This window comes from Lagenorhynchus albirostris, chromosome 6 (assembly GCF_949774975.1).
Source record: "Lagenorhynchus albirostris chromosome 6, mLagAlb1.1, whole genome shotgun sequence".
Lineage (NCBI taxonomy): Eukaryota > Metazoa > Chordata > Mammalia > Artiodactyla > Delphinidae > Lagenorhynchus > Lagenorhynchus albirostris.
This window is the reverse complement of record NC_083100.1, coordinates 60,957,873-61,079,768: the sequence shown is the minus strand read 5'-3', so window position 1 is coordinate 61,079,768 and position 121,896 is coordinate 60,957,873. Positions and strand designations below refer to the sequence as shown.

The 121,896-nt window shown below is 39.0% G+C and overlaps 1 protein-coding gene across 1 annotated transcript; it reads right to left on the bottom strand.

The window, feature by feature from the left end:
• Positions 1 to 415: 415 nt before the first annotated feature.
• On the bottom strand, positions 416 to 99,669 carry METTL8 (methyltransferase 8, tRNA N3-cytidine). Its single transcript, XM_060152663.1, has 15 exons — positions 99,600 to 99,669; positions 96,633 to 96,787; positions 78,907 to 78,998; positions 68,440 to 68,810; positions 67,016 to 67,065; positions 61,990 to 62,053; positions 60,651 to 60,790; positions 55,868 to 55,974; positions 55,653 to 55,718; positions 54,747 to 54,910; positions 39,242 to 39,361; positions 38,607 to 38,718; positions 35,231 to 35,330; positions 6,908 to 7,069; positions 416 to 546 (listed from the first exon to the last, which is right to left on the bottom strand). The coding sequence occupies exons 1-12, from the start codon at positions 99,627 to 99,629 to the stop codon at positions 38,635 to 38,637; spliced, it is 1,443 nt and encodes a 480-aa protein (XP_060008646.1). The 5' UTR covers positions 99,630 to 99,669; the 3' UTR covers positions 416 to 546; positions 6,908 to 7,069; positions 35,231 to 35,330; positions 38,607 to 38,634.
• Positions 99,670 to 121,896: the final 22,227 nt, after the last annotated feature.

The following is a 121,896-nucleotide window of genomic DNA, read 5'->3' as shown; positions in this document are numbered from 1 at the left end:
CAAATCAAATCACCTCAGACTGAGGAGGCTCTTCCACGTCAGCATATAAACCAGGTGATACTGTCAGTAAAGGACAAGAGGAATTGCCAGTTGTGTCAATCATACTGTCCAGTATATTTTTATACAGCTTTCGTTTGGCTAAATATAGTTGTAATCCATTTCTGTTGCTAAGCATCATATTTTTATTAGGCGAGGTACTCTATTTGAAAACGCAAACGGAGTCTGAGTCTTGTAGTGAAGAGCCTGGAAAAAAAGGGGCAGACTCTAAATGTCAATGACTTTCGTATGTTTGAGCTTCCAGATGAGTGTGGTACAGTTTCCTAAACCTACCTTACAAATGAGTCCGGGGAGTGACTCATCTTGCAGCCTCCTTGATTTTATTGCCATCTCTGTGTGTCTTATTTCACATATCTTTCCTGTCAGCTATAGAGAGGCTGAGCTACAGCTATGGCTGCTGAGCTGTGTCTCTCCACAGTCATGTGGTTCAGATGACAACAAAACAAATAGCTCACTCAGATGAGCAAGGGCTCTCCAGAGCAGGGTGATCTGTAGGAGAGGGGAAACAAAAATCTATTTAAAATCCTTCCTCGTGAAGAGATGCTGGGAATATATTAGACAGTGCAAGGAGTCTACGGATTGCTAAAAATTGCAGCAGGTGACCCATGGGTTTATGTAGAAAATTCTTCTCTGGCAGTTGAAGAAAAGCAGAGTGGATGTTTGTCTATCTCAGTGGCTTAATAATAAACTTCTCTGAAACAGGCATAGGCGAAATGTATTAGTCCGGGCTCCTAGCTGCAAATCAGACACCAACAGTAGGTCCTTTAAGCACAAAAGGAATGTTTTTGCAGAGCTCAGCAAATTGACCTGCCACCTACTTTTGTATGGCCCGAAAGTCAAGGAAAATTGTTACATTTTAAAATATTGGATAAAATTTTTTTAAAAAGAATGATATTTCCTGACCCATAAAAATTATATGAAATTCAAACTTAAGTATCCATAAATAAAATGTCATTGGAGCCCAGTCACACTCATTTGTTTACATATTGTCTTATAGCTGCTTTCATGCTACAGCGGCAGAATTGAATAGTGACAAAGACTGTGTGACCCACAAAGCCTGAAATATTTACTAATGTCTTAGCTCAGGCTGCCACAATAAAATACCATAGACTGAGTATCTTAAACAACAGAAATTTATTTTCTCACAGTCCTGGAGACTAGAAATCCAAGATCAAGCTGCCAGCATTGGTTGATTTCTGGGGAGAGCTGGCTCTCTCCTTGGGCTGCAGACGGCTGCCTTCCTGCTGTGTCCTCCCATGGAGGAGAGAGAGAGAGAGACAGACAGCAAGCTCTCTGGTGTCTCTTTTTATAGGACACTACACCCATCATAAGGGCCCTATTCTCATGACCTCATCTAAGCCTAATTATTTCCCAAAGCCCTATATTCAAATAGCATCATATCGTGGGTTAGGACTTCAACATATGAATTTTGGGAGGGCACAATTCAATCTGTATAACTAACAATTCCCTTACAGAAAAGGTTTGCTAATCTCTGTACTAAAGGATATTAGGACACACACAGACTCTCCCAAGAGTGCCAGAAAACCATGCTACAAACTGTGTTGGAGGCAACACAGCTGGGAAATTCACAAAACACACTGCAAATTGGTTTAGGGAGACTCTACCACCCCAAGGTGCTGCTAATACTCCCAGCACCAAGCACTGGACAGGACTGCTAGAGGCCTTGGCATTGCTGCCTCTGTAAACTGGGGTGTTGCTCTTTGCACCCTACCAGAATGCATTCAGCCAGTGTCTGCTACTTGCACACAAGCTTTTGATTCAAAGTCTGGTGTGGGTGAAGCTGATTGGTGGATCCCAGATCATATGTCTGTGTTACCTATAGCTGCAAGGGATGCTGAGACAATGAGTTTCTGCAGGGAAGTGGATGGGAAACCCATGATGTGGCAAATTCTCTAAAGGTACTATCTAACAGCAAGTCACAATGTTAAAATGACTTCTTCCTACATTGTTTGTCCTCCACCACTTCCCCTGAGAATTGTTACCTCTGGAATAAACCCCTCTTCTCCATGGGAAATATCCCCATGTGGCATCCCAATATTTGACTTCCTGGATCCAGAGATTGTTTCTAACAAAATTCCCATTTTGGGAAAAAGTGGGGCTCAGTGATGGGGAACCTCTCTGCAATGGCATGATACGCTGTGTCTCTCCCTCCTTCCCTTATTAAATTCTCTGTACCAGAGATGAGTTGCTATCAGTGTTTCCCACTTTGGAATTAGGATCTGCCTCCTCTATCTGGGTCAGAATTTACTTTAATTCTTTCTTATTACAGCAACATGGGAACTCTGGGAGAACTAGAAAGAAAAAACTCAAAGGGTTTCACATTCCCCTTATTCTTTTTAAAATACCATGTGAGGAGAACCTCCACTTTTAGCCAAGATGGGGTAACAGGGACCAGATTTGGCTTCCATTCCAGAACAACCAGATTTTCCCCTTTCCACCAACACCCCCACCCCAAACCTGAAAAAAAAAACAACCCAAAATATATAAAACAATGGTTTTCTAAGCAGTGGACATCAGGCATTGAAAGATACAAGATGAGCCCTATGATTGACCTTGAGAGAGATTCTAGATAATAGTGCAGGGAGGAGGAACCCAGAAGGAGTATGGCAGACTCTCTGAGTTGAGAAGAACAAGCTGAGAGTCCCGGGTGATCAAGAAGGCTGGAGTTCGAGGGAGGAAATTGTTCCACAGAGAGAGAACTTTGGAAATCTGCAGAGATTCCCACTTGAGCATTCAGTAGAGTACACACCAACCCATGTGAACAAGGAAACACCCAGGCTGGAGAAAAAGCAATCTTAGGGCTTGAAAGAACAGTGTTCATTAGTAACACAGGACAAGAAATACTGACTGTTCCCACCAGCTAATCTGATAAACCTCAAAATTCGCAAGGCATTTAGGAAAGTACTAAGTAAGACCTTAGTGGGGAATTGATCTCACCTGACAAATCTCAAAAACAAGATGCAAAATGTTCAATCTGCTTCCAAATAATTTAATTACATCCCAGAACAAAACCCAAGAATGTTTATAAGCAAACAAAAATATCCATCTCCCAACAGAGTAAAATTCACAATATTTGCATACAGCAAAAACTTATCAGGTATGTAAAGAAGCAGGAAATGAGGAGAAAAATTAACCAACTGAAACTGATAGGAAACTGACACAGATACAGGAATTAGTGGCAAGGACATTAAAACAGTTGTTCTTATTGTATTCTAGATATTCAAAAAAATTATCAGAAACAGAGAAAAATCAAATTTCTAAAGATAAAAACTAACATCTGAGATGAAAATTTCACTGATGAAGTCAATGGCAGAAGAAAAGATTAATAAACTTGAATACATAGCAATAGAAATTATCCAAAAATAAAACAGAGAGAAAAAAAGATTTAAAAAAAAGGGAAAGACCATCAGTGAGCTGTAGGACAACTTCAAGCCGCCTAAATTACATGTTAACTGTATATCCAAGCTGGGGTAGGAACAGAAAGACTATTTGAAGAAATGATAGCTGAAAATATTCCAGTTTTGATGAAAACTATAAACTCACAGATCCAAGAAGCTCAATGAATTCCAAGCATAAGAAACATGAAGAAAACTACACTAAAGCACATCAGAACCAAATTGCTCAAAATCAATGATGAAGAGAAATTCTTAAAAGTAGCCACAGAAAAAAGACACATTATGTACAGAAAAAGATAGGAATGACAGAAAATTCTTCATAGGAAACAATGCAAGGATAATACAGCGGAGCAACATCTTTAAATAAATGAAAGAAAACAAAGCATCACCTAGAAATTTATACCCAGCGAAATATCTTTCAAAGAGGTTAGAACAAAGGCTATGTCAGACATACAAAAGCTGAAAGAATTCATAACTAACAGACCTGCACTATAAGAAATGTTAAAGGAAATCTTTCAGGCAGAAGGAAAATAACACCAGATAAAAATGCCTAACACCAGGCATATCTCAGAGATATTGTGGGTCCAGTTCCAGAGCACTGCAATGAAGTGAATATCACAATAAAGTGAATCACACAAATTTTTTGACTTCCCAGTGCATATAAAAGTTATGTTTACACTATAATGTAGTCTATTAAGTGTGTGATAGCATTATGTCTAAAAACAATGTACATGCCTTAATTAATGAATACAACAAAGTCAATAAAGCTAAAAAATAATAACCGTCATCTGAGACTTCAGTGAGTTGTAGTAGTAACATCAAAGATCACTAATCACAGATCACTGTAATAAATATAATAATAAAGAAAAGGTGTGGGGCTCCCCTGGTGGCGCAGTGGTTGAGAGTCCGCCTGCCGATGCAGGAGACATGGGTTCCTGCCCTGGTCCGGGAAGATCCCACATGCCGCGGAGCAGCTGGGCCCGTGAGCCATGGCCGCTGAGCCTGCGGGTCCGGAGCCTGTGCTCCGCAGCGGGAGAGGCCAAAAGAGTGAGAGGCCCGCATACGGCAAAAAAAAAAAAAAAAAAGGAAAGGTGTGAAATACTGTGAGATTTACCAAAATGTGACACAAATACATGAAGTGAGCAAATGTTTTTGGAAAAATAGTGCTGCTAGACTTGCTAGATGCAGGGTAGCCACAAACCTTCAATCTGTAAAAAAACTTGAAATATCTGCAAAGCACAATAAAGTGAAGCACAATAAAGGGTGATATACCTTTATGGACACACACAGAATAGAGAGCAACAAAGATGGTAACTACATAACCAAATACGTTAAATTTATTTTTCTTATAATTTGAATATCTTTTAAAAGACAATTGATGGTTTAAACAAGAATAATAACAATACATTGTGGGGATGATAACATATGCATAAGTAAAACACAGGAAAACAATAGCATAAGTGTTGGGAGGGAGCCATAGAAGTATACCATTATAAAATTCATATAGTATATGTAAAGTGGTATAATATCATGTGAGCATATACTAAATAATGTAATAAATTAAACATATAGTAACAACCTTAAAACAGCCACTAAAATAACAAAATGAAAAGTTATAGCTAATAAATCAACAAAGGAGATAAAATGGAATCATAAAAAATACTCAATCCAAAAGAAGACCAGAAAAGAATTGGATAATCAAGAATATATAAGCTGAGGGACTTCCCTGGTGGCACAGTGGTTAAGAATCCGCCTGCCAATGAAGGGGACATGGGTTCAAGCCCTGGTCCGGGAAGATCCCACATGCCGCGGAGCAACTAAGCCTGTGTGCCACAACTGCTGAGCTTGCGCTCTAGAACCCATGAGCCACAACTACTGAGCCCCCGTGCCACAACTACTGAAGCCCATGCACCTAGAGCCCATGCTCCGCAACGAGAGAAGCACCGCAATGAGAAGCCTGTGCACCACAATGAAGAGTAGCCCCCACTTGCCGCAACTAGAGAAAGTCCATGCGCAGCAACGAAGACCCAATGGAGCCAAAAATAAAAATAATGAATAAATAAATTCATTTAAAAAAATACAACACATCAAAATTTGTACAATGCTGCTAAAGAAGTACTTAGAAGATCATTTATGGCTCTAAATGCCTATATAAAAGAAAAGAAAGGACCCAAATTAATGACTATATTTTCCACCTTAAGAAACTAGGAAAAGAAGAGCAATGAAACTCAAAGTAGGCAGAAAAAAAAAGAAATAAAAATCAGAGCGCAAATCAACGAAATAGAAAACAAAATCAATAGAAGAAATTGATGAGACCAAAAGCTAGTTGATTATCCTTACCTGCAAATGGGATTTGCAAAGCTTATATGTGATAAAGGACTTGCATCCAGAATATATAAAAAAACTCAAAACTCAATAATAAGGAAACAAGCCACACAATTAAAAAAAAATAGGCAAGAGAATTAAACAGACATGGATGGCAAGTACACATATGAAGCATATGAAAAGATGCTCAGCATCACTAGTCATTAGGAAATGCAAATTAAAACTACAATGTAAAAAACAAACAAAAAAAACCCTACAATGTAGTACCACTATATACCTACTGAGGGCTAAAATGAAAATAACTGACCATATCATGTGTTGGCAAGAAGGCAGAGGAATTTGAACCCATATATACTGCTGTGGGAATATAAAATGGCACAACCACTTTTGAAAACAGTTTGTCAGTTTCTTAGAAAGTTAAACATACACCTACCATATGATCCAGACGTTCATTCTTAGGTATTTACCCAAGAGAAAAGAAAGCATACATCTACACAGTCTTGTACTTGAATGTTCATAGCAGCTTCATTTATAATAGCCCCAAATTGGAAACAACCCAGATGGCCATCTATGGGTGAATGGGTAGCAAATACTGGTATATGCACCCAATGGAATACTACCCAGCAATAAAAAGGAATAAACTATTGACACATTCAACAACATGGATGAATCTCCAAATCATTACACTGAGCAAAAGAAGCCAGACAAAAAAGAGTATGTGTTGTATGAGTTTATTAATATAACATTCTAGAAAATTCAAACTTATGTATAGTGACAGAAAACAGGTTAGTAGTTTCCTGGTGGATGAGGAGATGGAGAGGTACAGAGGAAGGGATCATAAAGGGCACAAGGAAACTTTCAGGAGTGATGGATATTTTCACTATCTTGATGGTGGTGATGATTTCATGGGTGGATACATACATCAAAACTTATCAAACTGTACATTTCAACCATATGTTACTTGTTATATGTTATATACCTCAAAAAAAAGTCAGTTATTAAAAAAAGATCAAGATTGGGCATTACGCATACTGTGTTTCTTCAGCCATCGTAATGGTTCAGGCCCAGAAACTGGTGGTTCTTTCGTGGGGTTTGGGGTGTTTTCTTACAGCCAAGTCTTTGCAAGCCATCCAAGGTGATAGGAAGGGGAGGGAGCCACAGTATTGAGCTTCTGTATTTCTTTCTTCAAGGTAGAAATCAAAGGTCTTTGGGGTCTTCCAATCACAATTCTTTTATCTCATTTGAGTCACTGATGGGTAGGTTTCTTTGTTCTATTTTACAGAAACATAAAGAGTGAGCATGATTCCTAAACAAAGTAGGGTATTTGCAGATGTTCTTGTCCTTTGACGCAGATATAAAGCCTATCTTCTGAGGCTGGTGGTCCAGTGGTTAAGACTCTGTGACTCTGTGCTCCCAATGCAGGGGGCCCGGTTTGATCCCTGGTAAGGGAACTAGATCCCGCATGCCGCACCGAAGATCCTGCGTGCTGAAACTAAGACCCGGCTGGCCAAATTAAAAATGAATAAATAAATAAAGCCTATCTTCTGAGAAAGGACAAAGAGATTCATATATGCCTTGCTTAAGAAGAACAGACTAAAGTCGCAGCCTGTTAATTCCATCTGCTTCCCATAGCAAGAAAAATTTTTTACAATGAGGTGTCAGAGGATCTTCAGGCCCCATGGAGGGGATTTTCCTGAGGGGATCCCTTAACAACCTTCCCGGGTATTTAAGACAACATGCTCCATCTCCTAGGGTAGTATGCCTTATCTCTAGTTGTGGAATATAAGGCTTTGTTTTATTAAAAGAATTTGAGGCATGAGGAGGATGGAAAGTATTTGGTTGGTGCGGGTGAAGTCACATGGCTGCATACTTCTCTGGCCTTGATGAAATCATTTAAGTAGGGAAGAAACATCCAAAGTAAAGTACTGTCAGATATATTCCAGAAATTGGTAGCTTTCCCAAGGCATTCAGTGACTGGAGCAGATAACTTGCTGGCAAAAGACAAAGTAAGGACCAAAATAAAAAGCAAACAAACTCAACTTTGAAGTCCATATTTCTCCATTCTTTCTTTTCTGGGTTTGTGGGGATATGTTTGCATAGCAAGAGATGCCCCTTTTCCTCCCTTCCCTAGCAGAACTTCCCAGACCTCAGCTGCCTCCCTGGCTCCAGGGCTTCTATCCCAGCAGGCCAAGAGGCAGGCTGCTCTGCAATGTGATGCATGGGCATCCAAAGGGCTTCCACCCAACAAACTTCCTTTCTTTTACAATGATTCTAGCCATCTTTCCAGTCTTCTTCATACCCGGAGTGTGTGAGGGGAATCCTCACAGGGGAGTTACTCATGTGAAAATGAAAAAAAGGAAACTTCATTCAAATTGGAGTCAGGGGACTTCCCTGGTGGCGCAGTGGTTAAGAATCCGCCTGCCAATGCAGGGCACACGGGTTTGATCCCTGATCCAGGAAGATCCCACATGCTGCAGAGCAACTAAGCCTGTGCACCGCAACTACTGAGCCTGTGCTCTAGAGCCCACAAGCCACAACTACTGAGCTTGCGTGCCACAACTACTGAAGCCCGCACGCCTAGAGCCCGTGTTCCACAAGAGAAGCCACTGCAATGAGAAGCCTGCACACTGCAACGAAGAGTAGACCCCGCTCGCCACAACTAGAGAAAGCCCGCACACAGCAATGCAGACCCAACGCAGCCAAAAATAAATATTTTAAAACCCTCATAATTTATTTAAAAAAAAAATTGGAGTCAGGAAGGCCAGAAGTGGGAGCTCCCACACTCTACAACTCCGTGATATCTGCAGACCCCAAATAGGACTAGACTACCTTGCATCTCCAACAGGAAAAAGGTTACTCCTTTACTACCCCAGCAGGAGGAAGGTTTTTTTCCTTGCCTGGCAACAGCTCAGCCAATGAGAGACCATCATCACAACTCAGCCAATGAAAAGTCACTACACTTTGAACTCCCAGCTTCCTCCAATGGAGTCTTTCTTTATAACAGCCCAACTTCCCCTTTCTCCTATAAAAGAATGTTCCTCTCCGTTGTTTCTCCAGACTTGCCCATAGTTTTTGCTACAGGGTGCTTACCTGAAGTGCAGTTTTCTGCTATTCCTGAATGAACCCATTCTGCTGGTAAAATAACTGGCTATTTTAGTTTTAAGGTCAACACTTGCCTACTCCGGGCAAGTTTCCCTGCCAAGGAATGCGGCTTTGGCCTCAATCAGCTGGATGGGGCCGGCATGTATTTTGCATATCCGGGTTCCCAGGATATGTGTTCCTGCTTCAAGAGAGTGTGAAACTGGGGGTCAGCTGTATGGCTGGGGAGATGTGTGAAAAATAGTGTGGGCATTTCACATAATGCCTGAAAACTACTATGAAACTCTAGGGAGAGCCTCAAAAGTGCATAAAAATAAAAGTTGTCCTCTAGTAATGTAATCTCTCCTCATAAGACCTCAGAGAATATTTTCTAACAAAGGTAAGATCTGAATAAAATGAAAAGCGTTACTTTTATCCCCATTACTTGTTGGACAACGTTAGGCTACTCTATTCTTTAGGGACCCGTCACCAGTCCCAGAAACCTTCTGAGTATAGGAAAATTTTGTGTGGACAGAGAACATTAAGATAAACCATATTGACTAAACTTGAGTGAAACCCAACTCTGTGCTTTGTCCTCCCTCAAAAAGTGCCTAGTGAATTAGTTTGAACAGAAATGAAACCAAAATTTAATTTGAAAAATAAATACATAAACACGAGAAACATTCAACAATAAAAAAGGGGAATACAATGAAAGTAATTCCTCATCTAACCTCTGCCCCTTGTTCTCCTCCAAGGAGCACTGTTAATAATTACTTAATCTATATATGGCATTGACATATATGTATACATTATATATATTCAGACACAGAGAATAGATGGATTGATAAGTAGATAGATATAGATATCTCATGTATTCTTTTTTAGATTGTGAATTTCTCCATATATACAAAAGATTATAATGTATAAGTGAAGGACAAAGATTATGACTAACATGAACACTACTGTATCAGTCATGGTCCTAGAAACAGATGGCAGGCTCAAACTGGGAAACTGAGGAGAGTTGAATAAAATATTTTCAAAGTTGCAGGCAGGTTTACGGGAACAATAAAGATAATGCAGTACTCAATGGTTTATCCAGATTCTGTGGAGTTCTAAAGCATATTCAAATTTTAAAACCTTCTTTAAGAAAAAGAATGCAAAATCATTGATATAAAAGTATGTACAGAAATGAATTTAGAATGAGAAAGAAAACATCAAATCACAAATTGATAAAACTGCAAATACCACAAATATCACAAAATCACAAATATCTCATCATATCACTATTAAATTTATTATATCTCTTTAATACTTTTCCCGACTTTTTTTTGCTATGTGCTCTTTGATCTTCACATGACATTGACATCATCCTCCACAGAAAGAATAGAAAGCTAATTCAGACTTTCCCCTGGCATAGTCTTTTTCTGGGTTCCCTATTCTGTTCTATTGGCCCATGAGTTCCTCCCTACAAAAGAATGAGAATAGTCCAGTGTCACAGTTAGAAAAACAAATGCTAGCACTTGTCCTGCTGAGCGCTGGTCAGAGGTACCATTTTTTTAAGAGTAAAGGTCAGGGCATTTTACAAAGCTAAGGAAACTCTCAGTCCATCTTCCATGCCTAAGAATGGTTTTGTCACTGCCTATGCCAAGCACTTCCATGGTTCCTTATCCCTTCGGGACAAAGTCTCAACTTCCCTGCATGACAAATGAGGCTCTTCATCCTCCTCTTCCTTCTCACCGGCCTGGCCTCATAGTAGCACCTTCCTTCAATTACCTCTACCTGTTCTGTACAGTTTATACTCCAGGAACACTCAGCTACCTACAGTTCCAGAACATCCTGTGCTCAGTCCCATTCCTGAGGCTTTCCACATGATGTTCTCTCTGCTTGGAATACCCTCCGCAGCTTGTGCACCTGGCAAACCCACCCCGTGCCTTCAAGTCACAGATGAAATGCTGGTCCTCCTACAAAGCTTTCTTTCACTCCCTCAGACACACTTCAGGTTTTCTTCTCCTTTGTCACAGTCCCACTGATGCAATGATCTCACACTAATGCAACTGTTTGTAGGCTTATCTCCTCACTAGCCTGTAACTTTCTGGAGATCACAGACTGAAACTTCCCATCCTTGGATCCTAGGCACCCAGCACAGGGCCTGGCACACAGTAGGCACTCAATAAGTGTGTTTTCAATGAACGAGCATTGAGCAGACTTCTATATGCCTAGCACCGTACTAAAATGTTATCTCATTTGTGCTTATAACAACCCTATGAAGAAGTAGTGTCATCCTTATTTTACAGATGAAGAAACTGAAGTTCAGTGCGTTTAGTTTGCACATAGCTCTTTCCACCCAGTTCTGATGCCAAAAATTTATGCTGTTCCTCAAAGCAGGTAAACTGTGCTGCTTCAGTAGCACTTAAGCTAGCTGCATACGGCATGGCTGATCCACCTTTTTCTGAAATAACATACTGTTTTCCCATCTCTCAGAGATCAAAACCCCCATTATGTTTCTGTCCCAACCACTCCCACTGAAATTGCTCTTTTTCAAGGTCACAGGTGATCTCTCTGCTGCTGAATCCAACGACCATTTTTCTCTTATCTTTTTTTGACTCTGGATAGTTTTCTACAAAGTTGATCACTACCGTTGTTCTGGGAATAATTTTCTCTCTCAGCTTTTGTGACAAACCATTCTCAGTTTCTTCATGGCCTCACTGGGCACTCTGTCTCAGTTCCCCTTTCTGGCTCTTCCTCCTCGTTCCTACCTCTAAACACTGGATTTCCTCAGAGTGAGGTCTTGAACTAGCTCCTCTTCTCTACCCAACCTCCTGCCCCAGGTGAGTTCACCTGGTCCCATGAAATTAAATAGGATCCACATGCTGTTCGCCAATGGCATATCTCCAGCTGCTTACGTTGTCTGCTTACGTTCATAAACTCAACTAACTACTTGATATCTCTACTTGATTGTTTCACTGGAATGTCCTCAATTTTCATTGGCATCTCTTAATTTCTCCAGTCTCCCAGTGTTCCAGTTACTATAGCTATGTGACAAACCACTTCAAATCTTTTTTTTAATTGAAGTATAGTTGATTTACAATGTTGTTAGTTTCAGGCGTACAGCAAAGTGATTCAGTTTTATATATATATAAAACTTCCTGTTTGGTAACCATAAGTTTGTTTTCAATGTCTGTGAGTCTATTTCTGTTTTGTAAATAAGTTCATTTGTATATTTTTTTTAAGATTCCACATATAAGTGATATCATATTTGTCTTTGTCTGACTTACTTTACTTAGTATGATAATCTCTAGGTCCATCATGTTGCTGCAAATGGCATTGTTTCATTCTTTTCTATGGCTCACTTCAAATCTTAATAGGTCAGGAATTTGATACATGATAGCTAGCTAGCTAGCTAGATGTATTCATCCAATGGCAGCAAAAGAAGAGATATTTCTTCGTCAGTGCCTCTTTAGTCAGGAAGAAAAAATAATTCCCTTAAGAAGTCCTCCCACATGAGAGCCCAGGTCCAGACTTCTTGAGATTCCAGACATTAGATCCAGGTCCTGGAATGGACCTGGCTTCTTGGATCACGCTCTGTCCCTGAAGTCATGCTTGTCAAATGATCAAAGCAATATATCACCTATATCTCTTATAGGAGGTGACCTCATTAAACTACACTTGTTTCTGGAGCTGAGAGAGGTCTATGTTGGGTTTCCTAGGATCCCCATTTTTATCCAGGCAACCATCTGCAGCTAGGCCTGACCATCCACTTTTAGATCATCTCTGTAAATATTGTACAATTCCGAACATTCAAAGACACAGACACAATGGTTTCCAAACACTCTGGATTTGTTACAACACTACATTTATGCTTTTTAGTCCCCACTCACCTAAGAGCTATAGGCATCTATTTGATTTTCTTGAACTAAAAAGAATTACAATGAAGAGATTTTGAAAGCATTTTTGAAACTTTTGCCAATTTCTTTAAGCTTGGTAAACAGCCTCAGGTGTCAAAAGACCAGCACTCCAAATCACCCATCTAAAGGCCTCTTGACAATGTCATTAGTACTGAAGGTTGGTTTACCATTTCATTTGGCCTTTTCAAGATGTTATTTTTTTCCCTTTTACTCACACTAGAGCTTCAGCCAAGAAAATGTACTCCCAGCTTCCCTTTCAGGAAGATTTTGCTTTTATTGTTTTTACTGCACTTATTTTTCTTTATTTTTTTCTTATGATAACTTGCCATATTCTCTCTATATTTTATTCTTAAGATGATATTTAAGCCCTTGATACCTGCTACCTTTATTGATAACAAAATGGAAGCTTATTTGTCTCTTTCCTTTGAAACTCAGGAAGGATTTGTCAAGTGTGATGTTTTTTAAAAAAAAAAACCAACAAACCAACTGTATTGGTTTGGCAAAGATTCACTGCTGCATTTGTGATGCTTTTCTCCAGTACTTTTCCTGGGACTGACAGTTTTTTGGTCTATTTCACTAGCTGCTGTAATGTGTTCCCTTACACAGTCTCATCCCCAATGGTTTGGTAGCAAGTCTGTGTGATGAAAGAGTCATGGCGAACTGGAAACCAGAGTTAACACGTGGAGCCCTCCACACTCTCCCTCAACCCTGTAGAGGCCACCTCACATCCTTTCCCTGTTGCAAAGACCCAGGTAATTTACTCTAATACCAATTCATCCGTCCACAAGATGAGATTGTAGAGACCTCACTGAGAGACTGTGAAACTTTAGTGAGTACAAATCTGGGATTTTCTCAGCTACCCATTTCCCAGTGGAGAGTTTGCACTGTTTAAAATTTACCTATACTGATATCTAAAGGATAGTTTTCTGGTTAGGAAAAAGAAAGAGTGAATGCTAATGAGCAACATTTTAATTAATTCTCTCAAGCTTTACCCAAACCCCTCGATTATCTTATTGCTAAGGAGGATTCTACAAACTCTTTTCAGATGGAAATCCTTTGGACTGGTGCCTTATAGACCAACCTTGAGAACAATTTAATGTGACTGGTCTTTTATTGTTTTCAGTTCCTTCAAAGAAAAGCAAATATTTACTACATCGGATACTTTGTCTCTAGTCAACTGATGTTTTAAAAAGACAAGGTCTCTTTGAGCACTTTATTTTCTTCTAAGTACTCGGAAAAGTATTCTGTTCTGCAATGCTTTTCATAATGTCCCATCTGTTCTGATTTTTCAGAGGCTTTTTTTTTTTTAATCTCCTCAGAAAATTCAATGAAAAAAAGGTAAAGGCTTTACTGCCAGTAAATTTTTGTTCCTCTTCTTTCTGGGAAAGAGCCAGTTTGAGTTTAAAAATAGACCTGAGAAATGTCTACAGCTTGAGATTCTTTCAACCCACTAATATTTGCTCTAGAATAATAAGGAGATTTGATACATCTGAACTAAAATGATCCCCATATTTGTTACCTTTCCATTTCAGATCAAATGAAACACCAAAGCAGCCTTCTCTCGAAGCAAAATCCATTATGTCAACCACCCCCTCTCTTACTTTTTTATTTTTGCAGTACACGGGCCTCTCACTGTTGTGGCCTCTCCCGTTGCGGCGCACAGGCTCCAGACGCGCAGGCTCAGCAGCCATGTCTCACGGGCCCAGCCGCTCCGCGGCACGCGTTATCTTCCCGGACCGGGGCAAGAACCCGTGTTCCCTGCATCGGCAGGCGGAATCTCAACCACTGCGCCACCAGGGAACCCCTCTTATTTTTAATTTATGCTGAAAAAAGTGAAGTTGGCAGTTTAGGTCATTCTAAGTGTCCCATGTTAAACATTTATCAATTGATGCTATTTATTATTAATTTCCAATAGCAGTTACTGTGGTTCTAACACCAGATTTTTCTCCACTGGGAGAAACATATTGAGGCAATAAAAAAGAATGACTTAATTTTAAAGTTTAAAAAAATGATATTACTGAGGTGTAATTGACATCAATAAAATTCACAAAATTTAAGTGTACAATCAATAAATTCTCTTAAGTGCATATATTTGTTTAACTGCCCTCACGGTTATGGCATAGAAGATTTCCATCAACCCAAAGGGTTACCTCTTGTCTCTTTGTAATTCTTTTCCTATCTTTGGCAACCAGTGATTTGCTTTCAGCGACTCTAGTTTTGACTTTTCTAGAATATTACATAAACGGAATCACACAATGTGTGGTCTTTCATGCCTGCCTTCTTGTGCTTAGCATAATGCTTTTGGGACTCATCCATGTTGTTGTGTTTATCAGTAGTACGTTGCTTTTTATTGCTGAGTAGTATTCCATCATTTAGATACAGCACACATTGTCAACCCATTCACGAGTTGATGAACGTTTGGGTGTTTCCAGTTTTTGATTATGAATAAAGTTGTTAGGAATATTCAAGTACAAGTCTTTGGGTGAAATATGTTTTCATTTCTCTTGGGTGAATATCTAGGAGTGGGATTGCTGGGTCTGATGGTAAGTGTATGTTTAATTTCATAAAGGATGGCGAGTTTTCCAAAGTAGATGTACCATTTTGCATTCCCACCAGCAGTGTACAAACATTGTGGTTGTTCCACATCCATATCAGCACTTGGTATTGTCTGTCGTTTTTATTTTAGCCATTGTAGTGCTGGTGTGGTGGTATTTCATTGTCATTTTAATTTGCATTTCCCTAATGACTAATGGTATTGAACATTTTTTCCTGCACTTATTTACTATACTCTTCTTTGGTGAGATGTCTATTCAAATCTCTTGTCTATTTTTTTTTTTTTTTAAGTGAAGAAGGATGTCAGCTCAGCTTTTTATTTATTTATTTATTTTTGGCTGTGTTGGGTCTTCGTTTCTGTGCGACAGCTTTCTCTAGTTGCGGCAAGTGGGGCCACCCTTCATCACGGTGCGCAGGCCTCTCACTATCGCGGCCTCTCTTGTTGCAGAGCACAGGCTCCAGACGGGCAGGCTCAGTAGTTGTGGCTCATGGGCCTAGTTGCTCCATGGCATGTGGGATCTTCCCAGACCAGGGCTCGAACCCATGTCCCCTGCATTGGCAGGCAGATTCTCAACCACTGCGCCCCCAGGGAAGCCCTCTTGCCTATTTTTAAAAATCAGGTTATAGGCTATAGAAATAGCTCAGTTGGGAGCGCGTTAGACTGAAAAAAGTTAGGTTATCTTCTTATTACTGAGGCTTAAGAGTTCTTTATTCTGAATATAAGCCCTTTATCAGATATATAAAATATTTTCTTTCAAAACAATGACTTAATTTAGCTAAAAATCAGAGGACTTCTGATGAGCTGATAAATCCAGAAGTGTGGTTGCTTGAATTTCTAATGTCAAATTAGAGTTATTGCTATTAATACACTGATGCTGTGATGCAGCCTCAAGGACAATGTCAAAAGACCTCTATAATAAGATGATTTGGATGTTTTGCCCTAGGAGCAGTTCATCTATGCATACAAAATCTATTCTAAAGGAGCTGTGGGTAAATTTCTCATATAAACTGTTTCCGAAGTGAAGTAAATATCCCTCTCCCCCACAATGGGGATGAACTTAAATTATGGCAATTCTAAGGCTTAGAGGAGTAGGGTGTTTTCTAGGAAGAGGAGTAGATAAGGGACATTTAGGTGGGCAAGGTCCTGTGTGTCCTCTACTGGTTTCTGTCTTATTCTCCTTAAAACAAGTTTTTCCTCTCCTTGGTAACTTTTTATCCCGATATAATTTCAAACTTACAAAGAAAAGTTGCAAGAATAACACAAAGAACTCCCATATGCCCTTACCCAAGCTCACCAATTTTTCACTTTGCCCCAACTTAAATAAATTTTACATTTAATTTTTTTGTTTCAGAAAAAACAACTAAGGTCTGGTTCTTTTTGAAGTTTTTATTCCCACTTATCTCCAGCCTAAGTGGCAGAAAAAGTAGCAATCAACGCTCCCATTTTACAGCCTGGAAGACTTGACACACAGAGAATCCTATCGCAGGACTCTGGGGACCCGGTACTGCCTGTAGCCACCATAAAGAAGCCAATCACCATTCAGCTTTACAGTCCATTTCCTTACCTCCTCCTGGTATCCTTGGCTCATATCTAAAGTGCTTGCACCTGACTCTTTGTTTTGACAACTGATATTGCTCTTATTATCCTGATCTTTGATGTGTCCTCTACCTTTGGTTATTCTGGGAAACAAGGTAAGGGATCTGAACTTGGTACTCTGCTTTGCCTCAGTTTTATCAGCAGGCAACTTGACAAGCAGTAGTATTTACAAGTCTGCATAGCTAGTGATACCAGGTATCCCAACACCTACAGTCAGAGAACCAAGACATATTGGTGCTGAAACGACCTTGAGATCATTCAGTACAACTCTTTCATCTTCAGATGAGGACATTGAGGCCCCAAGAGATATAATATTTTGTCCAAGGTCACACAGTGAGTTGGTAGCAAAGGTATGACTAAAATTCTAGTTTCATGCTTTTTTCCTACATTATACTGCTGCCTCAAATTTTATTACTACTAATAATTAATTCTCAGTTGTAAAAGTTCATGTACTTTTCCATGGAGTTAACATATATTTATTGTGCATTTATGAGGCACTATGCACGAGGTGTACAAGAGACTTAATTTCTCCCCCAGAGCTTACTTTTTGGCAGATAAACAGATGATTAAAAAGTAATTATGCATGGTGGATAATAGTATTGTGGTTCCTCAAAAAATTTAACATAGAACCACCAGCAATTCCATTTCTTGGATTGGAAGCAGGAACAGATACTTGTACACTGTATTTGTCAGCTTCGGCTACCATAACAAAATGCCACAGACTGGATGGCTTAAACAGAAATTTTTTTTCTCACAGTTCTAGGGGTCAGAAGTCCAAGATCAAGGCACCATTTGGGTTAGTGAGATCTCTCTTCCTGGCTTGTACATTGATCATCAGGAAGAGTATTCAGAGAGGTATTGTTCTGGTATGGCCAAACCCATAACCATAGTCTAATCATGAAAAAACATCAGATAAAATCTAATAGAGGGGCATCCTACAATATACCCTTCTTGCTATGTCCTCAAATGGACTGTTTTCTGTGTGTGCAGAGAAATCTCTCGTGTCTCTTCCTCTTCTTCTAATGACACCAGTCTTATTGGATTAGGGTCCCACCCTGTGACTTCATTTAATCTTAATTATCTCCCTAAAGGCCCTATCTCCAAATATAGTCACATTGGGGGCTAGGATTTTTTTTTTTTGGCTGCACTGCGCAGCATGCAGGATTGAACCCATGCCCCCTGCAGCGGAAGCACGGGAGTCTTAACCACTGGACTGCCAGGGAAGTCCTGGGGGCTAGGACTTTAACATATGAATTTGAGGGGGACACAATTCAGTCTATAACATACACCGATATTCATAGCTGCATTAGTCACAATAGCCAAAAGATGGAAACAACCTTAATGTCCATCAACAGATGAATGGAAAATCAAAATGTGGTATATACCTACAATGGAATATTAGCCTTAAAAAGAAAGGAAATTGTGAACCATGCTACAACATAATTGAGCTTTGAGGATATTATGCTAAATGAAATGAAATGAGCCAGATACAGAAGGGCAGACTGTATACAATTCCCCTCATTTAAGGTATCTAGAGTAGTCAAATTCATGGAGACAGAAAGTAGAATAGTGGTTTTCAGAGGCTGGGAGGAAGGAGAAACATTATTATTTAATGGGTTAAGGGTTTCAGTTTGAGATGATGAAAAAGTTGTGAAGATAGATGGTGGTGATGGTTGTACAACAATATGAATGTGCTTAATGTCACTGAACTGTACACTTAAAATGATTAAAAGTAAGTTTTATGTTATCTTTATTTTATCACAATAAAACAAAAAAGTAATTTTGGCTTCAGTATGTAGCTATGATACTGAGAAAGTGTTATTACTCCCCCCTGCCCATTTTAAATTGAAAAACAAGACAAAATATGAAGTAATGGTTTTCAAACATTGGAAACACAACACCTAGGACAGTAATTCCTCAGAGAAAAGAAATAAATGAGGTGAGCCTTATGACTGCCCTAGTTTATTGCCTAGAGAGTTCCAGGCTACAGCACAGGGAGGAAAAACCCAATCAGAGCCTAGCAGTCTTCCTGAGTTACGTAGCCAGAGTTGAAAATCTGGAGGATATAAGGTGGAGAGAATTCACAGGGCAGAGTGTCAGAGAGGAGAGAGCTGCACGGAGACAAAGTGAGGGCTCTTTCTGAGTCTTCAGTTTGGAACTAACCAGATATGTGAGTGAGGAACCCATCCAAGTAGAGGAAAAGACCCATTGGAAAGAAGCAGACATACAACCTTCAGACTTTACACAGGGCCAGGAATAATTCATGTTCTCAGCAGCCACAGTGGAAAAATTCTGTGCTACACTGATCATCAGGAAGAGTGCCCATGGGAACTCCCTGGAGGTCCAGTGGTTAAGACTTTGCCTTCCAATGCAGGGGGTGTGGGTTCGATCCCTGGTCAGACAGCTAGGATCCCACGTGTCTCGCAGCCAAAATAAACCAAAACATAAAACAGAAGAAATATTGTAACAAATTTAATAAAGGCTTTAAAACTGGTCCACATCAAAAAAAAAAAAAAATCTAAAGGAAGAGTGCTCAGAAACGTATTGTTTTGGTATGGCCAAACCCATAACCCTTGTCTAATCATGAAAAAATATCAGATAAAATCCAACAGAGTGGCATCCTACAATATACCTAATCAATACTCCTGAAAACTTTCAAGATCATCAAAAATAAGGAAAATCTGAGAGACTGTCAGAGCCAAGAGGAGGGTGACGTCTACTGGATGTGATCCTGAAACAGAAAAATGATACTAGGGAAAAACTAAAGAAATCTGAATAAATGAAAAATTTTAGCTAATAATAACATACCAATATTGGTTCATTAATTGTAATAAATATACCACATTAATGTAAGATGTTTATAGTAGGGGAAACTGGATGTGGGGTAGTGGGTGCGTGGGGTGGGTAATAAGGAAACTCTCTGTACTACCGTATTACTCTTCTACAGCTGCCCTAACAAAATACCACAGGTCTGGTGGCTTAAATCATGGAAATTAATTTTCTCACAGTTCTGGAGGTGAGAAGTCCAAGATCAAGGTGCCTTCAGGGGGGCTGGTTTCTGGTGAGATCTCTCTTCCTGGCTTGTAGACAGCTGCCTTCTCTCTGTGTCCTCACTTAGCCTTTCCTCTGTGCACATGTGTGGAAAGAGATTGATCTCTGGTGTCTCTTGCTCTTCTTATAAGGACACCATGCGGTTGGATTAGAGTCCCACCCATATGACCTCATTTAACCTTAATTACCATCCTAAAGACCCTACCTCCAAATACAGTCACTTAGGGGGTTAGAGCTTCAACATATAAATTTGGGGGGAGGAGGGAGACACAATTCAGCCCACAACAGAGAAGAAAGAGATGGGAGAACCAAAAAAATATTTTTGTAGAAATAATGGCTGAAAAATTTCCAAACTTGATGAAAACTCTAAACCTACACAGGAAGCTCCAAGATGCTCAACAAACCCAAGCACAGGAAACAAGAAGAGAACTACACCAAAACACATCATAATCAAATTGTTCAAAACCAGTGAAAAGAGAAAAATCTTAGAAGCAGTCACACACAAAAAAGATATGTACAGAGTAAACGAAAATAAGAATGACAGTAAACCAGCAAACTCTTGCCAGAAAAAATGCAAGCCAGATGCCGGTGAAGGAACATCTTTAATGTGATGACACAAAAACAAAAAACCCTGTCATCCTAGAATTTTATACCCAGCAAAAGCATCTTTCAAAGTGAAAGGCCAAATAAAGACTTCTTCAGACACAGAAACATTGCAAAGCTTTTCGCCAACAGATCTGCACTACAAGAAATGTTTTAAAAAATCCTTCAGGCACAGGAAAATTATACCAGATGGAAATCTGGATTACACAAAGGAAAGAAGAGCACCAGAAATGGTAACTGAGGGTAGATAAAAGACTTTTTTTCCATTGTTATTTTTAAACATCTCTTTAAAATATAATTGATTGTTGGGACTAAGAGATACAAACTGCTATGCATAAAATAGATAAGCAACAAGGATACATTGTACAGCACAGGGAAATACAGCCATTGTTTTGTAATAACTTTAAATGGAGTATAATCTATAAAAATACTGGATCTTTATGTTCTATACCTGAAACTAATATATATTGTAAATCAACTATACTTCAATAAAATATAATTGATTTTTAAAGTAAAAATAATAATATATTATGGAATTATAGTAATTATAATAAAAGTAAGTTTAGAGCAATGTTATGGGAATAACCTGCAGCTATAAAATAGGGAGAGCTGCAAGAGTTTTAACTAAAACTGCGTAATTCCTCAGAGAGCTTACAAAATAAACCATTTTTGTTTCACTCCTTTAGCATTAGTTTGATCATAAAGCAAGATGATTATGGGACTTCCCTGGTGGTGCAGTGGTTAAGAATCCACCTGCCAATGCAGGGGACATGGGTTCGATCCCTGGTCTGGGAAGATCCCACATGCCACGGAGCAACTAAGCCCTTGCGCCACAACTACTGAGCCTGCGCTCTAGAGCCCATGAGCCACGACTACTGAGCCCACTCACCACAACTACTGAAGCCCGCGTGTCTAGAGCCCGTGCTCCACAACAAGAGAAGCCACCACAACGAGAAGCTCATGCACCACAACAGAGTAGCCCCCACTCGCCGCAACTAGGGAAAACCTGCATGCAGCAATGAAGACCCAATGCAGCCAAATAATAAATAAATGAAAATTAAAAAAAAAAAGATGATTATGTTTCATCCAATCTTCTTACCACCTGTTGTAACCTTAGTATAGTGATACCTAGGTTCACCATTCCTCTGGGAGTAAGACTCCTTTTTTTTTAATAAAGTCTGGCTGGAGGAATAAGGGGCTCAGAGTCCTGTCTTTACTGATTTCAAACATAATCCTTTAAAATAAACTCAGGCTTAGCTTCTGCTACAATTTGATGGGATGCTCCTTTTGGTGAGGTAGAAGTATCTGCTTAAAAGTTAGAGGCAGACATTTGATGAAGGAGATCATACATGGCATAGCTAACTCTGTGCCCTTTCTCAACCACACAGAGGAAAAAAATTGACACAACAGGCTGGGCTAAAGATGGAAAAGAGGATTTGGGTTAGTAAAATGGTCTGGATATTTCCTTATTCTCACATATGCCCTTATTAGAAGCACCATGTTGGGTCACTGTTTTATAGCCTTATGTCATTTGTCATTTTTCCCAAGAATATGGGTCTTGCTTCCCCACGTAGAGAGCAGAATGCTTGATGGTAGGGACCGCACTTTGGCCTCTCTGAAAGTACAGGAACTAGTCCATGGTAGTTGTGGCAAAATTAATAAGGAGGAAAAATGCTTTATATTTATGTAAACACAAGTGAGTTAAAAAGTGATTGTAGGGAAATTTCTGGTGGTCCAGTGGTTAGGACTTGCCGCTTTCACTTCTGGGACCCAGGTTCAATCGATCCCTGGTTGGGGAACTAAGATCCTGCAAGCTGTGAGGCGTGATCAAAAAAAAAAATTGTAGGGATCATGCCTGCAAGTTGGAGAGGGGTTGAGAAGAAGTCAGTTACCGTTTGGTACCTGTTTGGACTTTTTTCAGCTTTGTTCAGGTATAATTGACAAATAAAATGGTAAGATATTTAAAATGTACATTGTGATGATTTGAAATATGTGTGCATTGTGAAAGGACATTGAGTAAAACAGGTAGGTAATAAGATAGTGTATAGTTTGTGGCAAGATAGATATTTATCAAGCTGAGTGGTGTGATCTTACTTCTTTTTTTCTTGTTGGCTCATCTGTATGTTCTACTTTCTTTACAAGGGGCATATTTTTTTTTAAGTAGGAAAAAATTATACAAGTATGTTTTAAATTGAATGAAATTCTGGATTCTCATTAAGAATTTGGACACTCAGGAGACTTTTCAAAATTCTCACTTGTCTTCAGTGGCTCAGAGGTGTTCTTACCTGGGGAGAGGGATGTGGACGCATTTCCTTCAATGGAAGATAAACCGCTCTTCCAACAGCCCAGGCAGGTCTTAAAAGAACAGGGCTCAAGAAACTGACACAGAAGCCTCAGGGATATTGGAAACAACCTAATGGTCCAACATTATGGGATTTAAAAAGTAAATTATGGGACTTCCTTGGTGGCACAGTGGTTAAGAATCCACCTGCCAACGCAGGGGACACGGGTTCGAGCCCTGGTCCAGGAAGATCCCACATGCCGCGGAGCAACTAAGCCTATGCGCCACAACTACTGAGCCTGTGCTCTAGAGCCCACAAGCCACAATTACTGAGCCCGCATGCCACAACTACTGAAGCCCGTGCACCTAGAGCCTGTGCTCTGCAACAAGAGAAGCCACCACAGTGAGAAGCCTGCTCACCGCAACAAAGAGTAGCCCCCGCTCACCACAACTAGAGAAAGCCCGTGTGCAACAACAAAAACCCAATGCAGCCAAAAATAAATAAATAAATAAATAATTTTTTTAAAAATGTAAATTATGGGGCTTCCCTGGTGGCACAGTGGTTAAGAATCCACCTGCCAATGCAGGGGACATGGGTTCGAGCCCTGGTCCAGGAAGATCCCACATGCCACAGAGCAACTAAGCCTGTGCGCCGCAACTACTGAGCCTGCGCTCTAGAGCCCGCGAGCCACAACTACTGAAGCCCGCACACCTAGAGCCCGCGTTCCACAACAAGAGAAGCACCGCAATGAGAAGCCTGTGCAGCGCAACGAAGAGTAGCCCCCACTCACCGCAACTAGAGAAAGCCCGTGTGCAGCAACGAAGATCCAACGCAGCCAAAAGTAAATAAATAAAAATGTAAAAATAAATAAATAAATAAAAGTAAATTATGGTACCTCCTGGTAACTGGAATATTTGCGGCCATTAAAATCTGTGGTTTATAAGAATATTTAATAACACGGGAAAATGCTCAAATTTTAACATTAAGTCTAAAAAGTTACATGCAGTGTTATGCTATTTCAAAAGAGAATTATATGTGTAGTTTAATTTCCAAAAGGAAATAGACCCAAATATTAATAAACATTATCCTTGGGTAATAAAAATATGAATAATTTGGGCTTCCTTACCCCTTTTGCTATTTTCAAAAATTCCTACCATGACTTACTTTTATAATTAGAAGACACACAATATTATTATTACAATTATTTTTAAAGAAGTTGGCTTGTAGAACTGGAGAGTGGTTTGTGGCACTGAAGCAGACAGCCTGGGTTTAAATTCCAGTTCGGCCAGTCCAGCAAGCCACTGTCCCTTTCTGTGTCTTAATTTCCTTATCTTAAAACAGACATAATGATAGCACCTACATAATAGGGTGACTGTAAGATTAAATGAGTTAATTCATGATAAATTACTTAACATAATGCCTGGCAGTAAGCACCCCCCAATTAATCTATTATTACTACTATTATTATTGTAGATTGAAAGATTCCAGCGTCTTACCTATTACAAGTTTAGCTATTTCAAATAAAGGCTATTTTCTGAATATAATCACAGACCTCCAAAACCAAGGGGACTGCATACAATATTTATTGCAAAAAACTGTAATGATTTCCTTGAGGATTGGGTATATTTAGCTGTTGAATTAGGCAATGGAGAGCAAACTAGCTAGAGAGTAGCTGTGGCTGCTTTTCCTCTTTCTCTATGGCTTTAATGCTCCAGGTGGGGTCACTGCGTTATACCTGTTTATTCAAAGAGTAGAAGGATAAAGGAGCTCTCTCCGAATTTTTCTTTGGTGGGCTCTAAATTTAGAGCTGTATCTCCACCTCTCAGAGTTTGGTTCAATCCCATGAACCAAATTTGGGTGAAGAGATTCCCTGCCCAAGATTACCCAGCTAATAAGGGGCAGATGTGGAACTTGAACTCATGTCTATCTGGCTCCACGGGTTAGTGTTTAATTTATATAATACCTTCCAACTGCAAGAAGAAAAGCTTCAAGAAGGCCACTTCATCCAAGACCCAACAGTGGGACATAGAGAGGATCAATTTGTTTCCCACTTCTCATTCCTAAATGTCATCAACATAAAACAAATCAAGATCTAGCATGGCATTCATACAAAGATCAGCTCCTGACTCTAACATAGAGCATAGGGCAGAAGGGACCTTTCTTCATAAAACAGAGAAAGAGCTATAAAAGAGGCCCCATGTGCACCATGAATTGGGCTAGAAATCTGTGTCCCAGTGTCATTATCTCAGGGAAATCAATCTCAGTTGAGGCAACAACTCTAGGTGACTGCTTAGGAAGGGAGGGGCAGCTTGGTGCTCTGAGAGCCTAGAGTTTCCCTGGCTCCTGCAGCACTTACAGTCTGTGCCATCAATCCCTGTCTGTTGTCTGTATCTCTGCCTAACTAGTAGTGATCTCTTTCACATGTCTCGTTCCTGCTTAAAAACTAGAATACCACCACCTCTGTGAAGCCTGCCCCTACTCTCTGGGGGCAGCTAATTATTTCCTCCCTACTGAGCTCATCAGCTCTGGGCCTGTTCCTTCACAGCAGTGCTTCTCCCACTGTGTATTGTTCTCTGTCCTGTCACAACCCCAGTTAACTCTCTGAGGTCAAAGACTACAACTTTTTTTTTTTTTTTTACAACTTTTTTTTTTAAGGTTGATGGGAGAATAAGTTGAGATGATGTAAGTAAAGTGATAGACAGTGCCTGGTACACAATAGGTATTCAGTAAATGTTCTCCCACTTTGTTGGTTCTCTCACTTGTAGACCCAGTACTCAGAGCAATTCCTTCAAGGCCACGGTTACTAAACACATTTTTCTTGAATAAATGAATGAGTAAATTAACAAGTGCATTCCACCTCCTGCCCCCAGGGCAGGCGTCACATCTTATACTGATCTATATCTCCTGGAATATCTTCTTCCTTTTATGTACATCCTCTGAAACATCTGTAACAATAGTGATCACATGACTGGGCACAGTACATGACGGACTTTCTCTTCTTGTAAAGGGTATTATTGATAGATTGAACATTTACCTCTAGGACAGCTACAGGAAATATATTTTCTATCATCTGTTTCATCTTGAGTAAGTGAGATTGCCTGGCGTCTTATTGACAAAGCTTTCAATCTTGCTAGTAAAACTCAATTTAACTCACTTGCCAAGGAGAGGGCTGTTTTCCTTGCTTTCTTTCTAAACAGTTAAGAACAAATATAAACTAAAGAAGGATAAGCCCTCCAAAGTGAGAACCTGATGAAATCCAAGTGTTAACTGTTTTGATCCTAAAATCTCATTTATTTCCATATCCCCATGCCAGCCTGATAGGTACTCAAAAAAGTGTTTCTTTACTAAATAAAATCCCTTTTAAGGAGATAAAGAGAAGGAAAGTGATGAACTCTACAGTGTAATTTTGTGACAGTCTGTGGCTTTAAAGGCAAACAGTACAGAGGAGAGATGAAAAAATAATAATTCACATATCTGGATAGCATTACACAATTGTAAAAGCATTTCCCCCACATGTTGTATAGTATTAGTTACATAGCATTAATTGAACCCTTACTGTATAATAGGTGATTTAAATACATTGTGTCTAATCCTGACAACAAATCTTGAAACGTTATGACAGTGCTCATTTTATAGTTGGAAAAAACAAGCTTAGACAGGCTAGATGATTTGCCCAAGGTCACAGACCAATATTGATTACCTTCCCCACCATTAAAATGTGAGGTTCATGAGGGCAGCATCTCTAGCACCTAGAACAGTACCTGGCATATAGCAGATGCTAAATAAATATTTGCTGAAGAATTAACCTTGTTGGCTGACTCCAAAGCCTTAGCTCTTTCTGTAATGTCACCTGCTACTTTGTCAAATGGTCTTTTGAAGCATCCAGAAGTAGTACCCTCTTTACACCCATGAGAAACTGAGGTTCTAGGAGACGAAGTTAATTTGCCTAGAGCTAACAAGGATAGCTGGGCCAGGACTGGAACTCAAGGTTCCAGACTCCTAGCAGTATTTTTTGTTGGCTAGTCTGCACGGAGGCCACGAGGCAGACACAAGCTATAGCCCACTTTCTTTCTCCGAGAAAATCCACGGAGTCTGGCCTGAAGAGAAACAGTTAACAAAGAGTTCGGACGAGGGAGGGATAAATTAGGAGTATGGGATTAACAGATACACACTAACATATATAAAATAGATAAACAACAAGGATTTACTGTATAGCACAGGGAACTATATTCAAACTATATTCAACAATCTATAATGGAAAAGAATTGGAAAAAATATATAAAACTGAATCACTTTGCTGTACACCTGAAACTAACACAATCTTGTAAAACACTATACTTCAATTAAAAAAAAAAGTTACATCCAAGACTTTCTGCCTAGAAAGCAAAAGGCAACCTGATGCTGGAAGAAAATTATGTCCCCCAATAGATGAGTGGACATTTAGGGTTACCTTCTTATTACACCAGAATTTGATGTTTTGAGATAGGGCTAGTCATGTGGTGATGTCTAACCAGGCAGCAGCAACCTGACAGAAGCTACTTCATCACACAATTGTTTTTTTCTCCTAATCATATTACTTCAAATGGTCATGGGCCTTTAATTTTTCAAGGAAGAGATATGTATTCAATTAAACATCTTAAGGTTATACAGACATCATATATATATACATTTTTTTTGCCAAAGACTTTTTTCTTCTCTTTTTTCATTTTATTTTTAATACCAAAGAAAATGTCTATGTATATCCTACAGTTATTATAAGTTAGTAGCTATGGCAACTCCTATATCGATTTGTTAAGTACCCAACTTAACACAGTGTCCCTATGCTAGGTATAGTGTAAGACAAGTAAGTAAATATATATGTATATAAGTTAAAAGTTTACAATATTCCATACAGCATTAAAGAGGCCATGTAAAAGTAGATAAACTTATACCAAACCCACAGACAATCAAATAAACCTATTATTATCTGATATAATGGACAATGAAATATTTATAGCTATATAGGTCAAGGGACTAGCCCATCTCAACTGCCATTCCTTTTTTACTTTCAGGCTATCCTTCCTCCTTCTTTTTTATTAAAAAACAACAACAAAAAAACTTCCGAGTATTTTCTCTGTTTTTCTGTTCAAAGCATCAAAATCAGTGGAGACAAACCAGAGCCTATCCTGGTTACATCCACCTCAGAAATCCCCAAACCTAAGTATCTGGCAACAGCTTGCAGAAGAGCCATACAAACTACTCCTGGTGGGGAAAGAAGTCATCGACCTACTAGCAGCTCATGTGCTGACAAAGCCCCAACAAAGGAGATTATACGTGGTCATAAGCCACATGGATATGCCTTTTGCAGCTGACACATCAGTCCCTGGATTCTCACACTGTGTCTGCTGTATGCCCTGGCAAAGCTCACTCTGAGGACACCGTGGAGAACTGGAGCCATGTTTTCCTACAGGAAAGGAACAATAGTTCCTTCCCTCATCTCCACATTTAATAACTCCACATTGTACAGTGAAATCCTTGGCAAGGTAAGAAAGAAATCAAGCCTGGAAGCCAGGGACAGCTGCTGTCACTGGAAGGGATTCGTGACTGTCTCTTGCCCTTCTCTCTCCTCCTCAGTGCACTTTTGCTCCCCCTTAGTTTTTCTATTGTATACATCTTTTATTGTTTTCTAAATATAGACTTGCTAAAACCTCAGTGGAAAGATCGTCTATTGAAACCAGAGTGATAGCAAGTAATGTGTCGGCAAATCGCAAAACAAATAGAGGGTACACTCAGCACTTTTGCTTCTGCTGCACAAAAGAACCCAAATAAGGCTCCTGGAAACATGGGTTGAGTAATCAAGTCTTTTTCCTGGATGTACAACCGCACAGCTTTGGGAGATAACGAATTCAGCTCGTGTAACTGTATACTCATCTAGAAGAGCAAAAGGAAGCACAGAAAGCGAGAAAAGGAGAGCTGGCCAAACTTTTAACTGCTTGCCCTCCTTCTGCACCTGCCATGACTCGCAAGCATAATATCATGTCCCCGCTGGCCACCTGTCCTGAATTCTGAGACCCCAAGACACCCAGTGCCCTTGGAATTAAAGAATTACAAATGGAATTTTTGTACCTGCAAATTAAAAAAAAAAAAGATAAGTGAGAGAACTTAGAAAAGATCCTTTGAAATGTTTCTATCACCCTTGTCAGGCTGTTTTCTGCTCCTGGTGAATGCTAACCAGACATATGAGTAAGGGCTCCTGAGGACCATTTGGCTGTTTTACTGAAATTAATTTTGGTTCCTACAGATGAATGATAAAGACATGCATTGGCTGCAGGTGTGCCAAAGCCAGCGTTAGGAGCAAACCCAGCAAATTTTGTGGAGATGGCTAATGACTCCTGCAAAATTAATTTAAATTGAAATAGGATAAGAACATATGGAAAGAATCAATCATTCCCCATTTTGAGCGAATATTATTTTAGTATGCATAGATTTCTGATATAATTTTCTTTCTTTCCCTTAAGGGCTGGGATGTACTCACACACTAAGTCTTCTTGCATAAGAAAAGATTTTCTTTTTTCCCCAGGAAAGAGGAGATATGTGTTTCATAAATCTTTTTCCTTGTCTAATGCCGAAACATACATCTGGGGCTTCACAGATGCTGATAAAAGCCCTTGCAGAAAACACAACTCTGCTCTCGGGGTAATTATGCAATCCTAGTGGCTGGACACTGGCTCTGGCTTCCATTTAGAATAAGATCTGGGCCCACTTATTATGCATGTCCACATTAACTGGACCATTTATAGAATTTAAATGTGAAATGAGGAGAAAGCAGAGAGGCAATGGCAATAGAATGGAAAATATAAAAGAAAAATATTTTTCAAGTGTTTGGAAAGAAATGACTACATTAACAAAAATCCCACAGCCACATGTTCACACGCTTGTACTCCCATTTCATGTGCAAAGCCATCTCCAAAGTTTGGCTCCAGTTTTTCTGGAGGAGAATAAGACAGAAGTAGACACACCCATTTTAAAGGGTGGGTTCCCAGAGCAGGACACCAGTGTAGTCCCTTCTTCTCCATAGACATTCTTCTAATACTATTTATAGTTTATGTACCTAAGTTATTTATACCTTATTCCAGAAAATATTTAAGGTAACGTTATTGATATAAATCCACATCAAACACAAATATTTACCGATATTTATTTAATGATAATTATTCATTCTTTATTCAACAAATACGGATTAAGATTCTGTTCTGCACCAGGTATTGTGTTAGGTACAGGGTAGGGGAGGATACATAGAAGAATGAAGACCAGTTCCTGGCCTTGAGGACCACATAATTCAGGGATGAAACTGCCACATAACCTCCTAAATTTAAATATAGCAAATTCGTTCATGCAAAAATGATCTACTGATTTTTTTCCCCTCTTTTTACTTTGGATTTATTTTCACATGTATTTATTGGACATCTATTATGTGGCAGGCAGTATGCTAGGAATTGGGGATATAAATTTGGATACAAAAATCGAAAGAAGAATTTCAAAACAACATTCCACAATTCTAGGGACAGCAGATGAGAAGTCAGAAGACATCTATTTGTAATATTGTGCCAGTGGAGGTGGAGAAGAGAATTCAGAAAATTAAAAAAAAAAAAATCATTCCTATGTGGCTTTGGAAGAGATCCTAACTTTTGTGGAAAGCAGGGAAATAGGAAGTGGTGACGAACTAATGACTGTCTAATTCAATTTTCCTTAGGCTCATGTTATCACTAATCTCTGTTCCCTGAGCATTCATCAGCTGGGGACAGGGTGGGGATGGGAGGTTGGTGTCAAAGATTAAATCCAGATTCCAGTAGTCGGGTTTCAAACTTTAATTGTACAAAACTCACAAAAGAGATCATCTGGAATTGGGGATGGTAGGGAAAGAAAGGGGACATGAGGTAGCCAGGAAAGGAAGTCCTCAAGAGAAAAGGCAAGCTGGAGGAAAGTAAAATAAAAGACAAAGTCAGATAGTAACAGACCAAAAGAACAGCACTCTTCTACCAGCCTTGCTGACCAAAATCCTGGTGTAAGCACTTAACCAAGTAATCAGTTTATGTGCTCCATCTGCCTAGCTAATCCCTAGGGGGCTGTGACTACGTTCTGGTTATCCGTATCTCTAAACCTCAGCAGGGTGCCTGGCCCAGAGTTGGCCTTCAGTAAGTGCTGGTTAAGTAGGTAAGAAAATGAATCAAGTGAAGGAGAGGACAGAAATAAGTTCAACATGCATACGTATTCTGTGCACAGGAGGCTTTAGCTGCATCCTATAAATTTTGGTAAGTTGTATCTTCATTTTCATCCATCTCAAAGTAGTTTCTGATTCCTTCTTTGACCCACTGATTATGTAGGTGCATACTGTTTAATTTCCACATACGTGTGAGTTTCCCAGATTTTTCCATAGGAAAATGATACTGTAAACTGCCCTAGTCTGGGAGGCCCAAGAAGAACACCATTTAGAGAGGACATGAGTGTACAGATTAGAAAAAGCACGAGATTTCCTGGTAACCTCTGCTCAGGATGAACTTATCGATATAAACCTGCCCTTCAGCTCTCCACCCAGAGAACACAGATGTGTTCAGCAAGTGAATATTCTTCCAAAATATAGATGAAATATATGTCCAATCACACATGATCCCAGACACGGAAAGGCGTGGCACATAGCACAATCAGGATTCCAGGCAGGCCATAGAGCATCATGGTTAGGAGCTTAGGTTCAAATTCCTATTCTGCCATGTTTTTGGCTGTATGATCTTGGGAAAGGTGTTAATTTCTCTAGGTTTCAATTTCCTCCTTTGTAAAATGGGGATAATAATAGTACCTATCCCATAAGGTTATTGTAGTAATAATAATAATCACATAAAACACAGCACCATAGGAAGCTTTCAATAAATGTTAGCAGGTATTACTGTTAGCACTTTGGGGCCTGGAGTCTGAAGCTTTCAATATCAAATATGCTGTTGTATGTGTGCCCCCCTGAATAAAGGAACTGGAGCCATCCTTCCTGAGTTTGAATCCCTGCTCTCCCACATAATAGCTATTTGACCTTTATCAGATTACTTAACCTTTCTGTGCCTCAGTGTCCTCATTTCTAAAAGCGGGGTCAAAAAGACCTGCACAAGGTTATTCTGAGTAGATGAATTAATATAGGCAAAGCTCTTACAGTAGTGCCCTTCCCATGCTAAGTAGCCAGTCCCTGCAATGATGAGACTTAAATTTTTACTAAGGCAACAGACAAAAACCAATAAAGAGACAATTAAAAGTTACAAATTGTGGTAAGTGCTATGAAGGCAGTAAAATAAGGCTGAAATAGAGAATGGGGAGGGACACCTAATTAAGCTATCAAATGGTCAGGGAAGCCCTTCCTGAGGAGTAAACATTTGAGCTGACAGTTAAAGGAGGAAAGGACTGAGGAACATTCTAATCTCAACCTTGCCAAGAACTGAAGGAAAAGCCTCTTAGGCATAGGGAACAGAAGAAGCAAAGGCCAGAAGTGTATTTCAAATTGAATTCCTAACAATATCGGCAATCGTCACATTCCTTAACATATCATGTCTATGTATCTTGTTTATATCAGAAGCATGCTGTAAAATGATGTAACATGATGAGACATGAGGACATGTGCCAAATTCACATGCCTGATCCTTGCTGGGCACTTCCTTGAGCTATGCACGTGTGTTACTTCCTTGAGCTATGCACGTAGATCTGAATTTTTATAAGAGATTAATGCAGACCTAAGCCTTCCTAATTCATGATCATTTAAGACATTCAAATAAAAGTACAGAAGAGGCAGGAGGATTCTTATTTTTAGGCTTGCACAAAAACAAATTCACCTGGAAGCACAAGTTGATGATGACTTGTTTCCAGTGTGGTCACAATTTTGATATGGAACACGTGTGTGTGTGTGTGTGTGTGTGCATGTTGTGTTTTAGCAGAGTCTTTTAAATAGTTAGGAAATATATATATTTAAAACAAAGGAAGAAATGTCTATGGAACCCCTAATTTCACTAAACTCAGTGTCACAGACAGTTTGAAAAATACTGTTGCAAAAATATCCCAGGTGGGAAAAAATTAATTTATCACTGTCCTCCATTCTCTCCCCATTGGCTACTTTTATTTCATTCATTCATTTAACATATTTATTGAGCTCTGTGCTAGTTATTCTTCAACTTCTGCCCCCTCCTGCTCTAATCTATTTATTCTCCACTTTACTCTGCACTGCTTAGGGCCCTGGAGGCACATCAATCAGGGTCCCTTGCCCTTAGACTTTTGGTTCCCTACAGCTGGTGGGAGCAGAGCAGAGATCAAAGGTGAGTTCTCTCCCTGCTTGGTTCCTGGTTCTGGCAGTGACTGGGTCCCTCTGTAACTAGAACTGCTGCTAGGTGATCGTCTACGGCACCTCCAGTGCTCATCAACTCTAGTAACATCATTTCCTCCCCTTCTTTTTTAGACTGTTAACTGCTCCCCTCTGTTGCTAGTGTCTTGGTGCTTCGGCCTCCTTTGTGGATTTCTTTAACCACGCTTCTGTGACTTGTCCCTTCATTAACATCTCTTCAAAATCTAAACTGAGTATATCTTCTTTTTCCTGCTAAGACTCTGACTTGAACAAGCCTCTGCTATGTTCTAGACCAGTCCTGTCCAATTGAAATATAATTTTAAGCTTTTTACTAGTAAAAAGAAACAGATACAATTAATTTTAATAATATATTTTAACTCATATTCAAAACATTATCATTTTAATGTGTAATCAATATAAAAACTTAGGAGATATTTTACATTCTCTTATTCATATGACAAAACCCGATGTGTATTTTGCATGTCTCAATTTGAACTAGCCACATTTCAAATGCTCAATAGCCACATGTGGCTGGTGGCTACCTTACAGGATAGTGCAGTTCTAGATACTGTGTTGGGGCTGGAGATACAGAGAGGAAAGATCTTATCCCTCCCATCATGGAGTGGATGCTCCAGTAAAAAATATGGACAAGCAGACCATTACAAAATAATGTAGTAAATGCATAATCAGTGCTATGCATAAGATGCTATGGAAGCAGAGCTCTCTCTACCTGTGGGGTTTAGGGAGAGAAGATGATAGGGAACACCTGAGTGGGTCCTGAACACTGATTAGGATTCCGCCAAGGAAAGGAGAGTGGAGAGAGCAATGCAAGCGGATAGAGAGTCCTCACCTTTCCATCTGCCCTAGCTACGTCAGGCCTTTTGGACTACATCTGAAATGGACATCCTGACCACTTAGAGTACAGTTGAATCTTCCTAGTTATTCTGGTACAAATTTGGATAGATCTCTGTAGTCTTAGGCTTTGGGATGAAAAGTTTTCAAAGGAAACTCAACTAGGCGATCATGGGGAGGGTGCTGGTGAGATATGTGTGTGAGAATGCCTATAAACAGACACATTGAGAGAACCTGGATCCATTTTCCAAGGTAACAAAAATCTGGCCACTGGTTGGCTTAGTTGGTTCAGGTTCCTGGGCACAGAGCCCAGTTTTATTTTCCTTATCTCATCTGTTGCCCTTGCTATTCTATAAGTGTTGTCACTGGACAGATATTAAAACTCACTGTTCCTATCTTTTGGAGATGCTTCTTTGTTGTTGTTTGTTGTTCATTTATTCTCCTTATATGAGCCTCATTTCTTCAGCGGTTCTGAGGACTTAAGGCTCAACATCAACATCCCCAAAGTCTGTGTCTCATATGAAAACCCTACTGCCTTTAGCCAAATATATCTGTCTTTTCCCATTTCAAATGCAGACTCCCTTTAGGGCAGCTCAAAAAGTTCCTACTTCCTATCTGAGAGGCACTGCTGGTTCTCTGCCCTTTGAAGAGAGGATATAACTTAAGTGACAATAAGGAATGGTCACATCTTTTCTGCCTCAATTCACCTTCGCAGCATACTTCATCAGATGTTTCTGGAAGACTCACCTGACTCTCCTGAATCCCCCAACTTGTTTTCTAGCATAAAAGTACTTCACACAGGGCTTCCCTGGTGGCGCAGTGGTTGAGAATCTGCCTGCTAACGCAGGGGACACGGGTTTGTGCCCTGGTCTGGGAGGATCCCACATGCCGCGGAGCAGCTAGGCCCATGAGCCATGGCCGCTGAGCCTGCGCGTCTGGAGCCTGTGCTCCGCAACAAGAGAGGCCGCGATAGTGAGAGGCCCACGCACAGCGATGACGAGTGGCCCCCGCTTGCCACAACTAGAGAAAGCCCTCGCATAGAAACGAAGGCCCAACACAGCAAAAATAAATAAATTAATTAATAAACTCCTACCCCCAACATCTTCTTTAAAAAAAAAAAAAGTACTTCACACATATAACAATAACAAAATAGAGCTGCTCACCTTTCAAGCCTAGGGCCTTGTGCGAGGTTCCTCTGATCCTGTTTAGGAGGTCATAAAGTACGCTGCAGATCTCTTTGGGTAATTTCACAGTGCTTAATGGCTGGTGAGGATTTTTAAGGATACCCAAACAGTAATGAGAGAGGAAAGGAGGATAACTATTCTTAGATACTAAAAAAGAAGTATGTGCTTAACTCAGACAAACATTCTGGAGCCTTTCTGTATGAGCAGAGCTCTGATTTCCAAGAGGTTGGAGAGCTATGGCTGTTTACATCCTTTGTCTGCAGCCGTCAGATGGTATATACACTGCAGCCTTATTTTCCTTGTCTCCTTCTTAAGTCAACCATAAATCATTTTCGATGCCGAGCTTTCCACAAAAATTCCCTGTGGTTTCTTTCGGTCTCACACTCCAACTATCACGTTGCGATTTCCACTGGCAATAATGTCAGCATCTGTTCTTCATATCAGCACTATTTGCAAATACTTTGAGACCAAGTCCTGATTACTACTCAAAAGTTCAACTTCTGTTTTCTCAGAGCCAAAACACATACTGTATTATCCAGTTTAAATAGTTTCCAATCCTCATCTGGGCAGCGGGCTTTTTCAGTTCCTCCCACTACTCATATTACTATTTTTAAATTTCTCTTTATCCTTTTCTTTCAATTCATTCACTGTATAGACGATTAACTTGGGTCTTGAACATGGCTAACTTTGCTCTTCTGAGCTCCCTATATCCCTTCTGAATTCCCCCCCTAAGGATTTCTTCCATCCATGCTGATGTGGACTCTGAGTTCTCTTACTCCCAAAGGCAATTTATTTATTGATGCCACCTTTTTGTTTTTCCTGAGTGGTCTAAGTCAGATCTCAGTGTGCCAGAAATCAGGCAACGATTGCACACAAAGAGTCAATTACTCTTAAAGAGAAATTTCCATGGCTTACATCTGGCTATCTTTCATCTCTCTGGCTTAAAACCTCCACAGTTTTGTTTATTTGCAATGTGCATGTATTTACATGGTTTGTTTTTGGTTTTGGTTTTATAAGTGAGTGTATGTATGTGGTTTGGTTTTGCTTCTGGTTTTGTTTATTTGTTATTTTTCTAAATGACTTGGTTGAACAGTTCTTCAAGTGAGCTGGACGTGCCATTCTAGGCACTGTCTGCAATAAACATTTTTATGAGCTACCCCTTTTGCATAGACACTGTGTTTCTGGATTTGTGAGAAAGTATGTACTCATATGCTTGTGTGTGTATACACATACACATGCAAAATACAGAAATTAAAACAAGAAATGGGAAGCTACCTTACCAAACCCAGTAGACTGAAGGACTTACAGCTATATTATATAAAAAGGTCTTCTATAAGTTAATCAAAGATAGGTATGCATTTATACAAGAACTAGAAAAAATCATATAAATTATAAAGAAAATCACTAATATATTATTAGGTAACTAATACCAGTGCTACTACTAGCTCTAATTCTAACTTTTTTTTGAAGGCCCTCCATGTACTCTTCTATATGCTTTACATTTAGAAATCCATTTAATCCAACAATAACTCTATAGATAGGCACTATTATTAGTGTGTTTACAAATGAGAAAACAGAGTCACAGAGAGGTTAGGTGACTCATCCACGGTTGCACAGCCAGATAAATGGAAAAAGGGACAATGAGAAAATTCACAGAAGATAAAATGCAATCACAAATGGAAAAATGTTCAAGATTGCCAGTAATCAAAGAAATGTACATTGACAGTAAGTATCCTTTCATACTACACCTTTGATGAGGCTGTGGTTAAACTGTCACTCTCAGATATAGTGAAAACAATGTAAATCATTGTAAGTTTTTAGGAAATCCGTTTGTCAGTACTTATAAACAACTGTAAAGAGACTCTCTTGAACTCAGTAATCACATCCCTAGAATTTATTCTTTGAAAGTTATTCAAAAGAAGACTCATATGAATAAAGTTTGCTGTAGCATTTTTATATTATCAAATATTAAAAGCAATCTAAATTTATAAATACAGAAATACTTAAGTAAGCTATGGTACAACAATGAAATGGAATATTATGTAGCCATTTAAACTATAATTATGAGTGATAATGATAATATAAAAATGTTAGATAATGTTAAGTAAGGTAAGTCAAATATAAAATTTGACCTATTTGTAATTATATAAAATTATGTATACATATGCTCAAGAACCAGAATGGAACATAAAATGAAAACACTTGCAAATGTTAGGATGGCAAAAATTTTTTTTCCTATTTTTAATTGCCTTTATTTCTGTTATTTCCCATATGATGGCAAAACCAGGAGTTGGGACAGAATAGAAGATGCTGTCTTTGCCTTTTGATAATATATAATTTAGCTGAGAATTTATAGAATCATTGACTTTTAGAGCTGAAAGGGACCTTATCGGACTCTTTGTTCAACTCCCTGATTTTACAAATAAATACTCTGAGGCAGAAAAAGATTGACTTGCTCAATTGCTCATATTTAATTAGGAGCTAGAAATTACAAACCCAAAATGACTCACAATCATTTAGGGTACATTTGTTGCAGAGAAATTAAGTTATTAGGACCCTATCTTGAAATATATTATATCCATAAAAATGACTATTTTACTAATTCTACTTTCTTATCTGCATTATCAACTGCCTCCTTTCGCACCTGAAATAAGCTTTATGCCAAAGCAAGAGCTCTAATTCTTGACTGTATGGTACACATCATGCATATTTTTGGCATTTCAAAGAATGTCAAAATATTTATCAAGAAGATGAGTATTTCAATAACAATACGGAAGCTGCTAGTCATTTTCCTCTGATGGTAACAGCAGGAATTCAATTAAGATTTGATAAAACAAATTGAATTTCACTTTAAAGTATTTTAAAAAATGTTTTCTAACACTGACTAAAAATCTATTTATACCTCTTAAAAACTAATTTTTGGGAAAGGGGCTTCCCTGGTGGCACAGTGGTTAAGAATCCACCTGCCAATGCAGGGGACATGGGTTCAAGCCCTGGTCTTGGAAGATCCCACATGCCGCAGAGCAACTAAGCCCACGCGCCCCAAGTACTGAGGCTGCGCTCTAGAGCCCACGAGCCACAACTACTGAGCCCACGTGCCACAACTACTGAAACCCGCGCACCTAGAACCTGTGCTCCACAACGAAGAGAAGCCACCACAATGGGAAACCCGCGCACCGCAACGAAGAGTAGCCCCTGCTCGCCACAACTAGAGAAAGCCCACATGCAGCAATGAACACCCAACGTAGCCAGAAAAAAAAAAAAAAACCCACTAATTTCTGGGATAAAAATGAAGAATATAGGTGAATATATAAATGTTTACACAGGCCTTGTAAAGAGGCTCCCATCTACTCACGCATGATCACAAAAGAAAAAACATGTCTTCAGGAAAAGTAAGACCCACTTGGCAGGTGAAGTTCTCTACTCGTAAACCCATTTAGATTATGATCAATTCTGGTTGGGCTCCTCTGAAAGGACAAATGAAAAAGAAAAAACATGGGAAGAGGCTAAAGAAATTTTGGAAGTTGCAGATTGGTGTGGTGATACTAAAGTTGTTCTAGTGCATGTGTGTTGGGGCCGTTACGTCATGCCCCCATGGCTGATTTGCAAGAAGTGTGTATAAGGACAACTTGAGGTCCTCACTGCTGGGATTCTAGCATGCCTGGGCAGAGTGCACTAGTACAGTGAGTTTCCTGGGGCATCAACCAAATAGCACCAGCAGCCAAAGTCATAGTTTTTGTTTTTGTTTTTGTTTTGCGGTACGCGGGCCTCTCACTGTTGTGGCCTCTCCCGTTGCGGAGCACAGGCTCCGGACGCGCAGGCTCAGCAGCCATGGCTCACGGGCCCAGCCGCTCCGCAGCATGTGGGATCTTCCCGGCCCGGGGCATGAACCCATGTCCCCTGCATCAGCAGGCGAACTCTCAACCACTGCGCCACCAGGGAAACCCAGCCAAAGTGATAGTAATGGCTGCTCCCACCAGTACCCTGTACCTGAGCCCTCGGCAGCAGCAGGAAGCAGCACCAGCTTTGGGCGCTGGGACAGGAGCATGGGCTGGGTGGAAAGCCCTGGACGCCATTTGATAGAAGAGAGCTGTTGAGACACTCTAAGGACTGAGGAAAAAGATAATAAGACACAGATAAGGAATAAGAGAGGAAGACTTTTAAGTAGAATTTGCTTATACATACAATCGATAGGTTTTCTGATATGTATTTTATTAATCTCTCCTCTCTCTCTCTCCTCCTCTCTCCCCTCACTATATTTCTTTTTTTGTCCCAGGAAGTTAAGAGATTTGATATACTAAGAAGACCTTTCCTGAGTATATAATCTGTAGTTTCAAGTTAATATTCATATATGTAGGTTCAAAACCTATTCAGATTTAACTATCTGACTCTACTTTTTTACAACTCCAAATCAGTTCAAAATCCATGGAATTCTATGTGATAGTTTCCTTTAAGTCATACCCTCAATGGTCCTCCACCCTGGCTAAGTATCAAAGTCTCTGAGAGAATCACAAACAAACACCAATTCCCTGGGCCCCCGTGGACGGATAAAATCAGAATCAGGTGGTGGGACCTGAAGCATCAAAAGGTGTTAAGAGCTTCCAGGTGCTTCTAATGAACAGCCAACGTCCTGAGAGCCATTGCTCCAACAGGAGTTAGAAGCTTTCTAGAACAATTCTAGTTTCAATATGCATATGAATTACCGGGGGATCTTGTTAAAATGCAGATCCTGATTTAAAACGTCTGGGATGGGGACTGAGCTGAATTTCTAACAACCTCCCTGGTGATGCTGATGCTGCAAACCACCTTTGAGTACAGAAAGGATCTAGGATAATTAGGTCCAGAAGAGAGTGGGCAGAGATAAGCAACTAAGAAAATAATAAACTTTTTAAATAAAAAAGAGCAAAACAGAAAGTGTGTATAGCCTCATTTTATATGACCGAAACTTTTAACTTGGTCACAGATTCTAAAGAATCTAGATATTCTCTAAAGTCAAGGAAATATTGAAATCGGTAGCACGGACCTTTCTATATTGCCTCCTACCTCCCAGGTTTGCCATGTGTGTCATATTTGTGACACCCCTTAAGACCAAGCCTTAGGGACCACAGTTGGAAGGGATATTTGGATTGAAATAGCAGGGAAGCCAAGGTAATAGGTAAGAAGATGAGCATGAACTCTGAAGGGAGATGTAAGAATCAGAAAAAGGGAAATGAACTTTTTTGTCCAAAGGCAGGAGGCAGAGAGCTGGAGTAAATGCAGTGCCTAGAATTCCAACTAAGACCCTCAACAAATGCTGGGGTGGTTTTTTTCTGTTGCGCCAGCACACTGTGTGGGGAGAGTCAAATGTAACACATTTGCTTTAGGTCCTCTCCATTCACCCATCACTCCCAAGCACAAGGGTTGGTGGAAGGTCTCAAACTTTTCCAGGTCTGCTTGGTGAAGGGTTTGATGGTACATTCTTAGTGCTGGGTGTTATGAGAAGGTACTATGGTGGTGGGAGCCCAGGATCTCTTGTACTTAAGCCCTCTCTCCTGGGAGTGGGCAATGAGAGGGTATGCAAAATGCCAGGCTGAGGCCAAGTGGGCTGGGCATAGTGAAGACTGGTGGAAGGCAGGGTGGTGTGTATGGAAAGTGGATGGGAAGGGCAGAGAGCTAGAGACAGAAGGCAGCAAGTTCATGATTTGGGAAGGCCAGGCTGAACACCAGGGCTAGTTTTTGTTTTTTAACTGTGGTAAAAATACACATAACACAAAACTTACCATCTTAACCTTTTTTAGTGTACAGCTCAGTGGCACTAAATACATTCACACTGTGTTACCATCACCACCATCCATCCACACAACTCTTTTCATCTTGTAAAACTAAAACCCTGGCGACCCCAGTCTACTTTCTGTCTCTATGAATCTGAATACGTTGTCATATTCCAAGAAATCATTGCTAAATTCAATGTCATGAAGCTTTTCTGTCTCTATGAATTACATGTACCTGTAAGTGGAATCATACCTTGTCCTTCTGTGACTAGCTTATTTCAACTACCATAATGTCCTCAAGGTTCATCTATGTTGTTATAGCATGTGTCAGAATTTCCTTCCTTTTAAAGACTGAATAATATCACTTTGTATGTATACACCATGTTTTGCTTACCCATTCGTGTGCTGATGAACACTTGGGTTGCTTCTACCTTTTGGTTATTATGAATGCTGCTATAAACGTATATGTACAAATACCTCTTTGGGTCCCCACTTTTTAACTCTTTTGGATATATATATAGAAGTGGGATTGTTGGGTTACATGGTAATTCTACTTTTAATTTTTTGAGGAACCACCGTACTGTTTCCCATAGGCACTGCACCATTTTACATTCCTACCAACAGGGCACAAAGGTTCCCATTTCTCCACATTCTTGCCAACAGTTACTTTGTTTTTTGATAGTGCCATCCTAATAGGTGTGAGGTGCTTTGCAACTGTGGTTTCGATTAGTGATGTTGAACATCTTTTCATGTGCTTACTGGCCATTTGTAATATCTTCTTTAGAGAAACATCTGTTTAAGTCCTTGGCTCTTTTTTTTTTTTTTTTTTTTTTTGTGGTATGCGTGCCTCTCACTGCTGTGGCCTCTCCTGTTGCGGAGCACAGGCTCTGGACGCGCAGGCCCAGCGGCCATGGCTCACGGGCCCAGCCGCTCCTCGGCATGTGAGATCTTCCCGGACCAGGGCACGAACCCGTGTCCCCTGCATCGGTAGGCGGACTCTCAACCACTGCACCACCAGGGAATACCCTTGGCTCATTTTTTAATCGATTTTTTTGTTGTTGAGCTGTAGGAGTTCTTCATATATTCTGGCCATTAACCCCTTATCAAATATATGATTTGCATATATTTTCTCCTGTTCTGTGGGTTGCCTTTTCACTCTGCTGATTCTATTTTTGGGGGGGGGGGTAGGAGTTCATTTATTTATTTATTTTTGCTGTGTTGGTTCTTCGTTTCTGTGTGAGGGCTCTCTCTAGTTGTGGCAAGCGGGGGCCACTCTTCATCGCAGTGCACGGGCCTCTCACTATCGCCGCCTCTCCTGTTGCAGAACACAGGCTCCAGACGCGCAGGCTCAGTAGTTGTGGCTCAAGGGCCTAGTTGCTCCGTGGCATGTGGGATCCTCCCAGACCAGGGCTTGAACCCGTGTCCCCTGCATTAGCAGGCAGATTCTCAACCACTGCGCCACCAGGGAAGCCCCTGCTGATTATCTTTTGATGTACAAAAGTTTTACATTTTAATGTATTCCAAGTTACCTTTTTGTTGTTGTTGCCTGTGCTGCCTGTGTTGCTGCCTGTGCTTTCTTATTCCAAGAAATCATTGCTAAATCCAATGTCATGAAGCTTTTCCCTTGTGTTTTCCTCTAAGAATTTTAGTTTTAGGTCTCACTTTTGGGTTTTTATCCATTTTGAATTAATTTTTCTATGTGGTATAAAGTTAGGGTCCAACTTAATTCTTTTAAATTAATTAATTAATTAATACATACATATATTTTTGGCTGCGTTGGGTCTTCGTTGCTGCGTGCCGGCTTTCTCTGGTTGTGGTGAGCAGGGGCTACTCTTCGTTGTGCTATGCCAGCTTCTCATTGTGGTGGCTTCTCTTGCTGCGGAGCACGGGCTCTAGAGCACAGGCTCCGTAGTTGTGGCTCATAGGCTTAGCTGCTCTGTGGCACGCGGGATCTTCCCGGACCAGGGCTCGAACCCATGTCCCCTGCATTGGCAGGCGGATTCTCAACCACTGTGCCGCCAGGGAAGTCCTCAACTTAATTCTTTTGCATGTGGAAATTCAGTTTTCCCAACGTAATTTGTTGGAAAGACTGTCCTTGCCTCATTGAATGGTCTTGCCACCCTTTGCAAAAATCATTTGAGGATGTATGCAGAGGTTTATTTCTGGGCTCCACGGGGGCTAGTTTTTGAATTTATGTGATCAGGTGATGACTGTGGCAAGAGATGAGCCAGGTTTCTTGCTTGTATGACCAGATCAGGTGAACAGTGTGTGGGGTGGGGCTTTGTAGCACTGATAGCAGCAGTTTGCAGCTCTCTTGAAGGCAGCTCAGACCTCATCCCAATTGTGACAGGTTGGATGGGTTGTGGTAATGCAGAATGGTGCTGAGTGGTATTATAAGTGGAAGCCCTAAATGCTGTGGTAGGAGGTGATCTATGTAGAAGTATGGGCAGAATTATTAAAAGGGAACTTACACACAAGAGGGTCTGTGACACAGGGGCTACACCTTGTTTCACACGATTTGTTTGGCTTTTGCTGGGTAGTACGTGACTAGATTTATTCACGGGGGGCTTTGAAAAGGGTCTCAAAAACTAGGATGCAAATTAATATGCCGGGGTTGGGTAGACTATGGTGGTCGAATGGCAGTGGCCAGCCGAAGCCAAGAGATTTAAGTAGGAGATACCACATCTCAGACAAATGGTCATCCATCCTAAGTTGTGGGCATCCGAAGAGCAAGGGCCGAGTCTTATTCATTCCAGCATTGTGTCTGGCAATATCTGGCACACAGTGGATGGATGCTTAATATATGTTTGAACTGAATTGGATGTAAGTCAAGAAAACAGCAATAATTTGAAGTAAGGAAACTTAACTCTTCATAGTTAGAAAAATTTCTTATGGCTAATTTAAAATATGTATATTATAGGAAGAGTGAATTTCTCCTCCCTTAAAAAAAGATGACTTGATCACCATCCTTTGTTTAAAAAAAACTATTAATTACCACTTATTAAGCACCAATTATCTCCAGGCATCATGTCTTGCACTTGATGTGCATTATATTTAGTCCTTACAACAATCTTCAGGCAAGCAATATCATCTCCAATTACTGAGGCTCAGAGATGTTACATGTCTTGTTTAAGGTTACACAGCCAGCAGGAGCGAAGCTAGGATTTATATCCAAATGGGCCCCATGTTTCTTCTCTTCTCTGAGAACCCTTTTTACCTGTTTCTACCTGGGAGCTATCATTCTCATCCTGTAGCATGCTCTTCTTCTAGGGTTAATAAACACATTTTCTTCAGCCTCTAATCATGGCCCTTGTAACAAACTATTACTAATCGTTTATCTGTCTCTGGCCTTTCCCCAAGTTCTCCATGTTCTTTGAGTCTGGCATCAATCTAGCATTTAAACACTACTGAGTGGGGGAAAAAATTACAAGTTTTGACTTCAACAAAAGAACTGAATCATCTCCCTTTCCATTTTACATTGGCATAGAAACTATTTTGCACTGATTCACATATTCACAAAAAGTCAAAATTTTAAAAAGTGAACAAATAAAAGGAACAATAACCACCAGGAATCCTGGTGACAGCTGGGTGGTGAGGTGTGGTTTTGTGCACTTAACACAGACAACTATGTGAAAAGGATAGCAGCGAAAAGCACTGAGCACCTGGACCAAGCATTTCTAGGTGCAAGAGCCCAGGCCCTGGCATTGTACACTCTGAGGTGAAGAGAGACAACAGGGCTCAGGAGGCAAAGCTGAACAAATACTGTGACATGGATTTTTAGTCTCCCTGTGGTTTAGAGCAGTGCAGCTCAAGGGATGGGTTGTGACTGGGTGCTGGTCTGGGAACTGTTTCATTCCCAGTCTGTGACCGGGTGAGCAGAGAGACCGAGTAAGGTTATAACTGATGAATCTAGTAAAAATCTTGGGCTTGTCTCTTTCCTTTTTCCTGTTCAACCCTTCATTCCCAAAACCTAGAGCAATGCCTGACATGTAGCTGGTAAGCACTGGCTGACAGGGCAGTAATATGGAGAGATTGTGGGGAGAGGGCAGAGACCAGGAAGCAATGCCAGAAACTGGAGTATATCTTTTTTTTTCCTACTAATTCATCTTTATTGTGTTTTACAAAAGTACTGGTCTGTGACAGGTTGGAAACGGGCAAAACAAAACAAAAAGCAACTACTGGTCCTTCGCCTCGGATAGTTTGAGAAGTGCTGGTGTACAGTGAGTCAATGTAGAAGCGGTGCTTGGCAAAGTTGCTAGACCTCCTGGCCATTTATTTAGCAATCTAGTAAAGGTTTAAGTGTAGTAGGGTTCCTAGAATAAGTCACTGGTTATAACTTTGGAAATTCATTCTGTTTGCAGTCCCCGGTATTCTAACCACATACAAGTGTCACTGCATACCCTGCGGATTCCACCCATCACTAAGGCAGATGCTTACAGACCAGGTAAGCTGCCACAGGCTTACAGGTAAATGCTGAGCAGATGACTCAACAAGTGACAAAAGGACGAAATAGAGTCCACTCCACATTGCTCGAGTCTCGGTAGATGTGGGGTATGCTTTACCCAGCACTTACAAAATGTTTAGGTAATTCCCACTCCTGTTGTTTCTCACCATGTGGAGGGACAGCAACTGGTCTCTTCAGTCCTGTCTTCCTCATTCCTGGGAGAGGTGAAGTGACTTGGCTAAAAAGTGAATTTGGGAAATGAATTAGGCATGTTTAAACTAGTCCTTTTTCACTCTCTCTTGGAAGCCAGCTGCTCTGTAAAAGGCTCTACAGGGGCAGACCCCCCATGGGTAGAGTCTCGTGGCTGTCCAGCTGTGGGTCTTGATTCTGGGGTTCAGTACTGGGGGGCAACTGTTTCCATGCACCCTGAGCCATTCTCTACTGTACCAGCTACATCGGTAATTAAGCTCATGTTTTAATCTTCATCTGTTGGCACCTCAGTCTCTCAGTTGGTTTAAAATGTGGGCAGGGAACACAGGAATAGTGCTTTGGGGGGCTTCTCAAACCTCACCAGGTGGTGGTGACTGCATATCATGGTATTGTCTCATAGGCTATTCTGGCCTGTATTCTTTACTTGCCCTCCATTTACTTCCTTGCAGAGGGTCAGCAGATCTTAATCACTTGGTGACTCTATTACATTGATACCTAATCTGTTCCCTTGTGCAAAGTAGGAGCTAGACCTTTCTCTGTCACACTGGGGAATGAGGACGATCTTCTGGCTTGGCCAGTGTCCCCTGCTGCCTGCACCTCTCTGGGCGTGTTTATCCTAAAGCTGTACCCCATCTTTCCAGGTTTATGAACATCAATAAACTCATACTTTGTGACATGCCGTGATGGAAAACAAGCACAAGGGCTCTGGAATCAAAAGTAAGAATCAGATAAAGGCAAGTCTTTGCTCTTCTAAAAAGTATCAAAGGGGCTTCCCTGGTGGGGCAGTGGTTAATTATCCGCCTGCCAATGCAGGGGACACGGGTTCGAGCCCTGGTCCGGGAAGATCCCACATGCCGCAGAGCAACTAAGCCCGTGTGCCATAACTACTGAGTCTGTGCTCTAGAGCCCGTGCGCCACAACTACTGAGCTTGTGTGCCACAACTACTGAAGTCTGCACACCTAGAGCCTGTGCTCCACAACAAGAGAAGCCACCGCAATGAGAAGCCCGTGTCTGCAACCAAGAGTAGCTCCCGCTCGCCACAACCAGACAAAGCCTGTGTGCAGCAACGAAGACCCAACACAGCCAAAGATAAAAAAATAAAATAAAATAAAAAGTACCAAAAAAAAAGTATCAAGAACAAAATGTCTTAATGGCTATTTCTGTGATATAATTCAGGTAAACAGAAAAAGAGCTCATGGCCTCTGCAGCCTTCCTATTCCCAAGGCTCAGTGAAGTCTTTCTTTGGTTCTTCCTGAGCCAGGCTAGGAGGCATTTAAGCTTACAGTCTAGTTCTCTGGGGTTCAGTTTCAAGTCACTCTTGCTACAAACTTCTCTGACCTCGCATTTTTCTTTGGGTCACTGGAACAGTATTTGGCTATTCTGCCTGTGAACACTGCCCACTTTCTCTAGGCCAGTGTGCCAGACGCTTCTGCTGGTAACCTTTCCTAATGGTGACTGTTTCTATGTGTCTGGCTGAGCTTTAGAGGAATGACTGACCCTAGATTCCGCTGTCATCATATTGACATGGTACGCTTCCTCAAACGGACCTTGTCTATGCCAATAACTTTGTCTGTAACTCCCCCCCATATGGTATTTTATTTGCCATATTATTTTATATTATAGATTAAGTCCTTAAAGACAACGCCCACTCCGATGTAGTTAAGACCTTTGTCAGTCAAGGTTTTCTATTTTTAGCATTCAACTAACCTTTTACATTAAACATCTTTTAGGGCTTCCCTGGTGGCGCAGCGGTTGAGAGTCCGCCTGCCGATGCAGGGGACACGGGTTCGTGCCCCGGTCCGGGAAGATCCCACATGCCGCGGAGCGGCTGGGCCCGTGAGCCATGGCCGCTGAGCCTGTGCGTCCAGAATCTGTGCTCCGCAACGGGAGAGGCCACAACAGTGAGAGGCCCGCGTACCGCAAAAAATAAATAAATAAATAAATAAATCTTTTAATGTAAAGAATGCATTAATATATAAAAATATAGGCTCCAGGTTTAGAAAGCCACTCTCTTTGGAAAGTTACTGACACTTCATAACAAACTATAATAAATACCCCAAGGCAGGATGAATCAAGAGTAACTTACATTCATATATAAACATAACTATAGTACAAAGTTACATAACTAGAATAAAATTTAATGTAAACGTGCCAAAGAGAAGAAAGCACGAGATTTATAAAGCTTACATGCAGTCAGAAAATGTTCAACTGAGTAATAACCAAAGCTTCATTAACTTGGCAGTCTTGGGGACTTAGAAAGTGAGGTAGCTCAAGCCAAATTCCTTGGGTGTTACAGTTCCTCCTGTCCCAGGCCAGGCAACTGGCAATGGAACTGCAGTAGGGGTAAGCACTGCATGTGTTGTACATCGTTTTCATTGTAGGTAAAAACCAGCAAACAGGGAATTCTTTATTCTTAAGAGTTTCCCTGTGCCCATGATCAGCTTCTGCATGCACTTGGAGGAGAGACAACCCTATTAAAATGTCTTTTAAAAAGCTAAAGCTAAATGACTAAACATTAAAGCTTTGAGGAATGGGGGGGGGGGGAACTTACAAGGAAAGCATCAGCTTGCTTATCCAGGGAATGAGCAGAATTTAATTCTCATTCCAGCATGGGGCTGCTAGGCACCCAGCTCCTTTCACTCTGGGTAGAAAACAAATCCCCAAGTTGCTACCGAGCCAAACTTTAAAGGCCAGTCAGGAAATGAGCAGCACTCCCGAATGGGAAAGGCTGGATCAGTGTTTTTTCTAAAGTAAACAAAAGATCTGCAAAAGTATTTCCTTGCGCTATTTGGCAAGAGAAAGAAGCACCTGGAGAGTGAGTTAGGAAGAGAAAGCCTATAAGACAAGGGAGTAAAACAAGGATGGTTATAATGAAGCTTTGTCTTTGTCTCACTAATCTCCAGAGCCCAAGTATTCTATTACGAAACAAAGCAGCAAATGAAGAGATGCTCAGAAAGACTGTTGATTAAGAATACATTCATGGAGAGGATAAACAGAGTAAATGCTTTTCTGGATCCTGAATTTCATCTTTCATTTGGATTTTTTTAAAAAACCTTTAAAAATATCTTCCAGAGAGTCAAAGTGGAATATATACATTAAAATAAATGAGGGCTGTGAAGGAAGATGTATGAGCAAGGAGAAAAGCTATTATCCTTAGAGGCAGAAATTTCCTTGCTTCAATGCGGCATGTGACACTGGCAATTTCAGCCATTCTCTTTCAGTGCAAGTTCCAAATGCTGCTTAAGGGGACGCTGTTCCAGCTCACCTGAGGGAGTGCGGCGTAACTACATGTCTGTTCAGCAGGACAGCCTCAGGAGAAAGACGTTACTCTCAAAAGGCAGGAGGTGAGAGAAATGAGGCAGCAACTGCATAGTGTTCCTTGTGTTAAGTACACAGCATTTAAAAAAAAAACAAAACCATCAACAAACTAATGCAAGAGACTCAACAGCATCTCATCATTAATTTTAGGAAGTTACACAGTTTTAGAGCTTTTTCCCAATGAGAAAGGCTTAGACTTGAAGGGTGACTGCCCTTCCCCAAAGTTTTTTGAAACAACCAACAACTGATATATAAAGATTAAGTAAGAAAAAAACTAATTTCTTTTTCTGCAATGAACTAGGAAGTGTCACATAAAGAAGCAATGGGTTGAAAACACTGCCAAAAAATTTGTGTAAGGATAACAAAACTCATAGTTTTCCTGGACACCAGCCCAAGTAGGAGAGATGTTTGGGGCTTTTTAGGAGGCAATGAACAGCTCACCTAATTTAGCAGTTAACACCTGATAGAAAATCATATCTTTTCTGGAGTCCAGGCTCTACTTAGTGCCTATCTGCTGGAGAAAATCAAAGATAAAGACATAAATCACTGGGATGCCAAGGACACAGCTAACTAAATGCTGTTTGTGACTACTTGAAGTCCGTGTGCTCCTAAATATTATTTTTTTCTCCTTATGTAATGTTAACATGTATTTATCCATTCACCTGCCTCTAGCTGTTCCTGACTAAAGGTTAAGTGGTTGTGAAACCACATGCACCGTAGAATCCAAAGCAGCTGTTTTAAACTCTTGGACAGTGGTGGTGCCTTGTAGCTTGCTTTTGATGAGGTCCAGGAGCAGCTGAGGGTGAGTTGTCTTTGACTATCTGGAGGTTTTAACGTCCTCCATGCAGATCATGCCAACCTGGCTTGCCAGAGTTGGGGTCACTGTGCCCTGAGACACTTCAAGATGGTGCTCAAGGGAGCTGTGCTCTACCGCCACCTGGGCCCCTCCGGCAGGTGAACTTGCATTTTCAATTTGATGCTGTTTTTCTTACCCTCTGTAGGGACTCACACGCAGAACTATTATTACTTGCATGTTGCTGACTCATACGCAGAGGAAAAAGTAATTTTGTCTTAACACCTCTTCCCTGTCATTTAAGGCATATGTTAATGAAAGATAGATTTTGGCATCCACTCTCCTCTGCAGCTTTGAGGCCACAGTATATATTCATTATAAATGAAGATGCAACTGTTATTTTACTTCTATTTATACTTATAACTACACCAAAGCCAACCTGCAGGTAACTTTGGGCCTCTCAAATCCCAAGCCATATTCCACGGAATGCTCAACATGTCAGGCTTGAATTGGCATTATTGTACATACAATGTTTTAAACAAAGATGTTTTCACTCATTTTATTATTGACACTCCCTGATCACATATTTTAGATTATGCTGGAGCTGATCCCTTTGAGGGTTCCCCCTACCCCCTTGCAGTACAGACTGATTTATTTTCTTTAAGTGAGGAGTATGCAAGTGATGGGTGCTCTGTGTGCTCGCAGGGGAGCCAAGTGGAAGGCTGAAGCCCGAAGGGGGGTGGGGTGAGAGCAGAAGTAAACATATGCAGAATGCTGAAAAGAGCTGACTGCAAGCTTTTGCTTTGTTATTCCTCTTCGTTCCTTTCCTTCTCTTCCTTCCCAGTTTGTAACTGTGGATAAGTACTACCTACCTATTTCATAGAATCACTGGATCTAGAATGAGCTGTCTCCTTGAAGATCGTCTGATCCAAACTCCCACCCATTGCTATAATTCTCTGCTTGATTCAGGAGCTCTTTTTCTTCTCCAGCAGCTTTCCCAAACAGCGTTTGAGTCTATCAATTAAAAGTGTACTGATGAGACTAGAGGTTTTGGAATCAGACACTTCTGGGCCCAAATTGTGTTTCTGCCACTGACTTGCGGTGATATCCTAGGCAAATTACCCAGTACCTCAGAGCTCCAGTCTTATCTGTTAAATGGTTACAGTAAAAACTAATTCATAGGAGTTTGAGATTAAATGAAGGAATAATGTGGTATATAAAAGTGTAGTGTATAAAAGACTTAGCACTCAGAGGTAAATTAAGAGCAGCTAAGCGGTTCAACAGGAACTAGGACCCATGCTTCCTGTCTGACTTGCAGGCAATATTTTTCCATGCATTTTACTGTCTTCCTCACAAGGTCTCATAAAACCACTGAAAAAGTTTCTGTTGCTGGAGTACTCTGTATGCTGCCTTGTAGACTGTAAATACTGTTATTAATAACAATACCTCACATATATTCAGTGCTTTAGATTTTACAAGGCACTTTTCACAAGGAAGGGAGGTGAATACCCACACCAACACGTCTACTGATGACTAACAGAGGCAGAAAGCAGAAGAAGCAGAGGCTCAGAAAAAGGCCTATTAATGATGCAAATGTGAAGTTATCTGCACTTGTGAGGAGCATAACAAACATTAAAACCAATTAGAAGTAATAATGCGTGATATATTCTGGCTTCAGAAATTGGCTTTGATGAGTTGGAAAACCAGAGGAATACAGCCTAGGAGTCTGGGGGCAAGAATTTAAGTCACCTGATGTTGAACGGTTTACATGGTCCTGATGCCCGGGAGGGCAGCTCTTCGCATACGGGTGAATAATTTTCACGTACAAATATGTATAGCAACGATTTAGACTGCATGATGGTAGAAACCTCGATGTATTCAAAATTTAGAGACAACGCATATGGAACTGAGACAAGCAAAGCAAATAAGTTCTCAGAAGTCAACATTAACTGGGTGTTTCAATACGACAAATGTGTCATACCGAAATGCAAAACTTTTAATAATAGAAACCGCTACCTCGGCTTTCTCACAACCTTATGAAACAGTACTTCATGTGTGTGAGAATTTTTACATTTGGAAAATGCTCAAAAGTGAATTTTTATAAATGGAGGAAAACAGAGGGTGCATTTTTAATATAGCATCTTTCATTGTTTCTGTATTATAAAATGAAGGAACACATCTTTTTCTGTTAGAAAGAAAATAGTCCTTTTGAAATTCAGCTCCCTCAGCAGATGAAGTTTTAAATATCAAACTCTGCCTAACTGACTAGTCCTATCTCCATAGATGTGAGGGAAAAGATGAGAATTTCATGAAGTTATCAAATATTTTAAACTAATACCCAAGCAGATGCATTTGCAACATTTCATGATTTCTTAATATCTATAGGCAATATTCCAAATCAGGTCTTTCTCTTATTTTTCCTCTGCCAAAAAACATCTACATTTTGTCTGGCAGCAAACTCTAAGTAGGGGGTTGATTCAGGTAGGCTAAGGGAGGGAAAGACTGACCAGACAAGCAGAAGACACTGATAGAAATGGCCCATTGAGCAGCCATGTGGAATAGGAGGTCTATGCTAGACAGAGCCCAAAAGAGCCCAGTTTGTGTCTCACAGTCCAAATTTGGTGGATGTATTTTTGAAGTTTCTAAAGGTTAACTACATGCTGTAATACATTATAGAAAGACACGGAGCAGCATTTTACTGTGCCAGTCAAGAAGCTGGCTTGAATCTGCTATTTAGGACAGAGAGAGACAGTACGATTTACATGTATGAGAATGTGGGAATAATTTTACCTTCTGTTGTTTTTAAAACCACCTTGGGCCATGAGTTTTAAATTGAGACACAAGAAGATCTGCTGGGGTTCCCATAGCAACATTAACTTATCTAACTGCCCTTGCTGTACGTAATACCTTCGTTACTAGTTTGGCTTTTAAATATACACTTTAATTAGGAAAACAACTGAGTTAAGAGTCCCAGGCAAATTTTGACTTTTACATTTACTGCATGTTTAAACAGAAACCTTGATATTGTACTTCTGAGGACTTGTTATCAAGGAAAATGTATGCAAAAACCTTCCGTGGTTCTCCTTGCCCTGATCTCTGACCTCACTGCATTCCATTCTGTTGACGACTCCTCAATCAATCTCTCTAAATATATTTATAACACACCATGGCTAGGATAAAACAGAAATAAACCAACCTCGGATGGCTCTAGTCCAGAGACCAGAACCCAATGCACCCTCTATTCAAGGCTGTCTATAGATGCCCTCCCCATCTTTTCTCCACTATTCCGAATCATGAATATCCATATCCCCACCAAACATACCTGTCTTCTCACCATCTTCTGAGAGCATATGTTCTAGGACTAGCCTGAGACCTACCTCCTCCCAGAACCCTGATTCTTTCCCTTCCATCCCACAGCTGATCTTTCTCTCTCTTCAGAACCATTATTACTACTGCTACCACCACACGATGTCTGTGACTGGGCAGCAACCCTTCCCTCTTTTTGATAACAGTGTCTTGATTTTCCTTCGAGGAACTTGCCTCCATTCCATATAGTCTGGTGGTGCCATCAAATAACCTGTCCTGCCCCAGTCTGTCAAAAGATGAATCCATGGGGCTTCCCTGGTGGCGCACTGGTTGAGAGTCTGCCTGCCGATGCAGGGGACACGGGTTCGTGCCCCGGCCCGGGAAGATCCCACGTGCCGCGGAGCGGCTGGGCCCGTGAGCCGTGGCCGCTGAGCCTGTGCATCCGGAGCCTGTGCTCCGCAACGGGAGAGGCCACAACAGTGAGAGGCCCACGTACCGCAAAAAAAAAAAAAAAAAAAAAGATGAATCCATGATCCACATTGGACCAATCATATGCTTCCAGGAAGTTGAATTTTAAGTGAGTTCAAAAAGGAAAAATAGTTGGAACTGATCATTCTGATGGTGGTCCTTTCAGGAGATTGTCCATGTCTTCCAGGTTTCTGTGGCTCATAATCAGTCAAGCATACCAGCTAGCTGATAAGCTCCGTATTTGAGTACTTGCTCACATGTTATCTTAGATCATGATTTAGAGGCTTGGGATGCACAGTTTGCTTTGCCAGCTAGAGCCTATTTATGCTCTCAGAAGACAGAGCTGGGTCTTTATTGTATTATTCCATATAATTCAGCACAATGTAAGTACTCAGTATATGTTGTATAATGAATGACAGACCAGTTTTAGAAACTCCATTTTTACCAAGTACAATTTGCAAGCCAATTTATGTCTTTTTTGAGGCAAGGTGGTAAATAAATTTTTAATTGCTACGATTTAAGAATTTTCTTGGGTATGACAGTTGTCTTAAAGAAGGCTTCCAACTTGTACACCTAAGAATAGCCTGAAAATAATATTAGCATTGGTCATACTTCCCCAATTTTAGGAAAGGAAAGAGAAACTAAAATTCTGTTTCAGACATTAGTCTGTGAATTAAAGAAAAAGAAAGTTTTGGGACGAACAACGACAAAACAAAAAAATATATACTTTTGTCTTGGTCTTGTGACTTTCCTTGGAAACAAGGTGAGCTGCCTCTCTGCTATCAGTTAACAGTGGAGGAGAGTTCAACTGTGTTCAACTAATGTATAAATAAAGTAGATGGGTTTTTTTCACTTCTAAAAAATGGCAGGTTTCCGCTTCTCAGAATCATCTGACTTATATTGGTAATTTAACTGAATGCTTATAAAACTCAAACAACAAACAAAATGGTTAAGATGTAATAAATCCAAACAAGCTTTAGCATATTACGTTTTGAAAACACAGAATACTGTGCTCTCTTCCAAATCACTTCCATGTGCTTAAAATGCACAAAAGAGCCCACCCATGGTAAACAGCAGGATATACAAATTCTCTTCTTCTGTCTTTTCAAAAATGAAAGATTTACAGAAGACTGTGAATAGTGTAATCCTCTAGTTTGTACCTTAACATGATACATAGTTCAGCCATGAGAAAAGAGTGAAAATACCAATTTGGAGCTTTTTTGAGTGAAGGGTAATGGTTTCTGGAATTTTCCTTGAACCCAAACTCGGTGCATTTTCACTTTTTTTTTCCTATTAACTTGTAAGCGACGATCGACCAGATTTTGCTTCTCATTTAACCCAGCCTTGCAGAACATATCGTGGACTTCCCCTGTGAGACAAGAATGGCAGTCAAATGTATGATATGTGACTTGGGGGGAGGGGCAGTCAGGAACAATGGAACATTAATGGAATGAATGACCATCTGAATTTTCATTTATACCAAGAAACATTCTCTAGTACAAATTGGTGAAGGAAACCCATGACACCAAGTGGTTTTCTTCTATTTCACACAAACATACCAAGTATAAACAGTTGAACACAGCAGGTGTTAACAGATATACAACACTATCGGTTGCAGCTTTCAATAGTTTGAAAGGTGCCCAGATCTGAGTTTTTGTTGGTTTGCAGAGACCCCAAATGGCACATTGTAAAAGTACTCACATAAGTTTGGGCAAAGTCCTTGAATGAAGGATTCATTTTAAATGCTTTTTTAAAATGAGAAATTGACAAGAGATAAGTAATTTTCTATGGACTCTTAAAATCACATTCCCTCTTTTGGCTGTGGCACGTCATCAATTTTTTCATATCTGGGCTAACAGTACCTCTGAAATGGAAACTTCGTTAGGGTATGAGGATGAAACAAGTGATTCTTTAAATTGGAAAAAGCTTAAAAGGCAAAAAGGCCACTTCCGAGCTTTTACATAGAACAGTTATAATCACTAAGGTGTAAAGACATCTAATGTTTATTCAACTCTTGAAGCCTCATTTTTAGAGCTTTTAAGTTTCTCCCTGCAAATAATACCCAAGGAAAGTTTTTACAGCTAATTATTTCCTCTTATAGATAAACATACCTTTTGTAAAGAAATATGCTCTGGTACCATCTCCTCGAACATAAAAGTTTTCAGATAAACAATGCCCTAAAAAAAAAAAAAAAGAAGTGTGACAAGAGAAACTTAGTATTCCTTAAGAAAACCACCACCACCACCACCAACAAAATTGACATGAAATGTAAACACAGCATTCTTTAAAACACAAGAAAATAACTCCAAACTGAATATACCATTACCCCTTTTAAAACGAAGCTGAGTCTTATCGTATCTTCCATAGTCCCGAAATAACAGCATTCCCCCAGGTTTCAGTAACTTGGACAGTCGGTTTACAACACCTTGCATCCTTTGAAAACAAAGCAAGAGACTCTGTGGAAGTCTTGTTTTATACGTCACATTTAACCTCCTTAATGATAAAATAAGCACAGCTCAATGAGGCCAAAGAAATGTAAGCCACAAATATAAGGGGAACAAAACCAAAAATATTTTGTATAGAAAGAAAAAAGGACACCAACTTGCTAAATAATCAGATTCAAAAAGCCTAGAATATCAAGAAATCACCCAAATGACCAGAGCGGTAACTTCACAGAGCTTGATGTGTAATGTCAATGCTGAACTGCAAAACCACATAGACATTCCTGATATTAACAGCAAATTAAGGTAGTTCCAAGGCAGAAAAAAATGAAGTCGTTTCATTTTCCTTGCAAGATAAAAAATATGCCAGAACTGTCCCAATCAGACATACCTAAACGGGGATCACCTTTCCTCCAAAACTAGCTGCTTTTCCTTCTGACTTCTTTATTTAGTTCAAAGGTACTAAATTCACCGAAGTGTAACACCTCAGAGAAATCTTTGACTCCTTTTATTTTTCTCTTCTTCCACTATCCTCAGCACAACTATTTGGTCATCAAATTGTATGTCTTTTTAAAAAAACTACATATTTGGGCTTCCCTGGTGGCGCACTGGTTGAGAGTCCGCCTGCCGATGCAGGGGATACGGGTTCGTGCCCTGGTCCTGGAGGATCCCACGTGCCGCGGAGCGGCTGGGCCCGTGAGCCATGGCCGCTGAGCCTGCGCGTCCGGAGCCTGTGCTCTGCAAGGGGAGAGGCCCCAACAGTGAGAGGCCCGCGTACAGTAAAAAAAAAAAAAAAAACTACATATTTGATCGTTTCTCTCTCTCGCATCCCATTGGTACTCCCTTAGTATACAAACTCCAACATCCTCAGGCTGGAAACAGAATTGCTTCTTAACAGGTGTTATTATTATCCCTGCCAATCCTTCCTGCATATTATTGATGAATTAGTATGCTTAAAATGATGGTTTTGTCAAATCATCCCTTTGCTCAAATTTTCATGATTTTATTAATCCACAGGATAAAATCTTAGTTTCTTATTTGAGCCCTTAAGATCACCTACAACTGACCTCAATCTTTCCAACATCTTTCCCACTACTTCCTAATCTGAAGCATTTTTAGCCAAACTGTTACATGCTTGGCTCTGAGCAGTCCATGCCTTTGCTCATGTGGTTTCCCCTCAAAGAATTCTCTCCTCCTTACTCTTTGCCTATTTAAATTCTATTCACACTCTAAGCCCCAGCTCAATACTGGGAAGCTCTTATTACTTTCTTTCTTTTACTGCTTATTCTACCCATCTGGTTCCCAAACATGACCCCTTGTGACTGGTTTTTTTTTTTTTTTTAATTTATTTTTGGCTGTGTTGGGTCTTCGCTGCTGCGTGTGGGCTTTCTCTAGTTGTGGCAAGCAGGGGCCACTCTTTGTTGCAGTGTGCGGGCTTCTCACTGCGGTGGCTTCTCATTGTGGAGCACAGGCTCTAGGCGCGTGGGCTTCAGTAGTTGTGGCATGCAGGCTCAGTAGTTGTGGCTCACGGGCTTAGTTGCTGCGAGGCATGTGGGATCTTCCTAGACCAGGGATCGAACCCGTGTCCCCAGCATTGGCAGGCGGATTCTCGACCAATGTGCCACCAGGGAAGCCTGTGACTGCTTTTGATTTAATGTTTTTGGTTAAGTGTTCAAGGCCTTATATGTGATTATGGTACAGAGATGACAAAGATTTCAGATCTCATATCAAGCCAAGTGACTGACATTGGCTGCCGACGGAGCTCTACTGCAAAGGACTCTTAAGACTCACAGGGAATGACAATCTACAAAATCAATTATCAATGTCTGCCCTGGGCAGAGAATGGTAAATGACAGCCTGTGTACTAAGTCCTTGCTGTCTCTGCTTTATCCAAGCTTCTTAAAGCTTCTGAGCATACCTTATTTTAAAAATTAGGGGTTTTGATCAGATAATCTGTAAATTCCTTCCAATTAAAACACTGTTCAGGGACTTCCCTGGTGGCACAGTGGTTAAGAATCCGCCTGCCAATGCAGGGGACACAGGTTCGAGCCCTGGTCTGGGAAGATCCCACATGCCGCGGAGCAACTAAGCCCATGCGCCAAAATTACTGAGCCTGTGTGCCACAACTACTGAAGCCCGTGCCTTAGAACCTGTGCTCCGAAACAAGAGAAGCCACCACAACGAGAAGCCCACGCACCGCGACAAAGAGTAGATCCTGCTCCCCGCAACTAGACAAAGCCGGCACGCAGCAATGAAGACCCAATGCAGCCAAAAATTTTTAAAAATTAAAAAAAAATAAAAATTTAAAACACTGTTAAGTGGAATAACGGGGTGAAACAGTATGTCAGGTTATGAAAGAAATAAGTAGTAAGAAAATGAAAGTAACTATGAAAACAAGAGAGAAATGACAGAAAAAGGTGCCATGATTAGAAAAAAAGCTCTTTAAAAAACCTGGAACCTAAGTACATGAAAGAGAAAAAGAATAGTATTTTTCCTTGTTTATTTTATTACAGGTTATTTTCACACTGTGCTTATATCCTTAGAATTTGACAATTAAAGAAAACCATATCTAAACCTTAAAATATTCACTTTCCGGATAAATGTTTTACGTACAGAGAAAAAAAATCTCTTTCTGCAATTATTAGCAAAACAAGCATGAAACGAAAACACAAAAAAACAAACAGCCAAATAGTTCAAAATGTAGCCTCCTTCTGCAAATCCTCTCCTTCCAACTATCCTTTAAAGTCTGCGTTGCAGGTGAAGGCAAGAGGTGGGGAGCTGCTTCTCTTATCAGCCCATCTTGGGTCATAATGCAATTCCAGAGCCAGTTCCTGAGAAATGCAGGTGGGAGTGGCCTGCAGGTGAGATGGACAAGAATGGGGGAAAGCCCCTTTTCTTTTTTCATCTGACTTGGGCCAACTCTGCTATCCTCACCTATCGCTGGATGGAGGGAGAGGAGAAGGAAAAAAAGGGATTAAAAAAAAAAGAGTGTTTATTGACTATTCGATGCTTAGATCTTTAGAAAACATATTATACTTTTATTTCAATAACAGGAAGGACAGCTACCTATTTTTTTTGTAGCCTTCTATGGTTTACTCCCATTTAAGCTGGGACCCCAAGACTCAAGGTCTAGCTGAACTTCCAAGCTGGCAATAAGCCATTTTTCTAGAATCTTCCTGGGGATGAATCTACTACCACAGTGCTAGATGACCCTAAAGATACTGCCTTACTTTTCACTTACTATTACCCAACTTCTACTCATTCACCTCATTTTTAGATCATTTCCATGTAGGTAAGAAAGTAGCTACTGACATGATACATCTGAACTTATTTTATAATAAATAAATAGAATGAATATATGTACTATAAAAACAATCTTTCCAAGATATCTGCTTCCCCTTCTCTTTAACATTCAATTCAACTCACGACAAAAATACATTATCTAAACTAATTGAAGTAGACTTTTTGAGGTCTCATTTTGAATTTAAACATTTCCTGTTACAGGTGTCAGAAAATCTTGTTCACTATCCACCTACTCTATCCTTTTTACTATTCATCCTTTTAACTGTGAAACAAAATACATAGGTGACATCCTTCTACCAGTACCTGAATAATGCCAACAGTATAAACAGATTAGCAGAAAGAAATAGGTTATAGAAACTGGGAGGAAGTAACTTCATGGAACTTGATATATCTCACCAGGTGCAATTATATATTTCATTCGTTATTTGGAAATCTAATTTGCTTTTCCACAAGTAATCAAAGTGCACATCTCTGAATGAGAAGTGAAAGGACTGTAAAGGGTCCTAGTGACCTTATAATAGCAAAGAAGGAAGGACACAATACTCGATTTCTTTGGGAAAGAGTCACACTCACCAAACAAAAAGCGGTTGATGCCAAGTCCGTATCTATTACCAGAAGATCACGAAAACCCAATTTTAAGAAACATTATGAAGGCACAACCCCTGACACTTACCACATGTGTCTTAATACATACAAGGTGGCAAAATTTTAAGAAAAGTGATCATTGTAATTGCTGGTAATATCTCTTTGTGCTTCCTCTTTAGAGAAAAGCTGTATTTATTATTTCAAAACCTTATGTGAACAAAAATATTTAAGTCATGAATATTAAATGATGGCACTAGGCCAATCTTAGATTATAAAGGTCCGAGGTTAATCTGGCAAATTTTGATAACCCCTAATTCCCTAGTGGGCTTCTTTAAAACAAATATTTTAAAGCCCATCGATAGACCAGTGTGAAGCCAAACAGATTTACAGCCCACCTCTTCATGAACATTCAGCAAGATGCTAAATCAAAGATGTTTGTTTCTGATCACCAATGTACAATTACCCTCTCGGGAGTCTACTAGGCTGTTCTGAATTTGTAATTTCCTTGAAGCTCTGTCACTTTTAATAGGTATGTGTCTTGCCAGAAGATGCTTACTTCATTCTGACAGTGACAGAAAGCTCACTAAAGAAGTAGTGTCACCAGTTTCTTTCTGAAAGTCTGAAGAAAGGAAAAACTACATTTAAAAGGCTGCATATTATACATAATGTAGTTCATTAAATAATAAATTCAAGAATTGTCATTTTTGCTTTGATAGTTTTGAAAGCCACTCCTGATAAAGGGGCTGTACACATTTGCTCTGCCCTTTAGTCTTCATTTACCTGTCAGGATGAATGGAAGAGAGCACAAAGACGAGGAGAATGACATCCAGGATCCCATCTGGAAAAGGGTAGGGTAGGCCATTGTCACAAACGTCATGAACAAAGGCACAGCACTGGGCTGCTCTGTATGACGCGTGCGACTGTCATGATAAAGGAATGAAAAGACAAAAACAGTTGTTAGCAGACTTCTAGTATTTTTCTCAAATTAAAAACGTCAATTTAACTTCTCTCAAGTGCCTTTCTTCTATAAATTTGATTTTTGGATTAGGTATTCTGTTAGGTTATTTCAAGCTGTCATTAAAAATTAAGTCTAGCACTTGGACTTGATAACAAATATTCTTTTGCAATCCCTCCTTTCTTGAAAAGTGGAGTAGGGCAGTCTTTCTGAGTCAGTAGGCAGTGTTGCTGGAAGCCCACCCTGTGTTACTTCAGAGGCACTGAGATGGTCCTCGGTTCTCTCTCTCACTGCTTATTCCATGCCTCCTTTGGCATTAATATATAAATATCCTATAGTACATAATCAACATTAGGTAATGGTGATGGCTGTACAACTCTAAATATACTAAAAATCACAGGTTTGTATACTTTAAAATGGTGAAATTTATGGTATGTGAACTATACCTCAATAAAGATGCTATTTTAAAAAACCACATCCACACACAATTTGCCTATAAAAACAACGCTAGAAGGATATATAGCAAAATACTAACAGTGATTCACTCTAGGACTCTAAAAAAGCATATTATAGGTAAATTTTATCTTCCCCTTTAGGCTTTTCAGTATTTTAGAAAATGTCTACAATGAAAAACTATTAACTCTTATTACCAGAAATTAAGTTCCATGTGTTTACTATACATTTTTGTTAGAATTTCCATTCCTTTTCCATTTCCTAAAATTACCTCTTTTTGCTATGATAATGCTTACTAGCATTTGGGAATTGGTCAAATAAGGCCCGGTTCCCACCACTGTTTTCCTTACAGTTGAGACATTTTAGATTTGTAATATATGCCTTTTCAGACCTTTTTTTTTTCCAAAATTTTTAATGTAATGAGTGCCTACTATGTGCCAAACTGTGTGTAAAGCTCTAGGGACATAAATATAAATACCACCTTGTAGGAACCACTCTCTTGAACTCTATATTAAATCCCAAACAACTTCTATTGTTTTAGGGTAACATCTTAGGCATCAGTTGATGATATGATTTGCAAAATTGTAAAAGTTCAGTTAAAAATGGTCACAGATTACATCTGATGCAGTTACATTTAAAAAAAAATCACTTCAACAGCAAAAAAAATTAGATTTTTAATATAGCTCTCTTTAAAGAAAATATAAGGCATACCTTTACCAGCTCCACAGCTCCAGAAGCAAAATCACAACAATAAAGAAAGAACTCTGGAGAATTCCTATGAAAATGAAAGAAATATTTAAATCTAGAGCCCAGATATGCTGAAGCTACAGAAGAAAGGAAAGTGTAGGTTTGAATTTGTTAGTATTTCTTTAAAAGAATTTTGGATGACACTTGGCTTGTTGTTTCTTCTTTTTAGACACTGTTCTCTGCAGTGGTGTGTGGATGCCTTCATGTTGCTTCTGAACCAACATTATCTCAAACACTTATCAATTACAGGGTGACTTTCAAATTCCTGCCCTGATTTTAAGGCCCTCCATTATGTGGGCCTACTTGCTCTATATCCCATCATACTCTCCCAAGGGAAGCCTCCAAAGCCATCCATCAGCGTTGCTCAATCTTCCTCCTACCCCTCACAGGCACTCTTTCTTGTCTGCCTCCAGCCAGAGTGGCCTGTAACTCCTCTTAGCTTAGCCAAGTTCTATCCTCTCCAAGGACCCTCAACCCCCAGTTGCATTTACGTGCTGTTAAATATAATATTAATATGTTTATATTAACAGCATGTAAATACAACTTCTAAAAATAATAAAACACTAATATATTCTTATCGTTTCAAGTGATTGTCAAACTTTTCTTTCCTCTGCCGTTGCGGAGCACAGGTTCCGGACACGCAGGCTCAGCGACCATGGCTCACGGGCCCAGCCGCTCCGCGGCATGTGGGATCTTCCCGGACCGGGGCACGAACCCGTGTCTCCTGCATCGGCAGGCAGACTCTCAACCACTGCGCCACCAGGGAAGCCCGATTTTCAAACTTTTATTGAGCCTTATACATGGACCAAGCATTAGAATACAAAGTAGTAAATGAAACTGTCTAATAAAACTGTCTAGTAAGAGTATGGGATTTGGGAGCCAATTACACCTGTGTTTAAATCCTGGATTTGCCAGTTATTAACACTGAATTTGACTTAACTTCTCCGAGACTCAGTTGCTTTACCTACAATACGTAAATAAAGTAAGCAAATTCAGGGGTTTTTTTTTTTGGGGGGGATGTTTACCCATATGAAAATCCTGACTAATTTTAATTGGCCTCCACTGAACTTAGACAAGTTCTATTTGGTCTCTACCTGAAATTCAGTAACAATGGCTGAGCCATGGTTACTAATGGGCAGGCACATACAGCTGTCCCTTGAACAATACAGGTTTGAAGTTCGCAGGTCCACTTACACATGGATATTTTTCAATAGTAAATACTAAGTGCTATATGGTCCGTGGTTGATGGAATCTGCGGATACAGAAGGAACCACAAATACGAAGGGTCGACTGTAAATTATTCGTGGACTAACCCCCCACATTGTTCAAGGGTCAACTGTACTTTGAATTTTGTGGGTCAGTACCCTTCCTAATCATACCTTGTATGCTATTAGCAAAGGATCCTTGCATCATCTTGCTTAGTAGTGTGTCTGAATCACAGAAAGAGATCAGTATGTCCTAAACAGTAATTATAGGTATGGTCCTGGCTCTTGTGGATTTTATAGCCTAGTTGGGGACATATACAATTTCTATAGAAGTGTGCATAAGGCAGGCACCCTCAGGTGAAAGTCTTAAGAATTTTGAAGGAGGGGGATGGCATTACTAAGTGGGAAGAAGGGGAAAGGGTTTAGAAGTGGGAGTCACATGCTAGGGATGAGAAGCAGAGTTGATCCTGAGAGCCCAGTGTGTGACAGGATATATGGGCTTTGAAGCACATAATTAGAACTTCCAATTTGATTCAGGAGGCATTTCAAGCAAGGAGGACTTCCAAATAAATACGGAATATAAGCACAAATATGCATTTAGCAAAATCTCACCCAGGCTTGCATTACTCTCAAATGCTACTCATTGATGAATACTACATTCATGTATAATATTCATATATAGTATAGTATTCATATATAGTGCCATTCTGTGGCACTAGGGGTTTGTATTCAAATTAAGATCTGTCCAAATAAATTAATGTATCATGAATAGGATATGGTTATGAAAAGTTAACTAGTACTGAATCAAAGTTAAAACTTGTGCTGCTTATATTTTCTCATCCATCCCATATAAAAATTGTGCTTTATTGCAGCATATATACCCTTATTGTTTCCTATGAAATCCATATATTTGTGACTTGTAATTGTTGGTTGGTCACACATGTTTGAAATGTCTCAAAAAACACTCAGATACATATAGTACTATGTGGTATGATGGCTAAGGGCAAGGGCTCTGAAACAAGACTGCCAAGGGTTGAATCCTGGCTCTACCACTTAGTTGGGTGACCATGGAAGAGTCATCTAATCTCTCTGTAATTGGTTTCTTCATCTTTATTTTTTAAAATTAATTCTTTTATATTGGAGTATAGTTGATTAACAATGTTGTGTTAGTTTCAGGTGTACAGCAAGGTGATTCAGTTACACATATACATGTATCTATTCTTTTTCAAATTCTTTTCCCATTTAGGTTATTACAGAATATTGAGCAGAGTTCCTTGTGCTATGCAGTAGGTCCTTGTTAGTTACCTATTTTAAATATAGTAGTAGTGTGTATATGTCAATCCCAAACTCCTAACAGAGATAAATATGGCATCTAAGTTGGTTGTAAGGATTGAATGGACTCACATATGTAGAGTTTCTAGAAAGGTGCCTGACTCAAGAGTAAGCATCTAATAAATGTTAGTCATTCTTATTATTGTTGCTATCATCATCACCATCATCATTATCATTATTGTTATCATCATTAAAGAAGATCTGCCTCTGCCTTCCAGGAACTTAAAAACTCAAGAAATTAACATGGTTCTATAAATGCTTCCATATAGCTCAAAATGCTTCTCTGGACACTGGCACATCTAGCTTTTATGAAAGGTATGCAGTCTATCTTTGGGCAGTAGTTACTAAACACTCACAAGATACAGAACAGTCTAGTAAGCTAAAGGAAGGCATGTGCCATTTGCCATGTGTCCTACCAGACGGCAGCTTCACCTCTGAAACTGAATTCCCACTGCATCAGCAACCCAAGTTGGTCTTGTGATCACCCAATGACTTTCCAGAGCTTTTCAGTAAAATCGGCTGACTGCCTTGGCCCTTCTCCCAGCAAACAGGTGTAAATATCACCACTACCACCACACCACCAAGCACTCTCTTGGCAAGGGGTTTAAGAATTAAATGATCCTTGGAGAATGATATGACCTCTCAATTCCAGAGGTCTAATTATGGTAAAATATTCTAAAAATGTAAAACATTAATCTTATACCCTCCAAAAGTAATAAAACACAATTTCTGTGGTGGGAAAAAGAAGTCTAATCCTCCCTTTGGAAGTCTAATCACTGGTTGCCTTTTAAAGATGAATTAATTATCTCAGGTTATTGAGCTACAGTGATTTCTAAAATATGAATATGAGGCAAAAAAAACCCAAAAAGACATATCCACAAAGAAAGAGTCAGGGGGTGAGAGGCAAGAGCTTGCAATTATTAGTTGGAGGGAGAAGTAGAAGAGGGAAAAATACAACTAACAAGTGGGGAGCCAGAGGTATTAATCAGTCAGTGTGTACCAAGCTCTATCTATATTGTATTGTTAGGCTACCTGAAAAATCAGATTAGAGTAAAATATGCTCTTTACCTCAAGGAATATATGAATAGTAGTTGAAGAAATAAGACATAGAGAAACGATATGCTAAATAATAACTTGAGGTAAGTCATAAAGTAACACACAATCAACTGCCAGTGTAGTAGATTTATGTGTATTACAAGTTCAGAGATCACGGGGGTGAAGGAATCTGGCTACGTGGTATAAAAGTACAGGAAATTTTGGCCCAGAAATTGGAAAAGGGAAAACAAAGAAAATAAGTCCCGAAAGAGGAAGACCATTCGGAACTGCAAATTGGCCAGCACCACTTCTGGCTGGACACTTTAACTGGTAATTTGATGATATTAGGGAATTACTTAATTTTTATTATGTTAGGTTTATAATAGTAATGAAGTATGTCCTGCTTTTTGGAGATCCATCATAAGTACTTAAAGTGTCATGATGTTGGCCTTATGTTAGTAACTGTTGAAACAAGGTGGTGGGTGTATGAGAATACACTGTATTACTCAGTTTTTCTGAATGCTTTTACATTTTCACAATGGAAAGTTAAAAAAAAAAGACTTTCTTAAATTTAAAAATAGGCATAGTGAAAAGACTGAAAGGAATTATAACAAAAATTCTGTCAGCAGCTATGCTAATGGTGGTGGGAATAATGGGTGATTCCCCCCAACCCATTTTCCTCTAATGGGAACGTTCTACAAATGTGCTTATGTTGATTTTATAATGGAAAAATAATGGGAAAGCTATCATGTAAACTTAAAAAAAAATAGGGACTTGACAGACCAGCCATAGGTAAAAGGTGTTAAAGTTTTGTAAGGTGTATCTTCTTCATCGCCTACTAAAACACATAGGTGAGGTGGTGAACGGGAAGGGCAACTCAGGAGAACATCTTTGCTTTGAATCTTAGGGTTAGGTGCTATAACTCCAAACAATTTCAAGTCTAGATACAGTCATTTGAGAAGGTTTTATACTGGGTGTGGCTCCAGAAGTGACGACAAAAAAATGAGTTGAAAGCCTACACTTTATTTTGTGTAAGCTTTAAACTCAATTCTCTATGTGTAAAATGACACCTAAATAACCTGGAGGGGTAAATAAATCTCTAAAGTTCAGCAATTCCCAGCTTAGCAGAAGGATCCAACCTCTTACTCTTCTTATTCCCTCATCCACATAAACACAAGCTTAAAAAATTACTTCAACTCATGGTGGACAACCCATGCCTGTGAAACATTATTTTCAGAGTAATTCTCAGTTCACATGAAAGTAGACACTCAGCCAAGACACTTCTTTTGAAATTTCCTTTAGTCATTGTTTATATAGGAACAAGAACACTACTGGCATATACATGACAACTTTTTCCCAGAATTTCTCAACCTCCCATAGGTATGTAGAATTTTGTAGGAGAAAACTCTAAAACTCACTGCAAAGTGTTCAGAATTGGAAAAACACTATTCCCAGCACCACAGCCAACCTAAAATCAAAGAATAAACAAATATTATGAAAATAAAGTTAAATTTTCCTCACCAATGTCAGATTTTTTTATTAAAAAAAAAAACTAAAAGAAATTTACTGGATCTCTGGGTATAGGAGAGTTTTCTAAACTCAAAAGCAATGAAGTAAATCACAAGAATAATATGCACTGAGAAATTTGACTTATGGAAACATCTAAAATTTTTACATACCCAAACCCAAAATAAACCAAATTAAAAGGTGACAAACATACTGTGAAAAAAACATTTGCATTAAATATGATAAAGGGCAGAGCTCATTTTTTAAAAAGCATCTGATAAATAAAGGAAATAAACAGAACACAAAAGAAGTACAAATGACTTCTAAACGTTTGAAGAACTATATGACCTATTTAACAATCAAAGGAATGCAAATTAAAATAAGGTATAATTTTTGTCTAACAAAGCAGAAAGCACTAAAATAAGAATATTCCAATCAGTAAGGGTGTGATGAAACAGACCTACACTGCTGTGAATTGGTATTAGTACAACTTCTTAGAAAGGAATTTGGCAATATATTTTAACAGTACTAAAATTTTTAAATAAATTATGAACTAGTAAATTGAACCCAAATAATAAAAGAAAATGCAGAAAAGTCTATACCCAAAGATGTTTGCTGTTGAAAACCTGAAAACAATTTAAATGCCCAGTCAAGTGAAAACAGGTAAGTAGAATCATAGTATTCCACATAGTATTTTGCAGCCATGAAAATGTTTATAGAGAATTTTTAAAGATAGGGAAAACTGTTTATGTTATAATGTTCAATACAAACAAAGCAAAACCCCAAAATGCAGGTAGAGTATAGCTCAACTATACAAAACAGTATAAACGAAAGGAGAAAAAAGTCAGTTAAATGTTAATAGTGGTTAAATTAAATCCCTTGTTTATGCAACTGTAGATTATTTTATTCTTTCTCTTTAGCAAATTCTCTGTAAGCAGTATATATTATCTTTACAATCAGAAGGAAAAGGTTTATTTTTTAAAACAGAAAATCAAGGTCTACACCAGATTATAGCAAATTACATACTTCACTTATTTCTATTTCACCTAAAAGTGGGTAATAACAGAAAGAGATAGAAATTAAGGCCAAAACTTTATTGGTATTTAAAACTTCCTTCAAGTTAGAAATTAAAGTAGACAAATTAAAAAATTTTAAATCACAAACTTAAAACCTGACTAATTAAAGATATGAGTCCCTTAAATAATTTTTATGCACAGAAGTATATGAACACTTATTTAATAGTTAGATTTGATCATTTCCCCCCTAAAAAATCTGGATCGTTATTAAAGTAATATGGAATGTACATTGAAAAATTTTTGCCCCTGCAGTACCATACCTCTAGGATTCTGAAAGTGGCGTTGCTACCAGGAAACAATTCAGTCTTCAGAGGTCCTTTTCTGTGTTCTTTGGAGTCTAGGTTGGAAAAATCAGATCCTGCTTTGTTTTGACCATCTGATGAGCCAGAACTTTCTCTATCATGATTTTTTTCTTCAGGCATAGTAGGGCAGTGCATTCTTGAGAAACAGTTTGCAGCATGAACTTCTACATGATTCCATGATAATTCTTTTACCTTCTCTTCAGTTTTTTGACCAACTGGAAGAATTTCAGGAAATTCCCTCAACAGCCAATTACGATCTTTGAAAAACTTATTCTTATGTATCTTATAAAATGTGTCCCAATATTTACTAGCTTCACTCTCATACTTCACTAAAATAAAGAGAAGAAAAAGGATTTATTTTACTATGAATTGTATTTATCATTAGTTACTATTTTAATAACTAAATATATTTAATAATTAAATACTGTTAAATACATTACATATACTATTCACTTATAACAATTATATTTACTATTGAATAACTTTAATATTATAATAATTTTTATTTATCTGATTTTTTTTTAACTTTTTTTTTTTTTTTTTTGCGGTACGCGGGCCTCTCACTGCTGTGGCCTCTCCCGTTGAGGAGCACAGACTCCAGACGCGCAGGCTCAGAGGCCATGGCTCACGGGCCCAGCCGCTCCGTGGCATGTGGGATCCTCCCGGACCGGGGCACGAACCCGTGTCCCCTGCATCGGCAGGCGGACTCTCAACCACTAAGCCACCAGGGAAGCCCTTTTTTTTTTTTTTAACATCTTTATTGGAGTATAATTGCTTTACAATGGTGTGTTAGTTTCTGCGATAAGGGAAGCCCTTTTTTCACCTTTTAAAGGTTAAAACTACAGAGTATTAATCCTCACAAAATGTGTCAATGTGTGGGTTATTTTGGCTTACCCTGGTAAGTCTGCTTCTGTCTCAATAGTTTAGCCAATAAATTTTTGTGAGGAATATAATCATTGCATACTGCTTTCTACAGTCTAATCTTGAAATCTTAATGATCACATTTTTACCAATAACCTGTAAGGCTCTTTATTATCTTAGAGAAATGATACCTCATTTTTTATGTCTCTGTAAATGCAGCTTCAACACGACAAATGTCTGTGCAAACTGGTAATCAAACAGGAAATTGTGGAATAATAAATGACATAATCTTAGGGCTAGAACGGTCCATTGCAATAATCTACTCCAACCCCCTTGTTTCACGTTTGAAGAAAGGACACACAGAGAAATGAACCCACTTGTATGGGTCCTGGAGCCCGGTCACAGCAGAAGCAGGACCGTATGATCTGACTCCTGGGGTCTAGGGGCCATCCTGTAACTCCATTCTTTACCCACCTCCAGAGGCACCTCTTCTTATTGACATCTCCTAATATGAAGCCTTAAAGAGAATTTCTGATACAATTTAAAAAGAGATATGCATTTTGTGATGTCATCCCTTCGATTACCCTGGGTCTCAGCATCAGGGTTAAGTCAACAGTCTCAGACCTTCAGGCAATTCTTAGCTTTCTGCCTCTTTCTATCTGCAGCTTAAATTAGTATAATCATTAATTCACTCACTTTCTCAATCACTCACTCAAGAAACATTTCTTGGATACTATTACATACCAGACCTAATCCCTGGGTTAGGAACTACTTCCGCCCAGTGTAGACACGTGACATTTCTAAAGTGCCTTCAAAAAATTAAAAAAACCTTCCATTAATATAGAATAATTTTCAAGACTTAATGTTAGGTGAGAAAGCAAAATGTAGAACAATAAGTATATGATGCAACTATTTATTAGAAACAAAAGAAGAAAAAAATACATGTGTGTACATACACAGAAAAACAGTCATGTATGTATATACACATATTTACTGCTATATGGGCAGAATACTTCTGGAAGGATAATCACATAATTAGTAGTACTGGTTGCCTCTAAAGAGTGGAACTGAGTGGCTGGGGACCAGGGTTTGAGGAAGAATTCTCATTTGAATTTTGATCCATGTGAAATTATAATCTATTCCAAAAATAAACTAAAACTAAAAACAACAGACTCATTTCTTTGAGAATTTTAAAGAAGCCCTTACCCTCAGAACAAGCAGTTGCCTATAGTCAGGTTTGTCTCTGTTACAGAACCCTGTCCTGAAGCCCTTATATTTTTTCTTTTCTTTCCACTTTTATCTTTATGGCCTTGCACCATGGATCCCCACCCATCTGGCCACAAGACTTCCTTCCCATCAGGGTTGAATTGTATCTGGCAGCAGGACTGCTAGAAAGACAGAAACTCCCATCTGTATTTAAGGTCTGAGAAATGAAAGTAGATCTCTGTAACAAAAGAATTATGTGATGTTGAAGTCCAAAACATGCTCTCATCTGCACTAATGGGAGGAAGCCTATTTATCACTAATCTAAAAATGCTGTATATCTTTAAAATAGTTCTATCTCTACTTTTAGAAATTGGAGTGTACCTGATATACTGTGTAAGAAAACAAAACAACATTCCGAAAATCAGACTCAGGAGGAATTAGGAAACCGTCAAATTTCCCCAGGGTCTTCTCGCACCTTCTCTTCTTCCTTTTACCTTAAGAACACTCTTTGTAACTCACTCTATGCTGGTAAAAGATTTTTCTGCTTAATAAAAGGTGACCCACCTAAGAAGACCTATATTTAGTCAAATCTCTAGCATTTGAGTTTCCAATACCAAGTTACTTGTGAAGTGAGTTTGAACCTAACTATAAGTAACTAGAATGTAATATAAGTGATTAATTTGTGGGAATATCCCCCTCGGAATTAATTGGCAGGGGAAGAGATAGACAGCAGTGGAGTAACTTGAAAGAAAAGATGTTCATAGCAGTGCTATTTATAATAAGAAAAAGTGGAAATAACTCAAACAGCCAGCAACATAGGAATGACCAAGCAAACCATGCATGTCAAAACAGAGTAAACTTATGTAGCAATTAAAATTTAAAGGATAATAATATTAAGAGAAAATATTCACACAGAATGGTCTATACACTGACTGCAACTCTAAAATTTATTTTATATTCATTTATAACCATCAGATGGAAATTTGGAGTGCTGGTAACAATTTAACGATTATTAGGTAGTTCTTTCTTTTGCTAAGTTTTTTTTTTTTTTTTTTTTTTTTTTGTCGTACGCGGGCCTCTCACTGTTGTGGCCTCTCCCGGCACGAACCCATGTCCCCTGCATCGGCAGGCGGACTCTCAACCACTGCGCCACCAGGGAAGCCCTTTTGCTAAGTTTTATCTACATCTTACATGAAGATAAAGAATCTTGGTTGAATTCTTCATTCTACTTGCCCAAAGAGTTTCCTCATTTGATGAGGGGTTGAATTACAGCAGCGGCCCCCAACCTTTTTGCCACCAGGGACCAGTTTCGTGGAAGACAATTTTTCCACGGAGGTGGGGGGTGGGGGGGTGATGGTTCAGGAGGTAATGCGAGCGATGGGGAGTGGCAGATGAAGCTTCACTCACTCACCTGCTGCTCACCTCCTGCTGTGCGGCCTGGTTCCTAACAGGCCACGGGCCAGACCCCTGAATTAGAGTATCTCTATGTTTAAGCTCTAAAAAGTCTATGTACTTTCCTATTAAATCCCATGAATTTATGGAGAACATTAAACATTCAGTTCTACAAACTGCAAAATCTTGGATCAGATTGCTGTCATAAATATGAGCCGGTACTACTGTTTAATTTCTACAGTTTATAAAGAAAATGAATTTGCAGTGAGGTGGCTAGAATCTGGTGCAGGTACCAAATATATCAAGCACCTAAATTCAACCCTAGCTTATCCAATCTTTAAAAAGGATCTGATTACTATTAAAAGATGATGGTCAAGGTCTGCTGATATATACGCTTTCAAGCCTTTTTCAAGTATTTCCCACTCAGGAATTAGGAGGAAAAAACCAAACATCACATAAATCATTGTACCAATAACAGCAGCACAATAGTACATACTAAGTGTTTATTTTGTGCCAGGCACTATGTCAAATGTTACTTGGATTTTTTTCCCATTTAATCCTAATAATACCTCTCAGATAGACATGTTATTCCAATTTACAGACAAAGAAGTTCAAGGTCAGAGGGGATAAAAAAATTTGCCCAGAGTCACCCAGCAGAGCCAGGACCTGAACCAATTCTATCAGACTTTATGCTCTTAACCATTATACTATACTGCCTTCCTAACACAAAATCAAGATTAACCCCCTCCAAAATATCTCTGAAAATAATCTGTTTTTCTGATTTTGTACTTTCCTCTCATTATGAAGCATCAAGCTGAAATTAAAACCTCAGTATGACTTATAATCAGTATAACCAAATAGTAAAAATAATGCTGATTGGAGTGAACCTACATAAAGACAGATCAGAAAAACAGACTTAATTAAACCCCATTTGAATTATATAAAAAATAAACTATGCAAGGTTGTATGATGAAATTATGATGAGCAACAGGAACATAAAATGCTCTATGAGAATAGATGGGTTTGTGGGACAGCAACAAAACAGAAACAAAACAGGATAGTCTGGGATAAAGGCTAATGAGCTGGAACTTTTTTTTTTGCTTTTTGAAGTTGTGCTTTTAGCAGTACCTTCAATCAATGCTGGCAACTCCACAGTTCCCAGTAATGTATAACAGCCTCTGAGACCCCACGGAAGCTCAGTCAAACTCATAATTATGGCTATGAGACAAGGAAACACCTCCAGCATATAATTTAATTTCCTGAACTGCAAGAGTATCTGTGATAACAGGGGAATTGGAAGAGCAACTTTTCTGACCATGAGTGAAAAATTTAGCTTAATCCTGCTGTTCACTCAACTCAAGTTCAGGCCAATAATGATAAAAGAATATAGTGTAGAGAAATCTGCCCTGTCTTCATCTTGTCCAACTGATTTTCTAAACAGGTATATTAATGATCAATTTTTCTTGGAGGAGAAAATTTTCCCTTTACTCTCCAAGGCTGCCAATTCAGAGTTAATTGCTCTCTGCCAACAGCCGTAAAAGAGATGTAGTGATCTGTTTAACCACAGCCAGATGAAGCAACTTCTCAATTATTCATTTATTAAATTCAATACTGCTGAGGGGAAGAAGGACTATGACACACTAACCATACTTAAATATTCAGAATTCACCCTGAATCACACTGAATATAACAACTAAGAAATTGAATTAAACCATTTACATGTATCTGACATATACGATATGATTAATATGTATTATGAAAATTTATTCTAAGTTGCAATGTAACAAAAGGCAATTTATTTTTTTTAATTTTATTTATTTTATTTTTTTAACATCTTTATTGGAGTATAATTGCTTTACAATGGTGTGTTAGTTTCTGCTTTATAACAAAGTGAATCAGTTATACATACACATATGTTCCCATATCTCTTCCCTCTTGTGTCTCCCTCCCTCCCACCCTCCCTATACAAAAGGCAATTTAAAGCTATTTTTGCACAGCAATTACACGAACACCTGAGCTCTCGAAGTTGGAAATTTCCACATGTCACTGATAAAGTTAATTGTCTAATAAAGGAAAACTCTTAAAGTTATGAAATTTAAAGTATACTTCTAAGAGCACTGTATGAAATTAACAACCAAAGCTGACCTACAAACAAGTATCCTAAATTTATCAGCACACAAAACTTTTAGCTACTCTATTTTTTTTTCTCACATAGGACACTCTCAAGTGGTAAGGTATTCACAAAGGAAGGTATAGTGGAATTCTCCTATTTTCCTCGACATAGATAACTCATCCTAGGTAGATAGTTATTTACAATGGTATTTTAAAGTAAAAATAGCAGCTGCATTTGTTATTAACTTTTAAAAACCCATTACATTTGCTAAATTACCAGCTGAGATATAACACACTAGAGATGTTTTCAGGAAATTATAATCATGTTAACTCAAAAACTGCCAAATGTATCTTTCTCATTTCTCTGAATTAACCTGCTTTAAAAAGAAATCTGAGCTATTATAAAATTTAAAATAAATTACCAGGGCTTCCCTGGTGGTGTAGTGGTTGAGAGTCTGCCTGCCAATGCAGGGTACACGGGTTCGTGCCCCGGTCCAGGAGGATCCCACGTGCCGCGGAGCGGCTGGGCCCGTGAGCCATGGCCGCTGAGCCTGCGCGTCCAGAGCCTATGCTCTGAGGCGGGAGGGGCCGCAGCGGTGAGAGGCCCGGTACCGCAAAAAAAAAAAAAAAAATTAAAAAAAAAATAAATTACCAAAAGGAAATGTGGAATTAAAAATCATTAATCTGGGCTTCCCTGGTGGCGCAGTGGTTGAGAGTCAGCCTGCCGATGCAGGGGACACAGGTTCGTGCCCCGGTCCGGGAAGATCCCACATGCCGCGGAGCGGCTGGGCCCGTGAGCCATGGCCGCTGAGCCTGCGCGTCCGGAGCCTGCGCTCCGCAACGGGAGAGGCCACAGCAGTGAGAGGCCCGCGTACCGCAAAAAAAAAAAATCATTAATCTGGGCATCTAATTGAAAGAAATAATGCTAATGAGAGGCCGGATGCTTTACATTTTAATCACAGGAATGAATATGTCAACCACTGTACAGCAAAAGACTGTCTTATTTGTGATGTATAAGTTCTTATTTTCAGAATTGTGGGGGTGTTTCCGGACTTCAGCTCTCACCAAAGGCTGAGACAATAGGTGACAAATGGGAAATGGGAGTGACAGGAGAGACTGACACACAGAGACCAAAAGAAACTTGCCAGAGAGTTGGCCAGCATGGGAGAACAACCAGTATTTCCTCCCAGTGGCATTAAAATAAGTAAGATAAAATCAGTAGACAGTGCTCATGCCGTATACTATTCTGCAAATGGAATACTTTATGATGGGAGAAAACTGGCTCTTTCAAAGACTTAGGACCCTCCTGGATAAGAAGAGATGGTGATTAACAGGGGCAGTGGGAGAAGAACCGGGTCACAGCTTCCTTTGGGTTTTCACAACGTTTGGGAGTAGAGCTTTTAAACAGATCTATTCACCTTGACCCACATTCATCAGAGACATTAGATATCCAATTAGAAGCCTCACCTAGGCTGCTGCAGACTAGCAGGTCGATGATTCCTGCTGGAGACTGGACTGGGTGGCTGGGTAGGTATTTACTCTCACTGTAATGTCCCATCACTCAATATAGTTCCTCAGGACAGAAGTTTTCTTTCTTTGCCACCCTCAACTGCTGCTCTGTGCAACCTTGCTTAAGTGTGATGTAAGGGTCACCCTCAATGTGTGTGTTCCTCTCCTTGTAGCAGTTCTCTGACATGTGTGAAGTCCACTGCACTGAGTGGTGTTATGGGGGGGTGGGGGGAGGTAGGAAGGGAGGACGCAGAGGGGACCCAGCAGAAGCCTTGATCACTTTGAGTCATTTTAAAATGAACTCTTTTGTGTCTCCACGGCGGCCAGAAAACTTGCTCAGAAACAGACTGCACATGCTAATAAGCAAACCAAATGCTTCAAAGCAGTATCATCAGCCCTCTCCAGTCTGCTTTTCCTGCTTCTATAGAGGAAGGCCAGTCACCACCTTTCTATTTCAGTCACATTATGGTTCTGTGGGAACTGTCATTTTCCTTTACTGTGGTTTCCAAGGCCTGAAAATAACCTTCTCATTAGCTTCACTCAAGTTCATTGTTAACATAAATAGGCCAAAATAGGCAGCCACGTACAGAGCCCTTTAAGGGAACATTATCAGCACTGCTCATCTATTTATGTTCTAAACAGAAATACTCAAAAGAGCATGGAAAAAAAAAATCCTTGGTTTTTCGTATTCTCAGGAAATATACTGTGGATAATTTTTAACTTCCTGGAAAAGAATTAAGATGACTGATATCTTTTAATTCTGTTTAGGCTTGACTCTCTCTGTCACATCCAGGTGGCCACTAGCAGAAGCTTGAGTAATGTGGAAAATATGCCTGTGCAGCTGCTGGCAAAGAAGCAAAATTATACTTCCTCAGAAACAGTGTGACAGAGTTCCTGCAAAGGAATGCAGTACGGGCTGATCTGTGAGCAGAACTGCCACCGGTATGCACTCTCAAGTCCAGCCCCAACACTCCCTGGCCACATCCCACTCTGGGACTGCATGGCTGGAGTTCATAAAAATAGAATGGTTCTACTGTGGATCAGGTGCTCTTCTTTCTTGTCTATCCTCCAGGACATATTCATGCTTACAGTAAGGAAGGAAAACTAGCTCTGAGGGATAACAAATGATGCCAGAGGATAAGACAGGGCCACACTGCCCCCTTCACTGGCAAAGGGCAGCTCATGAGGGCTGTCTCATTAGCTTAAGTTTCAACAGCTACCTTTGCTTCAAACTTTAGCCTCAAGTGTAGACTAAAGTCACAACAATAGCTAACTACCAGTGGGATTAGTGCTTTTCACTACGCTTGGCTTGCACAGAGGAATGCAAACATCTTTCTCTGGGGAGTTTCAGGACAGCTGATCAATCTGGAAACAAAATTCTATCTCAGGGGTTGGCAAACTTCTTCTGTAAACGGCCAGACGGTACGTAGTCTGTGTGGACTACATAAGGTCCCTGTTGCAACTACTCAACTCTGTAGATATAGCTCAAAAGCAGCCATGGACAATGTTAACAAATGAGTTCCAATAAATCTTTCTTTATAAAAATAGGCAGTGGGCTGGATTTGGCCCCTGGCCATAGTTTACTGCCTCTCATTCTATCTAACAGGTACACTGACAGTGCTACATGAGTGATTGAGAAATGATGATGACCAGAACCAAGTTGTTCTGGCAAAACTAACCTATGGTATTAGAAGCCAGAATAGTGGTTGCTGTTTGTAGAGTCTTAGGGGTTTGGGAAAGTAATTGGGACAGGGCATGAGGAAGTTTCTGGGCTACTGGTAATATTCTGTTTCTTAAAGTGGGTGTTGGGAAAATTCACTGAGTTTTATGAAAACTTTATGAAAATTTATGAATTGTGTTAATTTCTATGGGTATCTGGTACTTCAATAAGCTGTTTTTGTTTTTTTTAAAGAAAAAAAAATCAACCTGTTTTAAAGGAGAAATCATTTAAGAAAAAAAAGGTAGGAAAATTCTCTCTAGAGAGTGTAAGTGTTGGGACAACTGCCTGTCGGTTCCCAGCTATGCATTGAGAAGGACAGAGGCCAAATTTTTTTCAGTGTGCTTTTTAAACAAAAATTTGTGGTAAAAAACACGTAACATTTACCATCTTAACCATTTTTTTTTTTTTTTTTTCTTAACCATTTTTAAGTGAAGAGCCCGGTAGTGTTAAGTATATTTACATTGTTGTGAAACAGATGTCCAGAACTTTTTCATCCTGCAAATCTGGAACCCTATACCCATTAAACAACAACTCTGTGTTTCACCCCCTCCCCTAAGCCCTTGCTAACCACCATTCTAATTTCTGTTTCTATGAATCTGACTACTTTAGGTACCTCATATAAGTGGAATCATATAGTATTTGTCTTTTTGTGACTGGCTTATTTCATTTAACATAATGTCCTCAAGGTTCATCCAGATGATAGCATGTGACAGGGATTCCATTTCTTTTTATGCCTGAATAATATTCCATATGAAGAGACCACATTTTGTTTATCAATTTATCTGTTGGACATTTGGGTTGCTTCTACCTTTTGCTATGGTGAATTGTGTTGCTATGAAAATGGGTGTGAAAATATTTCTTCAAGACCCTTTCAATTCTTCTGGCTATATATCCAGAGGTGGGACTGCTAGATGATATGGTAGTTCCATTTTTAATTTTTGGAGGAACTTCCATACTGTTTTCAGTAGAGGTTGTACCATTTTATAATTACTCTAACAGGGCATATAAGGGCTTCATTTCAATGCATCTTCACCCACACTTGTTATTTTCTGGTTTTGTGATTGTAGCATAGGCCAATACTTTAGAAGCCATTTTTAAGGTTGGCAAGGCCTTACCTAAATTAAACTCTAAATATCAAAGGCCTCCAAGAAAAGTACCTCAAATCCTTATTGAAACTTTATGTTCAATAAAAGACCAGAAACATTTTGATATGACTCTACCTTCTTCACTCAAAGTTTTTGAATCTGTTGAATATTCCTAGCAGGTCAAGTGCACAACAGCATACTAAAAGATGCATAACTAAAGGAAAAAATTTAAATTATGTTCTCATATCCTGTTTGAAATGCCACCCTTATGTATCTCCCAGAGAAAGCAATAATATGACTATAGAAAGAGATTATACTTATAGGGGGAATACATAATTTATTTCTTTAACTTTGGTTCCGCTACACTGGAATAACTGGGAATTCTCCCAAAGGAACAAGTAGATTAGCAAAGGTAGAAGCTAAGAACTCTCTAAAGTAGTGGCACAATTAGGAGGAAAAGAGACTGAGGTGTGAACTGAATCAGTGGAAGGGCACACAGGAAAGCCAGGCTCCAGGAGATACAACACGTAGTTGCTTTACCTTGCTCTTCCAGAAGGACTCGCACAGCTGAGTTTTCTTCTACTTTTTTTCTGGCTGCTGCTTCTTCTTCTTTTGACCACTGCATGTGATCCCTTTCAAAAAATGAAGATTATAAAACATGCTTTATAATTGAAGAAGGCAGAAAAAGAGTGACAAGGGATACCTCTTTCATTCTAGGTTAGTCAAAGGCAAATGACACAAACAAATTCCAAGGCAAATGAATACATTGTGTCAGATGTTCCTTGTGACAGCGCCGGTGCAACCCTGGAGCGCCTCCGGTTCTTCTAACTCTGGGTGTGTTGCAAGCCCCAGCCACCTTCTGGAGATAACTGCTTAAGTGGTGTCCCAGGAGCACCATGGTGCATGTTTATCTGGGCGCTGGTATGGTTTGCTGTGTTTCATTCTAAGGCTAAATTTATTTGCTTTTCTGTTAATTTATGAACAGGGAATTCTTTAATAGTTTTTTCATACTCCTTTTGCACTATTCTTATTAGCTGCCTTAATTTCTGTATATGGATTCATTTATGTTTAAATGATAGACTACTTGATATAGCATATAAGAAGGTCATCTTTCTAAGACCTGGCACTTTCTATAAGTATTTTCAGTTTCAGAATTTACTCCATATGAGAGAATATTATTTCCTGCCACCAAAATATCTTTCTTGGAATAGAAGCAACATCTTTATAGAAAAAAGGTGATTTTTTGTTTTGTTTTGTTCTTACAAAGTCTATGTTTCTTTTTTTGCAATAGGTAAAACTGTAAGTAGGTGATATAGTTTCCTGGAATAAACCGTTTTTCTTAACAATAAAGAAATCACATACCCCAAATTCAAGTCTGTTGCAGTAGTCTAGGAGTAATGAGGTCCAGCACTAAGGTGGTGGCAATGGGAAACAGAAAGGCAGAGTAGAGGGGGAGACACTATGAAAGAAAACTATAGTTATGATCTGGAGATTAACTAGATATTAAAGGGAGAAGAATGAGAGTCAGGAATGATTCCAAGGTATTAAAACTGAGTACTGATGAAAGTGGGGGCAACAGTGACAGAATAAGGAGTTGCTTTGGGTGGAATGATGATAAGCTCAGTACTATTTTAAGTCATGTTTATGCAATCAGATATGAGAGGGTATATTCCAGTGACCTGGCTATAAATACACCACTGAAAGGTGAGAAATTACATTTAAGAAGGATCAAAACTGGTATACTGAAGTTCCCAGGAAAAGTAGATGATAATGTAAAAATCAGAGTTTCACAGATGAAAATTTAACCACTGTTATTTCAAATAAAACCCAATCATTTACAACCCAAATAATCACTAAACAGCTTTATCACTTGCTTTAATGAATGAGATCAGAACAAATTTTTGCTTTGACTTATTTTAATATATGTGAGCAATCGCATATATAACTTGGAGCTGGTAACTACATTTTATATTCTGTACCTATAAATATATAGAGAATATTATTATATGACAGTTATGACGTTAAAGGCAATAAATCACTTATTGAAAAAATAGTATTGCTAAGGCTGGGGACAAGTTTCTCATCTATGAATTTCTAAAAAATATAATAAGGAAAATAGAACAGTCCGTTTCCCTGTAAAAAAAATCAAGCTCTGAGATGAGAGCGTATGTGGTTTTCACCCGTACGCATTTGTTTTAAACTGTTAGTTTAACTTGCTTCTTCCTGAGTATTTAATAGATTTAGTTATTTCTTAAATTGCTCTAACTTCCTTATACTGTTTTTTACGTTGCTTCATTTTCTTAACTCCTAGGTGAGGGGGATATTATACCCTTAGCCCCAAGAGAACAGATTTTCCACTATATAGCTTCAGAATCCCCATAGAAACCTATAAAATGTTTCTACTGTATTTATGGGGACTTCCTCCAGACCAGCTGCTTTATGGAGGTTCTTATATTAGAAGAGTCTGATTCATGTATATCCAAACCCAACAGACAGCAATAAGAATCATTAAGGTTTATAAGTAACAAATACAATTACAATAGAATTTAAGTATAGAGACAACTAACAAACAAACTGAAAATAATCAGGTATTTTAACAACCACCACAACCACCACCACCACCACCACCACCACCACCACTACTGAAGGAAGAAAATGGTTCATACTGTTTGACTTGCAAATTATACTCTGGGAATTTATTGTAATGAAGCCACTAAAAAAAACCCAGAGAAGTTCTGTACAGAGAAGTATCTGTACAACAGTATTTACTGGAGTAACAAATATAATAGCATAAAACTGGAAACAACCTCACTTATAGGATAATAGAAAAAGTATGGTAACTCAAAGGAATATTATACAGACATTTAAAATGACAGATATGAAGTTTATGCAACAACATGGAAAAGTATATATGAAAAAGCATGAGGTTAAAACAACAGATCCCCAAACTGTGTATGTATTATAATCACAACTATATAAAATAATATACACACTGGGTGAAATAAAAACAATTATAGTAGAATAGTGGAATAAAGAGTAACTGCCTTAAAATTTCCTTAATATTGTAAAGCTGCTTCAACTAGAGATAATCCTTTTAAAAACCATATTTATAAAAAAACTATACTGCATGTTTAAGACGTATAACAATGGTCATTAAAACTTTATGCTATCCTTCTTGGGGGAAAACCCAGCAATCTTTGTAATAAAAAAGAATATATGTTTTCTTAAAAAAAGAGAATTGAGGGCTTCCCTGGTGGTTCAGTGGTTGAGAGTCCACCTGCCAATGCAGGGGACGCAGGTTCATGCCCCGGTCTGGGAAGATCCCACATGCTGTGGAGCCATGGCCACCGAGCCTGCGCGTCTGGAGCCTGTGCTCTGCAACAGGAGAGGCCACAACAGTGAGAGGCCCACGTACCACAGAAAAAAAAAAAAAAAAAAAGAGAATTGAGAAGAAAATATAAAATATGCTGAATATTTTTCCTGAAAACTTGAATTTGAGAAAAAGAAATCTTAAAAATAAAAGATAGGATTTTTAGTATACTACAAAGCTACAGTAATCAAGACAGTATGGTACAAGCATAAAAACAGAAATATAGATCAATGGAACAGGATAGAAAGTACAGAGATAAACCCACGCACATATGGTCACCTTATCTTTGATAAAGGAGGCAAGAATATACACTGGAGAAAAGACAGCCTCTTCAATAAGTGGTGCTGGTAAAACTGGACAGGTACATGTAAAAGTATGAAATTAGAACACTCTCTAACACCATACACAAAAATAAACTCAAAATGGATTAAAGACCTAAATGTAAGGCCAGACACTATCAAACTCTTAAAGGAAAACATAGGAAGAACACTCTATGACATAAATCACAGCAAGATCCTTTTTGACCCACCTCCTAGAGAAATGGAAATAAAAACAAAAATAAACAAATGGGACCTAATGAAACTTAAAAGCTTTTGCACAGCAAAGGAAACCATAAACGAGACCAAAAGACAACCCTCAGAATGGGAGAAAATATTTGCAAATGAAGCAACTGACAAAGGATTAATCTCCAAAATTTACAAGCAGCTCATGCAGCTCAATATCAAAAAAACAAACAACCCAATCCAAAAATGGGCAGAAGACCTAAATAGACATTTCTCCAAAGAAGATATACAGATTGCCAACAAACACATGAAAGAATGCTCAACATCATTAATCATTAGAGAAATGCAAATCAAAACTACAATGAGATATCATCTCACACCAGTCAGAATGGCCATCATCAAAAAATCTAGAAACAATAAATGCTGGAGAGGGTGTGGAGGAAAGGGAATCCTCTTGCATTGTTGGTGGGAATGTAAACTGATACAGCCACTATGGAGAACAGTATGGAGCTTCCTTAAAAAACTAAAAATAGAACTACCATACGACACAGCAATCCCACTACTGGGCATATACCCTGAGAAAACCAGAATTCAAAAAGAGTCATGTACCAAAATGTTCATTGCAGCTCTATTTACAATAGCCAGGACATGGAAGCAACCTAAGTGTCCATCGACAGATGAATGGATAAAGAAGATGTGGCACATATATACAATGGAATATTACTCAGCCATAAAAAGAAACAAAATTGAGTTATTTGTAGTGAGGTGGATGGACCTAGAGTCTGTCATACAGAGTGAAGTAAGTCAGAAAGAGAAAAACAAATACCGTATGCTAACACATATATATGGAATCTAAGAAAAAAAAAAAAGGTCATGAAGAACCTAGGGGCAAGACGGTAATAAAGACACAGACCTACTAGAGAATGGACTTGAGGATATGGGGAGGGGGAAGGGTAAGCTGTGACAAAGTGAGAGAGTGGCATGGATATATATACACTACCAAACATAAAATAGATAGCTAGCGGGAAGCAGCCGCATAGCACAGGGAGATCAACTCGGTGCTCTGTGACCACCTAGAGGGATGGAAAAGGGAGGGTGGGAGGGAGGGAGACGCAAGAGGGAAGAGATATGGGAACATATGTATATGTATAACTGATTCACTTTGTTATAAAGCAGAAACTAACACACCATTGTAAAGCAATTATACTCCAATAAAGATGTTAAAAAAAAAAAAGAAATTTTCACACCAAGGCTAGTAGAATTAATTCGTAATTTTGGAGCGGCCATGAGTCCTATGACTTCAGTTCATATGTGTGCGTGTGTGTGTGATTTCATATTCCTTCTATATGTATAGTGCAATTGAATGATGATTCCTTGCTTTAGCTTTAAGTTGATGGCAATAACAGTCTAAATAATCATGCATTTGGTTTGGTTTTGAAAAGTTAAAACACACACACTCTCTCCCCAATCATTTAGCTTGGGTACTAATGTTTCTGAGGTTCCTACTTATAGAAAACTGCTGAATGTGGTGTCACTTCCTATTATAATTTTTAACAATCAGATATAAACCAAAGTACCCAGTGTAAGCTACGCAGATAAAATGTTTTTCTGTCTTGGTCATTTACTGTGTATGAAAAAGTGTCATTATAGAAGAAAATTTAAAGACAAATTTAACAAATGTATCAGGTGCCTAGTGAATTAAAAATAAAATATTGTTAGGTAAAAGGAAGAAATAAAGTTTATTAGTTTCACCTTAAAACTATTTCAGTAATCTTTAATTCCATAACAAAGTCATTTTATTACATAGTTACAATTATATTAATAGAAAAATTTAAAGAGGAAAAAGTCTTACCTTTCATTTAAATATCCTAATCAATTAACAGTTCTTATTTTTTCAAGTTCCCTTCCTGTATTTGTGGATACACACACACACACACACACACACACTCTTCTACATAGCTACAAAATATTCATAATTATGGCGTAAAACTGCTGTATAGGATTTGTGATTGGCGCCATGACAGAGTACCTAGAAATAGGCTTATCCTTCTGCTATAAACAGTAATAAAACTGGATAAAATAGTATATAAAGCAATTGCTTTTAGGCACTGGACTACACTTCAGACAGCACAGGACTGTGATCCCTAAAAGAAGAGAAACACAAAAGGTCAACTCCCACATTTACCCTGGGCTTTCTGTCTGGGACATGTTCTAGACTGTGGTGCAGAGGTAGAGCCCAAGCAGAGCCTGGCTGACTCACTGAGTGGTAGTTTTGTGAGTTGAGAAGGCAGAAATCAAGGTTCAGAGCTGCTGAGATGGTGAGACTTTGTGCAGCAGAATACTGAACAAGAGGGGGTTGGACAAAGGGGAGGGTCCCTGAAGTCTGCATAGGCAGTGCAGTGCAGTGCTTGGAGATACTGGAGTTCTGGCTAAGCCAGAGTGGAGAGACCTCTCTGAACACTTCAGGCATTCAGTTAAGACCCCAGAAATGCCATGCTATAGGAATAAGAATCACGCTAGATTCAGAAAAATATCAAAATAATTTCACCTGAACAGAACCTAAAATTAAATCTGACTTGACCAAGAAGATTTGGCAATAATTTAACCACTTGCCAGGAAAAAAACCTCAACACCTTTAAAGGAAGACAACATAATCCAAATTCCACATAAGATATCATCCATAATGTCCACCAGATAATCAAAACTTTTAGCATGTGAAGGAGGAGGATAATATATTACCCTTCGGTAAATATATTTTTAATATTTTATGTGACAAAATGGGAGGCATGCAAAAAGCTGCACACTGAAGTCTGATGAATGACTTGTAGAAAAGTACTTGTATGATTGTTTGCATTGTGAACTAAATTACATGCTTTTCTCATGGAATGCTATTTTTACTTGAAAGAGCAACTGTAGACAAACTATAGCTATTCAGACTTGAGTATTCGGCATCTTAAAAGTAAACAAAATCAGCCTATCACTTTAAGAAAAGAAAAAGTATTTGCTGTCAAAGATAAATTTTGTGCTTTCAAGCAAAAATTAGGATTTTGGAAAGGTTGTTTCCACCACGAGTTTGATAGCTCCCAATACTTAAGAGATTTTTCCTGATGGGAATAATGGTGTATTAACAAATGTGATTTTTGAATATTGTATAATGAAATGTGTCATCTGAATTTACATAAAACAGGGAACTAAACTTTCCAAATTATCCATACATGATGTCATAAAATGATGCATAGGTAAAAAAAAAATTCAAAATATAAGGTGTGGGCTTCCCTGGTGGCGCAGTGGTTAAGAATCTGCCTGTCAATTCAGGGGGCACGGGTTTGAGCCCTGGTCTGGGAAGATCCCACATGCCACGGAGCAACTAAGTCTGTACACCACAACTACTGAGCCTGCGCTCTAGAGCCCATGAGCCACAACTACTGCAGCCTGCACGCCTAGAGCCTGTGCTCCGCAACAAGAGAAGCCACCGCAATGAGAAGCCCGCACAACGCAACGAAGAGTAGCCCCTACTCACCGCAACTAGAGAAAAACGGGGCACAGCAACAAAGACCCAACGCAGCCAAAAATAAATAAATAAAATAAATAAATTTATTTTTAAAAAAAGTATAAGGTGTAACAATGGATTATAATATAGCACAATACCAAAAGTTCATTGATATGGTTTCATATTCCATATTGCAACTAAGAAACTGCTGCTGCTGAGATTTAATGTAGTATCAAGAAAAATATGGGGGGGCTTCCCTGGTGGCACAGTGGTTAAGAATCCACCTGCCAGTGCAGGGGACACAGGTTCGGGCCCTGGTCCGGGAAGATCCCACATGCTGCGGAGCAACTAAGTCCATGTGCCACAACTACTTAGACTGCGCTCTAGAGCCTGTGAGCCACAACTAGTGAAGCAAGCCTGCGCACCTAGAGCCCGTGCTCTGCAACAAGAGAAGCCACCACAATTAGACCCCCATGCACCACAATGAAGAATAGCCCCTGCTTGCCGCAATTAGAGAAAGCCCGCGTGCAGCAACGAAGACCCAACACAGCCAAAAATAAAGAAATAAATATTTTTTAAAAAGGAAAGAAAAATATGGGGAATTCCCAGGTGGTCCAGTGGTTAGGACTCCTGCGCTTTCACTGCCGAGGGCCAGGGTTCAATCCCAGGTCAGGGAACTAAGATCCCACAAGATGTGGGGCACAACTAAAAAAAAAAAGAAAAATATCTAAAATTATCTTAAGATGCTATTATAACACTCCTCTCTTTTACAAGTACATATCTGTGTGAGGCCAAGTTTCCTTCATATAATTCAACCTAAACAACATTACACAAAAGATTAAATGAAGAAGCACATGTGAGAATCCAGCTTTTTCCATTAAGCCAGACATTAGAGAGACTTACAAACATTTAAAACAATGCACTCCTTGCACTATATTTTTGGGGAGCAAATAGATATTTTCATGAAAATATGAATTTATGTTAACATGTAATGTTTATTATTGTTTTAAAATTAATTAATATTTTACTGTTCAGTTTCAATCCCTAATATTGAACATATCAATAGATATAATCCACATAAATAAAAGGTCTTTGGGGTCCTCAATGATTTAACAGTGTACAGGGGTTCTAAGACCAAAATGTTTGAAACTATTGCTCTAAAATAACATACAAAAAATAATCAAAAGATGTATAGCCAAAAAGCCAGTAGAGAAAAATAAAAGAACAGATGAGACAAAAAATAAACAGAAATATAACCAGATTGTATTAACTTACACTGCTACCAGGATACGGTGTTATCTTAAATTTCTCTCTCTCTTTTTCTTTCTTTTTTGGTGTTATTTTAGTAGCTCTAAAAAGGTACCAAATTGTTTCGATTTGTATTTCTTTTACTGTTGTATATTTTCCCATATGTTCACATGTACTTCCTTCTGGGTCAATCTTTTATGTCTGTTGCCAATTTATCCATATAACAAAAGGTTTTCATGCTTTTCTAACAATATAACAAATATTCAAATGTTAATCTTGATGTATGGCAGTGGAAAGTAATTTATATTTTCTATGTCTCTTAGTTTTTGTATTAGTAAAATAAATGTAATAGTTCTCAAAACAGTGTACAATTAAGACTATGTACTTTGAAATTATAATTATCCTATTTCATCAAATCTAGGATACCATTATTTTCTGTACCTTTCTTCTTTCTGTAAGAAAGAAAAAAACACTTCCAATTACAATTGTAAGATGCCATCAATTTTAAGAAATGCCATGACTTCACAGAGATGTTAATCGGTAAAAAAAAGGTCTCGGATAAAATATAGTTGTTATAGGTAAATCAGAGAATAATTGAAGTAACTTCAGTTAAATCTTTTCTACTATTGACACTAATTTATATTTCTGAGTCCTGGCTTTCCACTTATCTTTTTTGGCCATAATAAATATTTCAGTTGATTATTTTTATTAGTAATTCAGTTTCTTACTTAGGAATGAATGACATACAAAAGACACACAGAAAGAACCAATGCCTTCCCACTTCTGCATACAAGAGATAGAGGTCACAGCTGCTGGAAAAAAAACAATATTTACTTCTCTCATTAGACATTTATTGACAACCTATAACTATTAGGCACTGGGCTGTGAACTGGGGACACGAAAATGAAGAAGATTTGGTAGAACTCAAAACTGTTAGGAAGACGAGGAGTTGTAATTGATTATTAAAGAACAAAGACTTTATCAGATAGACAGTAAGATGAGAATATGTACATGGGGGGCATTCTTTTAAAAAACTCAAAATTCAAATAATACTAATGCTTATAAAATACGAAGTTTCATCTCTACCCTACTTCTTATCCCCATGTCCATCCCTGAGATAAACAGTGTTATCAGTATGATGTGGACCTTTCCAGACATTTCTCTGTGTATATAAAAACAAAGATATGTATATACTGTAGCACATGTATAGAAATTCCTTAATAAAAATGAGGCCATACTAGAGATACTTTTCTGCAACTTGCTCTTTCTGTTTAACGACATACCATAGCCATCTCTTGATATCAATACACATGGATCTCTCTTATTTTTATTAACTGCTACATTGTTTCCCGATGTATGGATGTAACCATATTTTTTAATGGCTTTATTGAGGTATAACTGACATACCGCACATATTTAAAGTATATGATCTGATACATTTTGACAAATGTAATATGCGTGAAAACGTCACCACAACCAAGTTAATGAATATATCCATTACTCTCAAGTTTTCTGGTGCACCTTTGTAATCCCTCCCTTCCACCTCTCCCCTTCTCGCCACACCCGCCTCCTGCTTCACTAACAACCACTGATCTGTTGTCGGCCTCTATAGATTAGTTTGCATTTTCCAGTACAGTAAAAGTAAAGTACATACTCTTTATTTCTAGCTTCTTTCACTCAGCATAATTATTTTGAAATTCATTCATGTCGTTGTGTGTATCAATAGTTTCATTCCTTTTTTATTAGTAGTGTTCATTATATAGATATACCACAATTTGTTTATCCATTTACTTGTTGATGGACATTTGGGTTGTTGCCAAATTTGACTATTACACATAAAGCTATGAACAATCATGCAAAAGTCTTTGTATGCTTTCTTTTCTCTTGGATAAATATCTAGGAATGGAATGGCTGAATCATATAGAGGTTGTATGTTTAATTTTTTAAGAAACTGCCAAGCTGTTTTCCAAAGTGGTTGCACCATTTTATATTCCCACCAGCAGTGTATGAAAATTCCAGTTCCTCTACATCTTCACCAACAGTATTGGTACAGTATTTTGAATTTTAGCTGTTCTAATAAATGTTTGGTAGTATTTCACTGTGACTTTAATTTGCACTTCCCTAATGACTACTGATGTTTGAGCATCTTTTCATATGCTTGTTATCAGTGTATCTTCTTAGGTGAAGTGTCTGTTCAATATTTTGCCCATTTTTATTGGGTTGTTTATCGAATTTTGAGAGCTTTTTATATATTCTGATTTTATTCTTTTATCAGTCATAAAAATAAGCAAAATATTGATATATGCAACAACATGCATAAACCTAAAAATAATGATCCTTAGTAAAAGAGGCCAGAAAAAAAAGAGTATATATTGTGATTCCCTTTACATAAAATATTGGAAAATGCAAACTAATCCATAGTGCATGCTATGTTCTTTCTCCCCTCCTTCCTTCTTTCCTCTCTGGTTTGTTGGCAGACAAATTCTCTTGACACCAAACCTTACTCAGGTTTATCTTTCTCTGCAAGCTTAGTTTGAAGGCTGGGTATTATGTATCCTCTGCACTTTTCTGTAATCTGAGGGTGTCAGAGGTGGGGGAGAAGGGGGAACTCCACTGGGTAGTTGGCAGCCTTTATTCTATGAGGGTCTGGGTCTGCTTTTTTTTTTTTTTTTTTTTTGAGATTTATTAAGTCCTATCTATGCTAGGTTTCACTTATCTAGTTAGGATGTGTCCTATTCCTAAGGGGGCTTCCCTTGGGCTTTGGATAGTTTCAATTCAGCATGGAACTCTGGAAAATGGTGAGCCCCATGATTTTCCCTGCTCACTAAGACCTCAAATTTTTCTGTGATAGGTAAGAACATTTATTTTCAAGGGCTCTTTCTCAACATTTGCCAGGGCTGCCTAATGAGTATTAGTAATGATTTGTCAGCTGACCTTTCCCTAGTACTGCTTCTGAGGGATAAAGATAGGGTTAGGAGCCACTCTGGGCCACACATGAATCTATAGTTTCTTTCCTTGGTCACTAATTGTCTATGTATGAACAGTATGAACTCTTGTAGTTGCTGTTGGCATAGTTTTTGCTTGCTTTTACTACTTCTTATTCATTTTGTTGGAGGAGGAATACTTTGTTTTTCAGATTCATTCCATCTTCTTTACCCGGAGGACTCAAGCTTATTAGTGAAACAGACTAGAGCTCCTTTAGAGCAGTGATCATCTGCTGTTCCTCTCTTGAGTACTGCTCTGAACCTAGCCCAGTGATGGGTACATGTCAATATAACAAAAATGCTAAGGAAAAAAGATATCATTTCATGTTCTATAATGGTTAACTCTACGTGTCCTGACAACAGAGCCTGATTAATTCTCCTAAAATACTTCTTTTGTCACACCATTTACCCAGTTTCAAAATGTGAAACCTCTCTTCCAAGTGGGCTGGTCTATTTGCTTGCTTTTGTACACGAAATATACCTCGTGTACAATGCAGATCTTTGCTCATGTCTAGAACAAAAGGGTTTTCACTATTTAAATCCTCCTCATCCTTAGAGCCCAGGTTAAATCCTACCTGCCTTATGAAATCTTATTGACTTTCTTACATCCCCATCTCAAAAATCTCTTCCTATTCTGAAGACTATTCCTATGGTCTTCACTGTCTTCACTGTATGACCCTGCATAGTCCTCTATACTGTTTATTTATTCATTGGTATATATCTCAACTCTCCATCTTATAATAATAACAAGAATGATGCCTTTTAGGGAGCTTACTACTACTAAGTGTTTTACATATTTATTTCCTTTAATACTCACAACACCTCATGAAAAAAACTTGCTCAAATTCCTCAAATTCTAACCCTGGAAAGGGGTAGAGTCAGGGCTTAAATTCAGATTTTTTGGGTTCTGAAGCCCATGTTTAGCTATGATATTTTTTAAATTTATTTTTTATTTATTTATTTTTTATAGCTATGATAGTAACTCTCAGTCTAGCTGTAAATTTCAAGTAGACATGAATTGGATCTCCTATTTCTCTACATTGATTCACTTATTCAAACAAACTTATTGGGTGCCTATAATATAGAGAATATAGCAATGAAACAGATATAAGCTAAGTTCTTCTCTGAAGAGTCATATAATCTAATAATGAAGATAAAACAGACACATAAGTAACTAAAGTACATGTTAGGAAATGGTAATAATAATAATACAGCTAATTCTTATGTGTTGCTTATTTATCATGTATATACAATTTATATTATAATATATATATACTAATTCAACCCTTACAAGAACTCTATGAGGTTAATATTACTATTATTATCCCATTTTAGAGATGAGGAAACTGAGGCACAAAGAGATTAAGTAACTTCCTAAAGTTAGACATGTAGACTGCCCCTTTTAACATCTAGATTGCCTCTCATGACAAATTACTGTATAAAGAAAATTCAGACTATATAGTAAGAAAGAATTCTTGATACCTGAACTCTATTGGGATGCTGGAAACAGTCAGTTATTTAAATGGGTTATGTAATAGAAAGTCATGTTACAGGATATAGGTCTTGCCTTGGATCTACAGAGAATCACTTAGCTCAGTGCTTTTAAACTAAAGGTCATGACCCTTTCAGTGAGTCATGAAATCAATTTAGTTAGTCCATCTACATTTAAAAAGAGAAAAAAACAAAAATGGAGCAGAAAAGAACAAATGGAAACTCTGAGTGCATGTCTTACATGGCAAAACTGCATAGGAAACTTCTGTTCCTGTTTCATATATGTGCATGTGTTATACGTACAGGTACTGTTCCATGATGTAAACTGTTCTCCTTACTGTGGGTCATGCCAAAAAGCTTGAAAGCTGCTGGCCTAGCTGATTTAGTTATATGATAATACAAGTGCTTACTGCTTCCTTATAAATTTCGGGGGTCCCCTGAAAAGTTCCTATACACTTAAACCAGGAGCAGCGTGGAATAAGGAATGATTCTTCCAAGTAACCGTGTAATTTGCTCAATACAGACAGATGTCTGGGCCATGTCTCACAAGCACTCTGAATATAGTTTCATGTCAGTACCCCCCAAATTGATAAATGTACTAAGTATAACTAAAAGACTATAAGTGGAATACAAAATGATTTAGTCACTGTGGAAAAGTTTGGCGGTTCTGCAAAAAGTTAAATGTAGAATTACCACATGACCCCACAGTTCCATTCCTAGGTGACTCAAACAAGTACATGTACACACATGTTCACAGCAGCTCTGTTCACAAGAGCCAAAAGGTGGAAATAGCTTAAATGTCCATCAGTGAATGAGTGGATAAACCAACTGTGGTATATACATACAATGGAATACCATTCTGTCATAAAAATGAATCAAGTACCGATACATGCTACAATATGGATGGACCTCCAAGACTTTATGCTAAGGGAAAGAAGCCAGACACAGAAGATCACATATTGTATAATCTCATTTATACGAAATATGCAGAAGAGGTAATTCTCTAGAGACGAACACAGATTGGTGGTTGCCAGGGGCTGGGAACTGTAGCATGAGTGTAAGAGGCCTAATGGATAAGGGATTTTACTTTAGAGTTATGGAAATGTTTTGGAACGATGCTGGTTGCACAAAATCGTGAATGTAATTAATGCCACTGAACTGTTCACCTAAAATGGTTAATTTTATGTTATGTGAAATTCACTTAACTAAACTATTAAGAATTAAGAGCCTATAGGCAGATGTAAATACTAGTAATATCCAGAATCTGGAGGGCAAATATTACTCAGGATATAGAAACTGAAGAAAAACGGTATTTTTATTTTTTCTCAAAAAATTTTTAACAAGAGGTTCATGTATAGAGTAAATAGTTCTTATTAACTAAACTAGAGGCTAAAGGGAAAAATGAACTGTACACAATTCTGATCAACATCTCTGAGAGAAAACTGACATGTACTTGTTAAGAGACTTCTTAAAAATCAAAATTCAGCATGAGGAGACATTATTCTTAAATATAAAGGAGGAAATAAGGAAGGAAGTGAGAACTTTTAGACAGAACTTTGGACTTGAAGTAAGGAGAAAGTAAACCAGTCTTCTGGTTTTCAGTTTAATTTACTTATCTTCTCTTCAAGCAAAAAAATGGGGGGAACTGGGGTGGGGGACATGGGAAGGTGATGTGAAGCAACTACTTTCCTCTTCCCTTGGAGAAAATTATTATTTTTTTATTATTACAGTATGTATCTGTTTTGGAGAGAGTTCACTAGAGGTATCCTGCACAGGCAGGGTAACTTCTTTGGGGGTCTGCTATGGAGAAGGATGGCTGTAGAGATCAGATCAAGGTTTTTCAAACTCTGGTCAGCTGAACCCTAAAGGTCCTCTAGGCTGCTAGAGGGAGGGAGGGGTGGGAGAGGAAAAGGGAAGTGGAGCTGTCAATGCCCCAAGCCTCTATGACCACTTCACTTCACTCAGAGTAGGTTTGTTTTTACCTTTTAAATATTGGGATTCTATGTTAAGCCTTCACTTGGAAAAAAAATTCTACTGAAGTTTGAAACCATTGGACTGCATCAAGGATTCCTAAACCTGGTAGCTCAACAGAATTACTAAAAGAACTTTTTCAAATTACAAATTCCTGGGCCATACCTCAAGGGATTCTTGTGCAGCAGCCCTAAGCTAGCCCACAGTGTTTGAGAGGCACTGAACCAGATGACCCTTGCTTCCCTGAGAGCCTATGACAAAACAGAACTTAAATGGGCAGGCAGGAATCTTGGGCAAAAAAGCTAGTGATAGCAAATGGAAAAAGAAATGTAGACAACTAAATCACTAGAGTCTACTGACAAAAAACAAAACAAAAAACCTGGCAAATGAGGAGCTTGCCTAGGACCAGAAGTTCCTCTGGAGGTTTAACTGTTTGACAATTATCTCACAGCCTATTATAACTGTCCAAATTGGTGATGATAGTCAAAATGGTTTAACTTAGTAACTGTCCAAGAAAGTATAATGTCGGCCACACATGTAATTTAAAATTTTCTCGTAGCCATGATAAAAAAGTGAAAAGGAAATTAATTTTAATAAAATACTGTAATTCAACATATCCAAAATAATATCATTTTAACATTTACTGAATAATTAAGTACCAAAATTATTAATGATATACTTTACCTTTTACTTGTATTAAATCTTCAAAATGTTATAGCACATCTGAATTCAGACTAACCAGGTTTCAAGTGCTCAAAAACCATATGTGGGTAGGGGCCACCATATTGTATAGTGCAGGACTAATTAATAAAGTCAATCTATTTACTTTTAAAATTGATATTCTGTTGCAATATAAACATAGAAAGTCCATGAATTACTTTCCCAGCCCTAGAGGTCCTGCTCCCAAGGCTAGTCAGATAACAATCTTGTCTGCAGATATTATACCCAACCTCACATCTTCAGCCCTGACTGCTCTCTCTTCCTAGCAGTGGAGTCTATGTTCTGGACATTTTTCTCAGGATGTCCCTCTCTGAAAACCTATTCAAAATATCTAAAATTAAATGCACCATCTTTATTCCAAAATAAAAAATCAATTTACCTCTGATTTTGTCTAATACCTATATCTGTTATGAGCACTCATATACAAGTCTTTATGTGGACATATATTTTCATTTATTCTGGTAAATACCTAGGAGTGGGTGGAATTGCTGTGTCATATGATAAGTGTATATTTAACTTTATAAGAAACCACCTGTTTGACATAGAGAACAAACCAGTGGTTACCAGGGGGAGAGAGAAGAGGGAGGGGCAATATAGGGGTAGGGAATTAAGAGTTACAAACTATTATGTATAAAATAAGCTACAAGGATGAGAATATAGCCAATATTTTGTAACTATAAATGGAGTATAACCTTTAAAAATTGTGAATCACTATACTTTATACCTGTAACTTATATAATATTGTACATCAACTATACTTCAATTTAAAAAAAGAAGATAAAAACAAAACAAACAAAAAAAAAGGGCTTCCCTGGTGGCGCAGTGGTTGAGAGTCCGCCTGCCAATGCAGGGGACATGGGTTCGTGCCCCGGTCTGGGAAGATCCCACATGCCGCGGAGCGGCTGGGCCCGTGAGCCATGGCTGCTGGGCCTGCACGTCCGGAGCCTGTGCTCCGCAACGGGAAAGGCCACAACAGTGAGAGGCCCGCATAATGCAAAAAAAAACAAAAAACAAACAAACAAAACAAGAAGATAAACCACCTGTTTTTCTTCTATTATATTTAAAAAAAATCAATTTACCTCTTGATTTTCCTATTTCTATTAGTCATCTAGGATCAAACCTTCCAAGTCAAATGTTTCCTTTTCCTTTATTTTACAAAAGCACCAAGTTCTATTTTTTCTTCCCTTACAATCTCTCTCTCATTTTCCCTTTTCTGCTTCTAGTTCTACCTGCTGATCTATCCTTATACTGTTATACAAATACTTATACTTAATATACCATGTATAATGAACGCCATTTCTCTTTAGTGGCTCTGTAATACCTTTCACTTCAGGTGTGAATTTAAGACCACACACAATCTTGCTCCTACCCCACACCTGGTCTATTACCATTCCAACCTTATCATTTACCAATCTCCTAGAAGAGCCTTTATTTTCGGCAAACTATCCTGTTCTCCTGAATATGCCTTATACTTCCTCATCTAGGTGGATATGACTGTCTACCCACCTAGAATGCCCTTACTCCAGCTTTACCTATCTATTATTCCACAAATATTTATGTGTCAGGCACCATACTGGGTACTGGAGAAAGAATAAATATCTCAGTTTCTCCACTTAAACCTTCCTTTATATGGCTCTCGGGCCCAGCCGCTCCGCGGCATGTGGGATTCTCCCAGACCGGGGCACGAACCCGTGTCCCCTGCATCGGCAGGTGGGCTCTCAACCACTGCGCCACCAGGGAAGCCCTTGAGTTGTTCTTATACAGACCTATGCCTTATAAGAACACTCTGGGCCCTTACAATTTGCTGCCTTGTATTCCTAATTATCAGTTTTTCCTATAAATACCCATCTATCTTCACAAATAAAGGGTGGATTTCTTAAAAGCATGAATTAAGGTCAAACCAATGTGTTCTCCCTGGTGCTCAGTAAGCAGCAGGTACTGAGTTCACATTTGCTGATTGATAAGTACTTGTAAAAGAGGCAAATGGAGGGCTCTACCTAGAAAAGAAGCCCCCTCAGTGATATGCTGCCAAATCAGGATCAGAGGTGAGCAGGGAGGGCCTGCAAGAACCCAAAGCTGAGGAAAGCACTTGGGAAACTTCACTTTTCTAATTCTCTTTGCAAAGAAATTCAGAATTGGCAACATTTAAGTTGGGATCAGTTACCCTTGCTTTTAACTTCAACAACATAAGCGCTCAATTTAAAAAATCCTTTTCTGGCACTAAATGAAAATAACACTGGTGATGCTTAATGTACATACATTATATCACACCTAAAAAGATAACTTACCGGGCTTCCCTGGTGGCGCAGTGGTTGAGAGTCCGCCTGTCGATGCAGGGGACACGGGTTCGTGCCCTGGTCCGGGAAGATCCCACATGCCGCAGAGTGGCTGGGCCCGTGAGCCATGGCCGCTGAGCCTGCGCTCCGCAACGGGAGAGGCCACAACAGTAAGAGGCCCGTGTACCACAAAAAAAAAAAAAGATAACTTACCACATGTTGTGTTCAAAAACTTTGGCTGGATCAGTTAAAATCCTTGATCCCAGAGGGGCCACTGGGTGATAACTACTTCGGTATCTGTGAGGCATCTTTCTTATCCTTAGACGAGAAAAATAATTTCTCCAAATCACATTCATCCTCATCAGTACCTGGAAAGTTACAAACAGTTAATTAGTCAATATGGATTAAACGACATATTATTTATCTAAGAGCCAATAACTGGCCTAAAAGGTTTACAAGCTGAGAAAGGACATCAAAACTAAAAAATTTGAAATGAAAGATGGGCATGGTAGCTTCTTTCCTGAAGTATTTTTCAGGCCAAGAGAAGGAAAAAGAATATCTGGAGTGTCCAACATTGCCTGGCATTCTTTATAAGTCACAGCCTTGACCAACTTGGCTTTCTTTGGTATTTGCTTATATAATTTTTAGCACATGGCTAAAGCATGTAAGCCCAGAATCTGGATTTTGCATACTAAAAAGTTTTTTTAAGTGATTTTATTAGTTTGTTTTGGGAATTCTATGCAAATGTATTTCTAGGGAATATTTGATGACCACTAGACCAAAAACTCAAGTATAGGAGCAGAATAAGAAAACAAATTTTAAAAATCTCATTCCCTGGGCTGGGCTGAATAATATGAATCTTGGTAAAATAACTATATTAAGATATGATCCCAACAGTTCTTAATTCTAACAACCCTGTATACATACATTTTAAAGAATAATCAGTAATGCATTTGCAAAACAGATTTCCCTGTGCAAAACGCATGCTTAAATCCCAGCTCAAGAGGAGAATCATCATTTGATTAGCCAAATCTATCTCCATTTCTGGAGAATAACTTAAACATTTAAAGAGTATGTTATTTTAATTATGTACTGGCATATATGTCGGCTTAAAATCTTCATGGAAAAGTATAAAAAATAAGCTCTAAAGAGCTTATGTTTTCCAATAAGAATCCATTGTAATACCGCTTGGCATTTCACCCCCATTCAGTTGTTAATCGCAACATTCAGCCTAACGCTGTAAGCTGTCAGGTAGAAACGGATGATGAAAGGTGTGTATATATAATATGCATTAGAGACTATCCCAGGTGCAATCAGGCATAAAAATGACATGTATTGTACACCCTTTACCACCTTACTGAAAGTCAATGGGTTTTAAGACTATGAATTCCAAAACAAACTGCAGAATGTCAAAAACATCTCATTGTGCTTTTAAACATAAAATTCAAGATTTTCCTTTTGGGAAAAAAAGGCTTAGTTATACACACCAAAAAGACTGCAATGATTCCATTCAAATGTGACTAACAGTGATGAGAAATGAAACATTCAATAGCTAGTGCAGATCTCCTGTTTCTTATTTGTTTTTCCTTCTCCACTAAATGCAAGCTCTTTGGTGGAGGCAAATGAAATCAAATGCTCTGCCGACCACTACCTTTCCTCTGATGTGCCTTTGTTCTTTTCTCCTGTCACTGTTCCACATAAGACTAACAAAACCCTACTAGCACAATTATTTTTAGAGCTCTCTTTCTGCACTGAACATTATTCATAAAATCTTCCGTATGCTGAAGAGTAGAAATGGATTACACCTAGAAAAAGAGGCAATTCATGCTCAAAAGTATGAAATGATGTAAATGTTTTCCACCCAGGAAAGCCAAATCAAAATGAAATTTCAATCCTTCAAATAATCACGTGATACTTATCTATATCTATCTATATATAGAAGAGGAAGAGAAGGGAAAAAAAGATGTTTCTCTCACTATAAATGCCCAAGAACATCTACAGACAGCTGGAGACAAAAAGGCATAACCAGATTGGATATTAGGCAATTCAGGAAAATGTCAGAGAAGTGTGTGCCTTGCAGACCGCTAGCCCATAGAAAAACATGGTATAGCCAGGGCCTAAACATGTGGCAATTTGTCCAGCTTAGGCAGCTTTTTCTAATTAACCACACAAACATCTTTATTTCATTTATGTATTATCTACAACAGCCTTGCAATGCTCTTTATCTTTTATATTATATAAATATATAGTAAACTGTATAATAAACATAATATAGATACATAATACAACTACTTAACATAAATGCTTTCTCAAATAAATTGCAAACTTCTAAGGGCAGCACCAAGCTGCTTGTGAATTAATTGTTTGACTGACTACACAAAAATGGTACTTGTCTGACACAAATTTAATTGGAAGGAAGTTACTTCATATTTCCCAAGGTGGCTCCTTAGATCCCTGCAGTGTGGAAGAAGGAAGTGACCGAAGAGTTGACACTATACAGGCAGCTATCCAGTTATAGTCACTGCAACGATTAATAAATATGTGCTTTATGTTATGACTATCATGTTAGCTTAATGGTTACTAGGTCATGTTTCCATTTTGTGATGAGAAAAAAAGAGAAGGGCAGGGTCAGCTCCCAAAAGAATTCTGGTAGAGAAAATTGGTTTCTGCCACCAGAGAGTCCCACTCTCTTTAGGTACCCTCTATTAACTCTCTTTTGGCATACCCTAATTTGTTTGTTTGTTTTTTTTTTGGAATGCAAAGTTTATTTAAAACATCTTTATTGGAGTATAACTGCTTTACAATGGTGTGTTGGTTTCTGCTTTATAACCAAGTGAATCAGCTATACATATACATATATCCCCATATCTCCTCCCTCTTGCATCTCCCTCCCACCCTCTCTATACCACCCCTCTAGGTGGTCACAAAGCATCGAGCTGATCTCCCTGTGCTATGTGGCTGCTTCCCATTAGCTATTTATTTTACATTTGGTAGTGTATATATGTCCATGCCACTCTCTCACTTCATCCCAGCTTACCCTTCACCCTCTCCATGTCAAGTCCATTCTCTACATCTGCGTCTTTATTCCTGTCCTGCCGCTAGGTTCATCAGAACCTTTTTTTTTTAGATTCCATATATACGTGTTAGCATACGGTATTTGTTTTTCTCTTTCTGACTTACTTCACTCTGTGTGACAGACTCTAGGTCCATCCACCTCACTACAAATAACTCAATTACGTTTCTTCTTATGGTTGAGTAATATTCCATTGTATATATGTGCCACATCTTCTTTATCCATTCATCTGTCGATGGACACTTAGGTTGCTTCCATGTCCTGGCTATTGTAAACAGAGCTGCAATGAACATTGTGGTACATGACTCTTTTTGAATTATGGTTTTCTCAGGGTATATGCTCAGTAGTGGGATTGCTGGGTCGTATGGTAGTTCTATTTTTAGTTTTTTAAGGAACCTCCATGTTGTTCTCCATAGTGGCTGTATCAGTTTACATTCCCACCAACACTGCAAGAGGGTTCCCTTTCCTCCACACCCTCTCCAGCATTTATTGTTTCTAGATTTTTTGACGATGGCCATTCTGACCGGTGTGAGGTGATACCTCACTGTAGTTTTGATTTGCATTTCTCTAATGATTCGTGATGTTGAGCATTCTTTCATGTGTTTGTTGGCAATCTGTATATCTTCTTTGGAGAAATGTCTATTTAGGTCTTTGGCATACCCTAATTTGAATACAAGTTTAATTAAGATATTATTTGCATAATGAAATTGTACGGATTAGTACTTTTATTTGAAATAACACAAAGAAGCATAGCTAAAAATATTCTATTCACCCAAAAGAAGGCAGGAAAGGAAGGAGGAGAAACCAAAGATCAGATGGAACCATTAGAAAACAAATACCAAGATGACATATTTAAATCGAACCATATCAGTAATTACATTAAGTGTAAATGGATTCCAGTTAAAAGACACAGGTTGCTAATTTGTATGAAAAAGCAATACTCACCCATATACAGGTCTCCCCCACTATCCGAAAGTAGAGGATTCCTGTGAAACCTTTTGTAAGCCAAAATGGCGTAAAGCAAAAAAGCAATTACCTTAGGACACATCTTGTTAACAAAATAAATCAAGATAAAGCACAGATGCTCAAAGCTATGGCGGCTTAATGCTGGGATGCTGAGTGTAGTTCCCAGGGAAGGAGCTTGGAGGTGCCGCTCTTGATGCTCAGGGTTTGCACCGCCTCTATAACAGCTCACTGCAAAACAAACACTGAAAGCTATTTTCGGTTTTCACCTTTTTTCGTAGAAGTGAAAATCCTCTTCAGATTTCTTTCATTTAGACCAATGTAGGTCTTTCATCAAAGTGAAGGAGGTAAAGCAAACTTTCAAAAAGCAGGGCATACCTATATTGTCTATAAGAGAAGCACTTTAAAGATACAAATAGATTACAATTAAAAAAGATATGGGACCTGGTAGCCCTACAAGTATTTGGTGTTAAACATAAACTCTGCGCAATGATGACTGGGATGGTAAAAGAGCAGGACAAATATTTGAGCAGGAGAGCAGTCCTTTCTTGATTCCTTCCGGTGAGCAGGGGTTGCTGCTGACATTTCTTCTTATCTGAGGTGGTGGGATCTAGGTCTTTCCAGATCTTTCCAGTTCACCTCCAGTGTTTTAATTGCTCTGGAGATACAACAGAGCAATAAACTTGGGAAGATGCCCTTTACACCTGCTGGCATTTGAGGGTATAGGAGTGAGTTAAAGGGTTAGGAATCAGAAATTACACTTATTTAATGAAGCAACTTAGTAGCTCCACTTTTTTGTCTTTCATAATTCACATATTCAGTTGTGAAATCTGACATACATACAGACAAGTGCATAAAACACAGATGTTTAATAAACAGTCGTAAAAGAAGCAGCCCTTCAGCGTACTTGTGCTCAGCAGCCCCTGCTCCCACCTCAGACAAAAGCCCCCGCCCTGCCTGGTGCTCATTTCCTTCCTTGTGTGTCCCCAGTTTTGCCATCTACTGATGCATTCCTAAACAACACTGTTTAATTTTGCCTATTTTTGAACCTTATATAAATGGCGATCCTACTTTATATCTTCTGGGTCTTCTTGGGCTCTGTAGTACATTGAAAAAAAAGAAAACAAAAAGAGATACCATGCAAACACTGCATGAAAAAAACTAATGGAGGTATAATAATAGACAAAATAGACTTTTAAAAAGACTATTACATTTAATAATGATGAGCCAATTCATCAAGACATAAAAATCCTAAATGTACATGTACCTAATACCAGAGCTTCAAAATACACGAAGCAAAAATAGAATCTTTTAAAAGGAAAAATTAACAAATTCACGGCAATACTTGGAGATTTTAATAGCCCTCTCTCAGTAATAAACAGAACAACACTCAGAAATGAACTATCAAAAAATCAATAAGGACATAGGAGTTTCGAACATTATCAACTTGACCTGAATGACATTTATAGAAAGAGCAATATACCTAATACACATTTTTTCAACTGATCATGAACCATTTGCCAAGGCAGACCACATATGCTGAGCTATAAGACAAGTCTTAATAAATTCCAAAGTATTCAAATCATACAGAGTATGTTTTCTGACCACAATAGCAATATTAAATGTTAATATTTTTGATGAATTGACTCATTAATAAATGCCCCTCCTTATTTCTAGTAATAGTCATTTTTTTTGAAGTAAATTTTATGTATATTTTACCACAATAAAAAAACAAACCAAAAAACCTTCCTACAAAGAAAACTGGAGGCCCTGATGACTTCACTAGTGACTATCAAATGTTTAAGGAGGAAATAACACCAATCTTACACAGACTCTTTCAGAAAATAGGGGAGAGAACACTTCTCAATTTGTTTTATGAGGCCAGCATAACGTGGAAAAGTAGTACAACTGTATGAAATAAAGGTCTGAATATTGGCCAATTACAATGCAGTTTTCCCACAGACTTAGGGCTTCTCATTATAGTTCCTAGTTATCAGGTGTTTGTCAGGAATAAAACTTGCAGATATCCAAAAGAGGGAAGCCTGGTAAGAGTTTTCTAGGCATGTCTTGGTGTGCTTTAATTGCTAAGGCAGTTTGAGTTACAACAGTCCAGAGCAGAGAAATACGAAGGCAACAAGAATTTCCACAAATCCTTGTTAGGTGTTTGAGTTTTAATTTACTGTTGGAAGCACCTTAAAAGGTTTGTGGTCCTGATGCTTCACTTAACTTAGCTCAAACTGATTCTGCCATATCAAATTCTAGTCCATATAATCAAGTGGTATTTCTTTTACTTACTTTGCCTATACGTTCTCACTTTCAGCTCACCATCCTACGATGGTTCTTCCTCTCAAGTCCTATCAAGGTCAAAATGAAACAGAATGAAGAAGGAGCATGGCTTTAGGGCCATGGTCTTCTGACATCTCAACACCAAGACTCAGTCATGAATAGTCAGTTGGCTAAAGCAATCACTGAGGAACAGATCCAGAAAGGAACTGAAGCTCATATGGGTATCAGAGTGAGAGAATTTCATTATCAATTGCATTTATTATGCTATAACTACATTGGTATGCCATGCAGAGCTGACAGACTTCCTGCCAGCTTTCAGATGTAGGTAAGTGTGCGCCCATTTTAGAATACAAGGAAACAAACAAATGTATAAAATGACTTGGGTTCCACATATATATTGTATGACAAGCCAAGGAGAAGGTGGTTTTAACACTCACAAGTTTTCTGAGCTTACCACTAACACCACATTATGCTTGTAGCAAAAGCAGTAGCCTTGGTGTAGAAGGATGACTTGTAGGGAAGAGATCTCTGCCCTACCTCCAAATTTTGGCTAAATGCTTTGCTTTCCACTAAAATGTGGCCCTTTTCACAATGACTCACAGCCCTTACCATACCATACCAACAAAACTATATCATATTCTTCTGAAAAGGTAAGATGTATATAGGATATTTCATGTTTTAAGTAACTGCAAATGTTATTTTTGTAGAGTAATTGTTTTAACTACTTCTTAAATAAAAGGGATAATTTTAGTAAAAGGAAATACTGCATGCCATACATTGCAATTTGAAAAAATCTTTGAGGAAGTAAATCACCAATCCCAATTTATTTTTCATATAAATATTAATATTTTAAAAAGTTAAGTATTTACCATGTTTGAGGCCCTGTTCTAAGCACTTTACATGTATTATCTTATTTAACCTCTATTTCCCTACCAAGGGGTCCTATTTTTATACCCATATTACATAGGAAAACCTCACAGAGAATGAAGTAAAATAACTTGCTTAAAGTTACCCAACCAATAACTAATGGGGCTTCAACTTGACCCAAAGAAGTTGAATGGGAGAGCCTATGCTCTACCTTTTTTTAAAAACATCTTTGTTATGCACATATATACAATTTGCGCCCTACCTTTGTACACCACACATACAAGAAGGATCACAGTATTGACTCCCCAGTCTTTACTGGGGTTGCTAATTTGTTGTATTTGATTTAAGGAAGCCCAGAATTTCTTCCCTCCCTTCATCTTTCTCAATTTTGTTTTTTTCTCTTGGGCCTTAATCAAACAGCAAGCAATGCTACTGGGAGACACCAGTCCCCAGATGTAGGGCAGCACAGTCATTCTCTTATTCAGTACTCAAATCTCAAGGTACAGGCAAAGTGCTCTTGCATAACCTAAATAACATAACATTTTAACACCCTGTTCTTTTCACTGGTCTTTTACTTTTACTCAGTTGAGGAGTAGAGGCAAAGAAGGACTTCTTTCCCTTACTATTTAAGCTTGAGCCTAAGATTGCTTCCTCACATCTCAATACTATTGGAAGGGCACCAAAGAACTAGAGCAAATAGTACTGTTGTTTGTGTGAATCTGTAATGATTATCCTTGGAGCACTTCGCTGGCTCTGAGCTGCCTCCCTAAGAATGATTCCCAGTTGTCTCAGCTCACTGAAATCTCAGAGAAAGAAACTGCCGTTAATCATACACTAAATGCCTGCCCTTTGCTTAAAAGTTAACTTCCCTTGGATGTTTCCTGGGTTCTGAGCATCCTTTAAATGAGTAAATTAGTGAGACATTCATGTTTTTACCTTTGTAACTGTTTAGCTTTCCTTCTCTGGCTGGGAAGCTGGTACAAAGGTTTCATTCAGAGGAACAAACAACATCTAGATAAAGCTGCACTAACATTACCTGAGAGGCTACCATTAATGAGAGCAAATTAAAGTGCTACTGTTGTACTGTTTTGAATAGTGAAAGCCACAGGTAAGAAACACTTAAGTATCAACTACAGGCGTGAAAACTGAAGCTTCAATTAACTCTGTCAATTTCAGAGAACTCTAAGGGTGACCATCTGTGAGGCAAAGAGCTCAGGCAACTCGTACATCTTGTTTTAATCTTTCTTTGGATGATTATAATTTCAGAGAATAAATAAGGTTATTAGCAAGAACAGAACAACAACAATAATTACAGTAAGTATTTGCAGAGCACTTTGATCACACTATGATGTCAGTCACTCTGCAGCTTCAAAATGGGAATCTCATGCTGTGTTTGCTCTCTAAGACCACCCTTAAAGGTGTCACCATGCACTCACACACACAAGAAGTTACTGGGACTCACACGTTATATGAGGGATTTCATGTAAACCCATCTCAAAGCTGCCTTAAACCTGAATATCTGAAGGGTATTCTAATGGCTCTGGAAGTTGTCTCCAAAAACATGCTGGACCAGAATGAAATCTGTTTTAACTCATTCACCTGCCATTTCACATTTGTGCGCACTACAGTAACTTCTGGAAGTAGTAATCAGATTTGGTGGGCTGAGAAAAGGTATTAAGTTACATGCATGCTTTATGTGTTACCAGTCCTTACAAATTCTAGTAAAAAACTCTCATGAATGAAGTTAATGGAGTTCTACACTTAATGAGACTTCTGCTTCCTGATTCATTGCAAATGGCCTTAACCCTAGGTACTCTAGATGGCAGGAGATGCTTGCACCTGTATGCAGGATTTACCCAGTCATGTTTGGAATAATGTATCAATAAGGCTGTCCTGGCACAAAATGGAATATTATAAAGAATTCAAGTTATAAATGAATGCTATATATAAAAACCTTGGGGGGGCTTCCCTGGTGGCGCAGTGGTTAAGAATCTGCCTGCCAATGCAGGGGACACAGGTTCGGGCCCTGGTCTGGGAAGATCCCACATGCCGCGGAGCAACTAAGCCCGTGCGCCACAATTACTGAGCCTGCACTCTAGAGCCCGCGAGCCACAACTACTGAGCCCGTGTGCCATAACTACTGAAGCCCGCGCACGCCTAGAGCCCATGCTCTGCAACAAGAGAAGCTACTGCAAAGAGAAGTCTGTGCACCTCAACGAAGAGTATCCCCCGCTCGCCACAACTAGAGAAAGCCCACACGCAGCAACAAAGACCCAACACAGCCAAAAATAAATAAATAAAACAAATAAATTATAAAAAAATCTTAGGGGAAAAAAAAAAACTTGGGGACTTCCCTGGTGGCACAGTGGTTAAGAATACGCCTGCCTATGCAGGGGACACGTGTTCGATCCCTGTCCAGGAAGATCCCACACGCCACGGAGCAACTAAGCCCGTGAGCCACAACTACTGAGCCTGCGCTCTAGAGCCCACGTGCCACAGCTACTGAGCCCACATGCCATAGATACTTAAGCCTGCGTGTCTAGAGCCCATGCTCTGCAACAAGAAAAGCCATTGCAATGAGAAGCCCGCACACTGCAATGAAGAGTAGCCCCCGCTCTCTGCAACTAGAGAAAGCCCGTGAGCAGCAACAAAGACCCAACACAGCCATAAATAAATAAATAAATAAATAAACAAATTTATTAAAAAAAAAAAAAAGGAATCCGCCTGCCAACGCAGGGGACACAGGTTTGAGCCCTGGTCTGGAAAGATCCTACAAGCCGTGGGGCAACTAAGCCCATGCACCACAACTACTGAGCCTGTGCTCTAGAGCCTGCGAGCCACAACTACTGAGCCCGCAAGCCACAACTACTGAAGCCTGCGCACCTAGAGCCTGTGCTCCACAACAAGAGAAGCCACCACAATGAGAAGTCCATGCACTGCAATGAAGAGTAGCCCCCGCTCACCGCAACTAGAGAAAGCCCACACGCAGCAATGAAGACCCAATGCAGCCAAAAATAAAAATAATTAAAACAAAAAACTCGAAACAGAACATTAATGAATAAAAGCATCCAAATGAATGTATTTCCATAATTTCAAAAGAATGTGGGATTTAGGTAGGCAGAAATTATAGAACTGTGTAAATTCTATTTTAAAGAACTACAATTAGTTATAACTTGCAAAAAATCAAGGCAAACTGCACCATGGTCTATCAGGTAAAAATTTGACTGTCACATCACAGGAGGTATGACACAGAAAAGGCACCAGAGAATGGAAAGTAAAATTCACAAGAATGATACAATTTCCACATGAAAACAGACAAGTCGAAAGTTTCCAGGGAGCAATACAGAATGCTAGGAATATAGAGTGGGTAGTCAGAGTATGTTAGATTCCTCATTAGGTACATTTGTGCTTTCTACCAATAACAGATGTTGCTCCCACTGAGATCAAGCCTTTTCTCCTCTTGTCTTAAAGAGTCTTCTTGGCCTGGTCTTCTGTCTACCCTCAGGCCTTTTATCCAACAGGAAACAGATTCCTGACCTCCTTGTGGTCTTGTGATTACTTGGAGCTTAATTCCAACATCTTGGCCTTATTGAAAAGATTAGCCTTCCTAAAAATACACCTTCCCATCTTCTCTTGCAGTTGGAGGAGCCATGTGACCATGTTCTAGATGACAGAAGTCTGTTAACGGGCAAAAGTCTTTGCCTCCATACAGAAGGGAAAGGGGCTGGAGGATGGCTTGCTGACACCCTCACTCTGCCTTTTTCCTGAATAAAGGAAAGTGATGCTGTGTACAGGGGAGGGAAAGGGCCTGGTTCTTGACAGTATCATTGAACAGGTAAACCAATGATAGTTACCACTTTCCTCTGGATTTCCTGCTAGATGAGAAAAATAAATCCTTATATATTTTAGCCACTATTAGGTTTTCTGTAATTTTCACCCAAGAGGATTCTAACATAACATCCATTACTATTGAGTCCTAGGAATCCAGGGACAAATCTATTTGGTTCCTGCCCTCAAGAACCTTATCACCAGGGCTTCCCTGGTGACACAGTGGTTAAGAATCCGCCTGCCAATGCAGGGGACACCCATTCAAGCGCTGGTCCACGAAGATCCCACATGCTGTGGAGCAACTAAGCCTGTGAGCCACAACTACTGAGCCTGCGCTCTAGAGCCTGCGAGCCACAGCTATTGAAGCCTGCGCACCTACAGCCCATGCTCTGCAGTAAGAGAAGCCACCGCAACGAGAAGCCCGCGCACTGCAACAAAGAGTAGCCCCTGCTCACTGCAACTAGAGAAAGCCCACATGCAGCAACAAAGACCCAATGCAGCCAAAAAGAAATAAATTTAAAAAAAAAAGAAACTTACCACCAAGTGAAGAAGAATGGGATGCAAACAGAGTCCTGATAAATGTGTAATAGAGGTGGGAATAAAGTGCTATTAAAGTACAGAGGCATTAGTGATTAAGTCTCTTGGTTGTGGCTAGGGAAAGCTTCCTGGTGAAGGCAATATATGTGCTGGGTCTAGAAGAGTGAGTGGCAATATTCCAAGGAGATAAGGGTAAAAACCAGGGCACCTCAGACAGAGGGACTAGCACAAATAAAGACAAAGAAGTGTCAAAACATATGGTCTATTCAGGGAAGCAAAAGTAATTTGAAGTAAGATGCTAAGTAACTTTGGAAATGAGTAGAGTCTGTAAGACTAAGGGCAGTAAGAATTGTAATAAGCACTGTGCTTTAGTTGATAAAGGGTTAACCATTCTGAAGTCACTATACAAATACACTGGAATTGAACAATTAAGAAGCAGATGGTGGGAATCAGGTTTCTCACCAGGAGTGGAAGGTTACGGATAAGTGAGGGGAGAAGGCTAGAATAATTCATATGTTAATGAATTAGAATTGGAGTCATCAGTATGAACTCATATTTAGCTTATAAATACAGATGTTACATACAGAACTAATTATAGATGTGTGTATATACATGGGTTAGCATACACACATATATTTCCTTATTCTGTTAGTTGAGAGGCAAACATACCCCTGTAGCAACAAGCACACCAGGGACCATCTTGGTTTCTAATACTATTCTCTAATAAAAGGAATCAGAGCTCCTTGGAAAAATAGCTGATGCTAGGATTGGGGCAGGGAATATATAAAATGAGCCTGTAGCATGGTCCCAGAAAGTAAGGAACTGCTCAAACAAAAACAAAAAAACAACTCACAATGATAAGGATATGTCAAAGGGACACATAAGCCAACTGAAAGCACTCCCAATGGCCAAAGCTGAAATACTGATACTCTGAACCACAAAATAATTTTGGCTTATAACCCAAAATATAAAATAAGTATCCATGTGTTCATATTGATAGAAATGGTTGATTGAATAAACAAATAAATAAATGGGTGAGAAGGGACAAATCTCTCATGCAGAAGACTTCCAAATAATTTATGTAGACACTCCACCCTCAAGGAGGTGGAACATAACTCCTCATTCCTTAAATGTGGGCTGCGCATAGTTACTTCCTTCTAAAGAGTACAGTATGGGTGGGATGTGGGGGAGTGACTCTGCAGTGGAGAAACTTGAGAAACACTACCTCAGTCAGGTGATAAAGGTTAACATCAACAATGATAAGTCAGGTTGATAGTATATATTCTTTATATGATATGATGAGAATGGCACTTTGCCTCTGTATTCTTCTTCCTCCCCCAAACCCATAACTCCAGTCTAATCATGAGAAGAACATCAGACAAACCCCAACTGAGAAACATTCTTCAAAATACCTGACCAGTATTCCCCCAAACTGTCAAGGTCATCGAAAACAAGTTAAATCCGAGAAACTGTCAGAGCCAAGACGAGCCTTAAGAGACACGACAACTAAATGTAGTGTATCTTGGATGTGATCCTGTAACAGAAAAAGGATATTAGGTGAAAAAAAATTTTTTAATCTGAATAAACTATGGACTTTAGTTAACAATAATGTATCAATATTGGTTCATTAATTGTGACAAATATAGATACTAATGTAAGATGTTAATAATAGGTGAATCTGGTATGGAGTATATGGTAACTATACTATTCTCACAATTTCTCTGTAAATCTAAAACTGTTCTAAAATTAAACGTTTATTTTTTAAAAGTAATTTTATATGCTTAGAGCCTACGATGTGAGGGACAGATGGAGGTTGGAGTGGAGAAGTGATTATAAGGCCGGAAAATTAGGCAGGGGCCAGATAATGAGGAATCTTTATGTATACCAAATTAAGCAGCTTGAATATTTTCTTATAGACACTGTCAACAACTGATAAGTTCTAAACAGGTAAACAACATGATCAGATTGTATTTTATAAAGATTGTTATGATGGTCTTATCCTGCCAATTACTGCGCCCTAAACGAGAGCAGTAAAAATCAAAGCTCTGGGACTGGGGCATCTACAGCTTCTTAAATCTTCACATATGATCCTGGTGCACATCAATGACTTAAAACTACTCCTATACAGAATTGATTAGACGAGGGCTACACTCAAGAAGAATTTGTCACAGATCATGAGAGCCAAAGATAGTGGCATGGGCTTCCCTGGTGGCGCAGTGGTTGAGAGTCCGCCTGCCGATGCAGGGGACACGGGTATGTGCCCCGGTCTGGGAAGATCCCACATGCCATGGAGCAACTGGGCCCGTGAGCCACAACTACTGAGCCTGTGCGTCTGGAGCCTGTGCTCCGCAACGGGAGAGGCCACGACACTGAGAGGCCCGTGTACCGCAAAAAAAAAAGGTGGATAATGGTGGGATGTGGGTAGGGAAGGGAAGAGAATAAGGTCACTTTGCACATGACAAATTTTAAGGATCCCACAATACATTCAAATGAATATCCCCAAAAGATAGTTGGAAATGAGTTCAGGTAATTAGTAGGCATTAGAGATATAGATTTCAGAGACAAGTCCCTGGTCTACAGGTTGGTGGGTGAAGTCATGATGAATTGATCAAGAAAAAAAGGAGATAGATAGAACTCAAGGGACTACAATACTTAGGAGTCAGGTAGAGGAAGAGGAACCAGTTTATGTGATCAAATACTAAAGAATATTAAAAAAGGAGAAGCTAAAAATAAATAATTGGTTTTGAAGGCACAGATCAATTATGACCTTTATCAAAGTGATTTGAATCCTGGCTGTGCTGGCAGAATGCAGACTTTAGGAATAAGTAGGTCACTGGGGTAGGGGAAGTAGTAAATGTAGAGGACTCTGATAGGCAGTAGCGAAGAAAAAAGAGAACTTGGGCCTTATCTTAAGGGATTCCCTAGGTCAAAGAAGTATTTGTTTAGATGCAAAGAATCCTAAGTATCTTTGTAGGATGAGAGAAAACCCAGTGTCGGAAACAAAATAGACTGAAGATAGCGGAAAGAGATGGATTGTTGACAAACAAGTTTCCAGAAGTGGGAGGTAGGGAGGGGGAATAAGTACACAGAAAATATGTTATCCACGTAAGGCATCAAGAACAATCTCATCCTCTGATGAGTGAGAACAGGTGTGTTTGTAGTGGAAGGGAAGATTGTTAAGAGAACCCTTTCCCAATGCTCTCTTCTTAGTGAAGTAAGAGGCTGCAAGGTAGGGAACCTGAGAAAAGAAGGAAAAGGAAAAAAAAATGAGAAAGGAAACTAACAACATTTGAGTAAAGTAATGTGAACAACATAATTGGCCCACGTGAAATTGCAACTCAAATTAGTGATCATTTATTAGCTGCCTCCTGAGTACTCACTCCCCACTTCCAATAGCTCATGGACCTGGGATCTATGAGTTTGCAGAGAAGCCACAGTGGACCTGGCTGAAGCCAGAGATGGACTGCATAACCTACACTGAGCCAATCAGTACATTCCAAATCTGTGGGCATCGTGACTGGTTCAGAGGTGAGCATCAGACTAAATCTGGCCAACAGAGTGCATCTCTTAGGTCTAGTGCTAGAGATTTGTGGACAAAGATGATTTCTCATACCTGTTACACGTGAAAGAGGAAGCATGAAGCCCTGGGGCTACTGAAAGCTGTATTAGTCAGCTCAGGCTGCCATAACAAAATACCACAGCCTGGGTGGCTTAAACAGTAGAAATTTATTTTCTCACAGTTCTGGAAGCTAGAAGTCCAAGATCAAGGTGGCATCAGGGTTGGTTTCTGGTGAGGTCCTTCTTGCTACTTTCTTGCTGTGTCCTCACATGGCCTTCCATCTTGCATGCTTGTGGAAAGAGAGATCTTGGGTATCTCTTTCTCTTCTTATGAGGACACATTTCTATTGCATTAGGGCTCCATCCTTATCACCTCACTTAACTTTTATTTCCTCCACAAAGGCCTTATCCAAATATAGTCACATGGGGGGGGGTTTGGGGCTTCAACGTATGAATTTGGGGGAAGGGGACACAATTCAGTCCATGACAAAAGCTATCTTGAAGCTACCTGGCCTAAGGATGATGGCACGGTACACATTTAGGATGAAGCCAACTCTGAAGAAGGAAAATTGGGAAAATAAAAAGAAGTTAGGTCCCACTGTTAATTAGTTAGATTAAGTTTCATTTGAAGCCACTCCCACACCTGGCTTTTTCAGTTATTGAGCCAATATATTCCCTTAATTGTTTAAGCCAGTCTGAGTTTTCTGTTATCTCCAACCAAAAGTAACCTAAATAATATAGCAGTTATGTGATTTCCTCTACCACCAGGCAGTCTGAGGGGAAAATATGTGGTTTTACCTAGATTAGGCCTGTCTAGGCTTGTAGTACAGAAAGTAATGGTGATTTAGGATGTGGAATTGAGGGAGAATATAACAAATGACCATAAAAACCCAAAACGACTAGAAATTTAAAAATAAAGAGGAGAGAGGAGAAGGAGGGATTGGGGAAGGTTGATGGACTTGATGTAGTTGAAGTCTGGGTTTAACAGAAACAAGGGGAAGAAAAGACAGACAGAAGGTACTGGTTAGTAATTAGGTCTTCTGAGTTTAACCTATGTCACCTAGTAACAAAAACAGTAATGCTGTAACAAGGAGAAGGAAATCCTATTTGAATGAGAGATGCTTACAGTGTGGGAGAACCACAAGGCCATGAACACCTAGGAAAAAGAAACATTTTAGCATGGACAAAAAGCTGAAATATGGACCCCCAACTACCACCTCATTTTAATCTTCAGCAGGTCATTATAATAAATCTCCGTCCTTTGCTCCTCAGGATCAATCCCCCACTGGACACATCTAAGATCCTATGACAACTTTTTTAATTGTATATTTATTATGATAATCTAAAAAATAAAATCAGTAGGAGCAAATGTATAACTGCTACTTGATTTCAGTGCCTATATGTGCATTTATGATCTTGTTGCAACAAGTAGCACAGATATAAGATAGAAATGATGCATCTGAGTACACAGCACACTGTAAAAAGATTCTGCAGTATTTTTTTTTTTTTTTTTTGGCGGTATGCGGGCCTCTCACTGTTGTGGTCTCTCCCGTTGCAGAGCACAGGCTCCGGACACGCAGGCTCAGCGGCCATGGCTCACGGGCCCAGCCGCTCCGCGGCATGTGGGATCCTCCCAGACCGGGGCACGAACCCGTGTTCCCTGCATCGGCAGGCGGACTCTCAACCACTGCGCCACCAGGGAAGCCCGATTCTGCAGTATTTTGAGTTGAGAAAAGTGGTGAGGGAATTGAGAAGACACATAGCACACACAGTACAGATGGGATGAAGTCCAAAGAACCTGTGTGGTGGTGGTCAGTACCTTGTTTATAATGAGAGCTGCAATTTAGTTTTGGTAAAACATCAGCAGTTACGTTATAATGTTGTTAATTTGAATTTTATTGGCTTTGTGGTTGTATTTGTGCTTATTTTGATTTTATAGTTGAATAATAGCTCTATGTACAAGGAGCTTATAACCAGATTTGTGTTAATAATATAGTAAAATATCAACTCAGGGGTCTGAGAATTCTTTTCCTTCCTTTATATATTTTTCAACATTGAGAAATACAGTATTAGAAGATTCTGTTCCAGAGAATTCTTCTCCCACTCTTCCTTAACAGCAGAAATACTCCAAGTAGGGCAGAATCACCTCAATTCTCCTTGGAAAACAATTTCAGGTGAAGAGGCAAAGGGTTTGGATTAAGTTGAATCCAGGATCTGCCACTTACTACCATATAACCTCTAACATGATACTTAACTTTGTTAACCTCAATTTCCTCAATAAAATATGACTAATAAGATTATTGCAAAATATGGGAGGGTTATAGAAGGTGATCTATCTAGCATAATGTAGCATAGTGCTAGGTGCATGGTAAGTGCTCAATAAACTTTAGTTGATATTACTGTTGTTACTGTTAGTCTGGCTCTCCTTACAATTTCCCTAGGGCTTCATTAATACCACAGGATCAAGCTTCCTACTTGATGTGCTATGCTTATTATTCAGCCCTAAAGTAGTCCCAACTTCCCAAGAAAGTGAAAGACTGATTTACCAATGAAGTGGGGTGGTATAGTAGAAAGTGCTGAACTGAGAACAGAATAAGCCTCAAGTTTAAGTCATGGTACGGCCGATCCATTAATCATGATTTTTGGGAAAGTCACTTACTTTGCCTAAGGCTCATTTCTTAAATGGAGATAATTCCTAAGTCACAAAGTTTTTACAAAGAACATTATAAATGACATAGTGTTTCACAAATGTAAAGTCAAACTATTATTCAGTGAATTCCAGAAACATTTCTAAAAGACACCCCTTAAAGCTTGAAAAGGAAAAAGAAAATCACAAATAATTAGGAACCCCATTCCCACTTCCCTCTATTGAGCAATCAAGTATTGAGGTGGCCCATTCGGCAAAAAGGCAAACTGTGATAGTAGCAATCAAGCTTTTACTTACCATAACAGTGTAAACAAGAGGCAAAAAGAGGCACCGGCTCCCCAGTGTTCCATTTTCCCCTGTGGAATGACACCAGGCAAGGATCGAGTGGATGCAACAAAGATGGGGGAAACTGTCTCACTGCCCCAGACCCCTGAAAAAGAGACTAATGCCTTTTTGTGGGCGCACGGACCGGCACAGAGTGGGGGGTTTAGGAAGAAGGGAAGAGCTACGAGAGGAATGGTACTGAGCCAAAGTGGAGAAAGGGTCTCCGTAGCGGCCCCCAATAAGGAGTCCTCTGAATGCAGGCATCTGGTCTAGGAATTGTCAAATGAAAAAACTAGCAGTGGAACACTCTTCCCAGGGGATTTTGGGCAAGAGCAAGCTTTATAGTACATTAGAAGAGGCAATGTGGAAACAGCATGATTGCCTAGGAGGTCAGGGATTTCCTTATAAGGCCAGCAGGTCCTGTTTTCTAGGGTAAGGTGAGCTAGCTAAAATGAGGTTGGAGGATTGCGACTGTAGTATGTTAGGTTTCCTTGACAGGTGTTTCCCATAAGGGCAGGCTGACTAAGGTTTAGAAATGTGACCTTGACTAGGCCACTGGCGTGACATCCATTTTGTGGGTCCCCACATATGCATTCACTTTATCAGAATGCAGATATACATAAAAGCATGGCCACACAGAGTGGGGAGAGGCAGGGCGGGGGGTGGGTGGGGGAAGGCTTGACTGGAATCCCTACAGAAAACTGCAGTGCACTGGCTGTATACCAATTCTGGTGTGCGGATGGCAGCTTCTCCCGATGAGGCCTTGCAGGGAAAGTCTTAATTGCTAACTGCCAGGCCTGAAAGATCACACATATGATTCTGACCTAGAGTCAGACTCCTCACCCAAAGAAAAAAAAACTCAAGCACTCTTTACTTAACATATAATAAACTCATTCAGAAATTACATAAACTAAAATACCAATACATTTAAGAATGATTAAAACAAATAGCCCGTGAATAATAATGCCACAGCAAGTTGCTTGAGAATAATTGAGAATGTTAATTATAGTTTTAACTTCCAAGGACCACAATATGTAAAGAAACCATAGTAATCTTCAATCTATAAAAGGTCTTATTTCTAAGACCATTTGTAAGTCAGCTGTTAAGAGCTCAGAACCACATTTTCCACAGGAGCATTTTAATTGGTGATTAAGATACCAGCCTAGACTACACATGCTTTCAAAATCCATAATGTGGATGAAAAGAAATTTGTTTCTTTATTTTAGATGATCTTAGAAAACTGGCAAATTCCATTTTCCCAAACAGCTGAAACACTGCCAATCCATAATGCCTGGGGCAACTGGAATTTTATTTAATACAAAAAACAATCTGATTAAATGATTCTTTTAAAACAACAATAGCAAACACAAAAAACCTGTCGGCCATCTCGTTGCCACCTGATAACATAAGGTGTGCCTATAAAGGTATGTTGTTTAACTAAAAATTACAACTTTACATCAAAATAAATGTTGTCCTTTCAAATAAATCACCTTAAGAGATTACTATTTATTCCAATAACAGTAAAACATCTTTGAAAACATTATTTTCAGATAATGTCCTCATAGCAAGCTAATTGATTCTTTTTCATATCCTCAGTGGTGGCAATATTTTTGCTTTAGGATATATACCTTTTGTTGTTTTTAGAGTAAGTTGTTCTCGTTGCCATAAATGTACATATTCTCAACATAACCAGCTTGGAAAGATCATATTCATTAAGATATAGCTTCTGGTATGTTCTGTTTCCTTAAACAGTCTCAAACAGTCATACCTCATAAATCAAGTGCACATAGTACACACTGTACTGCCACAAATGATAGTATCCATTGTGCTTATTCTGTTTTAAGAAGCCAAAACTATCTGGAAATATGAGCTAGATTTTTTAAAGTTTTTTTTTTTAATATTGATAACAAAAATAGAAAATATACAGGGGGAAAGAGCCCTCTTACAATTACAACAAAAAAATGATATGAAATACCTAGGAATAAATTTAGCCAGAAATGTACAGGACTGATAATAAGAAAGCTATACAACTCTACAGAGGAGCATGGAAGATAATTTAATAAATAGGAAGACAGTACATGGGTTTCTGGAGCTGAAGATTCAATATTGTAAAAAAAATGTAGGGCTTCCCTGGTGGCACAGTGGTTGAGAGTCCGCCTGCCGATGCAGGGGACACGGGTTCGTGCCCCGGTCCAGGAGGATCCCACATGCCACGGAGCGGCTGGGCCTGTGAGCCATGGCCACTGAGCCTGCGCGTCCGGAGCCTGTGCTCTGCAACGGGAGAGGCCACAACAGTGAGAGGCCCTCGTACCGCAAAAAACAAACAAACAAAAAATGTAAATTCTCGCCAAAATTAAAGTAATTCCAATCAAAGTTCCAAAAATGTCTTTGGAGAACTTGAACAAATAAGTTTAAAGTTCATCTGGAAGAATAAACATGCAGAAAGTACCAAGAAAATACTGCAGGGGAAATGTGTGCTGTTGATTGTGGTGGCGTAGGGTTAAGGAGGGTTGGGGTAGTCCTTGCCCTTCCATACATTACAATACTCTAGAAAGCAAATATATCCTGGCCATGTCTATAGTGCCAGGATATACAGTCAAAGCACTAGAACAGAATAAAAAGTCCAGAAACTAGTCAAATTATATATAAGAATTCCATTTGTAATAAAGCTAGTATTTCAAATCAGTAGGTTAAGACTGGCCTATTCAAAAAAGCGTATTAAGAAAAGGGGCTACCTATTCAGAAAAAATAGTTATATCCCTATTCTATCTAACACCAAATAAATTCCAGATGAATTAAAGTTTTTAATGTAAAAATACTTTTTATAGGCTTAGAAAAAATATAGGTGAATACTTACTAAAAAGTGGGGTAGAAAAGATTCTTTTAAACATTATACCAAAGCCATAAAATATAAAAGAAAAAGACTAATTGATTGCTATAGGAATGTACAGGATGATATACTATAAAAGACACTCATGGAAATAAATGCAAAATATTAGAATGTGTTAATATGATTAATATATAAGGAATGTTTAGAAAATAATTAGAAATGACCTCAGTAGAAAATGTGCTAATACATCAATAAGCATTCACAAAAGAAATGCAAATGGCCACTAAACACTTAAAAATGTTCATCACACTAATAATAAATAACTTTGGGGGATGCTTATGACTGCAAGTAACAGAAGACACTATTCAAACTGGTTCAAATAAATAGAGCATGTTATCTCTCAGAACTAAGTCCAGAGGTTGGGCAAGTTCCAGGTATGGTTTCAGTTCTATAATGTCATCAAGGACCCAGGTTCATGCCATTTCTCCATCTTGCTCTAAATAGCATCACCTTCATTCTAAGGCTGGTTCGCTTTGTTAATTACAAAACAGCTGCAGCAGTTCCAGGCATCACACTGGCATGGCAATATCCAGAGCAGGAAAAGGATCATCTCTTTCTTATGCCTCTTTTTAGTGATGAGGAAACTTTTTCACAAGTTCTTCAACAGACTTGCTCTCAGATTTCACTGGCCAGAACTGGGTCACAAACTATTCCTAAACCAGTCTCTGGTAAGAGAATGAGTTCCTATGATTACCTTAGACCTTTTGAGGTTCTCAAAGTGTGGTCTACAGATCCCTAGGGGCCCCCAAGACACTTTAAGTGGGTCTGCAAAAGGTGAGAATTATTTTCACAATACCATCAACATGTTATTTGCCTTTTTACTGTGGTGACATTTGCACTGATGGTGTATAGGCAATGGTGGATAAAATTGCTGGGACCTTGGTCTGAATCAAGGCAGTGGCACCAAACTATACTAGAGGTTATGCCTTCTTTACCAACCATGCATTTGAAGAAAAAAAAGAAAAAACCAGTTTCACTTAAGCATATCCTTGATGAAGCAATGAAGACTGTTTTCATGGAACCCCATTTTTACTTTGGCATTTTCTCAAAAACAAAGTAAGCCTGTCAAGAAAACAACTGACAGCATTTGTTGCCATTGATAAAATTCAAGCTTTCAAGCAAAAATTAGAATTTTGGAAACCCTGTGTCCACCACTGTGAGCTTAACAGCTTGCTGACACTTAAACACTGTTCTGATGAGAATAAAGTATTTTTGATATTGTATAATGAAATGTGTCAACATTTGGAAGACGTGCACAACTCAGTGTACCAATATTTTCCAGATGGCCAACATATGATATCATAAAATCATGCATGGGTAAAAGATCCACTCAAAGTGCAAGACAGACCAATGGATCTTAATGTAACAGAGTAGAAAAAGTTCACAGGTTTGATTTCAAATATTATATTGCAATTAACCTTTAAGAAACTAACACATGGACTTCCCTGGTGGTGCAGTGGTTAAGAATCCGCCTGCCCATGCAGGCGGACACAGGTTCGAGCCCTGGTCTAGGAAGATCCCACGTGCTGCGGAGCAACTAAGCCTGTGTGCCACAACTACTGAAGCCCGTGAGCCTAGAGCCCGCGAGCCACGACAGGAGAAGCCACCACAATGAGAAGCCCCAGCTCGCTGCAACTAGAGGAAGCTCGCGCGCAGCAACGAAGACCCGACGTAACCAAAAATAAATAAATAAATAAATTAATAAATTAATTAATTAATTAAAAAAAGAAGCTACCACTTACTGGGATTTAGTGTAGTATTAAAGGAGATTCTTCACACTCATCTGAATAGACTTTTAAAGTACTCCGCCCCTTTCTAACTACTTATATATCTGTGTGAGATCAGATTTTCTTCATATATATCAACTGGAACAACATATCATAATAGACAGTGCAAAAGCAAATATAAGAATCTAGCCATCTTCTTTTAGGCCATACATTAAGGAGATATGCAAAAATGTAAAACCATCCTACTCTTCTAATTTTTTTCTTTTGGAAAATACTTTTAATAAAAAGGGTATTCATACTAATATGCAATAGGTTTATTATTGTTTTAAAAGGACTTAAATAAATATTTAAATTTTTTCTTAGGTTTAATTTCTAATACAGCAAATAATGATAACTATGATCCATATAAACAAAAGCTCTTGGGGGGGCCTCTATAATTTTTCAGAGTGTCAAGTGGTCCTGAGACCAAAAAACTTGAGAACTGCTGCCATAGGTTAATTTTCTGGGGTGACATGGAGAGCAGAAAGTCCACCAATTAAAAAAAAAATTGGTGCAATGGGTTACTGACCATCATTTTGGCAAAGGTGAAATGTTGTGATCAGTGGTGTGCAAGAACAAGCATCCTCACACATTGCCAGGGAGATTGTACCAAGAGATCTTTCCTGAGGGAACTTTGGCAATACAGATGAACATTTTTAAAGAAGAAATCTGATGGAAATTTCCATTTCTAGAAATATATCCTAAGAATATAATCAGAAGAATATATTAAGGATTCGTCACAGCATTATACTGAAAAACTGCAAACAATCCAAATATTCATCTTTAGAGGACTAAATTATTGTACACCTATATAAAGGAAAATTATGTAGTTACTTAGAATGTTGCTAAAAACCTAAAGTTGTTGATATGGAAAGAAGTCCATGATTTATTAGGTAGAGTAAAAAAGGTACAAAAGAGTACCTATGGTATGATCTCATTTTAAAAAATTAATACACATACCAACACCTATGTGTATGCATAGAGAAAGTCTGGAAGAGTTTATGGTAGTTCCCTTTGACTGAAAGGCTCAAGGAGATCCTTATATTTTCTTCTTAATGTGTCTCAAAATGTTCTTTTCGAGAAAACTCAAATTACTTTTATAATCAGAAAATATAAAAATATTTTAAAAACCAGTAACTATATACATTCTATATACTATCCACGCTTGGGAAGGAAGGGGGAAAAAAAGATGATACGGGCAGTAGTGACAGTAACACTAAAAGGTTACAAAATTTTCTGATGGTCACCCATTTCCATGGAGGAAAAGATGCCATGGAGTTTGTAAGAGTTTGGTTAGTGGGACCCAGACAGAATGCTGTAGTTGGCTGGCTTCAGGACCCAAATACCTTAGGGTCAAAGAAGTCCAAAGAAAGGCTACTTTTAAAAGACCCCAATTTGTTAGAGCAGGTGAGGCAGACAATTGCAGATGCTGAGAAGGTGGGGTAAAAAAGCTGGAAAGAGAAAGAAATTGGAAAAAGCAAAGAGTAGCAGGAGAAGGTGTAAAACAGACAAATAAAACCACATTAGAATATCAAATTCCAGTTATCCAGAAACTTCCTATTCACCAACTAGGGAGGTGCTTCCTACACTGCTGTGTGACATTATGGCTGCTGTCTCTTTCCATTTGGTAACTGTGTTTCCGATGTGCTAGAACCTTTTCATTTATAGTACTTGTTAATCATCAGGCAGCACACACAGATGGCACCAGTCAGGTCTGCCCAGCCTAGCTGCTGGGAAAGCTTGTGCACCCTCTGCTGGTCAGCTCCACACCAGGACAAGAGGGTCTGTGTCTGTAGGAGACAACTTCTAAATGACAGGAATACACTTTTGTGTTCTCTATACAGCCAATTTCAGTGAAGAGTTTGGAAAACATTTCCTGAAACTGCCGCCTCAAAGAGACAATTCCAGATTAAAACAATGCCTTCCTTTGTTACACCAAAGAAAAACATCGTAACAACTAAAGTCCTATGAGAAAATATACCATCTAAAGCATCTTAAATTCGAATGACTTCATTTTATTACATAATAAGTAAGTAAAGGTGTGCAGATGACTGCAACACTTAATATGACTATAAAGCTCCATGAGAATTTTACTCTGGTTGAAAACCTGAGATTATCATAACAAATAATACTTGTACAGGTTTTACAACTTACAAAGAGCTCTCACATTCATTTTCACACCTAATCCTTACAACAACTCTATAAGCAAGGGAGGAAGGCAGGGCAAGCATTTCTGTTATCACCATTTTACAGATGGGAGCTGAGGCTCAAAGGGGTTAATGAGTGGCCTTGATCACACAGCTACAAGAACCCACACTCCAAGCAGGTCTCCTGACTCCAAATTCTACATTCTTCTCAGAGCTCTATTCTACCTGAGCTGCTGATCTGTAAGGGGTTTTCTGAAGAGTTGGTATGTATTCTACGCAGAGAAGTAAAAGGCCTAAAACATATGTTTCTATAATACATTCATTCCATTTTGTTTCAAATATCACCAAAATTTTAGGTGCTGAACCCTAAATCTGAGGGGTTTGCACTGCAGGCAGTGCTTTGTCCTAAAAGAACATCAGTTTAACAAGGGAAGTGGATATTTTAATAAGGAATCTACTGAAAACCAAAGTTAACTTCAGAATCTCTATGTTGGCATGTCTAGGCCCATAAAAAGTATCCTGTCAGGTTTCATGGCTTCTGCATTCACTCAGTCAATACTATATATATGTAGCAGGAAACTGGGGTTGGGA

Excerpts from the sequence above, each read along its gene's own strand:
- METTL8 (XM_060152663.1), bottom strand. The coding sequence starts at position 99,629 with ATGGACCTAGAGTCTGTCACACAGAGTGAA. Across the intron at positions 68,811-78,906 it reads AGTCCTTCTGGAAGAGCAAG|TGAAGTATGAGAGTGAAGCT; the intron begins GTAAAGCAACTA and ends TCTTTATTTTAG. Across the intron at positions 38,719-39,241 it reads TGCTGCTGCCGAGGGCTCAG|AGGAGCCCAACCAGAATTGA; the intron begins GTACAGGGTACT and ends TTGTCCTTTCAG.